Source organism: Alosa pseudoharengus, unplaced genomic scaffold (genome assembly GCF_046254945.1).
Source record: "Alosa pseudoharengus isolate Yale_2024_CS ecotype anadromous, Long Island Sound unplaced genomic scaffold, YU_APseudo_1.1 YU_APseudo_1.1_scf_21, whole genome shotgun sequence".
NCBI classification, from domain to species: Eukaryota; Metazoa; Chordata; class Actinopteri; order Clupeiformes; family Clupeidae; genus Alosa; species Alosa pseudoharengus.
In genome coordinates, this window is record NW_027468674.1 from 26,246,153 (window position 1) to 26,386,144 (window position 139,992).

Sequence of the window (139,992 nt, forward strand, 5' to 3'; positions counted from 1 at the left end):
CATTGTATTTTAGCATACAATTTGGAAATTGGTCAAGGTGAAAGTATTGATTCTAGAAAGAAAAAGTGAGCTTTTCGTTTGTTAACAGGCTGATGAAAACATCTGCTGGGCATTTCTATACACCTCCACCGGTGCCAGCAGTTCTCAGGTGGGAGCTATTTTTCACAGATGTTTCAGCATCTCAGGATAGTGGGGCAGCAGTCAGGGATGTCTCACAGCAGTTGGGTTTAGATGGTCAGGTGATTCCACCAAGTGGCTTCTTGGTTCCCCCAGTCACGTCTCCACAGCCACATCCCAAAACTTCCCCTTTCTGTGTCTTCGGAGATATGTTTTTAGGACTTTTGCGACCTTTTCTGAGAAACTCACAAAGCCACAGCATCTAACCTCTAATTGTTGCTCTCCAACCTCCACTACATTGTCCATGATATCAAAGTATCGTAAACGTATAGTGTTGTATCGTATACGGTTTGTAGGCCTACAATAATCAGTATGATATACTCTGTGTTTGCATTTGCACTGGAGATTTACAGTCATTCCAATAAAATTGGAATTCTATTTTATGTAGTGTCTGAAATACATACTCAGATTGTGTTAGCTGTCCATTCTGTGTGTCTGCTGAAGAAGATCCAGTGTTCGCGCACAGCCCTGGCTCTGTAACTCACACAAACAGCTGATTCCAGCCAAACAACAACAGGTGGCAATATCACTAACTTCTCCTTTAATTGTCACATTGGTCTGATCTGCATTACAGCCAAGAAGTCCAATAATGCTTTGAGACATCTCAGACTCACTTAAATTGTCTTGTGACTGAAACGTTCAATATATTCAAACTAAAATATTGCTGACTATACAACAGTTTTGAACCAAAAGCACATTGTAACAACTGGTTTACTTCGGATACAGGTCATTTTTTATTTTTGTAACCTGTGTCCATGAAATCAATTCTAAAGCAGTTTGCCAATGAGCGGCTCAGTGACCTCCATTTCTTCCTCTCCAGCATCAATCCTGCAAATTATGAAATCTTTTTTACACCTATATGAGGAAATGTAATAATAAAAAATGTAGGCCTAAGTGTTAGACAAATTAATACTAGCTAAAAACAAGCTCAATAATAGCCTAGTCCTGAAAGCATTGCACTAGCGCATTGTCCAAGGCGTGTCAGCCTTCTAACTCTTGAACAATTTATTTTTAATTTTGAGGAAGAAACTACGGCATCATAATCATAATCGCTGCGTTTGGCAATGACGAATTACTTGACAGGTGTTTTCTGGTTACATACAGTGGATTAGATATCACCAAGTTATCTGTGATGAAGCGCGACTTTTGATGGGTATTGTAGTCAAAGCGCCCACTGCGCGCACGCAAACTACAATCTGGCACTACATTTCCCAAAGAGCAAAGGTACGTCCTGCAGATCTGGCTGCATGTCACAGTCCATGACTATAGAGTTTCTAAACGAGCAAGCTGTTCTCCCTGTGTGGGCTGATCTGTCACTGTGAGTATTGTAATCGACAATTTTATTTCTAGTTCGGGCGTGTATCGTGAAAAACAAACTAGGCCTATACCTATTACCTAAACATAGGCTGGTTTTACTTTGGGAAATAAAGTTCTAGTTTAGGGCCTGTGAGTTAATGGAAACGATGGATATCTGTAATGAAAAAGGTGTTTTCTTTTTTTCAAGTAGGCCTACATGAAAGTGAAACCTAGATGTTTGTGTTACCTAATATGTGCGTGTAACATAATGGTAATAGACCTAATAAGCTTGGCTTCTAATAATCTATAAAAGTTAGTCCACGTGAAATAGCCAAAATGTCAAAATGTTGGCGTATTTAATGTTATTTTCTTTTGCTTTCGGTTTTGCTGTCCTAAAAGGTGAAATTACATTTTAATTTCTTTCTTTCTTTCTTTCTTTCTTTCTTTTTGTTTACTAGTCACGTTTTATTATAGGCTAGTCCTACTTGACGTTTCATGTTTAGTCCACAAGCATGAACGAAAGCCCAGAAGCTGAGACGTTTCCTGTAGAAATGGAATCATCAACAACAACCTACTCTCAGGTTGTCTTTATCGATGTTCCGCGATCTTATCCACCCAACACCAGTGTTACCTGTTGTTACACTTTGGCGGCCGGTCTGCAACCAAATCCCAGGGACTGGATTGGGATTTTCAAAGTGAGACCTGCTAACAAGTTGAGCAATGTTGTGATGTGATGTCTAACCAAGAAGTTTTCCCTTCAGTCTTGTATTACGGCTAACATAGGCTACCATATGTCATCATGGTCTATCAAAATGTTTAGAAATAGAAAAAGGGTATAGAACACTTTATACGTAAGTTGGGAACTTGTAGGCTATTGCTTTATAGGGCCTATTAGCCTACACAAGGGTGTTTGCAACTTTCTTTTACTATGATCTGAAGAAAATGACCTGTCCTCAGGGGGACTTGGTGTTGTCAGGTTACTGTTCATGGCATTCCTGAAAGACAAACTGTTTCAGGATTTATGCTTTTTTTTACCCTTGTAAAAACGCTGGCTAAATAAATTATCTATAGTGTAGCCTATATGCAAAATAAAACTGATGCAATAATCACATGGTGACAAAATACTAGTAAAATTATAAAAAAAATGACATGACACTATGTCTTAATTGTACCCGCTTGTATGGTGAAATAAATATTCTACACAATTCTCAATAACCTACTGTAGGACTAACACTGTGTAACAGGGAAACTGTGAGTGACTGCATGTTGTGTGTAGGTGGGTTGGAACACCACTCAAAACTATCACACCTTTTTGTGGGTGGAACCATGCTTGGATCGATTAGGACCAGACCCTGTGAGACGACAAGTAGTGTTTACGGGTAAATTTAAATTACAACAATGCTGCTTATTACTGAAATTATATTTTTGTGAGTGGTGTGTGTGAATGGCTGTGTAAGTCTGTCATATCTAAATATAAACTAATACAAAGGAAACTGGGGGCCATCAGAAGTCTATCTAGTCCAAAAGAGAAATTGTTGGGAAATTATATTAATCACATACTGAAGATTTCTGAGTGTGTCCCCAATGTGACTTTACTTGCCCTCTTGTTAACTGATTTTATTTCCCATTTAGACTACTACCTTCCTAAGGATGATGGGGACTACCAGTTCTGCTATGTGGACAGCAACGGTCAAGTGAGAGGAGCCAGCACTCCCTTCTGCTTTGAGAACCCCCAGGATCACGCCCTGTACACCAGCCTAGAGAATGATATTTTGGTCATCACAACACAGGTATGCATCAACATTGTATCAACCAATGTTGATTAGGATACAAACATTACATCAATACCGACACAACTATTCTTGACACTGAATTAGAATGGAATGCATGGCATGGTCATGGCTTATCTTATTTACAATCAGAGCTCTGTTGGACAATCCACCATTGCAACTGCTCTGTTTATTTGATATGCTTGACAAAAAAAGGTCCATGTACCTATTTAGTAGATTGTACCAGCTATATGATCCCAGAGGTCATGTCATTGTATTTCAAAACAAACCAGATTGCATTAAGTATAATATAGAACGATTAAGATTCATAAAATTGCTTTCAAATATCATTCAGGAGTCAATATGGATTCCAACTACTATGATGTCAAACAAAGTGTCAACAACAAACATTGAGAACTTGACTTTGGATTTGTTATTTGGGAAGGGGACTGCACTTACCCAGACCTAATGCTGGGAGATTTTTTTGAATGCTTTCCTGACCAGAGTCTAAATGTGTGCATAGTGTTGTGTGGTGCATTTTGGCCCCTTGTCACAATAGTGAGGAGTTTGTGACTGATTGCAGGAGCAGACAGAGCAGATGGAGAAAGAGAGGGAAGAGCTCCGCCGGGAGCTGGAGCAAATCAAGGAGGACAAACAGACCCTGAGGAATGAGCTTGATGAAAAACTGAAAGAGATCCACAGCCTCAATGTTAGTGTACTTATCGGTACTATCTTTATGAATACTATGGGAGCGAATGTGAGCTTCTATTCAAAACTGGTTTCTTGTATGTTGCCAGTGTTTTCATACTTGATGAAAAAGTATAATTCATGTAATTTATGTCAAATACATGTTGTGTCTCCATCAGCTCACCATCGAAGAGATGAAAAACTCAAAGAGCACAGATACGAAGCTGCCAGGTGGCGAAAGCACAAATGTGCCGATGGAACAGTCGTGCCAGGAATTAGATGCTGTGTCTGACTTCAAGCAGTCACAAGAGGTACTTTTCACATATAATATTATGCACTGTAGCATTCACATTTAATACTGTGTAGCTTCCTCCACAAAGATCATACTTCCCTAACATATGATAAATAAACATGTTTTTGTATTTCAGAGCCTTGTAGAATCCTCTGTTGATGATAAATATGGAAAAGCAGTGCAGAAATTGAATCGGCTGAAGCAGCAACGAAAGGAGCTTATGGCAACTGTAGAAGAACAACAAACACAGATCACACAGTGAGACATTCGTCCAACATCTCTGCCATTTTCAGCTCTTATTTCAATTTCAATTTCATTTTACTTTAACGAGCGCCAAAACATTACACGTCTCATGGCGCTTTACAGAGCATTAAACAATGTGCTCACATCTGGTGGATCTATACAATCTCTTAAGAATCACTATAATCATTATTTCTTTTCATTATTACTAGGAAATCCTCCTGCAACACTCAGTTGTAGTCAGATAGAGTGCAAGTCGTTATCATAACTGTTTTATGTACAACATTTGTTTAACAGTACACTTTTTTATTATTTGTTAAATCACATATGTTTATATTTTCACTATCTTGAAGGTTAAACTCAAAGGTTAAAGAGATGGAGCAGGACCTAAGCAGACTACAGGATAATGTTCAACTCCTTCAGGTTTGCAATAGTAAACACAGACAGAAAACTCATAAACAATGTGTATGTCTATGTGCTACATTCTAGATTACTGACATCCTGACAGTTTACACTATGCACAGTGGCCTGAGATGGTGTGAGTCATCTAGTGGTGTCCTTCCTCCAGGTGGACCTCCAGAGCAGTCAGAAGGAGAATGAGAAGTTGGTTGCTGAGACACAGCAGGTGGAAGCGCTGAGGAGAGAGTTGGAAGGACTGAGGAAAGAGAATGAGAGTCTGAACGCCAGCCTGTCCGCCCTAACACCCCAGGGAGAGGACGAAAGCGATGCGAAGGTAGACTTGACATAGAGCTGAACTTTTAAGTGAATCATTTGAAATTAATTCAGTGCATTAATTATAAACAATATAAGGAATACAATGTCATGTATTCATAAAAATCAATATACTAGAGAAAATCTAACTGGTTTATGAGTTCTTACCAAAGGAAAATATGTGAACCCAACAGAGCAGGTTCGTCCCCTGTTCAGCTCTTGGTTTTGTCTTTCTCTCGCAGGCCCAAATGGAGACTTTGCTCAAGCAGCTCCAGGAGACCAGGATCCAGCTGCGGCAGGAGCTTCAGAGTTCCAAAGAGTCGCGCAGACGTGCCGAGGCAGCCGAGCAGGAGCTCAGGGAGCTCAGGGGTCAGCTGGAGCAGCAGGCCTCTGCCGAATCTGTGAATGGATCCCAAAGCAAGGACAGCAGTCTGGAGGTGAGTCACCATTTAATATAATTTCCTGTTGTGCTAGTCCACTCCTGGAGTGGTGGCGGAGTGATAATTTTGTTTCAGAGTGGTAATGTAAACAAGTGATGGAATGCTGTCAGCTTTAATGTGGGTAGCCATTCTTGTTCAGTGAGTTTTTTTTTCCTTCTTATGTAATAACACTGGCACTGGTGTAAACGTTGCTATATAATACAGACTGTTCCTCTTACTTATAGATTAAACTCAAGGAGGCACTGAGGAATATTGATGACCAGGCAGCTATCATGGACCTGGCAAAAGAGGAGCAGGAAGAACTTCTTAAGAAAAATCAGGTGAGTGAAATAGTGTAATAATAGTGTAATAGAGTGAAATAGTGTAATAATAGTGTAATAATATTAATAGCACACTAAGCACTGGGGTACACATTCATTTGGAGAAATAATCCCTCAGTAAAATACAGTAAAAATACAAAGTAAATACAGAAATTAATCATGAGAATTAAGGGTAAACAAAAACTCACAACTGACAAGTGTCCTACAAATTATTTACATTTTTACACCACAGAAGAAAGGGTCCCTTAGTCAGAATGTCTAAGGTCTTGGCTGCTGATCACACTCTAGTTTCTAATCTAGTTTCATCTGTTTTGATCCCCCAGACAGCCAGTATGATATGTTTGCCCATTTCTGTTTCTCAGGAACTCCAAACTGAAGTGGATCTGTTGAAAGGAGAGCTGGCCCGAGTAAAGCCAGGTACTCCGGCTGCCCCAGACTTCCCTAGCTTCCCCTCTTTCACTGATCCCAGCACTGAGGCTCAACAGGACTCGTTCCTCTACGGGAATCCTTATGCCTTTACAGGTAGGTGCTCCTGTCTGTGACTACCACTAAACATGATCTCTTGGTAGTTGGCCATTTAAAATATGGCATTGTTAGACATTCATATGCATATCTAGTTATTTATATGTAAAGATAGTTATCCAGTTATTTTGTAGTTATATTGGTCAATAGTGTTAGCTAAATAGTCTATGAATGTTGGTCAAGTATTTGTGGTAAAATTGTATTTCTTCTCTCTGAAACAGGCGGTGCCAGTGAGGACACGGTGAGCACGCTCAGACTGCCTGATCTTCTGTTTGCTTTGGCAGCTTAAAGCGTTCTGCCTGATGCAACTGATGACATTGCCCCCTTTTTTTTTTTCTTTGCCCACAGGTGCTCAAGTGCCAGCACTGCCTGATAGCCTTCCCTGGCATCAGTAAGGAGGAGCTGATGGAGCACGAGGAGAGCCACAAAGTGTGTCCCATCTGCACACTCATCTGTGACGAGATGGAGCAGCAGGAGTTTGAGGATCACGTCTACAATCATGACTTGTAGAGTGCTCCAGTGTGTACCTTTGTTTCTGACATAGGATGGTGCTCTCCTGATAAGTAAAGTAATTTGTCAGGCAGAGAGTAATTTAGCAAAAATTCTGTTGTAGTTGTCTTAAAGTTATTAGTTAAAGTAAATTCATGATTTGATTTTATGGCATGTGGTACATATACTGTAACTGTATAATGATGTTAAAAGAACTGTAATTACATTTACGAGCACTTTAGCTCCACAACACAAAGACATAATATTAGTGTCTTTGTTATAACATTCTACTACTATATTATGTTTATAAGGAAATTTGGTTGTCTGACTATATCTGGGAAAAGTTTAAGAAACACATTCATGACCCTGTTGCAAAGATTATATTGACGATTAAAACAAAAATAAAGCTTAAGTTCATTAATTTATTTAAATGTATGTTTTTCATATTTACAAGGAAACAATTTTAACATAATTATTATACAGAGATATGTGAACTTACAATACCTTGCAATAATGTTCACACATTTTTTTAAAACGGTGGGCACTTTTTAATGTTCCAGCGGGACACTCCTTGCAAGAATACTAGCATTATTCTACCCAAGTAGAGCATCTTCTCTGCCTTCATTGAAACCTATGTCTGAGTGCTATGTAGTTAATAGAAAACAAATTCAATGCCAGACCTATAGAATGACTTGATTTGATTTGCTTTCTCTTACACCCATCCAGTTTTGTTCACCACAAAATGTTAGACAGATTAAAAACTCAGTTTTCCAGGTCTTTGTGTGGTTCTCTTAAGGCGTCATCTGATTGGCCTCCTCTGGTGTGACATCACGGGAGGCAATCTCAGAAAATAGAGCTGGTAACCAGTACTGAGGTTCCCCCTCTGCTTGGGAATCCAGCCATGCCAATCCCTCCTTTAACAGATGGTCCTGCAAAATGTATAAGAGCATGTAGGGTACTAATTAATGGTGGACAAGGTGTCAACAATTCACTCTCACCATGGTAAGTGTGTATACAATTAAATTAAATTAAAATATCAATATACTTGCATTCTGAAATATTTAAAATACTGAGAGAATATGTTTTCAATTTAGTCAGCTGTACTGTGAAGAGCGCAACTTGCGTAAGTCTATGGGACCTAATGTTAATCTTCACAACTTGAGAACTTATAGAGTACATGCCTTCAAATACAGAGCTAAACTCACCACAACATGACTTGCCCGCTCTCGTTCCCAGTTTAAACTGTCCTTTATCTCGCTGATGGTCACATAGCCCTTTTTCTGCAAGAAACCCGAATTCACACACACTGGTCAGCCTTAGTGACAAAACCACCACCATGTTAAAAGACCACTTTATATGTTGTTTGCTGTGTTTGCAGTGGTCAATGGGAAATGTGAATGTAAGGATTTAAAGAGAGACTACAGATCTGATTACCTCTGCTAGCTGCAGCACCACGGTATGGTCCATGTTGAGCTCCGCTGGTACTGACTGCACCAGATAAGAGCCTCCAACAGGGATCATCCCAAATCCATTCCCCATTGCTTTCAGTTTCTTAATGGCACGCACCAAATCATCTCTGAAGCAGGACGAAGGAGATATTTTTTTTTTATCATGTTTAGTCATATAACATCTGTCAGTGTGTGTATTTATCTAACATTGCTTTACATGATATACAGCATATGTTTCTTTATTTTTATGCCTTTAATGATAGTGACAGTGGAGAGTGACAGGAAGCGAATGGGAGTGAGAGCAGGGGTGGGATCCGGAAAGGACCCAGGACAGGAATCGAACCCGGGTCGCCGGTGTACGGTGCAGGTGCCCCAGCCAGTTGCGCCACGGCTGGGGCCAGCATATGTTTCACATGTTCCACACATACATGCTCTGTATAATACAAGGGCACACAGTGCTTTCTCTTACAATACTCACTGGCTTACATCCTGAGCAAATTTCCCCCGTCCTTTCAACACACGGTGGTGGAGCTCATCCAAAGTGATAAGTCCTGAAAAATATCAGTTTTTCATCGAGAGGAACTTCACTTCTATGGATTACGTTCCAGATTATTGAGGATATAGTTTAAAATCATGGTTTAAAAGAAAGCTACAGCATAATGATATTTTACCTCCATTTCTATGCTTCAAAGCCAGACACACCTCAATGATCTGCACACCAAGCTCATAATAGAAGTCTCCAACCCCGAGCATCTCAGACCAAAAGCCTTTACCCGCTGTGGAATACATTATAGCATTGCATTAAAGTGACTTACAGCTTGTAAACAGCTTAAGGGGTTTTATGTTGGAAAATAGATCAGAGAAACATACAAGCCAGTGGGTCGACCCCGATGGTGGCGCACATTTCCTGAAACTGTACACGGAACTGCGAACTCTTTCGGATCTCCTGTTTGTGTTTGCTAGCAAACTCTTCTAGGTGGGTTTTGAATGTCTCCAATTGTTTAGACATCTGGAAGTTATCCAATAGTTTAATTATGGAATTGTATACACTTTATGCCCAACAACTTTTTGACACAAGTAGTAACACCAGTCAGATTTGGGCTTACCTGTGCAATCTGATCTTCAGCGAGAACTGTACCTCTTTCTTTGTATTTAGCCTGAATAAATAAACGAACAATTATATTGATATAGTGTTTTCTGATAACATGAGACATCGCTTATAGTTTCAGAGATGCTTTGCTGACATAGGCTATAGCACCATGTTTATCTAGTTGATAATTTGGACTTAACTGAATTTAGACTTAAAATCATGTTCATGACACACACACACACACTGAATTGGTCAATTTGATGACATCGTATTAGCATCGTTACCTCTGCAAGTTTCTTTTTGGCAATAGCCCCCGCTCCAACACCTCTTCTCATTTTGAACAGGTGGTGCTTTCAAACTCTCCAGCCGAAAGACGTTTCACACAATGGTCCTGCTCAGTCTGTTGTCGGTTGTTGCTCTTCCATACAAGGCTTGGTGTTTTGATTAGCAATCCTGTTTTGAGTAGCAATCCTGTTGTCGAATTCCACAGAAGTATGCTAGTTTGCTAGCTTGGTCAGTTATTGAATCGCCTTGGAATTAAAGGTGCAAATGCAATTGTAGCGTGTTTTGGTATATCTCAACAGTACCTGTGGTCTTCTATCACTCACAATATAGCAACGATTTTGTAAAAAGTCTCATTGTTATTTTACCCAGAAAATCATTAGCATTTCAGAAGCAACTTTTGCAAACCAGGAAGTTGTTCACTGTTTTCTTCTTCTGCTCTAATAACATTCGGCACAGCAGCATACGATTGGATAGATTCTTTATCGCCATCTAAGGTATCGGAATAGAAATAGGATTGCAATTTTTGTTTTCCTCTCAAAAAGGTGCACTAGCCATATGCTATGGCTAAAGGTTGTCAATATTTTAGGTGATTAAATTACACCCCTCTCTCTCTCATGACCCTGAAACAATGTGTTGATTGGTTGGAACTGTATGGCTTTCTCATTTGCATAGCACTGCTGAGGCTAGTAAAGGGCACACATTGTACTTAATTGTGTACTGGATGTGACAATTGTGTATTGGATGTGTATTGGATTTGAATTGCAGATAGTATTTAACAGTCAATGACCATGACCCATGTTGAATTTATCAAAACATACAATTTATTAAACAAATTAGGAGTAAAATGATTGACTGTCACCAGAATGAAAGGTCAATATGGTCATTTATTGATAGCTGTGTGATTTGGTTCTTTTCAAACAGGGATCCATGATGTTTTCCATTCCTCTTTATGTATGAATTCTGTATGTTGTCTCCATCGAATTACTGAGCACTGAGGACAAAGGAAAGGTGCAGACATAATATAATGTTATGACACAATATCTTAATATCTTAACAGGAACGACTTAAGCTACAAAAACATGACAATAAGTACCAGACCAGATAAAAAAAAAAAAAAAAAAAAAAATACCTGGATCTGATTCCCTTGCTGTGGACCCATGAACTGAGCTCTTTTTTCAGGAGGTCGTTGATATGAGCCTCTTCATCCTCTTGATTTAGAGGGTGGCTGTGAGACATTAAGTTTTACAAAACATTATTTTCATTGCTATATATATCCAGACAAATCATGGATTTAATCCAAGTCTATGACAAATCAAAAACAATACTTTGAGTTTGTTCAAAGACTTTTAATCAACAAAATGACCAAATATTTTTCTTCCATCACTCACTCGCTCTTTTTCTCCCTTTGGTTGAGAAGGAAGTTCACAAAGTTCTTCTGCACCATGGAGTCCATGATCTTGCTAATGTCACTTGCAATGGTAGATTCAGCATAGCGGCGTTCTACATGTGCCCTGTCCTGAAGTTGGCTTAGAACGTGAAAACATTAACACAATGAAAACATGTTTCTGTATGCTGTTTGCCATTTTACTTACAACCAATAATACCAAAAACAAGTATAAGTAATAACCCAACAAAAATCATGCCAGCATCATTCATTATAAGGATCTTTGAAAAAGAATGATTGAATGTGAAAAAGTATTAGTTGCAGTGCTCATTCTTGCATTGTAATGCTTTAAACTATTTAATCAATTTCAACAATGGAATTTAAGCAATCCGCCTCTATAATAACCACAAATTATAATACAGTAACACTGGGGGGGAAAATCTGAATATTACCTGTTCTCTTCTGCCAATGCTTTTGCTTCTGGCTGCAGAGAGTTGCTCAGGCAAAGAACAACGACCACAAAAACGGCAGTTTTCATCTTTTGATGTCTGCAGACAATCACAACAGGACCATTCTATACTCCATACATATACATCAGTTTAAAAACATATCCAGTAACACACAGCCCTTTATATTTTCACCAGTCCCCACATACAACAGAAGTAATCTTTGGTTTTATGATGAATTCTGTCCTTACCCTGGGTGAAAAAGATCTCAATGAAGTCTGATTTGTATGAGCTGTTTAACCATGGGATGAAATGGCCGTATTTATACCACAGTATTAGTTTAGTAACTGGAAAAATCATGGAGAAAAACACTTACTTGGTCTGACATTAGGGAATTTAATTGCATGACTAATATTCAGGTGCAAACACTGATAAGACTTATGTGTATAAAATTGGAACTTTCCCATATGGGTTACCTTTTTTCAATGTTCAATTAAGGAAAGTAAAATACAACTTTGCCCTGTGGATTTGGCTAAATTACGATTGGCGGATGCAGATGAAAGCCTTTTATGGGTAATTAGCTTAATCAGGTATGGCCAGTTGTGCTGATTGCTTGACATTGATTGCACGACATTAAGTCACAAGTGAAATGTTTTTTTTTCAGTAGATCCAATCTGGTTGATGATTAGAAAATTATTATGAATCACCAAGGCATATTCAGAAGGCAGTTATCCAAAAATAGTCCTGGTTAAAGTAAACATGGTACAATGGTGCTTCACCTCCGTTGGATTTAACAATGGTGTTGTTATGTTTTCCATCTGTGTTTTTTGCATTTTATTAAAGTTTTATACATTTCAGTTTATGTGCAAAATTAGCTGGTTTTATAAACATCAACAAAAAGGGGGGGGGGGGGGAGTTGCAACTACAGTACTGTGGCTAACCATTCCCTTTGCCTGAAGCTGCAACACAAATGCAAAGTAAATTAAGTAAGCAAAGCAAAGTAAGTCTACCTTGAAATCTTATGGTTTAAAGAAGACAACCGCAAGCATGTAAACCATTAAGAGGAGTTATTTTATTATATAAAGTCAATCCACACACAATGCACACTGCTTGATAAATCATTCCACATCACCCTTAAAGGGGTGGTTCAGGATTTTGGACATAGGACCTCATTTACATCAGACATTTACATTGATAGTCTGGCATTATGATTTATTTGCCTCGGGTGTACTGTGGAGTGGGTAAGACTGTTTTTAGTGGCAAGCTAACACATACTGATGACTTGCGCTAGCCTAGCTGCGAACTCTGCAACTAGAAGGACTGGATGAAACGTGTTGAAAACGGTCTCCACTGATAAATATCACACTTGCTAACTTGGAAATGAGGTCCTATGTCCAAAATCCTGAACCACCCCTTTAAGCATGCTAGTCTGCACTATCAAATAGTCTCAAGATTTAAAAAAAATCAACAACAAAATAGAAACTCAAAGTGCTGCAAGGTAGGCCTAATGCCAGGCAAAACCCATTTCACTAAACTGAACTCTGTTCACTTAGAGCCACTTTTTAAGGTAGGCTTTTATCAGGCAGTTTTGGTATCATCCTCATATTCATTTCCAGGTAGGCCTATGTGGTTGTAAAAGACAGATTCAGCATATGCACTATGCAGTTCTGTGTTCCAGGAAGGAACACAAAGCAAAAATTAAAGAAAACCTTTCACAGCATGACATTGCTGACCATATCACCAAAAGACACCGGTTATCATGTGAGCAAGCTAGCAGTTCAAATGTGTGTGCAAGGTGTTGTAATCCGCTAGTTGAATACCAAACCCCTGTCCTGTTTTAATTGTTGGCATTACTTTATTTGGTTTCATGTGAATGTATGTTTTATTCACGTGTAGGGCTGGTTTTAGCCTATTTGGGTGGGCTGGTTGAAATTTTGGGTGGGCAACATAGCAAAGCAGTCAAATTGGATCAAAATTACTATAAACATAAAAAAAATCTGTACTACCTAGCTTGAGTTGCTGCCAAAAGCCAGGGATGAAAATAAGTAATAAGTATATCTAAATAGTATTTTGTCATTTGTATTTTATTTTGTTGAAGAAAATGGCTTCATATTTTTTTATGAAAATACTTTTTTTGTAGTTTAAAAATACTGCCAAATATTTTTTGGTACAACCAAAAACAATGTGCAAAACAATAAATGAGTAATTTGCCCAGACTTGTTGTGATCATAATATTGAGGTTCGGGAAGATGATCCAGTGCAAGATGAGTACTTGTAGGTTGCTCACACACACACACACACACACACACACACACACACTACACACCCTCTCATACCAACCTCAAGTTTCTTGGGAACTTTAATGATCAGTTATTTGAGAACTTTAGTCATCCAATCGAAACACATGGAACCGGTTATGTGGTTGCCCGGCAACATTACTTGGGCATGAATCGACAATGTCAGACACTTGTCTCCACTTTGTACCGCTTGACAAGTTCAGTTGTGACTTTTTGTGTGCATTTCTGATGCAGTATTTAGGCTATGAGATGCAACGTAGGCAGAGAAAAGCTGTTGCTCTCAAACACTGTCCAATAGATTAAATAGACCGATATGGAAGGTTTGCAAAGTGATATCATGCTTCATTTAAAGACTATGTTTAGAATTTTAAAAATACTAAAATACAGTACTTTATTTTGATACATGGTGTGGCTAATGTATTTTGTAGTTTATTTTTATACACTTAAAATTAGGGTATTTGACATTCTATTATAAAATACATTTTGATGTATTTTGCCCATCCTTGCCAACAGCTAGAGCAGTGAGGCAGCTACACTGCTACACTCTGGGGACATCTTTAAAATCATGCCCCCCAGAGTGTCGTACTGTAGCTGCCTGGCTGCTCTAGCTGTTGGCTGCAGCAACTCGAGCTATAGGTACTGATTGTTTTCTTCTTTTTTCTCGTACCTACAGTAGGCCTACTAAGTGACTTTGATAAACAGAGATCAGTGTGAAAATGGCCTTTAAGGAGTTTTCAGGAGGAGGCATCAGGAGGAGGGTTTACCTAACACACATACATATGTACCATTACGCTCAACACCAACCAATGTAGGCCTACATCCAAGCTGGGTTTGAGGCTGTACACTGTGCTGATGCACAACTAAAAAAAAATGTTTCTTGACTTTGTTTGGGACGGCAAGACACAATGCTTGGGTCTTGGGTAGACCACCCTGGCCCCTGCCTAGAGCCGGCCCTGTTCATGTGCCTGTAGGCCTCAACAAGCTAAAAGGCCTAAGCAATTTAAAAGGTATAGTTTCTGGGGAACATTTAATGGGCAAAATATTATCTTCTCTCTTCTTTTATTATCTGGCTTAATTTCTGACTTTGTTATTCTTAATCATTTTTGAAATAGTTCACTTTCCATCCTAATTAACAGACAAAACGTTTATGTTGAGAAAAGTTGGTGCGTCTTGCAATTACGTCATATCTGAATTTCAACTTGTTCAGATCCCGCCCTGTAAATGTTGCGCATGCGCATTAAATGGCGTTTTAAACATGTTTTTAAATGAGCGGAAACATGAAGTGGATTGAAGAAGAGCCAAAGACTGAGCAGGAAAATGGGGGATTTCGTTAAAAGTAACGTACTTCATATTTGATCAGTACTAACATATCTGTGAAGTTCAGGCCTGTTTAAAAGAGAAAAACGAGACACTGGAAATGAATACATGAGGGCTTACAGGCATGTAATGTTAAGGTAACGTTATTAGTATTTTAACGCCAGCTTGCTTGCTTGCAACTCTTGTTATTGTTTTCCCTCTCACCATAGCTAATCAGCTAGCTGACCTACCCTTGTTGCTAGAGACTTGCTAGCTACGTAGCTAGCACAGTAAGCTCCTTGCAGTGGATTTTCAAGCTACGACTCAGACAGAAAAAGGCCCTGTACCACAAGGATAACGAGGTAGAAGAAACATGTCTGGGGTCGTGGTAATGACTAGAGTTTAATCAGACTATTAATATTTTTGAGCCTCCTTTAATTTCACTGGATAGCCACACGCCCTTGGATTCCTGAATTTTAAAATGGACACAGTAACGTTAAAGCAGACGCCATTAATGGCAAGACCTATGATGGCTAGCTAGTTAGTGTAGCAGAGCCTGTAGCCAACGGCTTCTAACTGTCCGCCAACTAGCTAACTGCGAGTTAGCTACTAGTTATTCGTAAATCGTCAACCTGACGTGTGTGTTTGCAAAATGCTGGGTATTGAAATAAAAGCGAGCACAAAACAGTTGGTTCTATATGACACCCATACGTATGTTGCTGCTAAGCCTGGTTTATATTTATAGGCCATGTTATGTGAGCGACGTATATCCCTTCAAGAAGGTGATTGTGTGACAATGTTTTCAATTTTCTGAGAGCACATAGCTAGCGTTAGCTTACTTAGCTAACGTAGTTGATTGCGCCATTGCATAAGCAAACTATAATGTGTGACGTATTGCTGCTCAGATGACTGGATATAAGATATGGTACGAACTAACATGTAGTTCACACCATCATTTAATTTTACAAAAGAATAATAAACCATTTTGATGGCAAAATATTTGTTTCGTGAACGAGCAAGCTAGCTAACACTGTCGCCACCAACGTTGTCATGAACCAACCACCAACGTATTTCAGAAAAAAAACCTTAGTAGTTGTTCTTGTGTTGTTGCAGGGTGAAGACGTGCAATTTCTTGGTAAACACAGAGTCTACCCATGGACAGCATACAGGATAATTCCATTAATGCAGTGACAATTTTGGCGTTGTATTCGCCATGACTATGCGACATGCTTTGTTTACTAATGCACGTTTTAAATTGGACCCAGAGAAACTCGACCTTGACAAAGCTCAAATAAGGGCTGGTCAGTCTGTCGATATCAGGAGAGATTCGTGTGATTTTGGCTCCGACGTTCATAACGTTATCGGGGACATACTGAAAAGTGGTGGCCAGCTCTTCGGTAAATCTAGGAAACTGGACGTGAATCACCTCCCTAAATCCGGCCGGACCCCACTGGCGACGGGGAGAAACAAAGCAAAAGGACCCGTTCTATCCAGGGACGCGTCTGAAAGCGCAGAGACCCTGTCATCCCAGGTTAAACACATGGGGGGCGAGGGAACCCCTGTAAAAACTAAAACTCCTCTTGGACAGACTAATGCTGTGGATGTCAAGACTGAGCCCATTGCAATGAATTCACACAGCAACTCCAGAGACGCTGGGACTGATGGCAACGCCAGGGGCATTGATGGGACTGGCACCCCCAACATGGCATCACTGGAGACCAGTACAGATGGGAAGCGCAAGAACATTAGGAAGACCCCCAGTCACCCGCACGCGCAAGCCACATGCCTTCGACAAATCCTCCTACTTCAGCTGGACCTGATTGAGCAGCAGCAGCAAGAGCTTCAGACCAAGGACAAGGAAATTGATGAGCTCAAGTCTGACAGGGACACGGTACGCAACCTTTGGAATATGAGCAGCAGAGTTTTAGTAGTTGCGAGGCACTTTCTTGTGAATATGTCATTCAGTTTGAGTGGGGATGTTTGACCAGTATGAAGTAATTTGAAGTGGCCATGCCACCTGTGTCACATGCCATTGACTCCTGCTGAGACCTGTACCTTTATTATATTTCTTTGACAATATAATAACCAACATATTACCATAACCCCTTGTTTGAGAGTCTACAGTGTCCTAAAATGTCCTGTATAAAGCTAATTAGACAGCAGCTAAGTTGATAATTCCATAGATTTTACTCATTGTGTTGTTCCTCATGGATGTTTTATGGTATCTTATATGCATAGCTGTTCTTTAAGATGTGCGTCTTATCTTTGGAATGTGGATTACAGTTGCTTGCACGGATTGAGCGCATGGAGCGGCGTTTGCAGCTGATCAGCAATGCACCACGCGACAAACGTCTCTTCCAGCCGCTGGAGCGATGGGTACCCGAAACCGATGATTTCTGGGAAGGAGAAGACGGCACTCAAGGCACAGCCCAGAAGAACCTGGCCTACGGCAGAGACGGCAAAGTCCAAAAAAGGTGTGTCCTTGAGGGGGGGGGGGAAAGTGGCATGACTATGTACTGTAGCAACTAACTCTATGTGCACTTATTTGGTGAAATTGCCCTTATTTTCTTTCTTGTTTATGTTTGTTCATTTTACCCTTCTGATCTCGGCCGCACAGGAAATTTGGTCTCTCAGACCCCAAAACACCAACGCAAAAGCCTAGAGGGAAGGCTGCCAAGTTCAGCTCCCAGAAGACAGAGGCTGGCGGGCCACTGTCATGTCAGAGAGACCTGCACAAGAGCGACCCATCGGACGAGATGGGCTATGGGCAGTCTGCAGGCCAGGCTGCTGCCATGCACCCACTTAAAGAGGAGCCTCAGGAGACCATGTGCATGGAGGAGCTACCGTACATGACCACAACAGAGATGTACCTGTGTTGCTGGAAGCAGCCTCCACTCTCCCCACTGCGAGAAGCCTCGCCCAAAAAAGAGGAGGATGTGGACAGTGAGTAAAATTGGCGTTCCCATTGTTTCTTTGCTAGATGGTTACCGGACTATGTGGCCTAGAGGTGGTCACAATGTTCATTGTAACAAAGAAACACTTTTTAGAAAAATAGTCCCCCAGTTTCAAGTTAAATGGTATTATTATTTTTTGGTGTTGGTTAAATTAACAATTGATATGCCTGTTACCATTCTGTGTTTTTCTACTCAGTTCCATCTTGGAGGGAGAACAGCATGGAGCCACTGAATGAGAAAACGGACATCCCTGAGGTGAGAGAAACACATTTTCTGAAAAGCAAGAGGCTTAATGTACCCACTGTTGTCCCTGACTAGCTGGGGAAATGGAGGAAAAGCAAGATTATTTTTTTTATATCTTATGATGTTCTTTTTCTTTTGTAGAATTTGGATGATAATGTCTTCTTGAAAAGACACTCAAAGCTGGAACTGGACGAGAAAAGGAGAAAAAGGTGGGAATTTCATTGTTGCGTGTTTTGGATCTTCCAAACCAGTGGTTCTCAAGTTAGAGAACCCCTGTTCCAAACCATTCTCTAATATCTTGCATACCACTGTATACAGTAGTAAATCTGGTAAGGATAGTATGGATAGTATTTTTTTTTTGCAACATATTCATTTCAGTGCACTCTCATTTGCATTAATGAAACACCAACTTTCTAGAATGCCTCATGCTGTTTTAGTTTGAGTGGGTATATTCACAGAAATATTTTGGGTATATTCACAGAAATGATTTTTACCTGTAACATTCATTTTTTAACACTACTTTCCACTCATCTCTGTAATTTTGTTTACATAAGCTGACAAGGGCCCTTTAGTCTTATCTCTTTGTTTTACTCGTGCCACAGATGGGACATTCAGAGGATACGAGAGCAGAGAATGCTCCAGAGACTCCAGCAGCGTATGGAGAAGAAGGTGGCTATTCAGGAGACTGAGCCAGACCTGATGTCTTTCTATCCAGAAACGGAGGACGGTATGGCTCAGTGGTCACATCGACTCCCTGTCCCAAATGAACTGTTCAGCATAGTATGATTTATTGACCACTAATTTACTGTACTGTGTCTCTGCAGTGGAATCCATTGTAATCACACCGTTTCTGCCCGTCATGGCTTTTGGAAGACCATTACCAAACCTGTCTCCTGAGTAAGTGGCAGCACCTTCTTAAATACTTGAATAAGCTTTGAACTTTGTTTGCATTCTTCTTAATTGTTACACCAAAATGTAGGCTTTCCCACACTAATATCTTCTGAGCCAAACTGTTTTTATTTAACCTATTTGGTTTTGTACTCACCCACATACTCTGGTTTCTTTATTTTCACAGGAACTTTGAGCTGCCGTGGCTGGATGACCGAAGTCGCTGTCGCGTGGAGAATCAGAAAAAAAACACTCCACACAGGAACTGTCGTAAATGACGACACCCGTAACTAGATCGAACAAACAAACAAACTAGCAGAACTTTAGTGTTATTGGCTGGGCACCCAGGGCAGGACCACCTTCGCTGGCTTTGAAGGGCCGGGAGGGCCGGAGACAGGGCTCTGATAGAGTAGGCTTGTGTCTCTGTGGAGCAGCTCGCCTCAGCAGGGCTGGGCTGGATGGGCATCCCTGGGCTGGATCAATGGAAGAGGGTGACGCTAAGACAGCTGGGTGCCGGGGCTGGTCAATGTGAGATCAGTCATAGCCACGAAGCAGTAACAAAACCACAAGGAAAGCAATACTGACTGAATTGCTGTCGGATTTTTCGAAGTATATGTATATTGATTATGGAGTGCCACCTTCTTTAAGGAGCCTCCTGTGCCCCCTCTGTTTATGTTTACACATATTTTGTGTTTTTGTTCTTTTTTTTTGCCTTGACTGAAACCTGTATCAAATGTTTCCCTGTTTTTTGTGTGCTTTCACTGTAGTGACCTTGGTTGTGCAGACAAAGCTTAAAAGTGAAAAATAGTTCTCAGAAGAAAAGAGCAAAAACAAAACAAACAAAAAAAAATCACAACATGCGCTAAGGTGTGGTTGTGAGGCATTGCCGATGCACAGCTTGCATGTCCTGTTGGTTAGTTTCATCTCACTAATGACTTTCTGTTGCAGTGTGCAAAAGATCGTTCCATAACTTTATATGCTTGTGATCTTTTTTTTGTTAGTCTGCATGGGGGCATTGGAGGAAGAGTAAATACCCCATGACCAGACAGGAAGAAAAACTTGAAAAGCTCTCAAAAGCAGTGTGTTTTATTGTGAGTGTGCATGGTTACATTGTTTGCTTGAAATGGGCACTTGCTGGCAAAAGCTGAAATCGAAACTAATTTGTGAGAAATAAACCCCTAGAGGTGTGTGCCTCAGGGTCATAGAAAATATTCAGTAAAACATTGAGGCTTCTGTCTTAATAATTGATCAGTAATGTCAGTCATTGCCCTCCTAAAGTTATTCTTCAGAGATTTCTCCTCTTAATGATGTTTAGGGATCCCCAAGTATGTTTATCTTTGGACCATTTTCCCTTTCAAAGTGAAGATATGCCATTAATGAGCCATACAGCATCCTTTATCTAATTCACAGTCAAGAGTAATTAGTGTAGATTTACACTAGTGCGCAATTCTTTTCAATCCCTGTTTAATTAACATTTTTATTTGGTGTTGGGTTTTGGTCTTGAAGCCACACCTGTTTTCTAACTCGGTCGGAGTTTAGGTTGCATCTCTTGTAGCGCGAAAGCACAAAAAGCCACTTCAACACCAGACAACCTGTTCGAGTTTTAAATATGTAAAACTGGTCATCTGTACATAGCCTACAGAACTTTATAATGGTTGTACATAAGCAAGACATGGCTGTTATTTTTCTATTATTTAATGTTCCAAGTGATGTATAACCAATATTGTCATTTTATGATAGTCTGTTGATAAAATACAGAAACTGGTTTTGGAGCTAAAATACAAATCTTATCATTTTGTATTACATCATCTGGCCTCAGTCATTGAGTTCTTTCATCACTATTTATTTTACTGCATTACATGTAGTACACATCATCAAACACTATGGTAATGAGGCTAATATCTCATCTGTTTTTAACACGCTAACAAAAAAAAGACTTTTTAGATGTTATGATGGAGGTCTTAATATGTGGTTTGACTGACGTATCAACAAGCCTGGCTCTTTGGTGTTGCAGTCAGGTGCAGATTTAATACCCCATAGAGCTGGAGTTAAGGTTGGGTACTCGGGGTACCACTGCTATGTGCCTGGGAGAACCATACCAGGGACCTCCGGCTGAACTCTGTGGGAGTGAAGGACTGCAGGTATGTACATATAGGGCTGGGGAGGCATAGGGCAGATGCTGGTTTAAGCATGGGAATGTATCCCTATGTGCAAAAGAGATATGTAGAACACTCACTTATCTGACTTTCTCCAACTTTTGCACATCTCCATAGAACTTTTTATTTATTATTTTTGATTTCACCTCCATCTACCCATGTCCTTGATTGCCTAGCCTTTCTGCCCCCCATCCCCAACACACAAGAAAAACACACACACTTACATCATCACTGTCATCACCTCACATACATACAGCACACTGCTTGCTACAGTAAGCCTCTACATACTTGCTGCACACTGCCCCCCCCCCCCCCTCCCTACATACACAGCACATTGTCTTCAGGATCTTCTCCAACACACATCCTCTACATACTTACAGCACACTGCCCCCACCTACCCACACACACACAGTCACTGCTCCACTCCCCTCCCGCCCACACACACATCTTCACTGTCATCACTCACATACATCATACATACAGTACTCTGCTTGCAATAGTAAGTCCCTTCACCATACTTGCAGTACACTGCCCCCCCCCACCTCCCCTACATACACAGCACATTGTCTCATTAAGGGAGCTTCTCCAACATACATATTGCACACTGCCCTCTCCCCACATACACAGCACACTATCCCGTCTCCCCTGTCATCCTCCCAACACACACACCAAGACCCCTGGCAGTTGGGTTAGCCCCTTGAGCCGTGGATCAGCCCAAGGTTTCTTCCTTGGTAAGGGAGTTTTTCCTTGCCCCTGTTGCTCTTGGGTGCTCCTTGTTGGTGCCCCCCCCCCCCCCCCCCCAATCCCAATCCTCCCCCACCTTTCTTATGCAGCCCTTGTCACTTAATCTACTAAACCCCTCTTCTACTGCACTTTTTACCCCCCCCCCCCCAATTAATGCACAAATAGGCTGACACCAGACATAATTTCACTGCATTTCTTACTTCCAGTAACTATATGCATGTGACAAACTTCCTTGTATATGGTAGAACACTCACTTTGCATATGTGTTGTAACTGCTATGCCAAAGAGTACCACCCTTGGGTGTTGCAGTCAGGGTCCATTACCTTAGGTTTTGGCTGTGTGGGGTGACTGCTATCATCTCCACTGCAGAACAGTCATGTTGCTGGAAAAGGGAGGAGGACCGCAAGTATCATTGAAAAAGTAACAAGATTTCATTTGAAATTAGAAGCATTTATTAATGGATTACTGTGTCATTTACAGGTTATTTTCATACTGTAATTTCTATTTTTATTACCGTTTACAATGGCAAATGAATGAAATCTTTTAATACTTTTCCAATGACACCTGCAGTCCTTCATACTTCTAAGGCTATCAGTACACTAGCTGACCTGTAGCCTGGGAATACCCATACGAATCCAAATTTTGGATTTGCTCTGCAGGTTTTTCTGGCGAAGAGGCCATTGAAGCCCATTTCCGATGTCCCTAAAACACAGGCACGTAAATACAATTGCTAATCCGGCATGGACATGTATTTCTTTGGAACTGAGTAAACAATTGCACTAAAAACATTTACGAGGTTGCTACACTTCTGAAACGATTTGGTAACATTTTAATGCACCAATTTAAGTTTAATTTCTCTGCTAGTTACGCCCCTGCTGGAAGTTGGAAGTCAATGAACTTTTTCCAGACCCACTCTCAATTACAATTGAAAAGGTCTGCGTGCTAACCAGGCTAGAACTAAAAGGATTTTATATAGCTGTTGCTCTGCCGAGCTGATAAGTTTGTCATTGTGCTCGTATGTTTTATAGGAGGTGATACAGGATGGTACCCTGGAGCTGGCTTCTGTCCTGTCCCCACCTGTAATTCGGCTCTTGTATCCTGGCTCAATGAGAATTAAATGAGAATAACAACTTAGCAATATGGGTAAAGTGGTTGTCTTGGCAAAATGTTATACCCAATTTCTCCCTGCCATTCATGACCACAAGTATAAATCTGTCTTAATAAGGATATTGCATTCCTATAAACAGTTTTTGGGATATATTCAATTATCCTCACAGCAGATTTATTTTCTTCAATTGGTACAATTAAATGGAATATTGAGGATTCCTTTTTTCTCCTTCAGATAATATGCAAGTCCAAAGCTGAAGTAAAAATGATTTACATGTAAAATTGCTTTCAAAAGTCATCAGCTGTCCGCAAATACACCATTGAAACCTTTGTGCCATGAGGAAGCTCAATTGGTTTGGCAAATAATAGTCTTAGGGAAAGAAAATATGGGGAGGAAAACTGGAATACACATCCCAAAGGTTGTCTTTTTGATAAATGTGAAAAATGTTTATTTGAGCAAACAAGAACAAAATAAGAAATATTTTTTTCAAAAAATATAATACCCACCATTTTCTTGAGATAAACACTTCCACAAGTATCACAATGACTTGTTGCCATTTGTGGCGATCGGCTCTAATAAGGGCAACCACGGCTTCACTGCAATCAATTTCCACTTACATAATATTTAGATTTCAAAATGACCATATAAATGTCCACATCCCATATTTAGATATGCATAATCCTCTGACTTGATTTAAAAAACTGACTCGCACACAGGACTTAAAATTGTATTTCCTAAACAGGACCTGTTAAGTGATCCCAGAAATAGTTCTAAGATCATTTGAGACATCAGAGTGTATAAACCTTCATGGGTATAGAACAACAAATATACAGAGAAAAAAAAAAAGCAGCGAGAACAGTCCTGGGAGTGCACCAATGCTACAACAGGATGTCAGTCATGTAACAAAGTCTGTGGACTTGCCCAATCACATATGACCAAAGTGGACAAAATGTAGTGATGCACTGTTTATTACAAATGCAACTATAAATCTGTAAAATCTGGGGCTGCCTTTCCTATTTATATTTACCGACAGAGTAATTACTGTTCAATTCCCTCAAGGCTTGAGAAATAATTATAATAATCTATTTAATAACCACATTTTACCCTTTAACACCCCCCCCCCCCCCCCCAGCAAGATATTATGCTTGAAAACAATTTGAGAAAATTAATTTGTTTGGGCTATGACTAGTCATTGGTAACACACAAGAGTATATACTGCACATATAGCACAGAAATAATAATTTAAAAAACCCCAAATGAAACCATATGCTGTTTAACAGACACCTCAAAGACGCCCGTGTTTGTCCTTATGTCCTACCTCTTATGCAATCTATGATTCATTGAAGAAATCGGAGAGAAAACACTTGACACGTTTATATCTGTATTAAAGCCTCCACACATCTCGCCCTCAGTCTCTCCTGAGGTTGTTGAGTCTCTCCTCCAGGTCGGCATCTGCATCTGCCAGGGTTGCCTGTGGTTCAGCCTTCTTCCCACTGGCCACAGACAGGCTGCCACCCGTAGAAGGCAGACCTATTTGAACAGAGAGAAAAGACAAAAATATGCACGTTATGGTAATGATGATCAAATTGTGAATGTCCCTTTTTCAATTAATTTTATTATTATTTATTATAGACTGCTGTTTTGTGTGCCAAATTGCCCCTCAGGGACATTAAAGTATTACTGTAATCTATGTTAGCTAGATGCTAAACAAATAATGGTGTAAAAATAAGTTGATAAGTAATGAAAGATGATCTTACTTGAGAGTTCGTCTGAAAGATTAAGGCCCAGTTCATCCAAAACTTGAGAAACGATGGCATCACTATGGCGGCCAAGAGGGAAAAGTATTAGGCAAGTTCAACTTGACATCTCTAAAAGCAGTTTAAGAAGAATGTGTATATGCCTCACCTCTCATCTTCATCATCCTCATCACCCATTGCATCGTCGATGGCATCGTTCATCATTTCCTCCTTCATGTCCATGATTTCGCTTTGTCTTTCAAACTCCATCATAATCTTCTGAATCTGCGGCAGTTTCAGCTGGGATAGATAAAAAGTCAGTCAGACTAATTTAAGAATTTCAACATTAACAACCATTTCATGAAAGGACTGAATTTAGCAAATGTCCAATTCCATTTGCGGTCTTACTTAAATACTTACATAATTTGTTTGTGATAAAACGTTTGCATCTTCAATTTCTAATGCTGAACAATGAAAGTTTACATCACATTACATGACCACACTGAGATGCCATATGAGGAGTGGTGGGAATTCTTACCTGTCTGTTCATGGTAGCCATGGCCTTGGTCACTCCCTTCATGGCCTGTGCCATGCTGTTGTTGGATTTTAATGTCTGAATTTTAAGGCTGACGGCTTGGATATTCGCCCTCATCATGATGAATTTCTTGACATAGCGCCGTGTGCGAACAAGGTCCTTGGCCATGATTTTGACCGCATCCTGTGTATATCAGTCACATTCAGTCGCATGAGAATGGTAAAATATCACGACACAGTCATCCTTTTTAAGTATTTGTATAGTTTTTGTGAATGACAAAGTGGACAACTATTTGCTACTGTATTGTTGTGCAGTATTTGAGGTGTGATTGGATGTTAGTCTCATGTGATTGTAACATTCTTACCAACAATAGAAATGGTATTAAGAAAGATGGATGAATATACAAACGGCAGATTAAACAATGTCAGGTTTAGAAGCAATTAGGTGAAATGAGACTTAAAAAAACTTACAATTTCAGGCAAATGGTTAATATGATAATGATAATAAAAGCCAAGGAAAAAAACTTAAATGTGTTTTTTTTCCCTGCTGCACACCTGTGCAATCTGCATGCAGCACACAGTTTGGGAAACACTACAAAGCTGGTGAAATTTTCCACATAAGTAGGACCAGTGTTTCTTTTTTTTTAAAAGTATATTTTTTTGGGCTTTTATCCCTTTAATGCGACAGGATAGTAGAGAATGACAGGATGTGAGTGGGAGAGGGAGTCGGGGTGGGATCCGGAAAGGACCACAGGGCGGGAATCGAACCCGGGTCCCCAGTTGCACCACGGCCGGGGCCTAGCCCAGTGTTTCTTCACTTGTCTGGCATTGGTACCCTCAATTTCCCATTAAGTCGCGACCCATATTTTTCAGTGTTCAAGCCAACTGATATGGTGAGCTATGAGGTAAGACACGCAAAGTGCCTGTACTTGTGGAACATGCTGATGTTAGGCACATTTGCAAAGTCGTCAACTCCTGTGTCGCCATTCAAGTACTCAACAGGTTAGTCTTTGACAGTATGGCACTGTGTTTCCATGTGGCGTTTTAGTTTTGATATCTTCATGCTCTCATGTGCCAGCAATTCACTGCACAAGACACACTGGGGTTTCTGTCCATTTTCGTCCTTAACATAAGTGGATCCATACTTCAAATATTCAGGGTCGTTTTGCCATATTAACCACTAAAACTATGTCTAACATGACCTGCCACATTAACATTGTCTATGTCCATGACAACAGCTGGCGTACGATGAAATCATCAAAAAAAAGGTCTGATATTAGATCTGATAGGTTGGCATTTTAAATTTAAATAAAAGCATTTTTCACCACAAGCTCTGCGACTCATCCAGAATGGTTCCGCATCCCAACCCACCAGTTAAGAAACATTGATGTAGACAGCAATATATGATCTCTCACCATCTGTCCTTGTTTGGCCATCTTCTTGATGTCAGCAATAATTTTTTTCTCCTGCTGTTCCAGTCTCTGTCTCTCTCGGTCAAGGTCTCTCATTGCTCGATTCAGTGCCCTTTGATTCTGTCGCAACATCTCCTCTGGAGTTTTCCTTTTTCCAAATAGGAATTCCATCTGAAGACAAAACAATACATTGTTCATATGCCAAGTGATTGATTTATGTTTTTTTTTTACAAAACTTTTAAACCACTCGGATTACACCAGCCTAAGAGATTACAACTTCTGATATTATCTCAGTCGCTACAGTATGTAATGACTCATGGTAACACGCCCTGTTTCCACTGAGAACCCAAAAGCGTCTGTTAAATGAATGATGTAACAACAAAGGTGAAAAGTCGAGAAATGCAGATTAACCTATTTAAATACAACAACTACAATATCCGAAACAACCAAGTGAAAGTAAGTTGCAGTAAGTGGTCGGTGTAGCGATATCAAAAGGAAACATCACACCAAGGAGGCAGGTGGTGAACAACATGGACTTCGGGTATCACCACTACCAAATGCCAATCACACCAAAAAACAACAAATACGAAATACCACAAAAACAATGCGAGACAGCGACTAAATATAGATGCATTCTTCTGACCTGAAAGAACAGCACATTGGCCAAACGCCATTCCCGACTTAAAAAACCGAGATGGCTAACGTTAGTAAATTAACTTGGCTATCAATAGCTAGTGAAAGGTAGCAGTGACACCGAGCATTGTATTTGCTCACTCGAAACACATACATCTCAGAAAGACGTGTAATGTCACGGGCAGCACTGAATTACAGTTGTAAACTGAAGAGGAAATAATGACAATGAGATTGTTTAGTAACGTTACTAGGCTATCCTAGCTAACTAAAATACCAAGCTAGCAGGTTATTTATATCAGAAGAAGCGCATTTGGCCATCTTATCTAATGGACAGAATACATTTAACATATAGCCATACCTTGCAGTTGTCTGTGGGATACAAGCGGTCTTAAACAAATAACAAGACGTTTTCTTCGTTTGTTATTGTACCCACTTTTGCCTTGTCTAATTTCGCTTGTTACTTCCGTATCAAAATAACTGCACTTCCTGTAAATGCTGCTTTGGTGGGATGTGACGTAATACATATACGTAAATAACCTTTACTGTCTATGCAAAAAAAGGTAAAGTAACAGACAAATAAATACATTTTAAAAACTGTGGAAAGTAACTATGTCAAATCTTTTGTCACTTTGTGTTAGGTTTGGAAGAACACCAATACACTCAAATCAATTAGGCCTACCTGTCTGGTGGCAATTTCTGCTCAGATTTCTGCATGCCTCAGAGATAGGCCTATTTCAGTCTGAATGAAAGCGTGACACCTTCAGCTCGATCTCCCCTAAACAGAGATTCTAGTATTCACAGACACATGTAGACTGAATAGGAGATTTGAAGCTGAAGCTCTTTCATTTATGACAGGCAAATTTGACTCATCTGTCACTTGAGCAAAGAGAATAGAGCTTCTAGTCTGTCTTCAATCATAAAAAAAACATTTGGGGGCATCCCAAAAAGACATGAGATAAGGAAATAGATACTTCCACGGAGTTGTTTGTTTCTATTTTAGAGAGAATGTTTTACACAAACCCCTCCAATTACTGCTGCTACAATGTGTCCTCCAGCAGCAGAAGGAGCAAACCAGAGCAAACCTTCAAGCTGTCCCAGTTTAAGGTAGGCGTCTAGTTCAACTGCCAGATGGCGCTACTACCACATTTGTTGTTGAGATGTCTCCCATTCTCGCAAACTGCAGAGGAAGAAAACCTACTGGAGCACAATACAGCTCGTCTGTCCAGGGTTGTATACCCCAGAGATACGTTGCTAATTTAAGACTGTAGAAAATATATAAAATTATTTTGATGGTTACAGCCTTCGTCTGTACCATCTTACGTGTTCAAGTGAAGACTCCGGGTAGAAGTTGATTCGATTTGATTGGAGACGTCGGCAGATTATTCAACTTCCTCCAACACAGTGGATTACAGTGGGCCGCGGAACTTGCCCGGCCTATGCGGGGTTTGGTCGACGATTCATGTCTCTGTAAATCTAGTTCGAGGCTTATTGCTCGGCCTTGGATATTTTTATTTTAATGGGCATCGGATGAAAACAGATTGACATAGGGACGAAAGAACTGTAATTATTTAATGGATAGGTGTCAGTTGACTACATCGCATTTTATTAGTCCAACTGTTTTGATACGTAAATTAATTAGATCCAACCAGTTAGCTAGCTATGTTGTTAGCCACTTCTTTCTTAGCTGGTAAGATAATACAACCTGATACAACCATTGGCATCGGATCCTTCCTGCCTTCCTTAACGATGGAAAGAATGTCGGCAACCTTTCTAGCTTAACTGTTGTTTTCTGTTAGCTTGTGTCCATCGCAAATATCAAATTGACTTGTAACATTAACGTTAATAGCACACATAGCGTTGTTCAATTGTACGTTTTTAATCTTGGTCGGTTTTAGCTCATTGGCTTGACTATCTATTATTTTTTAAAGGAGGATCAGTCAAATAATTATGGGGCATGGTCTACATATAGCAAGCCTGCTAGCTAGCTAGCTAGGTGGCGTACTCTGCTAACAAGAAATGCTTGCTATCCTCATCTGTTCCGATGGCGCTTAGCCAGCATAGCAAAGGATATGATAACGATTATGGCTGTGTTATTGATATTTATTAATATTGGACTGCCCATCAACAACTCGGTATCATGTTGACAGTGATTTTTGTCCGCCGTGGAATTAGCACTGATATAACTATCTGACGTAGCTGACTGGCTAAGAAGGCTAACGTAAATGTTGAGTATATTGTCGTCATTGCAACCATTCTGCTAGCTAATGGTAGCAGCTAGTTAATGTTAGAAGGGACTAGGAATCAGACTGTTAGACGACTGGTTGTTTGATTTCATTTAATCCACAATTATCTGACCAGTTTAAACACTTTGTGAATTTTATGTAAGAAAGATTACCAAGGTGGCCCACTTCTCAAATAACGCTGTTAGCTGATGAAAACGTCAGGTTGAGGTTGGTCAACTAGCTCGATTGTTGCTAAAAGCTAACACATTTGGCATAATTTAAAGGAACGTTGAATCGCGTTATGAAATTTGCCAGTCGTGAATCAGACTGGACTTCAAGAAGACAAAATCAAAGATCGTTGAGTAGTCACTTTAACGACACCTAACTGTAATCCAGTTGGAGATATAAAGTTAGACAACGACGTTAGCATCCATTTTGTGTACAAAAGGATACTCGGCTAGCAGCATCGCAAGCTATTGGGATGTTTGCTAGCTTGCTGAGGCATCCTTAGAATGTTTTGATCATTACTTCTGATAAAGTCAGCCATGTCTTGACAACAAGACAGCGACGTGGATTTAACCTGTATGATTTGTTTTTTGCTGATCAACTAGTTTTTTTAAACATGGCTCAACAGAACTGCACTGATGCCGTACTGTCTCCGACAGACTGAAATATAGACAGGACTATTAACGCCATTTTACACAGGGACTCCACAGCGAGTCCAGAAGGTGTTTATTCATATTGAGGCAAGGGAGTGCCTTCGACCGGACCGGGATTTAAAGTGCCTTTAGTTGGACTTGGATTGGTGCAGTGCATTTTGACATGGACGGTCCGAGTCGAAACGGTGGGTGCAGGCAAAGCCGTCGCTCCCGTTCTCAACGCGACAGAGAACGACGCAGAAGGAGAGATCTTGCCGAGCGCAGGGCTTCGTCTCCGTCCTCGGCCTCAGACCAAGAGGTTTGCAGGGGCGACTCCTTACTTGGTGTGGCTGGTGGAGAATGTCGGCCCGGATTCCCAGGTGTCAGGCACCGGCCTCCTCGCAGAAGAAAGCGAGAGTCCGTGTCCTGCGAAGAAGATATAATCGATGGCTTCGCCATTGCCAGTTTCATAAGCTTGGAGGCTTTGGAGGTAATTGCCCCTTTTGTATGTTCAACAGTGAACTAAGTTAATTAAGCTTGTATAATGTGATAAAAATTGGTCAAATATGCAACTTCATCTTCTTGTTGTCCATGGGAAAAGCTGTCATTTTCACTGTAGCAGTGGGACAGCTGTGGTTGGGGAGTTGTGCTGATGCAAAGTGTCACCTTTTTGAAACCTAAGACTTGCCTTAATTCTTTCTGTGCATGTGCGTAAGAATGGCCATGTGAGAATCCTGTTGCATTGTTTTAACAGATGGATTCTTCTCTGAAGCCCCCAGAACGCGCTGGTGGGCTCATGGGGAGAGGAAGCAAGAGGAAGAGAGGCCCGGAGGAGAATGGTGGAGGACCCCTCTCAGAGCCAGAGGAGGGACCGCCAGCCAGTTTCACCACCAGCAGCTGGGATAAATACAGAAAGGGAGAGAGGAAAAGAAAGAGAAAGAGAGAGGAGAAGGTGGGGCACACATTCCGTGTTACCACACATAGGGTTTGGGATGTTTTTCATCCACCGCATAGATTGAAAGTGGTGTAGAGGTGTTTGGATAAAGTATTATGTCTCTTCAACCTCTAGCACTATAGCCTGTAATTCATATTGTTGAATATTGTTCTTTTGCAAGTTGTCAAGTGTCAAAACGTTGAACAGACATAGTGAGTTCTTACAAATGTGCCCAGTGACCAAATTCCCAACAAAGCTTTTTATGAAATTATAGGCATAGCAGTTTATGTAATCCTTTTTGAAGTGTATTTTTCCTACAAGGGAGTTTAACACTACATTGCTATCAGCTAAAAACTGTAATGGCTATTCACTATTATTCTGTCCACATGATTATAAAGTCATGTGTTTAACCAAAATGTGGTACATAGTTTAAAGAAGTGCTCTATCTTAATATGAAAGCTATGATGAGACAGATTATCTCTCATAGCTTCAGACATACTTTAATAATGTGTAGCAACTGATAATTGTGAAGCAGTTGACCTGTGGAAGTTCAGTCTAACTACTGTAATATATGGGCCTTCTGTGCATGGTGCTCATCCCACAAGTGCTAGAAAACGTATAATGTTCGGTCAACACCACACCACTTAAAGATGTATGCTATTAATCATATCAATATTACTTTTCAGGCCTCTGGTAACCATTTTGTGGAAACAGGATACATTGTAAGTTTGCCCTTTGATATTATGAGATTGCATAAACATTTGGCCTCTAGACTACATGCAGACTGTAGACATATTTAAAATGTATCTGAATAAGCAAATGTAGTAAATCCTAACACCAGTAAGATAAAGACTTATCTGTTGCCTTTTGTAAGACTGAAAGTCGCTGTGGCTGTATCACGTGCAAATCACAAAAGGCATTTAAAACTTTAATAAAATCATGAATGTCTTGCTTGAGGGTTTTCAGAAGCGTGACAGATTTTCGTGACTGCTTTCTCATTTCTGAGGAATATTCTAATAATCTTCCCCTTACTTTTCAGTGTGACACTGAGAGCGATTCAGGCGATAAGGTTTGTTATGGTTCTTAAATGGCTTTTAACAAGCCTGTGAATAATGAAAGTATGTGTATTATTATTTTGAATATTTCATGATTATTAAGAAATCTTGTTTATCATTCTCAGGCCTCTGACAATGACATGGACCCAATATTCCTTGTCAAGAAAGGTAGGCAATAAGTGTCGCTTTTTGTTGCAAGTGAATTATCCAAATGCTATGTAGATGATATCTATCACCTCTGCTAACTTCTTAGTCTTAGGTGCTTCTCCCAAAAGCGTCATTGTACAACTTCCATAGTTCCAATAAAGGACAGACTATATAGTTTTGAACACCTTCTTTTTTAGTTAATTGCTCAAGAGTGATTTTGAGAAGTGCAGTCCCCAAGTTAGTTTTATGTTTCCTAGTAATTCCCTGCCTAGTTGTAATGTGAGTTTCTTTCACTTGCAGTGGACCCAATGCCGTCGAGCATGGCATCGTCTGTTGCAAACGGCTGCCCGCTGGTGCCCACCCACAGCGGGGTGCCCCGTCTGGCCGTCACGCCCCGCGTGTCCGGCCTGGAGCGCAGCCAGGAGCGCAGTCTGGACCTGCCTTACCCCGAGCCCCTGTCTACCTCCACCTCGTCCTCGCTGTCCTGCCTTCCTCCGTCCCACTCCATGTCCACCATCACGGTCTCCTCCCTGGCCGAGCAGATCAACGGCCTGCACCACAGGCCACAGGAGCGTGGCGCCAGTTCCCCCCGGCCCAAACAAAAGTCCTTCCTCACCTTCCCCGGCCGCCCCACTTCCAATGCGTACAGCATGGGCGTCAACAACAGGTGTGTGATGGTGTCAATTGTTTTTGTGGGTGAGAGGGCATGTTGACATTTGTACTGTCATGATGGGTTTAAGAAGCATTATTCATGTGATTAATTGGTAAACAGCAGGTGTGTGATCGTGTCAATTGCTTTTGTGCGTGTGGGAGGGTGTATTGACATTTGTGCTGTCATGGCTTTAAGAAGTGTTATTAATGTGATTAATTGGTTAATTAACTTTCATCAGTGGAGGCATGTTCAAGTGTCAACTTGGTCTTCATTTATTTGAGTCTTTGGAGAGCATTTTGCAATTGTTTGGCCTTTATGAATATTGGAAGTAAATATCAACAAATATTTTTGGGAGAGAATGATTGGGAAGGCTAGCAAAATAAACAGACGTATTTTGTAACCTCTATCGGGTTGTTGAGTCCGACGTCACAGGCTCAAAAAACTTTTACCAGCGCAGCCTGCCGGTTTTTTACAACTTCTAAACCTTGTCACCATCACCTCCGTTTTAGTGAGGGTAAAACAAAATCGGACTTTTTATTTTGTATTACGGTCTATGGAGAAAAACGAGCCGCTCTGAAAGCCGTTGGACCCGGAAAGAGAATAATCAGCCCATTATTACCATGACTTAACAACCGAATGAATCTGAACGGTCACTGTATGTGTTACCCAGCAGGAACGGTACCTCAGTTAAGCCGCCATCTTCCTCGACGGCCTCGTCCTCATCCATGCGGCCCCCGACGCCCTCCATCAGTGTGCCCATGTCACACAGCCGAGGCCCCGGGGCCCCAGGACCACACCGTCCCCCGTCCCGCCCCAGCTCACGCACCTACTCTCCTGGGCTACCCCCTCCACCTCCTCTACTGCAGGTGTCCAGCCATTCAGTTGCAGGTAAGGTTCCATGGGTATTGCTACACAGATCCAGGATAAGGGTGTAGCAGCTGGCTCAATTGGTGTGGCTGCCAGATCCACTCTGTAAACAATTGCTTGTTTTGAAAGTGGAATGAGCAGTTTGAGGTTGCAACTACAAATTGCGCATGGCTGTAATAAACTGACTGGCCTTTATTTTATCCACGTTTATTCATGCGACCTTTTATAATTTGAATTTGCTACAGTTCCAGTTCATCTTCCGAATTGCGACCAGTCCATTCTGTTTATGCTATGATGTTATCCATAAAGCTTGCTTAAGGTTAAGCTAACTGTTCCCATTCACCAGAAATTAACATTACTGTATATCCTGTGATATCTGGTGAACTTCCCTGGAGGTACAAATGATGAGCTTGAAGTAAATAATCATAAAGGCATTTAATTCAATAAACTGATATAGGGATAGTTTGTATAATACATGACTGACTAACTTACTTTTACATGCCTTAGTGGGAAGCTACACCAGGCACGTAACTGAAGCATTCCGTTCGCGACGCGTAAAATCCATTTTAGAAGAATGGTCTGTTTTTTTCGAACGTACGCGCCGCTTCACGTCTGGTGTGGCTACTTCCATTGATTATAGAGGAAGCTGATTGTTGCAGCAGATGCAACGCGAACAGAGTGCTTCAGTTACGTGCCTGGTGTAGCTTCCCTGTTAGGATGAGTCAGGCACAGTTTTTCAGTTAGACTACCATCATATGAAACCACTTAGAATCAATACAATCCACCGCCAGCCGGAAATATAAAACTGTTTTTTGGAGTATTGAAGCGTCATGGCGACGCCCTTTATTTGGCTCAGGGATAGAGTGAAAACTTCATACTAGATTTCTGTCAGTCTTCCTGTTATGGTAGACCTCAGTCATTTACGCAGTTAAGCTCAAATTAAAATGTTACCATTTCAATGGTTTCTTGCTCTTTCTCAACCTTCCCTCCTACAGATCAAGACCGGCTACGTCAGGAGCTGAACTCCCAGTACCTGCCGTCTCAGGGCGTGGAGCGCGACGGACGCTCGTCTGCCCCCAGCAGCTCAAGCTCCACGGGCCCCTCGGTGTCCAACGCCACGTCCAGCACCACCACCAGACCTTCGCAGGCGCAGCCCTCCATTCCCCCAATGTCCTACCAGTTCCATCAGCACAACCACCAGCACCAGCACACGCACACCCACCAACACTTCCTGCACCCGACTGCCACTGCACCTCCCCTGGTGAGCCTGTGTTCCACTCGCGGGCCATTGAAGTTGTGTTGTTTGTTGTTGGTGTGTTCAAGATGTGCTGGGAGTAGTTTGAACTGTTTCAGGGTCATAATGTTTACTTTGTGCTAGTGATAAGGAAGCCATTTTGTGTTTGTTCTTGAGGTGGAGAAGATCTTGCAAAACCAAGTGTTGGACGCGTGTTTATTTAAAGCTTGAAGCTATTTATGGTGTTGATAAAAGGATGTTTGTCTGTGCAAACTATTAGACTACTGTATAGGGCCCTATTTAGTATTGGCATGCATGTTGAAAAAAAAATCCCCCTAATTTTAATAACACTTGCTGTATTTATGATTTGTAACTTCATGAAGAAATTGTACTTGGACATATCAGATTTATAAACAAGCACTTTAAAATCAAAATGTTCCAGCTGTTTGAAACCTTCGTCTTTCAGCACTGTCATAGTGTCAACACTGAATTGACATGAATGTTGACTTTGCTTCTGTCTAAACAATGGTGATTTTCTTTCTTTTTTTTTTTGCCTTTCCTTCAGTTTGAAAAGTATCCAGGGCCGAAGATGGAGAGCCTCTTCAGGCACCCTGCTGTACGTATCCACAGCCACAGACCGGTACAACAGGTATAAACCATGACTGCAGAGGCCACTGGACCCCTGCCGGGCCATCCTAGCCCTGCCTCAACCTTCATATTCCGCCTCAGAGGGCATTGCCACTAATACGTAGTGTGGGTGTGAGTGTGGGCGTGAGTGCGGGTGTGTTCTCAGTCACGGTTGTTTGTGTTTGCTGTGCTTGCAGTACTTCCAGCAGTACCCGCCGCAGGTGCCCGGAATCCAGCCGGTCCTCCCACCTACAGGCCCCTTCAGCTCACTGCAAGGCGCGTTCCAGCCGAAGGTTAGTGTCCCATTATCAGTCCAATCGGTTTTTGATGTGTCAAATGACTTCTTTCATTTGCGAGATTGCCAAGAGAGATGCTCCTCAGAGAATCTCAGAGTGGGTGGAGTGCGGAGACAGCCCTCCTGGTCACGTACACCTGGGGCAGACGCCTGCCAAAAGACTTGGATATTTGTCCTCATCTGACTGTTCCGTACAGAGATAAGGAGATAAGTTGGTCTGAACCCAACTGTGTATGCTTCACTCATGTCACACTTACGTACTGCAATCTCTCTCTCTCTTACACACTCTCTCTCTCTTACACACACACACACACACACACACACACACACACACACACACAGACCTATGCTCACACTCCCAAAGATGCTCCACATATTATGTGTCTAATAACTCTGCTATAGAGTCTTTGGAGAGCATTTTTCTTCCCCATTTGTTCCTCTGCCGTGTCTGTTAACCTGTCGCAAATGTGTACTGTGCTATGATTGACAGCTTGTTGCCCTTCAGGGGGCGGCTCCAGAGATGACCGCTCGTTTGGGGGTCATACCCCCCCATCTGCAACCCAAAGATCCACGGGTAAGCTGCACGTTGTCTGACTCGTGCCAATCTCCATGCCCAGTGTTATTTGTAGTGAAGTTGGTTTAGGGTCGCATACTAAAACATGACCTTCCTCCAAACTTGGCATCTGGAACGTGTTGTGTTGTGTTGTCATGGAAACATCTATCTGACACCTGTCTCTCTTTTTGTTTTACAGCTCACAGACCCATTTGCAGCATCACTCAAAGTCAGTAATGTAAGTAGCATTGATTTTTTTCTTATTTATATGATTGTCAATCAATCTGAATAAATGTATGTATAATTTTAACATGAATACTACCATGCTTTGCAGAACTAATTGAATAAACCTGTGTTATATACCTAGATATGCATTACATATTAAAAGGGACATTCCTAAATAAGCCAGCTACACACAGACTTGCAACTTGAAATGGTAGAATATGTACACATCTGAATATGCTTGCTCAGATTTTTTGTCAGAATTCTCAAATGGCCTTCAAAGACCTTTTCCCTCTGGCGTATTGCTGGAAAGTGAAACTTGCACTGTAAACACAAAGAAAGTATTTGTAAAACAGATTACAGATTTGTAATTTAGTCATTATATGTGCATTAGAAATAGAAAAGACAAGTTGAGAATCTAGCCAGAGTTGCCAGTGGGATGTCTTGGGACAAGTTGAAGTGGATAATATGTTCAGCTAACAATCTGGACCCGTCATCTGTGATTAATTAAAAGTTGTGACCTCTCTGTGAACAGAAGCCTGGGAAGTGGTGTGCCATGCATGTCCGTGTGGCTTGGATGATCCTCAGGCATCAAGAGAAAGTCAAGGTTAGTCCTTTACTGACCGGACGTGCTTGAAATTAAACTTCCAGTGGAGTCTTGTATTGATATTCTACTGGATCCTACACTTTTATTACAACCTGCATACAGATTCCAGATAGAACAGGGGTGGTCTACTATTTATTCTGAGACTGTGTGTTCAAAGTGTTTAAACCACCGTCCTCTCTCTCTCTCTCTCTCTCTCTCTTTTTCTTTTCTTTTCTTCTCTTCTCTTCTCTTCTCTCTCTCTTAGCTAATGCAGGCAGACCCCCACAAGTTGGACTTCCGTAATGACCTGCTGACTCGTCTGCCCGGCTCTGGTGGCATGAGCGGACTGGGAGGTTTGGGGGTCCTCGGAGGACCTCTACCCCCTACTCACGACCTGACCAGGCCAGGCGGCCTGTTCGCAGCCAATGGTGGGTATCATCCGAAGTCCCTGCCTTCCAATACTGCCAGCTTTTCGACAAAGCTAAAAAACGCTGAAGAGCCTGCTCTGTATCTCTGGACGCTATGCTTTGGAGATGATTTTAAATAAAGAGGAATTGAAACAGAAATGACATGGGAGGTTGGAAGAAAAAAAACCTCCTTCTCTGTAACTTTTTTTTTTTTTTAACTGAAGAGGTCATCAGATACCCTCCCATCAGCAATGCAGCAGTAGTTTGCCTTGTCCTGTGCACAGTCTCTGTATGTGCGAGGCGTGGGGAGTTGACGTGTGTGTGTTGACCCCTGTGTCCCTTCAGGTGGAGTCAATCCGACCTCCTCCCCGTTCATACCGCCATCAGCGGCCCATCCGTCTTTCCTCACCTCTGCTGCCCACCTGGGTAAGCGAGCACTCTCCACGGGCGCGGCTGTGTCCCTAGCGCTGTCCAGCCGTAGCTCACAGTGCCAGACAGTCACAGCTCTCATCGTGTCTCTTCTCAACAACAACTAAAACGAGTTTGAGGCACTACAGAACATACACTTAAACAAATACTGTTTCCCTTATTCGGGTTCACAACTGATGCTTTTGTTTACCCTGTAGTGTTTGTGACTGTTTGTCTTTGTTTGTCTTAGTCAAAAACATCAGGTTGGTAAACTGGTTTCCATACTTATTTTCTGACACCCCAATGCGTCTAGGCCTCACAGGCTGTGTAAAACTGACGCGAGTGTGTTTGTTTTAGATCCGTATGGACGTTCACCACCTTTCACCCCACTGGGAGCACTGGGCTCGGGTGCGTTTGGTGGATTGGGAAGCCCCACGCTGGGTGAGTCTCCCTGTGCAAACACACTACCCCACCACTGCCCTGGTATAGATATGGTCCCTTAGAAACTCTAAAGGCGAGACCTGTTTTCATATGGAAAAGGCATGGCAGAGAGTAGACTTAACTGAGATTAGTGCTCCAGTTGCTAATGATGCTTCATAAATATGGCCCTTGATCCAGGTATTTGTGGCACTAAAGCTATGACTATATCCAAAGAATTGAAAATATCTGAAGCATGTAGAATATTGAAGTTAATCTCCAGTCTGCCTTTTATTTGAATTATAGTGAATAACGTAATTACTGTCCTTTCTCCTTCCCACTCTCTCCTCTCTGCTTCTCTTATTTCACTCCGTTCTTCCCCCTCTCTCTTTCTCTTCTCTTCCTCTCCTTCTCTTCTGTCCCTCTGTTATTCCCCTCTCTCGTCTTATCTTCCGCTCTCTCCCTCTGTTCTTCCCCCTCTCTCCTCCTCTTCTCTTTCTCTCTCCCCCTCTCGTCTCTCCCTACATTCTTCCCCAGCAGCTAGCTCTGTGTTTGGCCATAAGGACTCGGCCACTGGTCCCACAGTAGGAGGGATGGGGAACCCGCACGACCCCTGGAACCGCCTGCACGTGGCCCCTCCGTCGTTCCCCTCCGGGCCTCCCTGGGCCAAGGCCGGAGAGAAAAGGGATGAGCGGGAGCGAGCCAAGGAGCCGGAGAGGAGGGAGGTGCCCCACATCAAAGATGAGCGGGACAGGTGAGTTGGGTGTGGATGCCCCGCCCTGTGCTGTCTTATTTTGTGAATGCCGTATTGGAGGGTTTCATTTGGAGCACAAAGGCCTTTACAGATGCACTGACCATGACTGGCATGGACAGATTATGAGCCACTAGGGTGGTCTAGGGGCATGTTCCCCTAAAATAAATTTGTGAAAAATAGCCCCTTAAATGATGACTTATGACGAGTTTTGTGGAAAGAGAAGGGTAGGGTAGAGAACATAGTTGCGACTTAAAGCAGGGCCATTCAGTAATCCACCCCTGAAGACCCCTTATGTACAACGAATGTCATTTTTTCTGTAGTTACTTTGTATTGTTACTGACCACCTATATAGTCATTTAGTTTAAGTGAAGTTAAGTGAAGTGACCTTGCCATGTGAAGACACATAAACAGGTGTTTATAGAAGTGGAGTGCGGAGAAGAGGCAGAATACATTTAAATGCCTACTTTAGATAACAATAATTATATCCAAGCCAGTATTCTGGAAGGGGAGTTATAAGGACTGCACAAAGCTTGGTCTGAGGATTGTTGACTGTAGATTTAACTTTTAAATTCATAATAATCATGTGTGTATTTGTGACACAACATGATGCTAACTTACTTAATCCTTATAGATTCAAATTACCTAAATGCAAATGCTTGTTGTCTCATGTTTGGCACCTGAATGAAAATAAACAGGAATAACAGGTTTCTAAGGGACTCAAAATTTAAGGGGGAAAACATATCATTCATATTCACAATGTATGTTGAATATTAGCCATTTAAACAAGTTCTCCCTTAATTAATTGTGCCATTGCCTCTGCTAACCATGTCTACTCGGCTCCTCCTTCTCAGGGACAACATGCTGTATGGCCGGCCGCCTATGAGGATGTCCCCTGGAGCCCCGGCCATCAAGCAGCAGCACCGCAGCAGCACGCCCATCTCCCACATCAACGGCCTGGGGTCCTCCCTGAGCGGTGGCGGGGGTCCGTCTGAGGGGCTCAGTAGGGACCGGGAAAGGGACCGCGAGAGGGAGCGGGACCGCGACATGGACAAGCGGACGCTACACTCTAGCATGCCGCCTTCCCGGCCGTCGGCGGCGACAGCGTCTTCCTCGGCGCCGGACAGGCCACGCTCGTCTTCTTCCTCTGTCCTGACCACGCCGCCGCCCCCCTCCACCTCGCTGGCGTCCTCGCCGCTGGACCATTTCCCTCGGCACGCGCCTCCCCAGCTGCCGCACTCGGTGGGGGGGCCCGAGCCGCACCACTCCTCCCAAAGGGACAGCGTGGGCCCGGCCTCCTCGTCCTCGTCCACCTCCTCCACGGTCACGTCCCACCACATCAAGAAGACCGAGCGCACCACCCCCGTCTCCAAGCCGCCGCCCAACCTGCCCGCCGGCCTGCTGCTGCCGCCCGTTAAGGTCAAGGAGGAGCGCAAGGAGGAGCCGCTGCCGCCGCACGGTTACGATCGGCCCAGCAGCCGCCACCAGCACCACCCGTCTACGCCCTCCTCGAGCCTGTCGCTCACCCCTACGCCCGGGGTGCCCCTGCCGCCGCTCGCCCCACACCACCACCCCTCGCTGCTGGATCGCTCGCGTGCGGCGGCCCTCGAGGCCTACCTGGGAGGTGCGGCGGGAGAGCGCTTCATGGCCCACCACCAGCACCTGCAGCATCAGGGCCACTCGCAGCCGCCCCACGCCTTCCCCTGGGACCAGTGGCGGGAGCTGGCCGCCCAGCAGCAGCAGCAACAGCAGCGGCGCGAGATGGCCCTGCGCGCCGACCCTCACCTGGCCCTCCGCACGGACCCTCACCTGTCCCGCCTGCTGCAGCACCAGCAGCAGGCCCAGCGGATCATGGAGGCCGAGCGGGCAGTAGCGGTCGCCGCAGCGGCCGCGGCCGCAGCCAACCCTCACCACAACCCGCGCGTGGCCACGCCGCCCACCTCGGCCGCCTCCTCGTCAGGGCGGCCGGACTTTGGCCTGATGTCGCACCACTTTGACCGCCCGCCGCAGATGGGGGGTCCTGGGGGCGGTCTGCTGGACGAGGAGCAGCGGTCGCAGATCTTGCGCGAGGACTTCGAGCGGGCGCGCTTCTCCAGCATGCATCCCCACGCGCACCTGTCCAACCCCCACCTGCCCAGTCCGTCTCACGCGTTCCACTTGGAGCAGCTGCACGCCGGCCTCCTCTCCCACCCGCACCTCCACGGTCCAGGAGCCTCCACGTCGCCGCACCACTTGGGGCTGTACTCGCGCCTGGGTCCCCTGCACCAGTCGCACATCCCCAACGGCATCCTGACCAAGACTCCTGCTGGCCTGGTGGGTGCGCCCCCTCCCCTCATTCCCTCGGTGACCAGCCGGGCCAACACGCCCCCGAGACCTTCCAGACTGGGCGCAGTGGCTGAACTGGCTCTCTTTAGCGCCCACAAAGATGCCGAATCTAGATAGTACAGGGAGGAAGCCTGGAGGAGATCAGGGGCGGGACTATTTTTCTGTGCTGAAACTATTATTCTTTTTTTTTTTTGTCTTTTGTTTTTAGCTTCTGTCCCTGCAAAGGGAAAAGTCTGTGCAGGAAAACATGCCTCACCTTCTTAGGAGGGTCAGGCTGTGGACAAGAGAGCCTTGGAGGCCGCTCATGCATTCACTGTGGTTTCTTCTATCAGTGCAATTTTAAAGGTACTCTGTTAATGTGCTCATGGTTCATAACTGTTTTAAAGAAGGCCTGTGGTTGATTCAGAGCATATCCATTATCTGTAATTTAATGGAAAGAGACCTATATATGTCCTTTTGGAGGTTTTAATTATAGTAGGAATGGACCTGTATACATTCAGACATAAGTGCACTCTTGTACACACAAAATGAGGCTCTACATCTTCCCCTAAGTGGTGAGTGGGTGGATGTGAAGTGAACAGAAAATAAAGTGTCTATTAAGTTGGCAGTGAGATTAGGGAAATATCTGCTGTTACTTGGGGTTTTCATAGCTCAACAAAACAACATTCTCTTGTATGTTTTTAAAAAAAAAGAAAGAAAGAAAGAAAGAAAAAAAATGCAAAGAACGGTTCCTTTACATTTTCCTCCACCTCAAGTCACATCTATAACATCAAAAATTTCCATTGTTTTAATCCTAAAGATTCAGTGGTAATATGAACTGTACATCTTTTGTGGGTAATATTTTTCCCTCAAAAAAAGCTGTCTCCCCATCTTTCTCCATCCCAGCTCTGTGAGAGTGAGCTGGACAAGGATATAGTAGTATAGTAATATTGCCTTTTTAATTGTTATTGTTAACATTAATTACCTTCTATAATAAATATATTCACTGTTTATGTTATATTGTCATTGTTTCAGGTATTATCAAATGCACTCCCATGTTAGTCATACGTTAGAGATGTCCCTGATCCAGCAAATGCAAAGCACCCAGAGCTCTCGCGTCCATTTGTTGACATGTAATGGCTACGAGCTGAAACAAAAAAAAAACAAAAAACAGTCAGTGGCTGGCTTCTGTGTCACTGAGGACTCTGCTTAATATTTATACTTGAGACGATAGGTCTTAACTGTATGTGTGTATGCGTGTGTGTGTGTATGTATGTGTGTTTATATGTTTCAATCATGACAGGGACTTAGAAAGCCCAAAGGCAACTGTGATGATTAAAATGCCGCGCGCAGTGGATGGATGCATGGGACATCATGTGGACAAGACAAAAGTTAAAAACAAAAGGAATGTGGGTCTTGTGCCTGCATAAAAACAGGACTGAAGGGACTCCCTGATATGGAGAACTGGACATTTGGGGTGAATTATTTGAATAAAACAATTTTATACCTTTTAAACCATGTTCCCCTTGAAAAGAAAACCACAAAGATTAATTATTAAATGAATTGTTGGTTATTTACTTGCATGGTGGTTCTTGTTTCTTTTTTTTAGATTTAGAAATATAGGCCTATATTTTATTATGTTACTTGTACAATTCAGCAGCATCCAGCAATCCTGCTCTGCACTCAACCTTCAAAGTCCAAAAATGCTTTGATCTACATTAGATACATCATGCATTTTATATAGGGAAATGCGTCCGCTTGTTACTTTTCTGACAACCTGATGGATCTCCACTATAAATACATTTGTTTTTAATAAATTTATTTATAAATTTATTTTTAAAAGAATTATCATACTGACAAACACACTATATGTAGCCAGTTATTCACATCAGTTGTGCATTTAAATATACCCATGCCTACTGGCCAACTTTCAGCTTTTTTTGTTTTAGAGGGGCCCACAAGTGACACCTGAAGTCAATCATTTTTCAAGATGGAAGCCAGAACATAGGCTGAAAGGAACTGAGCTCCACAAGGCACAATACTGAATAGAGATGACAGGAGTTTGAAGAAATCTTATTACACCTGTGGATGGGTATGGGGGACCTGAAAATAAAATGACCACATGCATGTATTTATCTATTTTATTTGTTGTGCGCTGGTTTATCATTGAAGCTTTATATCTTTTGGCATCCTTTTATTTATTGTTTATGTAACCAACTTAGAGCGAGTTTTCCCTGCAACAATAGTATAATAAATCCCAAACAAATGTTATTAATACTCCCATTTAGTTACTCAGAGCGCTCCATATTCTCTCGCGAGACTTTGCTCCACTGCACTTTGTCAGCAGTGGCTCGTTCCTCCATTTCGCTGCGTCTAAAGTCTCCTCCCCGCAACCGCTAGATTCGGCGACCCGAACCCACTCTCTGTCGGCCCGGATTTTAGCGTGATCCCACGAATCTGCCAGTACCTCGTTGGGTACCGGGAGACAGTTTGGAATTGCCACATCACGGATTGAGGTCGATTTGAAACGGATGGCGACTCCTTCAATAAGAATTTAGTAAAAGAAAACTGCCTCGAAATTTCAGGTAGGTGGGAATTTAAGATGGCGGAGGCGAGGAGGGGGGGCGAAGGAGGAAGTGGTGGGGGGGTCACAAGGGGGGTTGGTCATGGCGGGATAAGTAGGTTCTTTTAAGCGCTCACGCCATTTATTGGGGGGGGGGAAATAACTTGGCAACATTTTAAGTTATTTCATGTGCGTCTGACGATACACCAGTAATGTTACAGAAGTGCTTGCTAAGGAGACTGAAGAAAGATGTATATAAGTTCGCGAAATTGTACCACAACTGAAATGTATGTAAAGCCTAAGTTAGCTTGCTAAGTTACTAACCTTGTGAATGAAGTTGATTAAACAGCTTCTCTGGGGTTCAAACCCGAAGTTGCAACTGTAGTAACATAGCGTGAGAATTTCACAAACCGACATGGGTTCTTTGAAAGTTGAAATAACACAGACACAATTAACTTAAATAGCCTGTTAGCTACGCTTTTGGCTAGCTAATCAAATGTCTTGGACAATTTGGCTAACGGTAGGTAAGTTAGCTAACGTTAGCTGTTACTGAGGACAAGATTGAAGTGCTAACGTTACCCGATCCCCCTTAGAGAGCACCCTTTAACAATTGCAAACTCTTGCTTAAAATATCTGCAAAAATATGTGTGAGCATTATGTCCACTTATCTTCTGAAGTGTGTACCATCACAGTATGAAAGAACTAAAATGCATGATCTGGCAACTATTGTTATGTGTCATGTTTGACCCCGCGTAATGACGTCACGGGCATGGCACACTCCCGAGTGGAAACCAGGGAAGCGGGGTTTATTTGCCCATGCATTGGTATCATTATTCTGTTTCAAAAGAGATAATAATCGAATGATAAGAGACTTGCTGTGTTGCGCATTACATAACTTATGAGGGAGGGGGCGCGTGCGCGAGCAACCAAGATTCTGGCTGGCTGGCTAGTCGAGACTGAAACGGTCTCAACCAAACAGGCTTTTTGGTAGCTAGCCGCAGTAAGCTAACCAACGTTAAATCAACAGTTCAGCAGTGAAGTTAAACGAATATTTAGTAGCCATGGACATTCTTTACATGTTGCTGTCAAGTGCAGTTTTGGCATGTCAGAATATTACATCGCAGAGCAGACAAAGGTGCGGCGAAAATTAATATTACATTAATTGATGATATTACCGCAGTGTATTGTTTAACGCCAGAAACTGAAAGACGCTTGCTGAATGAACCAGGAACCGACGAAGGGCCTCAAGTCGCACGCTGTGAGCCACTGGCCAGTGTGCTATCTTACCTGTCATTCTGGGGCATAATTTAACTGTTCTATTGCTCAGGTTTGTCTCCGATTTACTGGTATACCTAGTGCAGTGCTCTTCTTTTGGCGAGAAGTATTTGCACGTTTTCACTTATCCGATAGGAAATTGTGAAGTTGTTCGTTTTACGAAATCTAATGACCATAATTTTGAAGCTACATGCAAAAGTGGGTACTCAAAAGTTGCTAGCACAATGGTTAACTTGAACTTCAGGCTTGCTAAATGGTCTTAAAGCCTTTGCTAACTGTGAAGTTTATTCTCTTGGTGCACAGCAGTGCCAGAACTGTTTTAGACTATTATCTTTATTCTTTGTGGTTGAGCACGTGCGTTTATAGAAGGAAGTAAATGCATAATGAGTATTGTAATCAACAGCACTTGAGGGCTGGTCTTGAAATATATAGCCTTTTTATATAGGGTTTGCCAGTTTGCACAGTGGTGGTGCTTGCTGGTGTGGTGGTTAGTCAATATGTCTAGACTACTTATCCCAACCAGTAATGATGAGCATGTCTTTGTTTACCCCAACAGATGTTAAGGTGTATTTGATCTCAGCATCCTGGAAGTGGAAAGTTCAGAAGAGACTGGTCCTACACCACAGACAGGTGAGCTGTTACATGTGAGCAGTGCACACATGTTTAAGTAATGTCTTGGCATTGGCAAATGTATCATAAATTTCAATGAATCATCGTTTCTCTTCTTAGTACACTAAATGCAACTCTTAAGCCTCTTCTCATCTCCTCCTTCACTCTGTATGTGTTGCACAGGTGCAGTGTGCAGCAGGGGAGGTCCAGAGGGAGGAAGCGTCGGGGAGGAGGTGGTGCAGCAGCGCACCCCTCCGGCTGTGGCTGAGCTGGGTGGCGTCCCCGCGGCTGCGCAGAATGTGGCCGGGCCATCACAGCATGCCCTGCAGCCGGTCGCCGCTGCTCCCCTCCCACCGTTGGTTAGCACTGCCCCGTCCCAACAGGACAGACACACAATCGCCGAGGTTCAACCGAGCGCCAACACTAAGCCCGAGCTCTCCGCCCAAGCATCTGCCCTCGACCGTTTCCCAACAGGACTGGCTGCAGCCTCTCTTCAGGCCACGACGAACCACACGGACTCAGTTGAGAGACAGACTCCCACACAGACCACCAGCTCTGCCACCGTGCAGGAGTGGAATTACGGGTGCGAAACGAACAGATCAAGCCAGGGAGGGACGGACAGAACTGGCGCTACAGTCAGTGCTGACGCGCAGGGACGCCCACTCGCAGAGACTACCAAATCGGAATACAAACAAAGCTTGCCATCCTGTCCCGTCCTGCCTGGGTCAAATCAAGCTAGTACCTGCGGCCAGGAGGAGCCTGATGAAATGGAGCCAGCTCAAGTGGCTAGACTCACCCAGGCAGACCAGGCCAGCCACGTATCTCAGCCTGATGGCCTTGAGACAACAAGGCCACAGGCTCTTTCAGCTGTCTCTGATGGCAGTGAAATCACACAGACTGAGCTCACGGAGCTCCTACACACGACCGAGGATGCAGGAGCAGTGCAGCTGGGTCCAGCAGGAGAACAGAGTGGGCAGTGCTCGGTCGGAGACCACCCAGCCACTCTCCGGACTCCAGGAGATTCCACACAGCACGTGCTGCCAGGCAACGGAAAAAGTGCCTGCTATGCTGCCAACGACGACGATGAAATGGACGGCTACCTGCCCAGAAGCCCCAGTGCCCTGTCCCAGGGGCAGGTTAACAGTGGTCAGGCCAAAGAGGAGGCCCTTAAAGGACTTGCTTACAGCGCCGCTGTACAGAAAACCATCACGCCGCTCACCAACCTCCCTCTCAAAGCCTCTGAAAGGCCGCAGGAGCCGGATGAACTTCAGACAATGACTGAGCCCACGATGGCACATGCTGCCTTGCCGGAGCTCAACCAACATGAGTTGAGCTCAGAGATTCTGGACGCGAGTGAAACCCCTCATCTGACCACAGGAGAGACTACCATAAGCATGGGTGTAAATGTAGAACAGGTTCTTCAGAATGTTGCCATACATGGAGGTGTGTGTCTGGATTCCTCTGGGAATGAGATTCTGAGTAGCCTCTCTGCAGGTGAGTCAAAGGTGTTGGGGGACGAGACTTGCACTGAAACTATCCTCACAGTGACCGATGGGATACAGGCTGTAGTTACAAGCTCCACGGATGTTGTTTTAAATGACGGTGAGGCTGTCAGTGGAGTGCTGTCCCCCAACCCCCAACAGACTAATAGCATTTCAATCACACACTCGGAGACTTTGGAAGGACTTGGCCCCCAGTTGCTGTCCACGTCTCAGATTGACCACGAACTCTTAACTCATCAAATGCCGAGCCCCGTCCCAGCGGCCGACACGTTCTCCGAGATGGAGGTGTGCACCAATGCGGAGGGCATCATCGAGACACAAACTACTGAAATTCACACTCACGTGCTGAGGGACTTAGGGCAGGTCTGTTTCCTCCAGACGGACCTGGTGTCAGACCTCTCCTCCCTGCCCGTGGAAATCCTGGAGCACGAGGTGGAGGAGGGGACGTGGTTGCACGTTACTGAGCCTCTGGGCGACGGGCAGGTCGTGGAGTGTACCGAAGCCCAGCTGATGGATGTCGGCGATGGGGCGCATTGTCTGGAGGCTCAAACGATCGAGGTCTCCGAGTGCACGGTCGTCACCTATCCCTCGGATGCCATCCTGAGCCATGGGCAGCTCCATCTGCCTGACAGCTTGGAGGTACCACAAGTCTGTGAATCTACTCTGGGCTCCTCAGTCGAGTTTTTGACGGAGGACTTGGGAACTGATGCCCCTAGCCCACACAATGGAGTGGCTGGGCTTAAAGTTGATCCTGAGCCTACTGCTGCTTCTTATGTCGAATCCACCACATCTGCGCTAACCCCTACAGCGGCTCTCGTCGATTCCGCTGTACAGGGGGTGGACGAGCTCCTGACGGACAACAAAACAGAAGTAGCCCGGCCCAGTGCTATCGACCCCAAGCTTCTCATCCTAAAGCGCGGGGATACGCCACTCCTGAAGCACCCGCCCGATATAATGGCGGTGGTGTCCAAGAAGCCAAGCCCGGTGTCGGTGGCTCAGGCTCTGGCCGGCAGCCCCAGCTGTGCATCCGTGTCTGCTGCCGGAGCCTCCGCAGAGTGCCTTTCCCCGAGCACGCCAGCTACTGCTGCTGCCGCCACCGGGCTGGATCCAAGCCTCATGGTTATTTCTCCGCCTGCTCCAATCCCCCGCAAACTCACTTTCCTGTCTGAGGAGGAGGAGGAGGAGGCCTTAACCAGTACCGACATGCCCTCCAAAACAGTGGATAGTGTACAACCCCCACACACGGCCCCCGATAGCCCTCCACGTAGGTCTGAGCGCCAGCCGCTGATGGGTGTTTGGAGTGAGGTGTGTGGTTCCATAGGGGCCAAGAGGGAGACAGCTGCCGGATCGAAAAGGCCCGTTGGGGAGCCGAACGAGATGGGCCAAGGCGATGGGCCCGACACCATCGCTGGAGAGAGCAGTGATGGCGAGGTTGACCTTTCCATGGAGAGCCATGCTGACAGCATAGTTACGCCAACCCAAAGAAAGGTGTGTTCTATATTTAACCTCGAACAGACTGCCAAGGTGGGCTGAATCTCAATGTCCCCCCTAAGGTCTAAGCCCTGAATCTTCACACACTTAACTGACATCCGTCGTAAGTGATCAGGTTTGCCAGGGTGTAAGAGTTCAAAACGCTAATAACAGGAATGAGACGGAACCTGTGACCGATCATTAAATTGACAACCCAAAAAAACGTTGCAAACACGTTTCCATTTCTGTTTTATGGCAGTTGTTTACTGATGTTATTTCAAGCTTCCAGCATCCCTTTGGGTAACCCTGTGTTTCACGTCACAACACAATGAATTGTAGGTAATTCCTTTGAGTAAAATGTTCATAGATGCCGACTTATGGAAAGGGCACATATAGGGTGCGAGCGAGCCCTCAAGCACTTCACAATTTCGCAGTGGGACAGCCCTAAGCCCTCACGAAGTTGCCGGGAACGCGCATCAAAGTGGGTGAGTGCGTAAGGGAAGACATTGAGATACAGCCAAGGTCATGTAAGCGTTGGTGATGTCACAAAGTGGTTGACACCTGAATGATTTACTAAAAAACAACATAGGCCCTCTGTTTGAGAGTCTTGCTAACAACTCTGCAGTTTGTATAATTCTATGTCTGTGCCTGGTTTGGGCAGATTATGATTTGGTTTAGGAGGATGAGAGGCTGGAGAATAGCTTCATATTCCATTATTTCTCTTGGTATTTCTATCTGATGATGGCCAGTAGCCTAGGTTGTTTGAGCAGCTTCCTCTATTCCACTGAAGACAAAAGAAGGGATGCTAATGGAGCAGATGTTTGTCTTTTAATTGATGTAGGCTATCTGTCGATGACGGTGAGCCAATCCAGACCCAATTACTATATTCTAAATATGGCTAGTGATGATGTTTAATTTTTTTTTCCAAGGGAACCAATTTGGAGTATAAAACGCAAGAGCAGGATTATTACACACCGTTTATAAATGGAGCATGTTTTGAGAACTGAATGCAGATCTCATACTGAAGGCAAATCTCATATTTCCCCACTCATCTCTTGAATTTCCCCTGGGGATCAATAAAGTATCTATCTATCTATCTAGAGGATTTTGTTTCTCAAGGAATTCATGATATAGCCAGAGGCATGAACTAGGTAACAGAACAGACTGTAAACACCCATAGGTGCTTACAGTTAATTCATGTATTTTCCTAATAAAAATGCAAGAATGGGGGAGAATTTTATCTGGCAGGTTTGCCTTTATAGTTTCTTGCACCGACAGCAGGTAGACATATCACATGAAGAAATCGTATAACTATTTGAGCGTGTGTCAGTTCTCTTCCTTGCAGTTGTAGCATGTTTCACAGGATGCCCTTTGCTCTACATGAGGGCATCCATGTGAACTCAAGTCAGTGGACTAGCAGACACAATCTTAAGTCTTGTGTGTTTTGCAGCATGGACAGTGCAGGACAGACAGGCAGTCCGTTTTGTCGAAGGTAAGATGTGTGAGAGTTTGTACTTTTCACTGCCTAATAGGGGTGTCACAATTCTACAAATCCTCGATTCGATTTAATTTTCGATTTTAAAGTCACCGTTTTTGCGTGTTGGCATACATGCTGGACGTGACATGGGGGATGTGGCTACATCTTCGATTCTACCTTTGAGTTCGAAGTTCGAGATTGAGATGTAATTTCGATCGATTTCAACTTAAAATCTGAAATCGTGACACCCCTACTGCGTAAGCAACCCCTTATAAGCCAAGTTTTTTTACCTTATGACCAGACAGACATCTTTCATATGTCCTTCACACATCTACTGTTTCACCTGTTTTCATTCTGTTCACAACTTGCACAAAGGTATGAGTTTAAGTGTAGCAGTGGTTTAGTGGCTTTATATACTATAGCCTTTTCACAATCGGCAGTGGCACACAATATGTCTGGTGAATATTTGGCCTCAGAGGTTAGTGTGTGTTTGTATTGTGACTCTGTTGCCTATATTAACTCCAGAAGTAATCATTGAAGGGTATAGCATAACATTTTGGTCTGCATTTGACAGCTACCATATATTCCGAGCCTCAATACTGGTGACTTTTGAATATTTATACCCCCAGGTGGGAAAGACTACGTTGACTTCTGGTGGAAAAAATAGTGGTTGGTTTGACGCTTCACACTTGCACAGGTGTTGGGTCCGTGGGTGGTGGTGAACCCTGCAGAGTTATCGTTTTTTTTTTGTGTGTGTGTGTGTGTGTGTGTGTGTGTGTGTGTGTCCTGTTAACTCCTTCGCTCCGTAACTCTTTTTTTTCCCCATCACGGCCATGTGGTGTCCAGGTGCGGCAATGGATCTCTGGGAGGGTGACAGCCGGCTCCACACCCTCCTCCTCCCCCTCCCCGTCCCCTGGCCCCTCCACATCGGGGGACTGGACTCCCATCCAGATGGACCGGGCCTCGCCTCTCCGAGGGTCCCATGGCAAGTTCCTGTCACCCCACTCCAAGGGGGATTCCAGCCAGTCCGACCAGACGCCTACACAGCGCCTGCACAAGCATGCAGACATGGCAGAGCTTGCCAAGCATGTAAGTATTGTTTTTTAGTGTGTTATATATGGTTGGGCACCGAAACACGGTTCTAATATGGCACCGGTGACGACACAAACAGTAGTAACTGCATCGAATAACAACGTGCATTTCGGTGCCTCATTTCGGTGCTTAAATAGCGTTTTTTTAATTATTTCTTTTTTATACAGGCCATCACTGCATGTCATGCGCCATCTCTAACGTCTTGCTCTGATAGCAACACATCCAGATACAGTTAGCTAACATATGATAAACACTGGATGTATAAACCAGAGGGGTGCACCACATAGGCGAGTGGACAGTGTTTGACAGCTTGCATGAGCCCAAGTAGCTTACTTTAAAGCGATATCGCGAGCTCCTGTCAAAATCTAGCAGTGGGCCTAACTACACACAAGCAAAAGGCTATGAAACAACATCAACAGTAGGCTAGCCTATACATTACACAATATCCTTTCTAATGCGCTAACTGACATTTATTTGAAATGTTATCAGCAAAGTTGTAAGGTGAAAACTTTATTTCATGGTGTTAAACAACATAATGGCATGATATTAATCTTTCATGTGCATGAGGCCCATATAGCATCACAATGAATATGAAGATCATGTTAAAAGTTAGCTGGCAAAAACATAAATATGTAGGTTACATACCTGACGTCACTGAGCTGTCAAAGAGGCTACGAAACCATCTCCGTAGGCTACGTTATCGCTAATTAAACTCAGCTGACTGGTGTTGGCGCATAGCCATAGTTGCTGTTAAAATGCCTACTAGGCTAGCGCTGGAAATCTAAACACTTCAACACCGACATGTAGCCTAACATGTTCAAAACTACTGCGTGTTATGGGTTAAGACATGACATTTCTTGAAGCAATTGGGGGAACACTGAATTAACTGGAAAATAGAGTCCCTGTTAGATTAGCTTGCTTGCAAATACTGTTGTCCATGACCTGGCAGTTTTATGGCAAGCCGTTTTAACATACATTATGGCAAACCGCCTACACTGGGTAAACTTGAAAGCAGAGCTCACCATTGTGTGTGCATGCATGGCAAGCTGTTTTAACGTTTAAATGTAGCCTATTATTCGTAGGAGCAATGAGATATTGATAGTAAATTGAATATAACAGTTCAATTTCATGTTTTTATTTTCTCAATAAAAAAAAAGCAATTCATGCTTTAGACCATTTTAATTTAAAACATTTTAAAAACAAAGTACCGGTTCAGGCACCGCTTCGGCACCGGCACCGTTTTAAAAGTATTGATTTAGCACCGGTATCGGATAAAACCCAAACGATACCCAACCCTAGTGTTCTAGTATGTCTCGCTTGTTTTTTGTTTTTTTTACTTTGCTCTCCACATTGCTATGTTAGCACTAAGCAGCAATCCTGGTTAGTCTTGATGTATAAAACATGCTGTCCTGAAGTTGAAATCTTATTATTTGGTTCCAAAAAACGCCAAAAAAAAGAGATTTTCTTCCCAGCTTCACCATTGCTTATTGAGCATCAACTTTGACTATTAACAAAAACATGTATAGGCATGACTAAGCCTGTGGCCTGGCTGCTTAGGTAACCCATGAAAGAATACCTGAACTTGAATAGAGGGCTATAGCACATTTCCATGAAGGTCATCCTTGTCTCTCCTGTAGGAAGCAGAAATTGAGCATCGTTCGCTGGCACTGAAGCGAGAAGGCTTCTGGTCCCTGAAGCGCCTAAACCGCCTGACGGAGCCCATCCGTCCCAAGGTGCACTGGGACTACCTGTGTGAGGAGATGCAGTGGCTCTCTGCCGACTTCGCCCAGGAGAGGAGATGGAAGAGAGGCGTCGCCCGAAAAGTAAGCCAGCAGAACTAGCTTCTAATTGTGTTCTAATGAATAGTGAAGAACCTGTGAAAGCCCAGGGGATTGCAGGGCCTGAGGTTATTCTGGTGGAGCAGCGTTGCTGGCAAAGGCGATCCGTCAGACACGGTGACATGACTGATGTGTTTGTAATTGATGGGCTGGCATGAAACATAGTCATTGGAAATTCAACCCACTGCAATGGTGTCAGTCTGTCTGAGAGAAAAATAAATCTGGAAATATATCTTGGAAAATCTTGGTTGGTTAAAGTATTACTGTTCCCCTGCGGCCTTCCTTTTGAAACCCTTGGAACTTAGAAGGCTTAGAATAACCAAAAAGCTGACAGATGTAGCTGTTTTCTGTTTTATCTGACGTTTCACGTCATTATGAATTCATTCACTTAAACCACTGTGGAATTGGTACATTTTAAAATCTGTAGTCTTGATGTGATGGCAAAGCTTTGTTTAGCCAGATATCTTTTAGCTTTTGCTCTTGGTGCTGCACAGTTTTGAATCTGTGTGACAGATGTTTTATGGAAGTTTTAACATTTCCATTTTCTCAGCCAACTGTGGCTGCACAATTGTGTGTGTATACATTATGCGGCTGCCCATACTGATGTGGTGTTGTGTGCATGCAGGTCGTGCGGATGGTCATGCGCTACCACGAGGAGCTGCGGCAGAAGGAGGAGCGGGCCAAGCGCGAGGAGCAGGCTAAACTCCGCAGGGTCGCAGCCTCCATCGCCAAGGAGGTGCGAGCCTTCTGGACCAACGTGGAAAAGGTAACATCACTCTAGAAAACTACTACCTGCATCAACTTTTTTTATTTGGACCACAGTGACTGCAATTTGTTTACTAGTATAAGGTGGTTTATTTGTGAAATCTCCCTTAATTGAGTGTCTCTGTTGAATCAGTCAATCTGTTACCTGGAACCTCCATCTCTAACCAGCAGTATTCTCACTTTCTTAACTCCTCATCTTTGGTCAGGTGGTCCAGTACAAGCAGCAGTCTAGACTGGAGGAGAAGAGGAAAAAGGCTCTAGACCTGCAGCTGGACTTCATTGTGGGTCAGACGGAGCGCTACTCAGACCTTCTCAGCCAATCGCTGGCGGCGGCGACGGCGGCGCCTGCCACCAATACAGAGACCCCCGCCTCTCCTCCAAAGCGCGCCGTTGATGAGGACGGTGGGTGCCTAGGGTGCTCTCTTAGCGTCTTTGAACTTGAGGAAGATAGCGTCTTGTGCACTTTGAGGAAGATTGTTAATTGAGGCACTAAATTGGGATGAGAGTAAGAAAGGGATAATCATGACACATGGCACTTAATATTTGATGAGCTCTAATAGGCCCCAACTCCATCTTTTGAAAAGTCTTTTTGACAAGAGTTAAGAGTCTCTTGCATGATGACATTAGCGCGAACATTACACGAGGCATTGACATTACTTATGACTGTCTTTTTAACTGGTGGTTAAAAGTCCCTTCTCTCTTCTTCCCCTTCGGCAGACCACGATTTTGAGCCTCCATGCGAGGAAGAGGATGACGAGGAGACCATCGAGGTGGAGGAGCAGCAGGAGGGGAACGACGCCGAGGCACAAAGGAGGGAGATTGAGCTGTTGAGGGAGGAGGGCGAACTGCCTCTGGACCAGCTGCTCAACACCATCTCCTACCCTCCGGTATGCCACGCTGAACCAGATTTAGTTACAGTTTCAGATTCCTGCTGTCCGTGAGCTGAGAGTGGTTTGAACATGTCTGTTAATAACGTACAGTTGCTGTTGAGAGGGGAACTGTGTCTATGTGAATCGTCTAGGCTATAGTAAGTGTCTTGGATGATGTGATTTTTGGCAGTTGGAAGGCAATATTGTGTAAGACACATTATGTCCAGGAATTGTTGATGTTATGCTGCCAGGTGGGACTAAGACAGTGAGGAATGCTTCAGTTCTTCCTATTTTGACATTGGCCAGATTTTCATTGATGGATTGTAGATAGATTATCTTAGCTTATGTTGTTAAGGCACCACTCTCATTCCTTGAAATCCTGGCATTCAGCTCAAACCCACTGTGCCATATAAAATAGACCTTGGTTTAGAACAGGGGCATTCCTGCAACGATATCCACACATTTGGATTTTTATTTTATTTTTTTATTTCAAGCTATTTTTGGGTCTGTTGAGTCAAAGTAAAATTTCTTTGTTTTTTTTATCCCAAGTCCTGTGGTTTCCAGACAATCTCCTATCTGAGAAAAATACTCTAGGACAACCTTCCCCAATGTCTTTTTTTTTTTTTTTTTTAGCAATATCAGTAAGCCTAAATGTCTGTGTGAATCAACATAATGAGACAATCCTATCTTACTTTTAGCTACTGCTTTGGGCTCTACAGTTGAGTGTTTGATTGAAATGATGCTGAAGTGTTCACTATGTTCCCCCACAGCCCTCTGCTTCTGACGAAGAATGCTCCAACAGCTCCTCATCTGCTGTTGTGGAGGAAGATGAGGAGTTCACTGCCAATGAGGAAGATGGTGAGAGATTCTGTAGAAACTTTTTACCAGTTTTATGAACTCATTATTTGAGTAAAGAAATTCTTTTAATGTACTTTCCCTATAGCCAACAGTTGCCACAGTGCATTTTCTCATGTTTTTCTTTCGTGGAAACTTGATTTGTGTAAACAAACTGTCATGTTTCCTTCAGCTGAGGATGAAGAGGAGACGATAGAAGCACAGGAGGAACATGAAGGTGACGCCAACCATGAGGAAGAGTTGGATGACTTAGCCAAAGAGGGTAACTTTTCAGCGGTCACATTTTTGTTTAGTTCAGTAGTCATAATTTGGTTTGTAGGCAAGAGTTGTAACAAGCAACTTCAAGCTGTGTGCTGCATTCAGAATCGACTGTGTTGGAAATGCGAATAATTATTCAAGACATCCTATGTATTGGTAATAGACATTGCCATCACCTGACCATACAGAGGTTTTATTTTTTGGGTCTATAAAAAGCTGAAAGGTCAATGTAAAAAAGCTGAATGGTGACCGTACTGCGAGTAACCGTTAGTGACCACTGATATGCCCACTCCCCCAGGTGAAATGAGTGTAGCGGAGCTTCTGGAGAAGTATAAGGGGGCGTACACCTCTGACTTTGAAGAACCCTCTGGATCTGCGTCACCTGCCACCTCTGAGGAGGAGGAGAGCACGGAGGAAGAGGAGGAGGAAGAGAGCGAGGGCGAAGACAGTGATGACGAGACCAACAGCTCTTCAGGTACTTGAGGGCACCTCAGATGGGTTACTTTTAGTTCATTTTTCACCCTGCAATTCAGAAAATGAGTCCTCAATTTGTTCGTTTAATCCCAGCTTGACAAGTTTGTTCTCATGTAATATTTTTTTTGTGTGTGTGTCTACCACCCCCCCTCCCCCAATACCTTCAGACTCCTCAGAGGCAGTAAACAGTGATGACGATGTCATAGAGGATGATGAGGAGGAGGTAGCTGAGGACGATGAAGAGGAGGAGGACGACGATCCCGAGGAGGGCATGGAGGCCCTGCTAAAGGAGGGTGAGCACAGCCCTCCGCTCCCCACCTCGCCTCGGCCCAAGAAAGAAATCAGCCACATCGCTGCCACAGCAGAGAGCCTCCAGCCAAAAGGATACACACTGGCCACCACTAAGGTAAACACTCTGAGATTATACCATCAGCACCACCATAATGGCAGTGGTAGCTCTTGCACTTGTGAACACGTGAACACAAGAGTGGTAGTAGTAGACATTGACTTTTGCAGAATTTCTTGAATTCACCTTATTCAGGCAGCGGCCATTTTAAACCAAAACGAGGCTACAGGGTACACAAACCATAGGATTGTTGTGTTCTATGCATTCGCCAGTAGGTGGTGAAAATGCCTTAATGACAGTGATAGTCAGTGTACCCTGTAGCCTCCCTTTGGTTTACACAATGGCTGCTGCATGAATAAGGCGCATAGTCTGTGATTTCTTCATGGCACTTGAAAGATGAGTAGTGTCACTGATCAGCACATTCTCTGCAGGTGAAGACTCCCATCCCCTTCTTGCTGCACGGCACTCTGCGTGAGTACCAGCACATCGGGCTGGACTGGCTGGTTACCATGTACGAGAAGAAGCTCAATGGCATCCTGGCTGACGAGATGGGCCTCGGCAAAACCATCCAGACTATCGCTCTGCTGGCTCACCTGGCCTGTGAGAAAGGTACAGATGCAGTTGAAATCCCTGTGCCCATGGAGAGGGAATCCAGTCAATTATGATATTTACATGATATTAATTCCACCCTTGAGCTGCATATGAAGGTGCTTTTTTTGCAGCTCAGTGCTATGATTATTTTCAGGGACCTAATCAGGAAAGAAAGATGTGATCTATGCATTTAAAAAAAATAAAAAATAACTGTTGCATCTTTTACAGGAAACTGGGGACCGCATTTAATCATTGTGCCCACCAGTGTAATGCTGAACTGGGAGATGGAGCTCAAACGCTGGTGTCCCGGGTTCAAGATCCTCACCTACTACGGTAGCCAGAAAGAGCGCAAACTCAAGAGACAGGTACATGCCATGACGGGAGCTATGGATGGCTCTTCTAGTGTCTAACAACAAATAGACCAGCAGACAGAAATGGACACACCAGGAAACCCATGAATGTTCATTCCTACAGCTATGTAGCTTGATGCCTTGATCATGAATCAATGCTGATTTGCCCTTTTGTCCTCACAGGGTTGGACCAAGCCAAATGCTTTCCATGTGTGTATCACTTCTTATAAGCTGGTGCTGCAGGACCACCAGGCATTCAGGCGCAAGTCCTGGCGGTACCTGATCTTGGACGAGGCCCAAAACATCAAAAACTTCAAGTCTCAGCGCTGGCAGAGTCTTCTCAACTTCAATAGGTAATGCCTGATTGATACTGATTAGAGTTTCCTATACTTTGACTGCATTTTCTTTAATTTGCCGTGCCAAGTGGATGGGACTTAAAAAAGTATACACAGCAAAATGCCTAATAAAAATTTTTTTTATTTTTAATATAAATATATATTTTTCTAAATATATTGCTTTAAGTTATATTTTTGGGCTTTTAGCCTGTATTAGATAGGACAGTGAAGAGAGCCCTAGTCTCCTCTGGGCTAAGCTGGCCATGCCCCTCAACGTTGCGCAAGGTTCTGCTGCAACTGTGGCATGCCTGTGTGTGACTGGAAATAAGTGGGAGGGACATGGGGGTGGGTTCAGGAAATGGGACTGGAACCTGGTTCACCGAGGGCACTTAGACCCCAATGTGGAATGGGTGCTGCTCACGTCACAGCTCCCCCTACCCCCCCCCCCAACCCCTTTCCTGTTTATAATTTTTTTTTATTTACTTATCTCCCCCTGCAGCCACAGACGCCTGCTCCTGACGGGAACACCCCTGCAGAACAGCCTGATGGAGCTGTGGTCGCTCATGCACTTCCTCATGCCGCACGTCTTCCAGTCTCACCGCGAGTTCAAGGAGTGGTTCTCCAACCCGCTGACCGGCATGATCGAGGGCAGCCAGGAGTACAACGAGGGCCTCGTCAAGAGGCTCCACAAGGTGAGCTAGCAGTGACATTGGACACAACACAACATGAGGGTGACCAAAGAGCCTTGATTACTAACTCTGCTTCAACCCTCTCTGGTGTGACTGTCCAACATTTTTCTAGAGTGCTCTCTACCAAATGGGTTAGAGATAGATATTTACAATTGCATCTAAAAAAATAGACACTCCTATAGTGATTTAACATCTATTGATTTTATCCACTGATTGCTGACGTCTTGTCTCTGCCCCTGTAGGTCCTCAGGCCCTTCCTTCTGCGCCGTGTCAAGGTGGACGTGGAGAAGCAGATGCCCAAGAAATACGAGCACGTGGTGCGCTGCCGTCTCTCCAAGAGACAGCGCTTCCTCTACGACGACTTCATGGCCCAGGCCTCGTGAGTGCACTTCAACCACATGTCAGGGGCTTCCAAGTTAACACTAAACCTGGCCCCCTCTGCAGGTTTTGTTAGGGTTATGTGCCCTGCTTTAATAATCTATTTGCACAGGTCTCCCTTATTCCTTACGATTCCTCTCTTCGTTTTTCTCTCTCTGGTGTTCAGGACAAGGGAGACTCTGGCGAGTGGTCACTTCATGTCTGTGATCAACATTCTGATGCAGCTGAGGAAGGTGTGCAACCACCCTAACCTGTTTGACCCGCGGCCCATCCACTCACCCTTCATCACCGAGCCCATCATCTTTACCACCTCCTCCGTCGTACAGCGGGCGCTTGAAACGTCACCCTTTGAGGTATGGGCCTGTCCGTCAGGGTGTCTTAAGCGTAAAAAAAAATGTGTCATTGTGATTTTGATCTTTTTAAAAAGTGTATTCATTGTTTTAGTCCCACTGTTTGAGTTCTTTGAGTCCTTAAACCCCTTTCTCATCATTCCGTCTAGCGGTGCGACCTGTCCATGTTTGACCTGGTGGGGCTGGAGGGTCGCGTGTCCCGTTACCAGGCCGACGTCTTCCTGCCTCGTAGGAAGGTCACTACTCCACTGGTGCAGGAGATCATGGACTCCCCTGAGCCCCCTCCGAGACCCAAACCTGTGCGAATGAAGGTCAACAGGTCAGTAGGGACCGCGACTTACCAAGCGTAGCACTACGCTGGACTAAACTAACATTTGGATTGTGCTTGTAAACAGGGATTAAGAAATACTTACATGACCGTTGCTCCTGTTATGCTTGTTTGGATTGTAGAACAGTGTTTTTGGTGCGTATGTAAGCCATTGGCAGCTTGGGTTACACGTTCAATCTATGTGGCTTTTCTTTCCAGAATGTTCCAGCCCATGCCCAAAACAGACGGCCGTGCATCTGTGCCGGTGAACAACCCCAGGCCTACGTGTCCAGTAGCTCCAGTCGTCCAGCCCCCACGGCCCGCCCTCATCACAGAGATGCATCCTGCCCCAGCCCCCATCCCAGTGCAGCCACCTGCACAAGGCAAGACGCTTACAGAATGATCATCATGCACCTGCACTGCATTGCTGTCCGCCTGAACAATCCACAAACTGATATTAAGTGTTATTACGTAGCGGCACAAAGTAGTGTGACTTTGCTCAGCGCTCGTAATCCAGCACTGTCTGCATTGCACTCTGATAGTTATCTTTTTCATAAATGACTTCTGTTCATACATGGGTGCACACAATCTTCGTTATAAAAATGCCCCTCTTCTGTGCCACAGTGTGTTCGGTGATGTCCACTGCAGCCACCTATGCCACTGCAGTGGCCAGCGCTGCGGTTCCTGTGACTGTGACCCACACGCCAGCAGCTGCCCTCAGACCCAGTGCCCCACACCCCATCTTGACTGTACGACCTCCGACCCCGCTGGCCCCACCAGTCGTCTCGGCGCCCAGCAGTGTTGTCACCCAGAGGGTGCTTCTCAGCCCTGACATGCAGGCGCGGCTTCCATGTGAGCACTCTCAGTGATTTTTTTCCTCAACTGCTGCACTTCACGTTTTTCTGTTTTGACGGGATGTGAACTATTTTGAAAATATTAGGCATAGATGACCGGTCATTTCCACACCGGTCATTTCCACTGCTTTAAATATGGCACTTGGTTTGAAGCAGCTTTGGCACTGTGAAAGTCTTAGTCGCATGTCTCATGTCTCTCTCTCCTTTCCCTCACATGCGCATGCACACGCAGCCGGGGAGGTAGTGAGCATTGCTCAGTTGGCCTCTCTGGCTGGGCGACCCGTACCCACTGGCCAGGGCAGTAAGCCAGTCACCTTCCAGCTGCAGGGCAACAAGCTCACCCTGTCAGGGACCCAGCTGCACCAGGTGCCAGTGCAACAGCCTCGGGCCCTCCAAGGTGAGCCCTCATAAGATTCCAATCGCAGCATTGCATGCCGTGGGGAAAAGCCTTGATGCCTTTTGCATGTTGCCATTCTGATACAGTGGTGATTTCTCAGAGATGATTCATATTGATTGTTAATAAGTCTTTTATAGGTACAAGATTACGCTCTAAGTATGTAGACACTTTATCAATACACCTGCCTTGCTGAAATTGACTCACCTTCAGTTGCATTATATTTAATGTAAGATTCTTACTTGAATAGGAAACTCCACAGAAGTGCACAAATATAGTTCATCCAAATCATTAATTTTGAATTTTTACGATGAAATTGAGATTGAGGGGTTTTAGTTGTCCTTGGGTCATCCTAAAATTGAGTGGCTGGGCTAAGTAGGTGACTGATCATTATGACACACTTTTTTTTTTTTAATTTAAAACCTGATTTTCATACAAACACGAATCATATAATGGCATAAATAAAAAAATAAAAAATCACCCCCCCCATCCTCAGTTGTCATGTACGAGTGCTGAGCATGCTTGTGTGGTCACGGCCGTGTGACTGTTGTGTGCTCTGCAGGCAACGTAATGCATCTGGTGTCCAGTGGGGGGCAGCACCACCTGATCAGTCAGCCAGCACAGGTGGCGCTCATCCATACAGTCAGTCAGGCAGGCAGCAGTGCTGCCAGCCCAAGCCCAGCCTCAGTCTCCTCTGGGCTGGCCATGCCCCTCAACGCTGCGCAAGGTACTGCTGCAACTGTGGCATGCCTGTGTGTGACTCATAAATATTTAAATAAGAGAACGGCGTGTAGAACAATGAGCAAAGCTAAGCTGTTTTGTCTGTGTTTTTCTTCCCTTCTGGTCATTATTTCTTTTTCTTTTTTTTGTTAATTTTTTTTTTTCTTTTCTGTAATGGTTATTTTTGTGCAGTTCCCTCCTCCATGGTGACTGGGTCTGGGATTGTTAAGATCGTTGTCAGACAGGCCGGAGGTAAAGAGACAGGGCCGGTCCCTGCCCTCGCCGTGCCTCCTTCCCCCCGTGTCGCCCCTCCGGTCACACTCTCCCTGCACCCGCACACAACCACTGCTCCGCTAGCAAGGGCGCCGCCTCCTCAGCGCCCTCCTGTGGCCCAGCCGACCCATTACGCTGCTCCGCCTCGCACCCCTACCTCAGCCCTAAGTGGAGCCCAGCCGCCTCGCCCAATACTGAGGGTCCTGCAGGGACCACCTCCTGCAGCACCACCAGCAGCAGCAGCAGCAGCAGCACCGGTACCGGTAGAACCAGGTGGGTAGTGATTGTTCACCAGTTAAGGGCCGTTCACACCAGGAACGATAACTATAAAGATAACTATTTCTATAACGATAAAAGCATCCACACTGACCAACGATAAGGAAAGTCTCTCCTCATGTTGATGAATGTTATGGCTAAAATTTGATCGAAGCTAATTGGCTGTCAGCTTATTATCATTCTCAAAATCGCTATGAAAGTGAACCCCAACGATATCGCTCTTCATGTTATCATAATAGTTTGTGTGGATGTCGTCATTCACATTAGCTAGGACGATACTTTGTTGCCGTTATCATTATAGTTATCATTCTTGGTGTGAACGGCCCTTTAAACAAGAAATGGGACATGTCTTTGCTCTGTCTTATAATACATATCTTAATTGTTTTTATGGGGTTAGTAAAATATGTACATATTGTCCTATCAATAATGTGCAGTGCCATTGCACATCACAGATTTTCCCTCATATTGTGCACACCAAATGTACATTAATCCAATTTGTGTAATCGTACTGCACAACATTTTGTTAGTGTCTTGCATGGAGGTTATGATTCTCATAGTTTACCTGCATACCTCTGTTCTGTGTTAGTGCGAGTAAATGCCACACCAGTACCAGCGACGCGTGAGGAAAACAGTGATGTAATCGCGGTTCACGCAGACCCACCAGTGTCCAAACCCAGCAGTCAGCCTGGAAGCTTCTCTTTCCAGCGGCCTCGCGCTCAGCCTCCACCACCCCCACGCTCACCTTTCCACATGGTATTTACAATATCTACAAATTCTTGACATGCTTTTTCCCCTTTGTTAGTTGGTCAACAGTTTAATATTGTACCTGAATTGATTGTCATCTGTCTTCACCTTCGGGAACAGTCATGGCTGGAGGACCGTCTGAAAGCTCAGCGTGACGCCCGCCTTGCCCAGATAATTCGTGTCAACGAGTTTCACAGCAACGCCAAGCCTGTGTATGGCCAGGAGGTGCTCGACTTCCTCACCTTCCTCACAGGCCCTGCCCCTAAACCTGCATCACCTGCGCTCGGACAGTGGAGCCGCTCTGGCCACACCTTCTGTCTGCTTGCCCGGTTGCAGCGGACTCAGGACCTGTGGGTCCAAAGTGAGACCCTGAGGACCGCTGTTCAGAACACGGAGGAGAGGCTCGCAGGACTGTCGGAAGTCATTGATAGGTATACAAGATTTATGTCATGAAATACGTGTGTGTGTGTGGTGGGTGGGCAGGCGGGTGGTGTACATGTATACCAATTGTATTATTTTATTAAGAATACGCATTTTGATTTTGATGTCACCGGCACATCTCAGAAAAGGTTGGACAGGGGAAACGCAAGAAGGAATATGTTAAAGCTAATTGGGTTAACTGGCACCATGATTGGGTATAAAAAGATCATCCTAGAGAGGCATCTCTCCCAGATGTAAAGATGTGGAGATATTCATCACTCTAAAAAAAAACTGTCTGGGCAAATAATGCAACAATATAAGAAACCAAAGCTCAAAGGTCATGTTGAGGTCTAAACTAAACTTCTCCTCGTTTTCCCCCTCGTTTCCTGATTTTCAGGTTCACTTTTGCGATCCCACCTGTGGAGGCTCAGCCTATAACCATGCACAGCTGCCACCCTCCTCCCTCGCTCGTGCACCAGCAGGCGCTGTTCCGCTCTATGCTGACCACCCAGGTGACCCCTCTGCTTCGTCCTCTCCATCGCATCCAGTGCAACATGAGGACTCACTTCCCAGACCTCAGACTCATTCAGTACGACTGTGGTGAGTCGGCGTCATTGCAGTGGCTTGTTCACGTTTTCCTTTTGTATTACATTAGATTTATGTTTCACAGGTTTCCTTATTTCCTTATTAGCATTTCATCCCTGAAAGAACTTGGATGCTATCTGAAGTAGCAGAAGACTTAAATATAATATAATATTTATATATATTAAAAAATATATGTATAAGGATATATAATTATTGTGCCTCCAACTGTGCAGGAAAGCTGCAGACTCTTCACCTCTTGCTAAGGAAGCTAAAGACCGGAGGCCACAGGGTTCTCATCTTCACCCAGATGACCCGCATGCTGGACGTGCTGGAGCAGTTCCTCAATTATCATGGGCACATTTACCTGAGGCTGGACGGCAGCACACGCGTAGAACAGCGACAGGTAAGATAAATACCTGACACACTTGCCCTGCCTGTGGCTAAAAAATGCTTGTTTTACCTTCCAGTTGAACTTACCGAGCCCAAAATTCAAACCCATGGCACATTTTTGCCTGGTAATGACATGCATTGAAGGCAGCCGCGGCCTACTGGTTAGCGCTTCGGACTTGTAACTGGAGGGTTGCCGGTTCGAACCCCGGCCAGTAGGCACGGCCCCTTGAGCAAGGCACCTAACCCCTCACTGCTCCTCGGGCGCCGCTGTTGTTGCAGGCAGCTCACTGCGCCGGGATTAGTGTGTGCTTCACCTCACTGTGTGTTCACTGTGTGCTGAGTGTGTTTCACTAATTCATGGATTGGGATAAATGCAGAGACCAAATTTCCCTTACGGGATCAAAAGAGTATACTTATACTTATATATAACAAATCGTGTTGCGATTTATGGGCTCAGCTGCATGTACACAGCCTGGATAACACATTTTTTAACTAAATTTAGTTAAATTTAACTAATTAAACTAAACATTTGCAATCTCTCTTTTTCTCAGTCTCTGATGGAGCGCTTCAATGCAGACCGGCGCATCTTCTGCTTCATTTTGTCAACCCGCAGTGGTGGCGTGGGTGTCAACCTGACGGGGGCGGACACTGTCGTGTTTTACGACAGTGACTGGAATCCCACTATGGATGCTCAAGCCCAGGATCGCTGCCACCGAATTGGGCAAACCAGAGATGTGCATATCTACAGGTACACAACCACATCAGGAACTGTAACACTCCTCTTTAACATTGTGGGTTTATCTTAGAGTGTTTGTCCTAAATGTCATACTTCTGAATTCTGATGTTTTTGATATAGAGTGAATATAAATATTGATGTAGATATTTCTTATGTTTTGTGTGAAAAGTGTTCCTAATCTATTTTACATTTTCTGCAGGCTTATCAGTGAACGTACAGTTGAAGAGAACATCTTGAAGAAAGCGAATCAGAAAAGGATGTTGGGTGATATGGCCATAGAGGGAGGAAATTTCACCACTGCATTCTTCAAACAGGTTAGTCTTGAAGCATGACTTTTATGTAAAAGTAACAAAAGTTTATTTAAAATAATTGTGTGAGAGAAGGTCGTAACTGCCTTTTAAAGTATTTTTTAAAATTATTATTATTACTGACAATGGTAGTTTAGTGCCATGAAAAATAACATTTCCTGTCCTTACAGCAAACCATCAAGGAGTTGTTTGATGTGACAGAGGGGGAAAAGAAGGAGGCAGAAGTAGTTCCACCTCCAACAGAGGAGGACGACATTAATAAACAGCAAACCACTATTCTGGAGCAGGTAAGACTTGAAAACCTGACGGGTCAGTTAAAAACAAAACTGCAAAAGCAATGGATCACTAATTTTCATGTATTTTCTCAGGCTTTGTGTAGAGCTGAAGACGAGGAGGACATAGTGGCTGCCTCTCAGGCCAAAGCAGAACAGGTGGCTGAATTGGCAGAGTTCAATGAGAGCATCCCGTTAGATGATGGAGCGGAGGGAGTAAGTCGTGACCAGGAAGAAGAGGAACTCTCCAAAGCCGAGCAAGAAATTGCTGCTCTGGTAGAACAGGTAATGTCCCAGTAGAGCAGTGGTAATTATGTAACTATGTGTAATGTTAGAATGTATTTTTGTAAATGTTGATAATTAGCCACTCATACTTGGTTTTTCCATCGTCTTTTAGCTCACTCCTATTGAGCGGTATGCCATGAATTTCTTGGAGGCCTCTCTGGAGGACATTTGCAAGGAGGAGCTTAAGCAGGCAGAGGTGAATATCTGTTTAATCAACCAGCAGAATAACCACATCATTGACACTTTTATGTATTTCATTCCTTTTATTAATGTACCTCGTGGTGTTTGCAGGAGCAAGTAGAGGCTGCCAGAAAGGGGCTTGATCAAGCCAAAGAAGAGGGCCTGAAATTGCATCAGTCGTCTGACAATGATGAAGACGACTACTCACCAATGCCACATACCCCTGATGATATGTTCCTGGCCACACCTGCCCGTCGCACACGGAAGCACAAGGAGAAGGGCGCTCCCTCTACTAGAGCCAGTGGGAGGCTGAGAGGGACTCCTGCAAAAACTGACGATGACTCTGCCCTATCCCCAGCGAGCACATCAGCTGAGCTTGAGAGAGCAAATGCCTCTATGTCTGCTCCCACCCCACCCAGACAAGTGCCTGACCGACGTGGAGGCCAGCGAGGTAGACCGCCTACCAAAGAAGCTGTGGCACCCACCACTCCTGCCCGAACAGAGACCCGGCACACAGACTCTACAAGCCCAGCTTCCCCGTTGAAAGACGTGCCCGGTAAATCCAGAGCCACGCCTTCTCCCCTCCGCCAGAGTTTGTCCCCACCGAGCTCAGTGCCTTCCACTGCCGGCTCCCCTGCAGCAGGGAGATCCCATGCTGAACACGCTGCTCCTGCTGGCCAAGAGCGTGTTGAGGAGGTGAGAGGAGATGTGCTATCAGGTGCGTCTGGGTTACAGGTAGACCATGCACCAGTGCCCAGTGCAAGGGAGAGGGGAGTGTCTGTGTCCTCAGGATCCATTTGTTCTCCCGAGCATCAGTCCGACTTGGAGGGAAGAGACCTGGATCAGCAGAGCCAACACTCCCTCACCCTCTCACCCAGCATGGCGTCCCGCTCGCCTCGTAAGCGCCAGTCAGCTGATGGTGAGGTCCTCAAAGGCCTTCCAGAAGATTCTCCATCTGCCAAGGTCCTACGTAAACTTCCCGGTCGCCTAGTTACAGTTGTTGAGGAGAAAGAGAAACAACCAAGGCGGAGGAGGAGGCGAGGAAGTGGTGGAGCGGGTCACACTGAAGGGTCCTCAGAGGAAGCGGAACATACAGAGTCAGAGCGAGACACTGGCCCGTCCTCGCCAGATAAATCAAGCCACGCTTCTCGAGATAAAGACACTCCCAAGTCACCTGCAGTCTCTAGTCCCCTTCCTCAGCCACAAGAGAAGGAACAAGTATCACCTGCGTCACTCGGAAGTCCTGGGAAAGGGTATCATCCCTACTCTCCTACCCATCCTTCTCCAGATATGCCCGTTCTCAGGAACTTGCCTGTCCGACGGCGTCTGGAAACAGAATCCCGAATGGCTGCTCAGTTAGGGGAGCAACATGGAGGAGGAAGAGGGAGATGGCCCTCCGACCGAAGGCAGAGCCTATCACCAAATCCGCCAAAGAGACAGGACGTGAGTCCTGCTAAGGACAGCACTCTGGCCCCAGCGACTGCAAACACTGATAACCCAGTACCAGTGAAGCGCAAGCCAGGACGGCCTCCCAAGCGTCCAGTTGAACACACCGTTCCTCCACCAGCAAAACCTGTGATTGTGGAGAAAGATGCTCCTGTCTCGCCAAAACGGAAGAGGGGTCGCCCCCGCAAGGACTCCACAATCAAGCTAGATGCTATTCGTGCTGCTCAATCTTCTAACCCTCCAACTCCCTCAAATCCTCCACCTTCTACAAAATCCACACTTTCCTCAAATCCTCCACCTCCTTCAAAATCCACATCTCCTTCAAATCCTCCACCTCTTTCAAAACCCACACTTTCCTCAAATCCTCCACCTGCTTCAGAATCCACACCTCCCTCAAACCTTCCACCTCCTTCAAAATCCACACTTTCCTCAAATCCTCCACCTCCTTCAAAATCCACATCTCCCTCAAATCCTCCACCTCCTTCAAAATCCACACTTTCCTCAAATCCTCCACCTCCTTCAAAACCCACACCTCCCTCAAATCCACCACCTCATTCAAAATCCTCACTTCCCTCAAATCTTCCTTCTTCAAATCCTCCACTTCCCTTAAGCCCTCCGCCTCCTTCAAACCCTACACTTCTGTCAAACGCTCCACCTCCTTGTAGTCCTAAAAGCATGCAATCTGGTCTTAACTCACCAAGATCCTCCTTATCCAGTCTCCAAGAGGCCCCTTCAGAGAGTGCTCCTGTTCACACACCACTACCCTCATTACCTGCCAAAGCTGCTGACAAAACTTCGCTACCTAAACCAGTCACTGAGACCAACATCACCCTTGTCACATCACCCACACCTACAAGTAACTCACTGACCAATGAAACGCCAACAGCTATGCTTGCACAGTCCAAATCTAGTGAATCTCAGACCAACACACCACCAGCACCAGTACTTCCTCAATCTACAGAGAGCAAGACTCTTCAAGAAACTTCATTCCCCTCTGCACAACCAACAGCCACCTCTGACTCTACATCTGCTATACCTGCTCTGCCAGTGGAACCCAAGCCAAGTGACACTCAGATCCATTTATCACCTACATCTCCTTCACAATCCAAAGTGAGGGAGACTCCGATACCCTCGACTCATGAGGTTTCACAACCCTCCCAGGGCAATACTCAGAAAACTGTAACCGCACTATCCCAAGTCCCTCAATCCACATCAAATGACTCAGAGACAAAACCAATCCCTGAGTCTAAGGACTCACAAATTGACACGACCATTGAGCCCAGATCTTCTGTTCAGGTCACACCATCACCTGCTGAACAACAGACTGATCCCATGTGTGCTCCAACTCACACACCTGCCGAACCTGAACCTCCTCCAGCATCAGAGCCTTCTCAGGAGCCTGCTCCTGCTCTGCCAATCCCTCAAGGTGCCCTGGAGGTGCAGGAGAAAGAAACAGCTGAACTACTTTCACATGAAAAGACATCAGACAGGAAGGAAGCAGCAAAGACTGACACAAATGAGGATGGTGAGAAAGAAATAGAAGAGCCATCTCTTGGGCCCCAGTCAAAGCGAAGGCGAGTGGATAGTTTACCAGAAGACCAAGAGTCTGTGTCTGTAGATCCTGAGGTTAAGACAGACACATTTGTCTCGAGCGAGGGAACTAGTAACCAAAGTAGAGAAGAGGGTAAAACAGACGGCAAAGATGGGGGGAAATCCTCCAAGAAAAGAGCCATTAGCCGACAGAGCAGTCAGGACTCTGTTCGTTCCTCTTCACCTTCTTCTGTATCATCAGCTGGTACTCGTTCATCAAAGAAGATGGCAGACAACAGGTCTACAAAGAGGAAAAGAGGTGAAGCTAAAACCGGAGGCTCAGAGGATGGTAATGATGAAAAGAAACCCAAGATCCAAAGGCGACGATCAAACTCTCCTTCCTCCTCTTCGGACTCTGATGACTCCTCACGTAAAGAAAAGCGCCTCACACGTGCTGAACGAAAAAAGCAAGAGAAGGAAAACCAGAGTGAGAGTGATGGGAGGAGTAGTGACAGCAGACGTGGCCGAAGGTCCAAAAAGGAGCAGGTAGCTGCAAATGCCACAGCGGGTGATTCTGGTAGTGAAACCTCCACAAAAGTCACCTGCAAATCCTCAGGCCCTTCGTCAACAAAGAAGTCTAGCACCACCACGCCTGTGCCCTCAACACCACCTCCCCAACCTGAGGTTTTGGGCAAGCGTTGCTCAGCCCTCAATGCTGCTGCCAAGCTTTTGGCCATGAGAGGCCGGGCAGGTGATATACCCCGTCCCTGTAACAAAGTGAAAGTTGGTGACAAGCAAGAGTCCCCGTCATCATCTGAGAAAAGCTCTAAGTCAAAAGGAAAGGGCACACAGGGGTCCCCCCAGACCAACTCATCTGGTAGTAGAGGAGGAAGTGGTAGACAGACGCCCACAAACACTCCGCTCACCACTCCAGAGTCGAGTAGGTCTATTTCACGGTCCACCAGGCAGCGGCCTGGTAGCCTGTTGCCCCCACTTGACGCCAAGAACAAGAGGGCAAAGAGAGACAAGAAAAAGAATGAGGAGAGGAAGGAAGATGGAGAGGACGAGAACAGGGAGTCCCGCTCCTCAAGGGGGCACAGCGCGTGCAGCAGCATAAGCAGCGACCGGGGGGCCGGAAGCAGCAGGAGCCGCAGCAGCAGCAACAGCAGCCAGTGCACCCCAAGCCTCAGCTCCCAGAGCACAGGGCCCCACCGCCCACAATCTAGAGCCACCTCTTCCGGCAGCGACACTGAGAGAGGGAAACAGAGCCATAGCAAGTCAGGTGAGAGGCGGGGAAGGAAGAGTCACAGGGAGACCCGCTCGCAGAAACATGACCGGTCTGAGCTGAGCGGGGGGTCCGCGGAGGGGACCCCAGACAGGGTGCTGCGCAGCGTGGCTGCTCTGGCAGCCGCTCATGCCCGTTCCCCAGCCTGCAACACCCGCTCCTCCGCCACCCAACACCGACATACCAAGACGTGATTGGGTGGGTGGAGGAGATATCAATACAGCAGTTAAGGGGAATAAGGGACGACGACCAGAGCGAAGCCACAGAGGGTGAAAGACTGAAATGGTTTAACGGGTATTAAGATTAAAGAGGGGGGTGAAGAGTCGCCATTCTGTAATCAGATAAAGGGCAGTGGAATGTCTACTGTACAGTGTAACGAAGACTGAGCTCCCTCACTCTCAGGCCCTCTCCTCTTCTCCCGCTAGGCTTCAGTGTGGAGATGGCTCAGAGACACAGGACTAAGGTGGAAAGGGGACTTCCTTTTTACAGAAAATGTGACATTGCAGCTAAGATGGCATGTCTGTACAGAAGAAAACTCAAAATCCCAGAGACATTTGGACATCTGCGGATTTGGACAATAGCTGAGAGTTATTGTTAGTTCACACTATGTACTGTAATCATATAAAGACTGGAATACTAAGAGAGGTCTGTGTAAAAGAGAAGTTGTAGATTGTACCCTTTATACAGTTTACTTGTGCTTTAAGGGTAACTGAAAATGTTGTCTATTCTGTATCCAGAAGATTTTTCAGTGGAGGGAGAAAAGCTTTTATGACAGTTGGGTTCTAAAAAATGTTATGGCAGTTGTTTCAGTCTGTCAGTTCATCAGTTTAAGGATATTCTGTGGATTTCTCCAGGGTATGAAAGAGAGCAGGTCTGTAAATGTTTGCTGCACTATGCTGGAGTTTGTCTTTGCTTGGACCTCCCCGTCTTGTGTAATTATTTTTTTCTATCCATTTATTTTAAATCCAGCCTGCACATTTTTTTTCATGTTGCACATCTGAGAAAATGTCCCAGGCGTTTTTTTTTTTTTTTTTTTTTTTTTATTCATCAATTTCAAATCAATTACTTCCGACCTGGTACCTCACACAGTGCAGTTTTTGTCAGCGCTAAATGTGTCCTATCTCTTGAGCTTGTGATGAATCTTGAAGATAGTACTTAATTTGCTCGCTGTTGATGCCGAAAAATGTGAGACAAACCTCAATATGTTTTCTCTTCACTTATTATCCAAAGTAACAGTCATAATGGTCATTGTCATTAAATTTTATTCTCAATTAATCTTGAATCAGTGTGATCTAAAAAGAGAGTGCCTGTTTTTGAGGGTGGGTGGGGATCCTTGATTGCCTTGTAAAAGAAATTACAATTAGGGTTGTGAATATAGATTACTGTGTTCTACAAAAAAAACAGTAAGTTAGGTTACCAGAGAAGAACCCCTGCTGCCAAATTGAAACCAACCAATTTGATGCACTGTTTCTGCAGTCACCTTCATTGCTTTTTTTTTTGTTTTGTTTTTTGATTTTCCTTTCTTGAAAAGATGCTTCGAAACAACATGTTTCAGGACATGTTGAACCTTTAGAAAGGATGATAAAGGCTTTTTAAATCACAGAAGGTCAATTTAAGGCTCAAGATGTTTGTATTTTGGGAAATGGGTTGAATATGGTGTTGGTCTTATTTTTATTTGTCTCTTTCATTTGTTACATTCCTTTTTGTTCCCTTGTAATTCCACATTGTTTTACTTGAAAGATAAAAGAAAATACATTGAATAAAAAGACCAAAAGTAATTTATTTCAAGTGTTCTTGTCTTTTGAAATTTACAGTAGAAGCTGTAAAACCTAAACCACAACCTAATGATCTTGGGGTTCTTAATTTGAGAAGTCCAATGCAAGCTTATCAAACTACATGGTGGTTTTTACGCGTATTTATATATATATATATATATTCATGGGTGCTTATTTCATATTCTCAATTTAGTTCAGTTTTATTTTGTTTAAATGGAAGGCATCCGATAAGTTAGCATTATTAGCTAAATGCATGTGATGCAATGAAAACTATTAAAAACATAGATACTTAATTGATCCCCAAGGGGAAATTCAAGACTTATGTTAATGTTACATGTTAAGACTGTAAATTGTGTGGAACTGAATTGTGTAGTTAGACCATTAAAACGGCATCATTTTCAGTGTTCTGTTTTTTTGGAGGGGCGACCCTAAAAGGACATATTGATGATGCAATAATTTAACCATTTAGCTAAACCCCTCCCCCTTAAAGGAGTACTCCAGCCGATTCCAACATGCCTTCATACCCTTGATGTAGGCCTATCTTCCATGGATGCCAGAAATTGTTTTTGAATAGGTTGGAAAACTACAAGCATTGTGAGAAAGCAGCTTTCTGGAGTAGATTAAGCACAATATACATTGTATTTTTTTCTCTTACAATAACATAGGCGTTTTAACTTCAGCTCATCTCTCTGGCTAAACAGTTGTGCTAATTAGTATCCACTAGCTATAGCCTAGATGGAAATATGTGGTGGGACAGTTGAGGCATGGCTTCAGCACAGTCAGCCCTTACAGTTTGAGAGCAGAATATTCCCCTCAAATGTTCATGATTTTGAAGCCTAATTTAATATATTTGTCAGTTTTTATTCATTCAGACTGGTTAATGACACCCTGTTCTATGATGTGACAAACTTAAAATAAACACATATTTTTGGTTTACAGGGATCTATTTGATATCAACAGTTAGTAGCCTACTAATAAGGATTAGCTGTTTTAATGAATAGTTACAGCAAATATGTGGTGGGCCTATAGGCTAGAAGCGTTCCGTTTTTGTGACTGAGTGAAGCTGCAAGAGATGGTTCATGTTGCCTACCCCTCATCATTTTCATGATGAAAGCACACATCTATTTCTTTGTTTACATGGACTTTAACTCCATATAAAGTCCATATAAACAAAAAAATAAATGTGTGTTTTCATGATAAGCACACAAGACGTGCTTTTCTAACTTAACGCAGATAAATGCAGACTATTTAACCTAGCCTACCTAAATCTGGCCACTGCATGTTAACACGTGTGTTACTAAGCGTGGTGTTGCTATAGCAACAGTCAAGGGCTGTCCTACTGTAGCAGATTAGCAGCATAGAAATGGATCACTGAAATAATAACTTGAACACGTAGCATAGGACACTTTATTACAATCCCCTCTGTTGTCACGACTGAAAGCGTTTATCTATATGGACATGTTCTCCAGATAATTTTGAAGAACCTACAACACCAAGTAACGTGGGTGAGTGAAAGAGTTGATACTTCGAGCCAGCTAATGTCGTATTAGCATAGCCAGTGGTTGCCAAGTTAGAGCTTGTTAGGATACTTTGTAACCACTTGTGCGACTTTGTTGTGACGCTAACGCGAATCAGCCAGTTGTTACAAATTAACAACTTTCCACGTGCCATTAAGTTGAGACATCTGATTTGATAGCATTAATATAGAGAAAATATCAATATTGAGAGTAGTTACACCTGTAAATGAACGATAGCCTACTTTATGATTTCGCAATTCGGTGATTAGACCAGCACTCGATTAGGCCTACGACAAGAGAATTGTTTAACAAAAAGACTGTCCTAAAATTTTCAAAGGTTATGGCAAAATAATTCCATCACGCTTACTTACTACTGTAGCCAATCTCCTGTGACTGGTAAAATCAGTCATAATGTCCCTTCGGCAGAGTTGTCGTGAGTTCTTTCTGTAACGGATAACATTAGCCTAATGTGTATTACACTTCTGTAATAATGTAGGATATGTATTGTGCTCTATATTGTCTTATGACTAAAATATGCTTCTTTTTGTGATTGATAGCATTGTGCTCTAGGCTAGTCGTCTATGATCCATCATAGCCTACTTCTTTTTGCACAGATTTTTTTGGCAGCTCATGGTGCAAGCTGAAGCACTTCTCTAATTACCTCCGACAAATATCAGGGATTATCCCTCTCAAGTCCTCCCCTACACTTCTCCTGATAATCATTTTCTCCCTGTGTTGGCTAAGTATCAGGTGTTTGTCTTCTGCGTGTCTAATTGGTCACACAATCCTCACAGGGGCTCAGTGTGTCAGAGTGTAAGTGTATACAAGCTGGGGCCACCCCAGTGCTGAGGGGACAAATTTGCTCCATTTTGTCAGGGATTACATACCAGTGGGGGGCATGTGGGCACAAATGCTTGCCTCAGTCGGGGAGGACCAGTTCCGAAGGTCCAGCTGAAACTTGGGGACCAGGTCAACCCCACCTAGGCTCTGAAGAGTGGGGAGTCCATCTGCATCATTCTCTTCCCGTGATCCATCCTAAAGGTAAATGTTGTTTCAAATGATTGAAGTTAACACAATATGGAAGTCTTTACCCTTGAATGTGTGTCCTTCTGATGCATATTATTTGATGAATTTGTAGGAGTGATATGGTTAATGTTAATAGTAGTTTGCACTTGTGTTGACATGAGCCATATGTATACAGACTTGAATGGTGACATGTCACGCTAGTTCCTGTGCAGGATCATCTGGGAAGGCACATTACGGTGTAGCCTAATGAATGTCAATTATCTGTCAGCTACCATCCATACTCTCTTTAGATAATTATCCCTTAGAAAGGACTCATGCATTCTTTGTGTGTTCACGTGCGATTGTGTCAGTTTGTTGCATACTACTACACCCAGAGCCTGTAAACCAATAAGCGCTATTTATATAAGGCTGGTAATTTGAACATATAGATCCTTAAAGAAATCCAATGAGGGCTTTGTTGTAACACTAGCCACCCCCTTGTGAGGTCAGTGGGCCGTTGCAGCCTAGCTCCCTGCCAAGAGTTCAAGGCCAGGATTATCCAGCTCGCTGGCTCAGAATACCGTTACCCAGCACCCAGGCCTCCTGCAGACATCAGGGATGTTCCCCTCCGTGCCCTCCCCTACCTGTGCCTCCCTCGCTTGGGCGCATTGAAAATTATCTGCCGTGGTAATGACCTGAGCCGCACCTGGTTGATCTCGGCTGCTTTGACAGTGGTCAGACAGGGCGGGCAGTGTCCAGAATGACAGCTTGATCCTTCAAGGGTATAAGGTTCACTGTCTGAAGTTTCCTTCTGTCTAAGATAATGTCAGTCTTGGAGCATTGTGTGAGGGCAAAATAGACCTCTCTAATTACTTAGAATCTGTTCAAGTGAACATGCAGGTCTGCATTATGATTTGTTTTGTTTTTTTGTGTGTCTCCTCAAGTGCAAATGTAGGCCAAGCCTGTTGTTTGCATACCTCTGTGCATGCTTACTCTTGTATGACTGTGTGTAATGGGTTGGTGACAACTAGATTACTCACCTGAGGAGAGAAATGGAAATAGAAACATGATGCTGCAGCCCCCTCTCTGGCACACTACATGGCGTACTCTGATAGGGTTGATAGAGTTTCATTGTGTGACCGTGACTTCACATGATAGCCGAAAGCGACGGGTTGTTCGCCTGTCATAGCAAAATCTCATTTTCACAAGTCCCGTGAGTAGTTACCGTGACGAATGCAGTGCCTGTGCTGTGCACTCTCTATGTACCCCCCACATGTTTTATTAAATATTTTTACTGCGCTGACACCCGAGCCTGATGGCCTTGTTGAAATTACATGCTGACATTATTCCTAATAAACATTATTCAGGATGGGCACTCAAGGAATTCTAAAGAGGGGAAGATTGTTGAAAGTTCATTTGCAGATTAATTGTTATTTCACAGTCTAGGTGCCCATATTCCATTTGACCACTTTTACTGTAGCTGTACATCCAGATTCGTATTTTTGTTTGTCAGATAGGTGCATTGACCAGGTAGTCAAGAGGCCCTTAATCTGTTTGTTTATGTGTTTCAGACACACAGTTCATGAGATAACAATTTAAACCATCTCTAATCCATGTAACAGCAACCAATCCCATTTCCTTGAATAGGGTGTGGATTAATCACTGTGCTATTTTGATCTGGCAGTTCTAACCATGAGGTGCACTGCTTCAAAGGTCTCTCATGACTTATTTATCTTAACTTATTCAACTTTGTATGGTTTTTCATCCGTATAATGGTACAGATACAAACATACAAACTGTATAGTTACCACTGTGCTTGTTTGGTTTGCATGGGTAGTTATTCACAATATGCTCTGCTGGTTGTTCCGTAGAATGGGCTTGCCCGTACCAGACGGGTCAGAGAAGGACGCCCAGGTGGAGCCCTGTAAGGGGGTGGTTGATGCTGGAGAGGAGGGGGAGGGATGGGGCAGTGACAGCCAGCCAGAGGCCCCCAGACCTCCATCCATAGATGGCAAGAGGAAAAAGAAGAGGAAAAAAAGGTAGGCTACACTACTTTAAATATTTAAAGTAGAGAACTGTAGACTATACTTAATATACTGTTTTTTTTAATTGCCTCACCTAAATATTGTAGCCTGGCTATCACCAGAGTGATTCTCAAAGGAAAATTGGTTGGAGAAATAAATGCTTGTTCCCTTCTGATTTCCAAGGGGCATAACCAGCAGTGAAATTAAACTTAAATTAGTACATTAAACTCTTACCATATCTTTTACAAACAAACATGCATTCCTAAGGTATTTCCGGTGGCACAGAAAACAACATTGAGCACTCTAGGAACAGATATATAAAGAACCATTAGCAACACTAGGTTCATTATCATGGTATCATATCCGCCACTGAATAACCACAAACACTGAGGTCCTGACAGCTGTGGCATCAGTGACCTGTCTAGTGAGAATGATGATTGTTGAGTGCCTCTGTGCTGATTGAAGATGGGCAGGGAGAGGAGGAGGCACTAGGGCCTCCCAGCAAGGCACATGTCTGTCCCACTGTCTGCATCTTCTCTTCCAGATGACTATGGATAAATCTCACCAACTGCAAGTACGAGAGTGGTAAGTTAACTAGAATTTAGTGATGCTTGTATTTCATCAAACAATTTGTACCGAGATGTCTTTTTTTAGAATGTTTTGGCAGATTGTTAGTTTGTTGTCACTATTTTCTGTATTCCATACGTGTATAAGTGTTTTGCCATCATAGAAAAAGCTTTTCTGTTAGCCAAACTGACCTTAGCGCTATAGTTGCATCAGTCAGCATTAGGATTCAAGGATTGGAGGATTTTTATTTGTCACATACATAGAGATACTGATGTAAAACATGTAGTGAAATGGCATTAACTGTGTAATGCTGCATCACATGCTTTGTTGTAGAGGATGGAGGAAAAAGAAGTGATGTGAAACATCATTGGTGTCCATATAAGTACATATACGTGTTTGGTCACAATGATCTCTGGTGTTAATTTAACAATTCCCTCTTTATTGATTAGTCCGTCGGGCTGCCCATAAGTACGGGCTAAGGGAGGCTGCAGAAGGAGAGGACTGGACCTTGTTCTGGACAGACTGCTCTGTCTCTCTGGACCGGGTCATGGAAATGAAACGATACCAGGTACTAGCATCTTCCTGGAGTATTGGTCTGGTGTCACCATTGCTCATGGCTGTGTGTACAGATGTCTCTGCCAGATCGGCGTTGTTTGATAAGTCTTTTCTTGTCTCATATCACCCCTCGCAGAAGATCAACCATTTCCCGGGCATGAGCGAGATCTGCAGGAAGGACTTGCTGGCTCGCAACATGAACCGCATGCTGAAGCTTTTCCCTAAAGACTACAACATCTTCCCCCGCACCTGGTGCCTCCCAGCTGAGTGAGTAAGCAGCTCAGCTCAGCAAAGAATAGGAGTAAGGGATAATGTATAGAACGCCGGTCATTATTGGGAAATAGGTCCCGACAGGGCGAACTGGACCCTGACGCGCACCATTATGAAGAGCCGTGTAATAAACTATGATAATAATGAAGATGATGATGATGTATGTAATAACTTACATAATCTAAATGGGTAGTAACTTGGGTAGTTACAGCCATATATCTTTAGAAAGTCTGGTCACTTTGTAAGTACTTAAAAAGACAGCGAGACATCTAAATTTGACCAGGCTATGTGATACAAAGACATTAAACATTGAATGGACAGAAGAAATAAAGAAAGAGCCAAGCTCAAGGACACCACTGGGCTGTGGTTTGATGATCTAAACCAGTGAAATCTAACCCTTACCCACCCTTTCTCTCTCTCTCACACACACGCACACACGCACACACGCACACATGCACACGTACATGTATGCACGCACATACTCCTTGCAGTTACAGCGACTTTCAAGCCTACACGCGAGCCAAAAAGTACAAGACGTACATCTGCAAGCCGGATTCTGGCTGCCAAGGCCGAGGTATCTTCCTCACCAAGTCAAGCAAGGACATCAAGCCAGGGGAGCACATGATCTGCCAGGTGTACATCTCCCGGGTGAGATTACACTTTTCCTGCAGACACCTTGGTGCTGCAGTTTTGTTGGCTCATGCAGGCACAAGCACATTTGACCCACGCATCTCATGTATTTGCTATGTACCTTAGATTAATGTGTATAGCTGCATGATGATGTTAAGCCATTTTCAGTCATTTTGAATGAATCAATGTTTTCAATTAAAAAAACTATTGTTTTTCAGAATTATACAAAAAAAACTTTCACATAAATGATTTGTTTCTTCTGTATTCAATCTTGGGATGGAAAGAAATTCTCAAATAATTGTTGTTCATGCACAATACTTCATGTTGATTCTAAAATTGATGAGGCCTATTCTCTGCACGCAGCCTTTCATAATCGACGGCTTCAAGTTTGACCTTAGGATCTACGTTCTAGTGACGTCATGCGACCCCTTCCGTATCTTCCTGTATAAAGAGGGCCTGGCTCGCTTCTGCACCACGCATTACAATGACCCCGTCGGCAGCAATTTGGTGAGAGCACCGCCATTTTCACACCTTAACAAATTAAATATCACAAATTTTAATCCCGGTTTATATCCATTTGAAATGTAATACGTTAGCTCATGTCTAGATTAAACAGAAACTGACATAGTGCTGTTTATCTCTGTGTACTGTATGTTTTTGTTTACACTTTTTTGTTTCATTGACAGGGTGATGTTTGCATGCATCTGACCAACTATGCCATCAACAAACACAGTGAAAACTTTGTACGTGATGATGACACAGGTAGCAAGAGGTAATACCAGTACCAGTATGTCTACACCTGTGGGTGACTCAAAATGTTTTTCAGTCGATGTAATCCAGTATAGGATTAACATAGAGTAAGTATTTTCCATTGTTCTGCATTTGCACCTAGGAAACTGTCCACCTTCAACAAGCACCTGGAATCCATGTGCTACAACACAGAGAAGATGTGGCTGGACATCGAGGACGTGATCATAAAGACTCTGATCTCTGCCCACCCCATCCTCAAGCACAACTACCACACCTGCTTCCCAAACCACGCCGCAGGCAGCGCCTGCTTTGAGATCCTGGGCTTCGACGTGCTGCTGGACCACAGGCTGAAACCATGGCTGCTAGAAGTAATGCCACTTCTTTACCTTTCTTGAGCATGCTCATGTGTGTGTTGTGTGTGAGTTTGTCTGTATGTGAGTTTTTGTCTTTCTTTTAATTATAAAAATGTAATCATACAGTATGTGTTGATGGATACTACTAACTTCTTGAGCTTGTGCATATGTCCAAAATTTAGGATGTAGAAATCTTTTTTTTTTTAATGGATGTTCACTTCATGGTCTTCTGTGTGTGTGTGTGTGTGTGTGTGTGTGTGTGTGTGTGTGTGTGTGTGTGTGTGTGTGTGTGTGTGTGTGTGTGTGTATGTCTGTCTGTTCACACAGGTCAACCACTCCCCCAGCTTCACCACTGACTCTCGGCTCGACCGGGAGGTGAAGGACGGGCTCCTGTACGACACCCTGGTGCTCATTAACCTGTGCGCCTGCGACCGCCGCAAGATCACAGAGGAGGAGAAACGCCGCGTCAAGGAGAGACTGCAGCAGAATCGCTCCAGAGAGGCCAGGTGATCATCAGCGTCCAAACACACACACATTACACAAACAAGTACAAAAATATATACATGCAGTATATTCACATGCTAGTACATCCAGAACACACACACTCATAATAGAGCTAACCAGGAAAGCTCTCTCAAAATCATTTGGATTCCACCAATATTTATGCTGAAGTCATCTAAAAACAGTGATGTTGTTTTTTTTTTTTTTTTTTCTTTTCCATCTATAATCACCCTTAAACATATTCAGACATAACTAAATACTGTAACTTTACATAAATACAATACATTAAATACAGTAATCGTACCCAATTCTTACCTTGTCTCTCTCTCTGTGTGTGTGTGTGTGTGTGTGTGTGTGTGTGTGTCAGGAGTGAGGAGCTGCGTCAGTCGCATGCGGCCAGCGTGGAGCAGATGGAGAGGTACGAGGCCAAACACATGGGGGGCTTCCGGCGCATCTTCCCCCGCGAGGGCGACGAGAAGTACGAGAAATACTTCAAGCACAGCAGCTCGCTCTTCCAGGAGACAGCTGCCTCCAAGGCCAGGGAGGAGTGCGCCAGGTTCGCCAGCACGCATACACACACACACACACACACACACACACACACACACACACACAGTCAAACATACTGTATATTTAGCCATATAGGCTACTAGTAGGACTCAGGCAGGCAGCTGTTAACCACATTTATTACACGGCTCTTCATAATGCTGCAAAATGCTCCATTCACTTGCCTTTCCAACGTTCGGTGGTCTGCTATTCCTCGATAACAGACCGCTGTCAAGGAAAATGGGTTTTGTGTTTGATATTCACGTCTTTCATATCACTCCGCTAGTAGTCCGGTCACTTCTTGCATTGGAACTTCATTCAAATGTGAAAGCAGACAGTTGATCAGCTGTGTTCTAAAGATTGTTTGATTCAAATTCAGCCACGATGAAACGTTAACAAATAAATATAAAGAGTCATATCTTGTGGAGTTTATTTTTCGTTTTGAAGTAGCCATGTGACAAGCGGGATAATGTATAGAACGCCGGTCGTTATCGAAAAAATAAGTCCCTTCAGGACGAATCAAGACCCCTCCGCTGGCACGTCGGGGTTCTGTTTGCCCTGTCGGGACTTATTTTCCGATAATGACCGGCGTTCTATACATTATCCTTTATATCAAAAAAGGTATGCGGATTTAGTGATGCTGAACATTCTACCCATTAGTTTGCAAGTATTCAGAAATACAGAGTGGGTTTGTTCTGGCTGCATACTCGTGTGTGTCATTGCATTGTGTCAACCAGTGTTTCTATGTGTGTGTGTGTGTGTGTGTGTGTGTGCGCGCAGGCAGCAGCTGCAGGAGCTGCGTCTGAAGCGGGAGCAGAAAGAGCATGATCAGAAGACGGGCCGCAGGAAGGAGCTCCAGGGAGAGTCGGCTGGGGAGAAAGCCAAGCCCCACAAACTCCACGCTCGCCTCTCCCACTCCAACCCCAACTCACAGCAGCTCAACGTGAGTCCTCTCTCTCTCTCTCTCTCTCTCTCTCTGTGCGTAGGTGTGTGTGGGTCTGGAGGGCTGTCTGTGTGTGCATGTGTGATTGTTTCTGTCTGTGAACTTGTGCAGTCTTTCTAAAATTTGTATTTGTTCTTTAAGTGAATTTATTGTGTTAAAGGCAAATTTGATGTCATTGAAAGGTTTTATTTTTCGTCGCATCATGTCTGCAGTACCTCTTGTGTCCGCCAGGTGGCAGCAAATCTGTGCCGCTACTAAAGTGCTTCCTCTCTCTTCTCCAGCTTCTGACGATCCCCCCTCTCCCTCCCCCTGGGGGCAGGTCATCCTCTCAGCTGGACCTATCAGATGAGGAGGAGGTGGAACGCTTCAGTGGCCTGCGCCAACGGGAGAGCCTGCTCAGGGACCTGGGCGTGGTCGACCAAGTGTACCAGCTCCTCCAGGGATCCAGGCCTCCGCCCCCGCCCTGTCTGGTGGAGCATCCCCAAAAGCCCCACTACCACGACCACAAGTCCAGCAAGGTGAGAGTGCCGGGTCAGCTCCATAGAAGATCAAGGGTCAAGGTCCATTATCTTATTTCTTTTATTTTCTTTACAAAAATCCAGAGCTGTTAACTTAATGTCTCTCCCCTTTAACGTCTTCCCCTATAAATGGGGATACTCCGTGAACCACCCACATCCTTTAGGCACCATAGAAATACTCAACTTATTGATTTTGTCTCGGATGATTTATTTTTTTAATACATCAACAATATACCAGTGATATTACAGTTGTAATAAGTACTTCTGAAATAAATATTACAAATTATTTGTGTTTTTGATCCAACGACCACATGCTTTTCCGCATTTGAGAAAGCTGTAGACAGCAAATATTTTTATAGTTGGATATAAAACTTTACTATACTGAATATAAGTTAATTATGCTAACTAATGTTGTAAATATGCAAACAATATTAAATGTCTAATAAATGTAGTATATTTGTTGTCCACTGTACACTGTTTTAGACGTTGTGGATGTTCTCCTGTCTCCCCAGCTGGCGGAGTTCCTGCGGCGTCAGAAGCAGCCGTGTGCGCTGATGGAGCGGCCGGTGGTGCCGGGGGCCAAGCCCTGCCTGCAATACATCCCCTCACAGCTCATCCAGCAGCAGCAGCCGCTGCCGGCGCACTGGCCCTGGACCCCGCTGGACCGCGGCGGGTTGCACGTGGGGTCTCTGCACAGCGACCCCCCCTTCCTGCAGCACTGCGGCCCAGAGGAGGACGCAGGGCTGGGGGAGCTCTGCTTCGCGGGAGACCCCAAGAGGTCCAACAACACACAGCGCATGCCGTGGACTAGTGAGTAGCTCAAACACATGTCACGATATGCCAGAAATCCACTGGACTCTTTATGTAGACAAAGATTTTTGTCAGTGGGACTTAATAGTAACGTTAGTAAGCATCTCCTAACTATAAAATGGAACCATTTTCTGTAAAGGATTAAGCCATGGAAATGTGACCGCAATTTGTTTATGTGAGCAGTAATTTTAAATAACAGGCTACAGGCATTAACTCAAATGTAGAATTTCTTGTGGGCTCTTTTCTAATTTGGGTGGACTGAAGAAAATCCTCCTAATGGCTTTGGTAAGTTTGACTGCCAGTGAAGTAATTGAGAAACAACTAACTAGGAAGCAGAATATTTTATAAAGGGCGCATTGACATATGGAGTATAAAAAATCCTAAAAAATTGCAAATTGCTCAAAGCACATGTATTTTGTGTATGCAATATGAGATAATGGATTTGAAATGATAAACATTATATCGTAACACCCCCAATTATCACCACTTTTGTTCAGAAATTCTAAAACAACAATGTTTTTTAACACTTCAAAATAACATTTGCTAAATGAACCTTACATTTTTCAGTAGCCATAGGTGTGTAGATTTGAACAAAATCTGGTTTGGTTCTTAACGGGAGCATTTACTGCATGAAATATCCGATTTTGTTTACCACGCTCGGAGTTATAGTGCTGGCCTGATGGGTCGCCTATTTACGCCGTTTCAACGGCACATGAACGGTTAGACCGAGAAGTCTTGACATTAAATTAAAATTCCGACGGAGCTCCAAGCGGTTGTGTGCCTTACAACACTGTTTACAGCTCTTTGAGTCACGGTAAAATGTCATTTTTGGTACATAGCTAATTTAGATACACCTATGGTGTGGGTGCTTGCGTTTCTTTAGGAATCCGCCGTCTTGGTTTGTATAGAAATGGATATTAAGTGACACATACACGCAAGACGGCGGAAATACAGGACCGATGGTAATAGGGGGAGTTCTGATAACTGTTTTTCACATCACACATTTCAGTTTTCACATCATCATTTCTACTGGCAATGCCAGTTGAAAAGCATATGGTGTTTTACCTCTTTATTTGTTTTTTCTTCCCTGTCGTCTCTTTCATCTTTGCTGGCATTCCCCCCTTTTTCTTACCTTATGTCTCCCTCCCTCATTGTCCTTCAATTGGATTGTCCCTGCTATGTCACTACGCCTTTAGTTCTCTCCTTCCCTCCTTCATTCTCAAACTAGAATATGTTCCCCATTCTGTCACCATCACAGAACAAATGATGCTTTATTTGAATGAATGAATAAACTCATTGCCAAAGCTACAATCCAGAAAGAATGTAGAGTGTGTATATTATTTATGTAAAACAGACATTTAGTAAGATGTAGTATTAACGAAGAAAACAAATGTGTTTTTGTCTTTTTTTCTGATTCTCACTCTTCCTTGGTGAACTCCTCAGTCACAGCTCGGCAGGGCAGTATGAGCTCCTCGTTCACCGAGGTACGGGCCCGGACGGCCGCCGCCTCCCAACTGGCCATGGGTCGGATGCCCTGCGCCGCGCTGACCCGCTCTGACTCCCGAGCCCTGCAGGACCTCTTCATCATCTCCACGCCCGCCCCCCTGGTCCCCCGGCCCGACCTTTCGCACAGCCTCCGCCGCTGCCGCCGCAAAGTCCCCCAACATCAGCAGGAGCGCTAACACCACGCACACCCCACACACACACACACACACACACACACACACACACACACACACACACACACACATATACATAACACCAGGAGGAGTGTGGGACGAAGCAAAGGGACATATTCTGCCAAGAGAGAGCTGAAAGTCACCCTGAAGAAAGAGTCTCTGCTCTCTCATCGTGTTCTGGTAATACTCAGCAGATATTGTTCTCTCTCTTTTTTTTAACGTAATGTAACACAAAATTAATTTTTACTCTTTCAATAAGCTGTGGTGAGATTTTTTTTTTACTAAAAAATGAACTGATGCACATAAATGCATTTGCACACGTGAGAAAATGGGCCTTATTACTTCTTCAGTTCACTGAGGAGTTTTTTTTTTATGTGAATTTCACTTGAGTCTACCGAGGGGCAGCCTGAATGTGAATTGCCCTCAGACCAGCCTTTTGTGTGTGCTTTCTATCTTACTCGCTGTGCACAAACATCCTTCAAAGCATATTACCTCACTTGGAGCCACTGGCAATAAACCACTCAAATAAATCTCATGAATGTAGGCATCAAACACTGTTGTTTTGTTGCTTCACTTTTGCTTCAAGAGGTTGGTCATGGAGAAAGGGTTTAAGAGGTGGTGGGAACTAGACACAACAAAGTCGTATTCCTTTCAGCTAAACTGTTTCTGTATTTTGGTGTGTGTGTGTGTGTGTATTAATTTAAGGGTGAGATGATGGTACAGTATCTAATTACCAAATTATATGAGGCTGAGTCTGCATTCTGCCCTCATTTGCTTTCATTTAATCTTCCACTTTAATTTACTCTCTCCAAAAGGAGCTGATCATCTAGAGCAAATAAAATCACATATTATTAGCCTATATAAGATGGAAAGATTCCTATATATTTTATTTTAATTCAAACAAACTGCATTTTTAGTTTTCGTTTTAAAATTCATTATTATGCATATGTTTAAGAAAAAAGTCAGTGCCACCAGCTCTTACCACCTGCATAGCCTATGTATGCTAGGTTCATGGAAAATTTACTCACATTTTGGATATTAATTTCGTTCATGTTTGGTCCCATTGTTTTCTGTTACGCCTGAATAGAGGCTATTTAAAATAGCGCGTCTTCAGTTTATATGACCAAAGCGTAATGTTCATGTTTTAAGTTAGATGAAACATTTCGTTTTTTTTTTATATTATATCTTGCACGCAGCCGTTCCTGGAAATCGTTTTAATGTAGGGAAATGTAAGAGCAAGAGAACCTGTTCATATACTGTGTTTTTATATAATTTTATGGAGAAATATAGAGCTAATTGTTTGAAGAAAGTATGCAAAAGGGAGCGATTAGGGTATTTTACATTATTTGAGAGGAATGGAAACACATAAAACGTTAGCACATAAAACGTTATTAGGTGACAAAAACGTTATTAGGTGACAAAAACGTTAGCACATAAAACGTTATTAGGTGACAAAAATCTTTACTCTGCTCCAAAAAAACTTCTTGAATCTTGAAGGAGAGTTGTTTCAGATTTAGTCTGCTTCTTACCTTCGACCTGAGGCCAGTTTCAATATCTTCCCTTAATATCGCGTTTAATGGATTATAAAATATAGCATAAATAGGCCAAACAATTTTGGAATTTCTTGGAAACCAGTAATAATAATAATATAATTGTCTTGATGCTCATCCAGAACTGTTGAGCTATACAAGCTACATTGAAACAAGTCACTTAATAATTATTATTATTATTATAATTATTATTATTATTATTATTATACGAATAATATTACTAGGCCTTATTGTTACACAACAACATACTTTAAAGTATGAACATTTTACCCCATAGTTTTCGTACGGATTTGTCTTTCAAAAGAAGTCCAGTTGTTGAAGACAAAAATGAAAGAAATATCTGTAAGGGTATGCCTATTTGGTTTGCATAGCCTACTATGTTGGTCCTGACTGGCAATTCCTTTAAATGCTTTGATTTGCAAGCTATTCGCATACATAATTTACATAAATAACGTGCAATTGCCAAATCAGCCCAACACAGAAAAGCCCAACCGGCTGCATCAGAAACTCCAGGTAAAAACATGTTGTGGATTTGAAAATGTGAAAAGATTGTCATCTTTGGCAAAATGTAAAAACAAAAACATTAAATGAAGGGACATTTGAGGATGTTATTGCCTGGGAGAGGTTAGTCACCTCCTGCAATTAAAAGTAGCCTACAACAAAACATGAAAATACCCATCACTTCGATAGGCTATAGTTTGTGGTGTTATGGTTACTGTATAATATTATAAATAATGTTCAGTTATATTATTAGAAATAATTATTTGTCGACTCACAACAAATAACAATTCTATAGTAGGCCTATTTTATATGGATGGACACAGAATGTGGTATCACGTTGACATCTTTTCTCTTGGCTGCTATTGCAGAAGTTTACCACACGGTGACATTGTAGGACTAAATTATGGCTACACACCGGACTGCCAGGGACTCCATATGCAATTTTCACATTAGCCATAGACAACTGCGAAAATGAAGACGGGCCAATTGTATTAGCCTAATTCTCTGATTCGTATATCTAAACGGCTCTTCTAAATTGTCTGATGAAACACTGTGACATTACAATTAATGGGAACCGAATAGAGACTTAAGCAATGGAGCTGTGATCTGTGAGGGATCAACCATAGAAATGATGGTATCAAAAATATTTTTGATTAGCCTAGTAGTCTATTTGTTTATAGGATATATTATAACAAATGATTGTGTACTATTACATATAATAGCCTAACAAATAAAGACATCACAGTTTGTGTCCAGTTATTAAAAGAACATGCAAACAAATAAAGTAAAACAGAGTTTTAAGAAATGGAAAGTGACAGAAATGTAAGACTTTTCTTTACGAAGTAGAAAAACAAACTGGACACAGTTTACACATTTAAACCGATAAACAACCATGCAGCTCCAAGTCTGCCTTCAGGACTCACGATACACTTGCCTTCACCAGCGCGTAGACTCTCACTCCACCTCTCTCTTTTCACCCCTCCTTTTTCTCATTCTCACTCTCCTGCTCCCTCTTTTCATTTCTTCATTTCCATTCTGTCTTCCTTTTCCTATCACAAGCACGCGCTTTGTCTAGGTGAAGATGCTGAAGCTGGGCTAGGGGATTCAGATTTGGACACCCATTACTGAGACACAACATATCTAAATATGAATATATTATTCTACTTCACGCCAATGGAGTGAACTGCAGGTTACAATTGGTTATTGTGTTCTGTTGGACCCATAGGCTCCAGCCATGCGGGATAACCCATGGAAAAAGACATGGTAACACTGTCTTGACTGGCATGAATATTTACGACGTTTCAAGAATTATCTCAGATTGAGGGAGTTCTCTCATTTACATACCGGGATTGTTTCATGACTTACGGTTGAGTCCCTGTCACACAAAGAAACTTCTGAATTTATGATCTAAATCCAGCTACAGACTACAAGGCTAAACATGAGTTCTTATTTTGTAAATCCTCTTTTTTCTAAATACAAAAGCGGCGATTCCTTGCGGCCGAACTACTACGAGTGCGCTGGATTTACCCAGGACCTTGGAGGTAGACCCACTGTAGTTTATGGAGCCGGAACAGGAGCCACTTTCCAGCATCCAAGTCAGTTGCCGGAGTTTTACCATCACGGAACATCATCGCTCTCCCACGCGCCTTACCAACAGAACCCGTGCGCCGTGCCATACCACGCGGATCCTACGGGAAACCTTTATGGGCAGGATGCGCTACAGAGTTTCTTCGGAAACCCAAACCAGGATCTGAATCCATTCGGTGACTGCAGTTTGAAAGCCAGCGGGATCGGTGAGGATTCTGACAGCGCAGACCAGTGTTCATCGCAACTCTTCCCGTGGATGCGACCACAAGGTGAGTTGGTGTAAGATCTAACAAGCAGTGAGAAACATCACTGGGGGTATAAAACCGGACTAATTACCCGCAATTAAGCAGTATAATCATTTCCTCAGTCTACTGTTTGGAGGACAATGACGCATTTTATTGCAACCAAACGTGAATTGCAGCCAAGTTACAACACTCTTGAGGTGACTTCAAACTTTCACATCCTTTATTGATTTTTCCTTGGAATATCTTCCATCTTTCCTACGAAATAGCCTGCACTGAAAAGACCTGTGTTGGCCTCGTGCAACTTTGATGATTATAATGAACTGTTTGTTTGGATTAAGCTAATGTTTGGTTAGTCTATGCGTTAATGTGCATTGCCATTTAATAAGCTGTTTTTGTCGTTGAGGACAACCTTAAAATGCAATAGTGTCTGTCTCTGGAAACATTCATTTGTCTTCAAAGCATATAGCGTACAGATGCTCTTAAACGTGAATATGGGCTGGGTTTTATACTGTAGGCTATAGGTTCCTGTAGGCTACGTTGCTTTGGATTCCTATGTTGTTGTTTGTCCATAAGCCTCATTTTAAACAGGTTTTTCATCTTTGTTTTTTCAATTTCCATCCAGTCAGCTTTACTAATGACACATTTTTGCGCCTGCACAAGGTGGCTGTGTCTTTCTCAGATACTGTGTGTGTGTGTGTGTGTGTGTGAGAGAGAGTGAGAGAGTGAGTGAGTGAGTGAGTGAGTATGTGTGCGAGTGTGCGCGCGTGTGTGTCTAGGAGCCCCCAACTTTAAAAATGTTATTAAATATAGGCCTATTGCCAGCACAGGGGACAATTTTGCAGAACATGGGCTACCTGACAGATCACTGGTCGTTTTTCTGTCCCAATAGGCCGTTGTATTATCACAGTAACTATGAGTTAGGAAGACGCAGTTGACAGCGAATTAATAATTCTCTTTCTCACTATTTATATTCCTTGTTTTTCAGCCGCCGGCCGCAGGAGAGGCAGACAGACGTACAGTCGTTACCAGACGCTCGAGCTGGAGAAAGAGTTCCTGTTTAACCCCTATTTGACCCGAAAACGACGCATCGAGGTGTCGCACGCGCTGGCTCTCACCGAACGACAGGTGAAAATCTGGTTTCAGAACAGACGCATGAAGTGGAAGAAGGAGAACAATAAAGACAAATTCCCTAGCAGCAAAGCTGAACAGGAAGAAATTGAGAGACAGAGGAGAGAAAACGCCCAGGAGTCAGAGAAAAAGACATCAGAGGACGAGGACTTTAAGAAACTTTAATCGACATGTGTGGGACAGAGAAAACGTTCCAACGTTGGCCTTGGCAGTTGCATCTCTGAAATCAACAGCCAAGCAGAAATTAGTTTATCTACATTTCATCAAATGCTTTGTACTATTCTCTAGTGTTGATAGAATTAGTTGTAAAATGAGGGTTTCGTACATACTGTGAGCTCAAATAACAACTAAGTTGTTATTGGAGATTAAACAATGTCAGAGCTGTGACGTTTTCTAGAAACATCTGTAAAATGGCTTCAGTAGATGTGTTTCCTTCTGTAAGTCATGTGATGCACTTTTTGCGTTTACCTTTTTATAATGAAAAAAAAAAACTTTAGATGTGTACAAACTACCTATATTCATTCCTGTCTACTTCCTCGTATTTTTGTCTGTTAGTGTTGTGTTTTCTTCGGAAAGCATGCTAAAGCGCAAAAGTAGAAGGTACATACTGTGAAACGAATACAAACGTATTTATAACCGCACTACTGAATTTATAAGGGGCAATTCATGACGTGTTCTGTTTCTCAACTGCTGTTTTTATTGTCCTGAACTGGAAGCGTCTGTAACTTGAAGTGACAGAGGATGGGTGATTGATTGGGGTTCAATAAAGTTTTTTTTTTTCGTAAAAAGGCAAATCCAAGTGTCACAGCATTTTGTCACAATTGCGTCTGCAGCACTCCCATGAAAGGGACTCAATGTTGTTATACAGTCTACCACACTATGCATGTCTTGCTACATTGTAGGCTAGTTATAAGGCGTCCATTTTTGTGATCTCAAAACATTTCAGGAAAAGCAGGATTACGCACAGCATTTCCTGGACATCTGGTAAGTCTTTGATGGTCATCTTAGTAGATAGTGTAAAACTATAGTCTGTTCGACAGAGCTGGGTAAAATAGTTGTTGCCTAGAGTCATCTTAAATTCTACTACACTAGTGAAACCTGTGTTCATTACCGCTCTTGGATCAAATTCACACCAGTAGACAATGAAAAAAACCCTACATTTTCACTCAACATTGGTCCATATGATGCGATGTGATTTTGTGAGGTATTCTTCAATAGACTATGTATTTTTCGAAATTATAATGTTGAAACGGTCCATGGTTGTTAACAGGGTAGGCCTAGGCCTGCTGATGTGAAATGTTTAATTGAAGTGGGTATTAGAGTGAGGAAACGACTTGTCTTGGATTATCTTCAGGGAAAGACAAAAATAATATGCTTAATATTCTCTTATATAGAACCCATACATATAAAAAAATCCTTTAATGCCAACATCAAAAGAAAATTAACCAATATAGGCGTACGGTACATCAGAATACCAATATCTGCTTGATCAGATAGATTATAACACTACAGTATTTGCTTTTCGGATTGGGTAGGCTATTCCAACGTAATTTCTTTTGAATGCTACGGAAATAAAGTTAGGGCAAATGCATAAACAATGGTCGTTAGGATTTTATGTCTGGTCCCAAAGTCTGATCTCGGAGACGCTTGGGCCCGCACCTTCTTTCATGCGTTGCCTTCAGGCCGACCAACTGACACAAATTTACCATCGTTTTACCAAATATAAAACAAGTGTTCCTCGCACTATACAAATACAAGCATACACATCTGAAATGGGCTGAAATACTTTATTAATAATTTAGCACACTGTACAGAAAACTATTTTCAAAAAGGCACAGGCGCCCAAAATTTTACGATAGTCCAGATATTCTCACAATAAAACCGTCAGAAAGAATGGAAAATATGCCAAATGGTATGCAAAATAACATGCAAAAAATATAAATCCATTACCATAACGAGGGGTGGTTTATATGACCTGAGATAAAAACAAATCCAGGGTAATTCAAGAGATATTTTCTAGATAGACATCGTGCTCAAGGGAAGATGTTCTCTGAACAGACCGTATAGGCCTACCAATAGTAGCTGCTCATCTGTTGTTATCAGATAATTTTTCGAAATATTCCTGGATTATAATAAACTCACAGGCTATCCTTTCATAAAAAACATGACATAGTGGCTGTTTGGTCAAGCTTAGCCTGGGGTCAAATAGCCTAGGCTAGGCTTAATATTTGGCTAGGCCTATAGGTTGAATATCAAGCCTATACTGGTGATATGAATAAAGGATCATATTTTGACAGTATAGGCCTATAGGCTATTGGTCTAATGCGAAATAGTCTAATATGAAGACTTGTTTTCGTTACGGATTTCCAAATAATATACTAAGGTTAGCCTGTTTAGTAGGCCTGCTTTCAAGAGGAACTTCGGGAGTTATACAATTCAAAACAATATTATATAGACCCTGCTGCCCCCCACGATTTTAGTCCAGACTTTTTGATGGGAGGTCTGGAATTGAACACGTAGATTGATTATCAACCCTTTATTAAGACATTTTAAATAGAAAAGAACTGCACTTTTCTAAATATGCGCATCATTGCGAAATGTACATCAGATATAGCCTAAAACATTGTTGCACCATTCCGTAGCTCTTGATCTGTGCACATAACATCATCCGCCATTTGTTTTTCACTTTTGTATCTGTTTCTGTGATGCCATCTCCAAGCAATGCCTTGATTTTAATATCTCATAATTTTCTTGAAAAACAAACATGTAAACATTGTACATTACCTGTGCGTAAATTGTGCAAATATTGCCAGAATCGTTGCCTTATGCGCAAGAAAATATCTTTGAGGAAGAAAACATGGACATACAAAGTTGTCGGATCTTATTCCGACAACGTCTCACCAGACGCTCTGTCGGAAATAGGTTGTATTGGCCAAGTTGTTTTATGGTTTTACAGCATCAATAAAAGTCGGATATAGCTGCTAAAAATAACAAGAAAAGGAAACGGGATCTTTTGTGCCAATGCAGAGTTCTAAAGGCCTCTTTTGTGCCAATGCAGAGTTCTAAAGGCCTCTTCGCATTTCCTATGAAAATCTTTTCTTGCCGCCCAATTCCAAAGGATTGAACAGATATCATGTGTTTTATTTCGATAGGCCATATCACCTTAATCTAGTCTGTTTTTCCGTTGCAACTATTTTGGAGCATATAATCTGTTGTATCTTGTACCCGAGGGAAAGAACGAAAGGTCATTTCTGATACCAACTAATATTTAAAATGCGACCAAGGCCTATCCAAAGCTTGAGGCTCCCTAGACATCCCTCTAGCATAATGCGGTATTCCCAAAGATAATATAAAAGGCTTGTCCTTCCAAAATAAATAATTAAATGGTACTGGGATTTTAAAATTGAATTAACTCAATCGTATGTTCTTGTGTTGCAAAATCACAATATCTAAACAAAGGTTGCCTTCATTCGGGCTTTCATCTGGTACCTAGATCCTAGAAAATGCTTTAACAGTTTATATTTCAGTATTTCCTACTTGTTTTACGCAAGTAAAGATGGCGTCGTCAGAAATGCTGCTAATGCCCTCATGAAGAAATGCTATAAATTCCTGGTTGTTTATGAAAATTTACAACTTTGTGATAGAACTTTATGAGTGGATCCGCTCTTGGATTGGCTGATGCAGGTCATGTGGACAGCCTGCCGTGAACATGAACTTTTTATGATATCCCAAGTGGTTGGTTATATTGCAGCATTCTTTGACCACGCCACAGTGTCTAACACCTCTGTTTTCTTAGTCCTCGTTTCTTTCGTTCAAATTATGCATTGTGCATGTAAGGTAGTTTGTATGTGCTGAAGCTGTTCAGATGGATGAAGCGCCCAATCTCTCCCGCCATGCTAATGAAGCTCTGTGATTGGGATTTCCGTCTCCGTGCAGCGTTGTAAGTGTCAGAACGTCACCGAAGGCTTTGTTCATTTTTCATATAAGTCGACTTTTTTTCCGATAGGTTCATAATGTATACTAGCCTCGAATCTTGGCTACAGTTAGTTACGATGAATGACGATAAGCCAGTTGCTTCGTTTGGAGGACCCTCTGGACAGATGAAAAATGACCAACAAAGGTAGGCTCCATGGTAACTCGGCAATGGCATATCATTGATATCGTTGAAAATCTATATCTATATAGATTTTTCTCACCAAAAATACGTGTAAGCCATGAGTATGTATGCCATTTGTTAAGGGGCCTTTCACTTTTGAGTCAGATAACCCAGATTTGCACGAAAGGTGGGCCAAATGTTTGTTGTTTATAATTAAGATGGAAACTTTGCCTTGTTCATCTTTGAAAAGCTATAGCCGTGCGTAAAACTGTCTGGTTGAATACTAAACACCTAAAGTGCTACTCTGACTGATTTTTGTCCTAGATTCAACTAGCATACATTTATCGATTTGTTAGTGTTGCTTGAGTGTGCAGGGATATCACTCACAAGATGGCAGCGCCATCAGAAAAGATGGGGAGTGGTGTTGACCATGTAACCTGGTTGTGTAGCTTCATCCTGTTGGCGGAGCTAAATGGCGTTCATGGCACTCTTGATAACAGGGACTTGTGTTTATTGTATATCTTATGTAAATGTACTTGGATAACTTAAAGGCTAATCGACTTGTTTTTTGCTCTTTCAAAACTCATAGTTTATTCTAGACAATTTTGCTGTATAGCTTCATATATAGGGAATGTAGCTCATGTCTGGCATTGCATAAAACTGTCTGGGGCCTGCATTTAATAATGTATATCTTTTGAGTTGGTGGTGTGCGTAAACATTCGTCAAAAGAAGGATATAGGCTGTTTTGCATGAACACCCTTGCCTGCAAAATATGAATGAGAAATGACTAGCCTATGCTTTCGTTTCGTTATTGCTCTCTGTTGAATAAATCCCTGTGCCATGCAAACTTAAAACAATCTCCATTTGGTAAAATACATCTCCGGAATCGATGGCTAATAGGCATTCATGATGACAAATTAAGCAACACAATGATTGTGGACTACTTAAATGTCTATATAGGACAATGAGGTCTATATTGGATTAAGATGAACTGGAAATCCTAGTGCAATCATATTCATTCTTGATTCGAATATGCTCATATTGCTAACACTACTTTGTTTTGTTATTTTATGTGTATATAGAAATACTGTCCCTTGCTCCAAATGACTGTTTTCTTCTCGAGCTTATCATTTCTTACTCTGCGAGACCACCTAGCGACTACACTGGGTATTACCGTGTGTGTGTGTGTGTGTGTGTGTGTGTGTGTGTGTGTGTGACAGAGAACGCGAGTGCGAGTGTGTGTGTGTGTGTGTGTGTGTGTGTGTGTGTGAGGGAGACAGACAGAGAGAGAGAGTGGGTCTATGCTTTGAAACTGCGGTTGATCGTTAGTACCAGCTGGGAGACTTGAGAGGGTAGGGGGTGCCAAAAACTTGTGATACTGCGGTGAATGCAGGGGTTGTAAACTGGGGAATGCAGTGGCCGGATTGTTGGTGTGTCTGCAGTGGGCTTGATATACAGCCTATATCCTGGGAACCTGGGTCTTTGGGACCTCTCTGATTTTCTTTTTGTTTCTGCCTTTTCATCTCAATCAATTGACCGTACTACGCGTCTGCTCTAGCTGCATTGCAGATGGGGGTAGCTGGTGCCCTTCCTCAATACCAATAAGCAGCCCTTTAATGTGTCCTTTCTTTAAACTGCTGTGTATATTTAATGTTAAGTAAATATATTTCGTGTTTGTGCCATGACGATTAACGTAAAACACAGTCAGATCAGAAATGTTTCCAGAGTGAAATGGTGTTTGGAATGGTGCAGAGTCTGGACATCATCCAGGTCCAAAATGTGGATAGTATGACTCCGTTCAAAAAGGTCAGCTTTATAGGTCAGGGTTTGTAAGATCCAGATTTCAGTCTCTTGTCTTGGTATTTATGTTGACTATGCCGAAATTCGTCTGTGAGAAACAAGATGCACCGGAAAGACAGTAGAAAGGACGCAAACAATTTCAACTATTCATCATATTCGGTAAAAATGCATTTGATTAATTCTCCACAAAGGACCAGGATAAATAAGACAGACGGGGATCTACGTCAAAAAATCATGACTCACTCAAGACAATATTTATGTTATTTTAATATTATGAACCATTTCAATTAAGTTATTACGTAATAGGCCTTCTAAAAATAGCTAAATCTTTCTGGTCGTGGAAAAAATCTTATATCCCAGGATAAATAGCCGTGCACATACATACCTGTGTAACTATTTTGCAGCACAAATCCGAAATTACTGTTACTGTTCCTTTATCTTAAAAAACAAACAAACAAACAAAAAACAGAAGGCTCAGGTTAAGACTATGCGACAATTAGACGAAGGACAGAGTGAAATACTTATGAATTGCATCTAAAACATAGGTAACTGTTGCTGACTATATTGCATATTACAAAACCGTCAATGTTGTTGTATTTAATTTTTCTTGAATACTCACAGTCTTGTCATCATAGGCGACATGAGAGAATATTGTGGGGAACGCTGTATAAATTAACGAAGTTTGAAGAAAACTGAACTGCTCCAGGTTGATGATAAAATCGACTGCCAAGCCGCAGATTCTTTATGTTTGATCCACTGGCGCGGCCTTTTATTAGTAGATCAGACCTGATAATCCAGGAAAACTCCAGCTGTTGGTACTGAAAGCGAGAGACTTCAGTCAGATAACTGCAGTAAAGCTCACATTTTCTGACAACCTACACACTAAAAAGGCCATAACTAGATGTGGATGGAGTGTAAGGAGTATGCTACTTAAGGTTAGCGCCAGTATTAATTACTGATAGGCTAATATTAGACTGTTGGCTACTTTCTTGTTAACGTTTACTAGACCACCTTGAATTGCTGATGAAACGAGACTGAATATGATTGAGATGTGGATTTAAGTCGTATTAGGAGTTGGCTACTTTGGAGTAGGCTACTAAAGGCTGACGGCAGTATGTCTATTAATGATGCTAAAATAGATTACTTTCTTGATGATGAAACAAGACTGCTTAAAACGTGTGTCTGTTTTAACAGCGGGATTGTAGCCTTCTGCAAAGTATATTCAATTAAGTAAAACTAACAAGGGTTTTCCCTTGGAATTGGGTGTTTTATTTATGTATTGTGGTCTGCGTCTGTAAAGTGGAGTTCATTGGTGTACGTGATGAGAGCTGAACATCACTTTTATCCTTTGGGAACCAAGCGAAGACCAAACATTTGACACAACGTCTGGTATTTTCATACCCTGCAATCATGAGACTATAGCGTATAAAGGTCAAACCTGTGCGCGCGCATGAACGCGCCTGATTGGATGCTCCGGTGTGTAGGCTAGGTTGGGCATTTATGCAACTGGGGGGGGGGGGGGGAACCGTGTGCTTCCAAGAAAAGATAATATTTTGACATTTTAATGAGACGTTGACATTTTCTTGATCTCTTAATTTTTCAATATTCATAGCCGCATCAGTGAAATGCAACGAATATCTCTCAAAATATAGACTAGACTTACTTTATATCATTATTAACATTGTAAAAAAAGTAAAATATAATCTGTGCACTTCTTGCCATTTTTTTCTAGCCTGCCCTTATACATAAAAATATTTCTGGCCTCAACGAAACGGATAAGTGCGCTCTTAAAAAAACTGTAAAATCAGGTGAATGATAAGCTGTGTACTCATTTAAAATGTGAAACGGAGGGAAAAGTCTTGTGCGCTCTGATATGCTCTGGGGATTTCAAGCCATGGAAAAAGAGACTCCCCCTGGGTGCTGTTGTGTTACCACAAACGCTCGCCATTGGTTAGCTACTGATCAGATGGTACAGTTGCTCTCGGTCCCACATTGGCACCTCGCCACCCCCCTTCGGCTAAAACCAAATCTCCGATAAAGTAATGGCAAAACCACTTGGACTATAAAACACAACAAATCATAACACTCGGACAATAGGCCTGGCTGTCCAATGAGTTCCTATTTTGTAAACTCAACTTTCCCTGTGTCTCTCCCCGGAGGACAGGAGTCCTTTTTGGGTCAGATACCGCTATATTCCTCCGGATATACCGACCCTTTAAGACACTATCCCAGCGGCACATACGGAGCTTCCAATGTTCAAGACAAGGTTTACCCATCCTCCTATTACCAGCAAGGTACGGGAGTTTACGGTCGGACTGCAACCGGCGCAACCGACTACACAAGTAGTTTTTACCGAGACGCTGAGCGCTCGTGTCCGCTCGGGGGACTGGATGAGCACCCGCTTGTGTTAACGCAGGACCAGTGCAAGACCGACTGTTCGGAACAAAACACAGACAGATACCCAGGCGGCGATGACAAGTTGTGCACTCCAGTTTACCCCTGGATGCAACGAATGAACTCTTGTAACGGTAAGCGAAAACCATGTCCGTCTTTGAACAGCAGATTGTGTTTTTGAGCATGTTATGGTCGTAAACCGAACTAGTGGTTTAGCAAAATAACATCTCCAATGTTCAGGTATAATTACTTGGGATCTTCAGCTTATAATTATCCACCATGGAAACTATTCTGGTCAATGGTGTGAGCATCCTGAACAGACCATTGGGGTATTTCATATCATGCCACTTTTTAAAATGTATTCTTAATATGTTAACATTTTTCGAATTTGTTCAATTGTTGAGTATAGTCTATGTATGCAGCTTTGAACTGACATGTTAATGCATGATCATCAATACAGTCCATAAGGGTTGACCATATGTTTACATAAGGCGTATTATCTTTCCCCCGTTTTTGACAGGGCCCTCGGGTCACACTGGCCGCAGGGGTCGTCAGACGTACACGCGCTTTCAGACACTGGAGCTGGAGAAGGAGTTTCATTTCAATCGGTATCTAACCCGTCGACGCAGAATCGAGATCTCTCACGCTCTATGCCTAACGGAACGGCAGATAAAAATATGGTTCCAGAATCGTAGGATGAAGTGGAAAAAGGAAAATAAAGTAATAAACTCCACGAAGCCCATCGAAGAGGAGGATGGCGACACGAAGAAGGAGTAAAGATGAACTGATATTGGTCATTCTAAAAGAATGAATAATTCCATGATTTAATTTAAAATGTGCGTGATGTGTCATAAGTAAAAATCTTATTACCAGTTAAAGAAAAGCTAGGCCTGTCTATCCAAGAAATACGACAAAGGCTATCACGACAACAATTTCAATGATAGAACATTTGGCTTTATCGTAGAACTTGTCTTCTGGAATCCAGAGGTTCCCCTCTGCCTTGTTGAAACTACCTAAACTGCCAAGAGCTTATATTTTATTATTCTGTTTTTTTGTGTTTGTAGTATTGTCAATAGCATAGATATCTAAGGACAAAGTCACTAAATCAGCGTGCACATTTTGAACTTTGTCCATCTTTACCTAATAAATAATCTCGCGCGCTCTTCGTGAGATGACATTTTGCACCTGTATTTTAAATGTTTTGTACAATAATTATTTATTATTTTGTCATGTGTCCGTGTAGCTACATGTAACTTCGAAATAGCGTGGTCTTTGTCAGCAGTCATTTTGCCAATAAAAAGATGTATTCATACCAAATAGTAACTTATTTTCCTTGTGTGTGATTGAAAACTGAAGAGAAACATGATCCAGATATATAAGACGCTGTCATGACAATCCAGATATAAACATGGACTTTTGGTATGGCATTGATGTCGTCAATTCCTTTAGGGCATCAAAGGGGTGCTTTTTGGCTGTGGATTTTCACCTTCAGATGCTGATATGAGGCCACTGTATTGTAATAGATGCTGTTACTATTTGGTACCAAGCCGTTTCTGGACATTCTAAAGAAACGCATTCAAAGTAATGCTCATATAGCCTATCAGTGATCAAAAAGTAGGTAGCCTACTATCTTTTCTTTTGCCTTTCTGTCTTATGGACAGGCTAACAACTCGTTTACAGTAAGACATCAGATTGTTGTCAATATTGATAGTAATTGTGATTTAATATTGACTAGTCTGTTTGTTTTTCCAATATTAATGTTTGCAGCTATAAACTGTTGGGGACAGGGAGTGGCTCTCATAGCCATATACGGTTGGTTTAGACCTAGGCTACTAAGATCAGTCACTTTTATATTTACGACTATATAATGTACTTAAAATCAGATCAGTGGTATAATCGTTTTAATAATAGCCTATTTTAATTTAATGGCGCACCGGAGCTGAGTAATAAAAACAACGCATAAAATCTGCAGGTATTTTCGAAGGGAAATGAACACTTCTTCCAGTAGGTGACGCTCTCCGCTAACATGGATCACGGCGCTCAGTGGGGAGGCTCCATTGAGTTGAACCTAACGATCATCATTTCGTCATCATTTGTAACCATAGAGCATGAATTACCTCTTGAAGTCATCAGAGAGAATTTACGACTGGTCAACAAAGGCACGTGATTCCTAAACGCACTCCCATATTTGGGCGCATACATGGCAAAAACGAAGTACAGTACATTGCTATAATTCATTATTACATCATAAATCGTACAGCACGGGGATTATAACGACCAAGATCTACAAATCAAGAGCTTAAAAATAACCAAATGAGTTCTTATTTTCTAAACTCGTTCGCAGGGCGCTATCCAAATGGCTCCGACTATCAGTTGCTAAATTATGGGACTAACGGCGCTATGAACGCTTCGTACAGGGACACCGCAACCATGCATTCAGGCTCCTTCGGTTATAACTACAATGGAATGGACCTAAGTGTAAATCGCTCAAACGGCAATGGGCACTTCGGGGCTGCTGGAGATAATTCCCGTAGTTTCCAGAACGCGGGCCCGGATACCCGGTACAGACCACCGAGCTGCTCGCTCGCTTCTCCAGATCCCCTGCCTTGTGCCAACAACGAGACCCTGGATCTGAAGGGATCCTCTACCCCATCCGACCAGAGCACAGTCACAGGCAACAACCTAAAAAACAGCAGCAGTCTTACCAACAACAGTAGCACACAGTTTGCTGAAATAGAAGAGACCAGCGTGTCCTCCGAACCCGAGGAAAGCGCACACGCTGCCAACTCCACTCCACGGACGCAGAAACAAGAATCTATCGCCTCATCAACTACAACACCCAGCGATGGGCAAACGCCTCAAATATTCCCTTGGATGAGGAAACTGCACATTAGCCATGGTATATATCTCTCTAAACAATGATGCTTTGCTATTGATTTGTGTGTTAGTGTTTCTTAGTCGGTTATTGTTGCAAACGGTCAGATTTATCGAAGGCGTCATAAATCACTGGAGGCAGTCTACTTGTGAACTCGATGTAAGAACATGAAATTAGGTTAAGAAACCGTGAAATGTATGATAGCTTTTGTTTGTATATTTTATTGTTATTGCATGGGATGAAGGGAAAAAATAACTGTATAACTGAAGTAAGTAGCCTATGTGACAGGCGTGAAAACAAAGAAGAATCTGTAATTTGGGGGGTTGGAGCAACGTAGAGACTAGAAGTAAGATCATGATGTTAAATTCCTAAGAATCCTAGTTATATTCAAACCTAATGCATGTTTTCAGTCGCCTAGGTACTGTGTTGCCTCATATGGTGGGACAGTGCGTGTAGAAGGCGCATTCTTGGATCCGCTTTGTCCGCACAATACGGTCTAATAGCCATAACGTTATATTTCTTGCCGGTTTGTGCAGATGAATAACGCTCTCCCCACGTTGCTTATTGTCCTTGCCATGTAGATATGACTGGACCGGATGGGAAACGGGCCCGAACCGCGTACACGCGCTACCAGACCCTTGAGCTGGAGAAAGAGTTCCATTTCAATCGGTATCTAACCCGGAGGAGGAGGATAGAGATAGCCCACGCGCTGTGCCTCTCGGAGAGGCAAATTAAGATTTGGTTCCAGAATCGCCGGATGAAATGGAAGAAGGACAACAAACTGAAAAGCATGAGTCTGGCTACTGCCGGTAGCGCTTTCCAGAATTGACAGTCGTATCGTGGAGTTAAAATCCCCTGTGATACTGCAGACTGCCCTGCACTCATCGGCATGTTGTGATCATTAGACGACATACAAATTTCATGTGGTCCTGATGATGCACACATAGTGTTGTCGTTAAGTATTCTCATCATAGCTCTTATGATTTAAAAATGAAGCCACAATAGCATAAATATTGTCATATATAGTGCAAATGTCATGTGCCAGATTTATACTTTCGTGCAGTAAGCATGTCCTATGTGAGACCTTAATTGTGTGTAACGTATTCACAGTTTATCAGTTGTACAGTGTACAGTCTTACATCTCATACTACTTGGCCGCTAAAGAAATGAATGAAAATAATAAGATAACTTCTATGAGCCGCCGCAAAAGCTTACGTAGAAACTGCAGTACAGTCTCGATGTTTCTGTGATGTTCAATGCTTATATGAGCATATCATTCATTTCCTCAGTCAGAAAACACAGTATAGGTACAAGATATCTTCCCATCAAATACATTTGTGTAGTAAATATTTTGCAATGCAGTAATGACCTTGGCCAAATGTTTCCATTAAGGAATTAAATGTGTTTCAAAGTTTTATTGTGACCAATATGTTATTTGTAGGCCTATAGTGCGCAAAGTGAATGGTGAATGTTTTGTGATGACAAAAGTCATGTTTAAAAGTCTTTTTGGCGATAGGGTCTTTGTATTTGTATCTTAAGATTAGTTAAGCTAACTTAGTTTCGAAAAAAAAATAAAGTTTCTTTCAGTCACAAAATGTTTGAACTTTGATTCTTCTGCTCTTCAAAGCGCTCTAGACTGACCACTAAAATTCACCCTATACTGTCTGGCTACACTCAGCTCAAGAGTTGTAGAAACTGACTTTTTGGTGACCTTTGTTGTTGTAGCCTAATTGTAAATTTTCCATGGACCTGTTTGCGCCAATTTAATGTCAAAAGACACATTAAAGTGTGATCTAGGATATCCTGTCTATCCGTTTTGTGTTTGAATGTGTAGGCTACATTGTTAATTTGACTGAATGTATGGATTTGTAATTCGTCTCATTATTGTCAAATTAGGCTATATTGTAGGCTAGGCTATCCTACATATTGTAAAGTGTGGCAGAATGTTCCCAACTAATACATTAGTGAAAATTCTTAACAACCATATCTGATAAAACAAACGTTAAACCTGTGGACTTACCTCAAAATGATCATTGTAAAAGATGAGTACTTCTGTCTGTTTTTTTTTTCTGACTATAATATTTCCTAGGCATATTTACCCTGGCTAAACAACAAGGGTCGTAATGGTCTGTGGCTACAAATTAGCCATCATAAATGTGTATGACATGCTTGTAACATTTACATCCCCGATGGATCAGGAATTCCTCCTGAAGTCCTCCATATACCCCTCAGTAGCTCTCCAAAGTCACGTGGGGTCCATAAAGTTAGTTTTATGGTTTTGGGGAGTTGACAATGTGCGACATAATTCACATTCTTGAATGTAAGCGACGGTTTAACTGCTTCGACGGGATTCTAAAAGGATGTAGACTGTGAACGTTTCAGTGTCCTTTTGGTCCCTTGTCTTGAGCAGTCGAGGAAGTAGGCTAAAGCTTGGATATGCAGGCAGGTCTGTGCGACAGTTTAAGGTGCACACACAACAATATGGGACTGACAACTCGAAGTAAGTTTGCGTACTTTTGTGTGGCTTGATTTATCAGTTTGTTCATCTGCTAGGCTATGTATGATTTACCGAGGTGGCACAAGAAGATGCCAGGTAGCCTACATGTGTCCAGTGTTCCTTACCCGTATTCGCAAGTACATGTAAGACTGCGACAGAAATGTGTGTACAAAAATACAGACGTTGTTAAGTACAGGCCTTCATAGATTTAAATAACTGGCAACAGATTGCAATTAAATGACACCTGCTATATTGCCTCGATGTCTGTGTTTGGTAATGGAATAGTCATGCACTTGTGATGGCCTGTGTTTTCTCTTCCCCTAATTGTTGTGCTTTTCGATCCGAAATGAACGGCAAACCTGGATGTGGCCATTTCAGAATCAGTCGCACGCCTTTAGTGGAGGCGAGTGTAATAACTCCTTTCAGCTACTTTGCAACTTGATATTAATTTTCTGTGGAGTGTAAGAAATTGGGTGGGGCATCATTCAGGGTGTGCCTGGTGCATTTGTTGTCATTAAGCACTAACGGCGGATACAACTCTCCCACTCTGTGGATACTTAGCCATAGGCTACCAACTTTCAATCTGACCTTTTGACTTGAAGGTGTGTAGCAGTCCATGTAGGTAGAAATGTTAGACGTCTAAACCAAATGTGAGTTATAATTGTACGTATTTATGATATACATTATTGAAAATCTCAGTCTTTCAATGATGTCACCAGCAGCACCAAATACTAAGCCAGGGTGGTCTCGTTCAATTGCTTACACTGAGCTTGCGTCATGGCTTGTTTAGTAAACAGATGCAAATGTGAGATCATTGATGGATAGAAGAAGTCCACTATACAGGTGATATATTGAACTACATATTGCGAATACTGTAACCCAGGTTCTAATTACCTACACGTGTTTTACTATAAAGGAAATAACTGTTCCAACTGTAGTTTGTGTTTTGGAGCACCTAAATCAAGACGTAACGCAAACAAAACTCAAAATACGCACATATACCCAAGTACGAGGTGGAAACACTTCCACAATGCATAACTATTAAAGTGCCATTTTACCAGTAGGCTATAATGTGTTTTGCATATTGATAGGGGTAATCTGTGCACGAAGCTCATCAATTATTCATAGGAGCGGGATCAACGCGAGGTCAGGAGACGGGTCCAGCGCACATGCCTGCTCAGCATAGCCGTGGCACCTCGCAACACTGCACGCTTAACCGAGACCAGGGCGACCAAGTCAGGAAGACAGTTGGGTTCAGCTTCTCTCTGATGTCTCACGCTAGATTGCGAATGGTTAGTACCTTAACTCGTAGCAACTGCTTTTCAGTGAATATTATTTATTGTTCCAGAGGTTATTCTATGGCTCAACAAGGAGGCCCTAAGCAGGAAGAGGATTAAAATATAGGCTTATACATACATTTACTATCGGTGGTCTTAAATGCAGAAATATTATCCTGTATTGAAATTCCTGAGTATAAAAGTTATTCTTATGAATTATTTTATATTCTTTATTTACTTCTGAAGCTTATGTAATCTGTGCATAATAAATATGACAAGTTAAACATTTGATTTACAATTTTAGTTATTTTATTATAGCCTACATGTTAAATTGACAAAGTATTTTGGCTATGAGTTAAACCAACATTTGTGGTCTTGGCATTTTTTCTACCTTCACATTTAAATTCTCACTGTTTTTTATGCTATGTATTCAGAAATATACATAGTCAGAAAGACATTTTCCCCCTCAAGTTCACAAAAGCACAATTAATTCTAAAGTAACGATGGATGGTTCAGACTGCTGCACGAATGCGCATGGCATTAGCGCAAATGTTTTGGGCAATAAACGTGCATTTCAGTACATTTCTTTGTCCTTGTACTCGAACTCATAGGTAACCGGAGTAACTAAAGCATTGCCGTCCAGTTTGACAGCTCTTCCAGTCAGGTCTAAAAGAATGATGCAACACTATGCGTCGCCAGCAGAGCCCGCCTCAGACCAACTTCATTGTTGCAGTCTTTGCATTCTGTCATTTTAGCAGTTTTAACTTACTCATTTGCATTACATATTTGAGTAAATTAACCATTTATATCACACTAATATCATGGTTTTGCTGTGGCACTTAATCACATTATTTTTATAATAGGCCTACATGTAATGGGGTGCATATATAGCCTATATCTCGATTGCGCTTAGGTGTTTACATCTCCGAAGAGGTAACACAAATGTTACATTTAAGCAGGAAGTATAATGTACGAGTTGTCACATTTTGCTGATACACAAGTGAAAAGATTTTTTGTTCAAGTCAATATTTCACTCATAGTTCTTTTATTCACTATTGTGACGGGCGCTCGCTCTCCTCTAGTGGGGTTCATTTGGAGGTCACGGAATTTAGATGTCATTGTGAAATTGTCGGCTGCTTGGCAAATGATGTCAAACAATAGGCCTACCATATCTGAAAAAGGTGAAATGGCAGAGAATTGAGAATCAATTAAGTTAATTTCTGGTTTGGAATGTATGTGTATAAAATGTATTATTTTATAAACTAAACAATATAAACTGCAATATATTCCAGTGGAGTGGGCCTAGGCTATGTTGCGGCTTGATGTTAAGATGTTTTTTGTTGTTGTGATTCCTTGGTTATTTTGCTTGCTCGGTCACCAACCGTCGAAATCACAGGCACTATATATCAGAAGATGTTGAAAAGACATGCGAGGGGTGAATCAGAGGTCACACATAGACCTAACTCCTGAGTGTCAATTCTATCTTCTCATCCGGCCGGTCAGTGGCTTCAACAGGAGGCCCACAATAATGCTCGAACATACCACACTTCTCAATTTGATGTGAATGACTAATGAAAATGATCAGAGGTGCCCGATACTATGCACCTCTTACCATGTGTGGGTTTTCAATATAAGCGGGTGTAAATAAAAGTTCAGAGTTTATTCGATTGTAGACACGCCAAGGAGTGAAGGCATGTCAAGCAAGCAATACATTAGAGATAAGAAATAAAGCAATGCGCTTCCTGCGCATTGATGCTTATAATGAACTGCATGGAGACGGGAATGAAATCTCGCCATAAGGGCTCAGTGCCTGTGTGGTGTCAGAAATCTGTCATGTCAAAATTAGAAAAGCAAGATTTGTTCAAAGGATGTTTTGAAAACAATGTTCCTGGAGATATCCATCATCTATGTATACCCTGTAGATCCGAATTTGTGTAAGCCATTACCCAATCGCAAATTCGTGTCTTGGGGAGTATGTAGTTGATACAAACGCGGCGTGGATGGAGCAACGAAACCTTTTATGATGTGATATTTAGATGACTTGAGATGCAGCCCAAAACAGGACGTACTGTCTGCGAAAAATATGAATAAACGTCAAACTTATTTTATCTACTTTGCACGGACCTGACATTAGTTGACAGCAGATAGGCCTATATGTTAGTGGTTACTGAAAGTTGAGTAGGCCTCCCTTGCGCGATTTTGAAGCATTGATGTTGACGCATTTCAAGCATTCATGTATAAATAGTGTCATGCAAGTGTCATCGTGCATGCAAGCAACCTGTTTACTAATAATATTTCTAACGTATCCACTCATTCGGAGTAGCCGAGACAGAGAGAGCGCGCACGATGCTAATTGGGCAGGGATAGAACGTGGCATGGGGTGAATGAGGGCAGGAGCAAATATTGGTAGTTAAAGTTATACTGCAATTAAAAACAGATTTATCCGGTTAAAAAGTGTCATAGCTTAGTAGGGTGCAGTTCTTTTTGGTTTGAATACTAACATGATCACATGGAACTATGGTGCTATAGCCACACATAGGCCTATACCCACAAAGGAGAAATTACAAGACAGCAGAACAAATATGGAAGAAATGTCGCACGCACTTAGTTTTATGTATTGATTATAATTCATTCTAAAACGAATGCAAAAAGACACCATGCTTGGCTCACTGGATAATTTACTCAGGAGCCTTTAACTTTGTCACGCCCAGAGAACTGCACAACATGCGTGTCTGGGGTGGGATGGATCATAGCCTAGTGATGCAATAAGGAGTTTAACAACAGGATAGACCTACCTCAGCTGGTTGAATCTTTGAATTTAGGGTCTATTTGAAACCAGTCTTTTATGGTTTCAGATTGCGAAAACAAACGAGCACTGAGCACTGCATCTGCAAAGAGATGGCGATTGTGCATGGCACTGGTTGAATTCAGTATGTGCACACAGCAAGCAATAATTCATATCCTGTCCCATGACAGAGACACCTGCCATGGTGTATTTTCGCTGAATAAGTTTACATAGACCATTTGTCCACAAGTTGTTTGTCGTGCTATGCTATATCTGAACTATTAGATTATGACATGTCTTTTTGTCACTACAACCAGTTAACTTTAGGCTAGACTTTGACATTTTCAGTAGGCTATTCAAGCTGGAAGTAAAAGCCTTGTGGTCAGTGTGAACAGCCTAGCCTACTGTCTTTCTCTGCATTTTCTACCTCCCTTCCAAGTCCTGTCTTTTGCGGAGAGAGTAACAAGCTATTTTGTGAAAATTGTGGTTTCACTCTCATCATGTGTGTGTGTGTGTGTGTGTGTCCTGTTTTATTTACAAAGATGAGGGGGAAGAATGCTCAATGTTTCAACAGTTTAACAAAAAATACAATACCAGAAAGGCCATGAAAACGTTGTTGCAGCCAGCCATAGGCGATGCACCTCGGCTCTGCGAGGCCATATTTAAACACTTGGGGAAGTAGTTTGAGGCTGAATGTGTTATGGCAATAGTAGTTCATTACACAAACACGTCTTTCTCCCCGAGCCGATTTAAGTTGTCGAATAGCCCTTGTAAATCACGCAGCTTTAGTGGCCAATGACTAATTAGTAAAGGAGAAGCGTGATCTCTGACTAATGCTTCGTAATTATGATAGGATCACATTTGCCCTTTAGCCTGTACTTTTCTCTCTATTTCTCTATATTTAATTATTTTCCATAATTTCGTGTTTAAAGGCAGATCATTTATGGCCAGATTCACTAAGCACATTTTTGACGCTATAGTCCATCTCAAAAGTTTTAAGAGTTCAGATTAAACTTCTATTGTTTGACTGTGTAGACCTATGGAGATAATGGAAAGACCACATCACGCGGTCTATGTTTGAGGCAAGTTTCTAACAACAAGTAGGACACTGTGCAGAAAATCATTAATCACTCTGATTCATTAAAATTCTTCTGTTCTATTGTCATGCAGCAACAGATGTGGACGGATACTCTCTGAGGAACCAAGCAAGATCGGCTACTTCGTTTTTGCCTCCATAATTTTCAACCCATATTCCTGGATAACATGAATCACCCCAAGGAAGCCGAATTGTCAGCACAAAGGTAATTCTTAAGTTATTATTTCATGAAGGCACTCGACTTTAAATTGAAGTGATAAAGGAGTTTTAGAAGTTGACCTGGCAAGATGAGCCTGCTCGGGTGCATAGGGCTACGCACAGCCCACCCAGGCTACATTTCGCTTCCAAATGGGTATTCGTGTTTGTGGTAGGCTATGGCTATCAAGACTATTTTAGCTACAAAAGTCAAAAGTGTCCGAGAGCTCGTGGCCAATGTAGACATTTGTAAAACAACCACTTTAATATGGGTGGTGTTTAAATTATATCTAAAATCTACGAGTAATTGTCACTAGAGTCTTATTGAATAAGCATGTATTGTAGGCTATGGACGATCTTAAAGACACAATGGATTATTAAGAGGTTTGCTGGAATTTCCTGTTTTTTTTTTCTCATTGTATTACCTAGGCCTATAGATGCAATTTTCTCCCCGAAGAATTCTAAAACATTTGCTAGGCTGTCAGTGTTGAACTCAGTATCCCATCTATTTGTTTATATCACATGTCTTTGTATCAGCTATCTGTTAAACGAAAATGGGGTGTACAAATAAGATATATCACATTTTAGTTTTTCTTTCCATCTGAATGAACATCAAGCCAAAATACTTTATATACATTAACTGTAGTTTAATGTCTACAGACCACTGCCATAGGGGCCTATTGGAGAGTATATGTGGCATTTCGCCTCTCTCCCCCCTCCTGGAAAATCGAGAGCCCTTACATCCCCGCGTGATCACGTGTTTCATTAAATAATTGATGCAGAGGTTGCAGAATGGATATGGGCTATTCGTTAGGAAATTCACCGAGACTCGGTTTTGCTGTCTCTGACGAGCTATTATGATCGTATCTTTCGGAGCCAAAAAAATCGAGGTAGAGTGCAGCAAAACGAACGAAAGGGACACCAGCAAGGTTGTATTAAACCTGCGGGAGAATCGGCGCGGCCACCAGACATACCACTGTAAGTAGCTTAGCCTATACCCTTCGCTGTGTAAATGAATTATCACTATCACAGTTAATGTAATAATTCATCCATTTTGCACTATTGCCCGTAGGTCATGCTTGTATAAAACATTGAAAAAGGGAGTTCATCTACTACTTAACGGGGCACTAGGCTACTGTTTTCAGAAGTGGCGGAATATTGCGTTTAGTAGCTTGTCTTCGTGATTTATAGTGATATGTGAACTGGTGTCTGCAGCTATGTAAAGCTGCTGCCATTAGGTGTTTGTGAGGGAGGCATATTGTTTATGGCCGGAGGCGTGAGAAGTCACTTTTCAAGAAAATGATTTACAAGTGACGACAGCGTTCAGCACTACTTTTATGCTACTTTTGAAGTGTAGTTGTCTTAGAAAACTAGCAAATTATTGTTAAATTTGTAAATTGTAAATCAACTGTTTTTGTCTTGTTGACGGACATTCTGTTTTCATAGGCTCTGATTTATATTGCACATCAAGGTTGAAAACATGGCTTATCCTTTAGGATTGCCATAATCAATGACTGCGATTATAGTCTATCTCCAAACAGATTCAGTGACTTGATCAGAGTATGACACTTTCTGTATTTGGGTTCAGAAACTAACTGGACACACAATGAGATTCACGGGCATGCATTTATGCAAGAGCTGTCGTTATAAAAAAATATTTTTTTTAAATTTGTAAAAAATGTATATATAACCTATAAGAGCACATGAATTTGGCCGAATAGTCAACTGAAGAAAAACTGACATAGATTAACGAATTTTCCTGAGGGTAGGCTATTTGTGCAAAACAGATTGTCCACAAAAATAGTCCTAGACACATAGGCTACTTTCTGATATTGTGATGTAAACCTGATGATTATTGTTATTGCTGATAACCAGACCTCTAATATAACGAAAGCCATGTCAACCAACACTGACCGCTTAAACCTATACCTCCATTCTTATTAAAAATTAACTTTTCTGTGAAAGGAGGAGGTAGAGCGTCTTAACACGCGTGTTGATATACATGAGGGATCAAAGCCCCGCAAACCAATTAAGCAATTGATTCAAAACAAGCAGGGAACAGCGGCATCCTTTCATCTTCGTTTCTAATGATTGAAGCATAGGCCTATATCATGCACGGATACCCAAACGCATATGGACAAACACCTTACATCTGTGATGTTATATATCAGCCCTGTATGTCCATTTCGAAAACAGGTTGTGTAGCCCTGTCGTGCATGGATAGCTCTTCTAAGTGACATCTGATCGAGGTGTGCAGATCTTAAAAACAAGGTCCGGATTTCCCCTCATGTCTGCACTAAAATTATACCACAATTGGTTAAGTTGTGACTTATCATTATGCTCTATAAAGGGTTTTTCCCTCTCCATTCAAACGTTCAGGGCCTGCTCCTCTAGAGTCACGTGATATTTTTCTCCATTTCGAAAGGTGAATTTTGAACACGTGACCGATTAAAACATGGGCAACGATATGAAAATTGCGCACAATGGGTTCTTGGTGTGGAGGCCAGGCCTCCCTAGATTTGAGGTATGTTTAAAATATGCATGGCTCTTCTGTATCTCTGGACTTGGCTCATAACGTCAATTGTAGTTGCATTGCAGCATCCTGATAGTGCTTGATTTTCGTCTGATTCACCGCGCAATTAGTATCGATTGCTTACGGTGAGATTTTCAGTAGGCTACCGTCAGCCCTTTCACCAGTTACACTCCTCAGCTCTTGAAAATTGAGCTGACTTGTCTTTAGTCAAAGTGGTTTAGAAATGCTTCTCTTGCTTGCCAACGTCAAACCATGCTCGCTGTCCATTGGTTGTTAGACTTCCGTTCCTTGTGGCAGAACATTGTGCTTTCTCATCTATTCATGGTTGAACAAATCTGCTTGTGCACACATTTGTCAATAAACACTTGGACATTTAGGATTTAATGATATGGCCTTTCAGGTCGGAGACATTTTCTGCACGGACTTAATTGTTGTCACATTATAGGACGCCTAAATCATGGAGACAACACATTTTAGTTATGAACTGCCAACCCAAAAGAGATTCACGCCTGTAAAATAAAATATCACAAGACGAGATTAACTTTAAAATTGCGTCCCAGTTTTGTTTACCACATGCTATTAAAAATCATGGTCTGTCAGATTAATGAGTTTTGTTCTTCTGTCAATCCTGACTTTAGGTTCTTCATACCAAGAACATTATTGGGTCTTGAGGTCTTCATAGCTGATCTCACTGTTCACCCTTTTGGTAAGTCAAATCGTGACTGTCCACATGATACAATATATTGAGGGACAAATTAGTACGTGTTAGAAAACTGAAAGAAAAAAAACTATTTGGCTCCTGCACCAAGCCTTCATTGACAGTGATGGATTGATGTTGAAATGAAGCACTGTTCTAGGCGCCTTCTATTGGACAACGTTGTTCTCAATAACCAGTCCCCTTTTCTTCTGGTAGACTGCAACTATGAATAAGATTAAGATTAAAAAATAATCTCGCCTGTGGAAGTTAGTTGGTACACTAGAAAATAGGCCAACCTTTAGAAAGGGGAATAGCCTATCAGCGAAAGCTGCGCTTGTTGACCACGAAGATCTGATTCAGGCTGCTAAGATGCTAACGTAGTGTCTGTGGCCACTGGCACTAGAGGGATAGCCTACATGAATTCAGCTGCAAACGGTTTACTTTCTTTTGCGAAATGCAAGAAAGCTTTTATTGGTGGGTCGTTGATATAAGATTTAAAAATAAGATAACAATAACCAGTATTTTTTTCCAACGAATGTATGCAAGTTGTCGCTCGTCGATTGCTGGAAGCTTATGTGTAAAATTGCATACGGCATATGGGCATTCTCCAGTTAAAGCTCTAAGGTAAGTTGGACTAAAATAGGCTCTGTTTGTGAACGGTAGAATAGGCCTGTTGTGATTTATCACCATATGACCAAGTTCATCGTGAATTCTCCAAGCTTGGACTGTCGACCACACGTAAACTCATTATGCATATCGCATAGGCTATGTAAGTCATTTTCTCCCCGCTGATGTGACTGCTGGACGCACACAATAACCTTTCTTTGCACAAGTACTGTGATATATTGTTCCTGGTGAAAATATAGACTTCTATACTTCTTTTTTTTGCCTTATATTATCTACAATGATTCAGAAAACATGCATTGTTTAACGGTGCTTCTTACAAACTGTGTATTAAGTCTTTGAGAGGGCATTCGACTTAAATAATTTGTTCTTAATCAATAACTCGAATGCCTTTTTTCAAAACAGAATTGTCTATCGAGAGGGGTATGGATTATGATGTTCGTGGTATTGGGACATTTTTAAAGGCTAAATGTAGTGACATATTCTTTTATATCATTCATTTCTAGCAGTGAACATTGTGTGTGGCGTAGGTCTTTATTCCTTATTCCAAATCAAATAATGGTAATGTTATAGTATATAGTAATGGTATAACATTCGTTGAGGAATATCTTTTCAAAGACTCGTCGAATTATTCATTTGTTCTGCGTTCCCGACAGTGTTATGTCTTTGTCTGTCATGCAGACCTCAGTGTAAAGTTTTCTTTTGAAGCTTTGATACTAGTAGAGCCTAAGAAACCCTTTGGCTTTGTAGGCCTACATTGCCTTTAGTGTTTCCTAAAATGATTCAAAGGTGTTTACATTATTTTACACAAGATAAATGTAACAGTTTCCAAACTACTCATAGGCTAATAATCAAAACAAACAGGTTATCAGTAATTTTCTGTATAAAACATTTCGAAATAACCTAATATTCTTGAATATTTTCATGATTTTGTTCCTTTCCAAGAATTATTTTAAAAGGTTTGTTCATATTCATAGAGGAAATATTGAACTTTGTGTGTATGGATTACCTTCAATGCTATGTGTTTTTGTGTGATTTAGACAAACTGTTTTAAGCCAGGTAATAGCAAAAAGAAGCAACCATTATTTACACATATGTACTTTAAAAACCATGTGTTATATCTAATTTGCAAAATCATTAGAATGTATAGGCCTACTACATAGGCTATGGGAAGAAAATAACTAGGTCTGTTTGGCGTTAGATGCTTAGAAGAGCACGTGGGTCCTGGTATGTGTCGTTGCATCTGGGAGCCCTCCATTCATGTCAGGAGGCTTTTCAGTGGCGAAGATGGATTTATGTCTGCTTTCTCATTCTGTGGTTCTCCTAACCTTTCAGGTCATCCTCCGAGAGGCCTTTGGAGCGGCACTGTCACGTGACTTCTGGTGCCGATGTGTCCTCAGAGGGTTTAGGCGTCCAGGCTCCTTAGCTGATAAAAACACCTCTGGAGATGCAGGAAACAGCACTCGCGGTCGACTCCTCGGGTTTTGACGCTTACCCACTTCAGGGATTTGGCTTCGATGACGCGCCTCCTGGTTTCCAAGCCTCAGCGCAGTCGGAGAGAGCCGCTTGCTCACTGCAGTGTTTTGGTAACTGCACCCCATGCCAACACAGGGAATCTGGTGCGCAGAATACGGGTTGTTTAAGCGCATGTCCACCAAATGGCCTTCCTCAAAGCTCTGCCATTTCAACCCTCAGTTCCGACACCTCATTGCTACAACCGGGGGTCCAAGAGGAAAGAAATACGACCTCGTCCTTCATTCACAACAGCAAGTCCAGCAAACAAGTATTTCCTTGGATGAAGGACTCCAGGCAGAATTCTAAAGTAAAGCGCAGCCCCCCAAGCGCGCATACAGTTAACGGTGCGTGTAGGCATGTCACTTATGATTTATTGCAGCTAATGATCGGCACATTAGAGGAGCAGTAGTATGAGTTTATATACATACTCATTATAACGCAATGATATCAGATATCAGTTCTATTTGTTTTTTTATTTTTTATTAATAGGACTGAAATATGTTTCGGTTTTGGGTAGGCAGCCAGCCTACCATTACAGGTGTTTCCTACTGTGGTGAATTCAGGCTCCCTCAGTTTTCAACTCGAGATTAAACGTTATTTCATAAATACACATTCAATTTAGGCCTGTTATTGGTATTAATACGTGCTCTGGTATTTTATTTCTTGTTTAGAGGAAAGTGGCAACGGCGGGAAAAGCCCTGCGACTCCATCTGCTTCAAAAAGGGCTCGCACCGCCTACACAAGCGCCCAACTCGTGGAGCTGGAAAAGGAGTTCCACTTCAATCGTTACCTGTGCCGCCCACGGCGAGTCGAGATGGCTAACCTACTCAACGTTAGCGAGAGGCAGATTAAGATCTGGTTCCAGAACAGAAGGATGAAGTATAAAAAAGATGAAAAGTTTAAGGGGATATCAGCGTCATCATCCCCAGAATCGTCTCCCAGTGGAAGTCCCACTCTATGTTTGCGAACAGGCTTTATTAATTCTCTGTCCTCAGCTGGTCAGAGTGATGATATGTTTCTGGCATCGTTGAACATGTCTCAGTGCGGTGGGTATGGTATGCACTCTACATTCTCGAATACCCCAAAGTCTTGCCCCTCCTCACAAAAATACTTCAATTCGACTGCTTATGACCATCACGACGCATCTAATCGCAGTTATCTAGCACCCAGCGTTCATGGAAGCCCAGGGTTTGTGGGAGAGAGCTATGAAAGTCCAGCATCTGTCTACAGACTCAATCACTTGTCACAGATTGAGTGTCATGACCTCGATAGCTCCGTGCAAGTGCCAGCCAGCCCACAATATGAACTGTGCGAATCAGATGTGCCCTACATACAGCAAACACAGTACTCGCCTACCCATTCTCAGGACAGACTTATTCAAGCTGATAGGTTAACACATTTGTAGTCATATTTTGCACATTACGTAGGCTATAACATGTTTTCACAATAACAATGGACAGTTGACACTATCAGCGGTCCCTACAGGGGTAACAAAAAGAAGCATGCGCAGGTTGACCAATACTGATCATTCTGAACGGACAATAAGCTACATTTATATTATTGATTGAATTTTAATATTGTTGTCACGTGGTGAGTTTGCAGTAATTAAATGTATTTAAATGTTTATTTATTTATGTTAATTGCACTTTAATTTAAATTGTATATGACAGTTAGAAAGTTGAGTTTCGATGTTGGCTTGTCTACACAAATATTCTGGAAAAGTTTTTTTGGTGTAGAATTAGAGAATTATCGTTGTCTGCAAGTAATGGGGGAATGTGTGTTTTCAAATAGATTCTTGAATAAAGTCGTCTGTTTTGTCAAATCGACGTGTCGTTGTTATGGATATTGGATAGGGATATTATTTCTTAGTGAAATGATTATTCATGTCATTAAACATTTCTCAAATATCCAGAAGAAATAAGGCACCATAAAAGTTTCGAATTTAGCCATGTTCTCTATCGCAGTTAGTTTATTTTCTAGGATGAAAAGCGATAATGGTTCATGAAGAGGCCCTTTTGTTCAGGCCAGGCGGAGTTTCTCAAGAACCAGATGTCACTTGGCTTTTAAAGGTTAGATGGATCACTGCCATTATTTCAGTCTTCAAACCTATAGAGTTTGTTTTCGAACTAACAAGTAATTTTACATTACATTTAGCCTCATTGGATTTTGCTGTAAAATAAGATATTTAATGTGTAGGTCTGTATAAAATGATGTAGGCTAGCGTCATTATTTAGGCCAGCTCTAAACTGAGTAGCCTATGATCATGTAGGCCTAATTGCCAGCTACCTCTTATTAAATTAATACAATGTGGGATGTATAGATGAATAGAAGTTCGATGAATGGGCTATAGCCTATATCTGGACGTGAAACATGCATTTAAAACCTGTTCTCAGCTATTGCTCAATTAGAGCCTACATGTTGTGAATGTGATGTCATTCAAGATCTGTTTCGTAAGTGTTTTTCATTTCCCTTTCATTGTATTTAGATTATCAGTAGGCCCTGTATCTGTTTTGAAGGTGGAGCAAACGGTAGTCTACAGATACGTAACGGCAATCCTGTCAATGATTATCTGAAAGGGAAAAAACGAATAGCATTGTTTACGAGTAACATAAGCTTATTGAAGTGCTTCAAATGCTAAATCAATAAATTATATAGCCTAACCAACCACGTTGTATCAACATTGGTTAAGTAATCGTGTAGAAATTGTGAGCTTTTATGCATTCTTGGTCAACATTTTGCATAAAACATTTCCACAGTAGGCCTAGATAATTTCCCAATTATACAGCCGATCATGATAAATCTTGCAGCTGAACTTTACAGCTAAACAAGAATTTCCATGGCTCATTCAAAAATGTCCACACCTTGTAAACTAGATAATTGTTCTCTTTACACTTATCTGTTGTCATTCATCCCCCTCCTCAAACTTTTGCAGTTTACCTGTAGGCCTAAACTCTAAATGTGAATGAATAGGTATTTCAGTTTTAGTGCTGTATCTCTGTTACCCTAATGATTATTATCATTAACCTCACCAACGTTATAATTATTTGACACATACTTGTATATCAGATTGATGGACGTTTGTGACAGAAGTGTTTTCTCATGCAAATAGAATGGGTTTGATAGACGACTGCAACGCCCAGACAAACTTCTGTAGCTCTCTTCCTATTGGTGCTCGGTGGGTCACATGACATGTCACTAAGGTGATATGAGCTTGGTAGGAACTTTTTCAGCTTTGACATACGGCCCAGAGGTTGTAGGGCACGCGGAACAGCCATTAACGAGGACAGATCCATTGCCATCAATTCTGCCTGAACAACCCAAGAATGAACTCCTACCTTGATTACACGATTTACAACCGCGGGACAAACGCCTTCGGTTCCAGGGTTGGATGCCACCCAATGGACCAGGGATGCATACCCTCTTTATCTCCAGGCTCTTGTGCAACCAGTGATAGTTACAGTACCGAGGGACGGCTCGCCATAGGTGCGAATCCTGCCTCGGCGTTACATCAGCACCAAGGCACGACCTTCTCACATCACCAGCACACACCGCACCACGTGAACCTGGGTCTTCAAGTGGTTTCGAGTGGGAACCCTACTTACAGCGCACAGGTTTGCCCGAACGTAGACTATGGACACCATCAATACGTTTTGGGTCAGGAGCAGGAACTGATGTTCTCCACATCTGAATTCTCCGTTCCAAACATGGGAGGAAACGTTGGCTCTTACGCCCAGGGCGCCCCTGGGCCAGTGCCTAGTAGTCAATATCAGACAACTCGGTGTGGAGAGCAGGACCCATCGCAAGGATATAACAACATTTACTCCAAATATTCGCCTACCCAAAACAATGACAGTAACCTGAATTGTAACTCAGAACAAACTCAGTTCGGGAAAACTTTCGATTGGATGAAAGTTAAGAGAAACCCACCAAAAACAGGTAGAGTTTAACTTATTTTATAATTCAAAACAACTGCTTTGGTTTCTTGTTATATTGCTAGAAAGCCCACTTTACATTGCCACACTGTTTACTTCAACCATGATAGGCTGTCCATTTTGAGTTGGTCTTGTGTTGATCTTTATGTGTTTTACAGTTAAAGTCACTGACTACGGAAACCACGGACAACAGAACATCATCCGGACCAATTTTACTACAAAGCAACTGACCGAGCTGGAGAAGGAATTTCACTTCAACAAGTACCTGACGAGGGCCCGCAGAGTGGAGGTGGCTGCCTCTTTGGATCTCAACGAAACACAGGTCAAAATCTGGTTCCAGAATAGAAGAATGAAGCAGAAAAAGCGTGAGAAAGAAAGCAGGCCCTCTGTCGCCCTTGTGAAAAGGGGCTCTGCCAGCGACACGGGAAACAACACGGATAACTCAACCACTTCGTCCCCAAGTGGGTCACCAAGCTCGGACACATCACTTCTAAGCTGATTTATGCAAGTAACGTTAGAGCATATGGACATTTATATTAACTTCATAGAAGTAAAGCCTTCCGACTTGACTTTTACCTTCGGCCCTATTGGAGAGGAAGCGGGTTTTAAGTGCACATTTGTCAGATGCACTTTGGTGTCTGAAGTTGTGGAAATGAGGCTCCCATTGATGCTAAATACAGATTGCACATTATGTTTACCATGTAACATTGTTGTTTACTTGGTTGTGGACTCTACATTGTTACACTATTGCAATGCTCAGTGAGAAAGTTTGCACTAGGCTACATGCTGTATTTGTGTGTGTGTGTGTGTGTGTGTGTGTGTGTGTGTGTGTGTGTGTGTGTGCATGTACGCATGCATGTACAGATGTGTGTTTGAAAATGAGATGGAGAGTCTGTGTAATCATACACATGTTCAAGTGACCAAACTCAAAATGAATTTTATATAAAAAAGACTTGTAAATAAATTGTATTATTTTTAAGACCATGCATAATTGTCCTACATTCTTTCACTCTATACCTACAAAGGCATTTGATTGACTCAATTTTCATTCATACTAGAGAGGGGGTGGGTCATTCCCATTGTTATGGGACAGTTGTGCATAGAATTGTACCTTAATTTGAATCTCCTGGGCCACTCTGGATAGAGTGACATGTGGAATGTTGCACGGCACACTGGGTGGCTTCCTCTGACCCTTTCACCTTTGAGAGCCTCCAGGCTTTCTAAACATGTAAACACACTCATGACAGCAGAGTCTCACACCACCTGACTAGATTTACTGCCTCTGCCTCTTCTCTAGAGAGCCCAAACCTATGGATGATGAGGACTCATGCTATGAAGGTTCGTCAAAGTAATAATGCATTTGTTGGCATTACTTTGATACACTTTGAAAAGTATGTTTTAAAAAAGTGTGGTGTTTTTTTAATTTTATTGATATCCTCATTGCACCCATTACAGGCCTCTTAAAACACTTTTCCAATTAACATTTTTGATTGACTAATCAGTGTAGTACTTTTATAGATCATTTATGTGAAACTTAAGACTCGTAAAAAAGAACCTCAGGGTTTAAAAGCATCTGCAATGACTGGAGCCGACGAAACTGAAATGAATAAACAAACAAATAAAAAGGAGAGAGAGGAAAGTTCACCGGAAACATCTAAATAGATCATTAGTTTTCCTCTGTTGGTGTCTTGTTGTGGCTTTAAAAAGTTTGCAGGGGCTTGACAACCCAGTTTCACCCCTCCCTCTCTCTCTGCCCCTGCTCCTCTGATGGACTGCTTCAATATTTACCCAGGGTGTTGGGTTTGCTCACTTCTTGCCCCAACAGCCCCTGCACCGTCAGCGCCCTTTCTGCCGGCCAGGTTCACCCAGAGTTCAGTCCAAAATCAACTCTAAAAAGCATTAGATCGCTCTGCCTGAGGGGGATTCAATGAGACAGAGGTCAGATCCAGCTCCTGTACTTCTGTTTTGAAAATACATTAGATCCCAATTTGAATTATACTATATAATTTGAAACAAATAAAAATCTTTTTTTTTATAAGGAAGTTAATAGCCCATTTCCTCCCTGACCATGGTGAGTCTTTAATACAAATATTTGTTATCTAGAGATCCTATAAAATCATTTCTGGCATCAGTATTGTTAACTCATGAATGTTTATGAGAGTAATGATGAAGGATTTTTCTATTCAAACCGTTCGTATCGACAAAGAATATTTAGAGTAACTATGAGGGGTGAGGTTGTAGAAGGCAATATCACACCACTTTGGGTTGATGGAGCAATATGACAGCGCAGAAAGCATGCACCACAGTCATGGACTCTGCTCATATACAATTTCAAACCCTCTTTGCAGCCATATGGCATTAAACTCTGCTATAGGTGCCAGGCAGCACTGCCATAGATGCAGACTCTGAGGGTTTATTCCCCGGGTGCGATGCCTGTCCTTTTGGAGGGGACGAGCTGGACGGAGCCCCCACGGAGCGCCTGGTGAGGAGGTGTCGGGGCCCGGGGACAGAGGCCCGCTCCATGGAGAGAGAGAGAGAGAGAGAGGGAGAGACAGATGTGCTGGCCGGCAGAGGAGCACAAGGCATTTCACCGCCCTGTCAGCATGTCGCGAAACCTCACACTGGAGAATGCAAAGCAAGCAGTGGACAGGCGAGGGAGGGAGGGAGAAGGAGAGGACACAAACCAGGTGGGTCTGATGAAAAAAGACACACTGACCAAGAGAAACAGACTTCAGACTAGAGGCAAAAATAAAGATGTTTAGGACCCACATATACCACAAATTAACAAGTTTGCATGCATATATAAATAATCCAATGTAATGTGGTAAAACTGAATTTTATTCACTGTGAATCAGTAGTATTATTTTTGAGGCAGTTTCTGCTCATGAACTACTTTTCACAACACAATTGCACGCAATCAAATTTATTTTCTGGTTGACACTGAAACAGCAGCAGATAACGTGGAAAAAAGACAGTTCCTCGACCGCTCATTTCACAATATTTAGGTTTGGTTAAAAATGTGTCAGCCAAATGTAATGTAATTGATCTCAAATCCTCTCCCACATCCCATTTGAAGTCATCCCCTCAGGGGTGTCAATCTGAATGCCTCTGGCCTCAGATCTATTTCATGGCTGTCCTTCCTGATCAGGTGAGTGGTGATGTGACCCTCTACATGTCTTTGTTTATTCCCACACCATTTCTGGTAGTACAGGTAGTAGAACATTCCAGAAAACAAGAGGAGGAAGATACCTCAAACCAGATCAGTAGGATTTAACATTAAAAGGGTTGCTGTGATGTGTGTGTAAAAAGAAACATGTTTAAAGCCTCCACAAACAGGGCCCTTTTCCTTTGTTGTAATCCACCATCTTGAATCCACCCTCTAGCCCTGAGATCCCGTAGCCCAGCTGAAGGAAGTGCCCTGCTCCCCATGCTGGGCAGAGTTGTTGCAAGGTCTTTTACAAATCAAATGCCTGGCTTGACTTCCTGGGTCTTGTTCAAGTCCCTCTGAAGCATGTCACTCCGCAGGGGGGACAGGGACTTAAAGGGACCAAAGGGGCATTGTATGCACTATTCATAGACTGAGAGGTGGGGGTATGGTGACCTGCCATTCACCTCCTGTTACCCACACACCCACCCACACACACACACAGAGCAGTGGATTGCAGATGTAAGATTCAGGTCACACTCATGGAGCCCACATCACGATGATAGTATCTGAGGCCATCTCCTTTGCAGTGCATTGGTCCCCTCTGGCTTGCATCCAAACAATGTACGCCAGCCCATCCCCCCTGGCCTCCCCCACACACACACACACCCTGTTTCTCCTTCCCAAGTCTGCGCTCAAGCACATCCTTGCTGCCGCCTGTGCTCGCCATCAGTCTGCTCCCCTATTAGTCTGGTAAGTGAGAGGGACAAGTGATTGGGCTGGAGTTTACATCTTAATGCGATCCCTGGGATTGCATCCAAGACCCCTCGTGCGCGCGGGCCCTGGCAGTTGCCAGCAAACCCTCAGACAGATATTGGCCCTGGCGTTCATGAAAAAAAATGAGGATCTCCATTCCAGTGTCAGGATGAAGAGGAGAGAGAGAGAAGAGGAGAAGGGGGGGGGAGAGAGAGAGAGGGGGGGGGGGGGATCTCGCTAACGGAGGAAGATCGAGGAGGCGGCTACTCCCAGGTCACCGCAGTGAGGTGTTGGAGTCGGCGTCAGATTGACACCACCGCTCGTTGGCTCGGCTCTTTTTGTGTGCATAATTTATACGTGCCGGTGTTACATGCACCGCCTGGTTCACAGGGGAGCCAGTGATGGACACCACTCGATCAGCTCCCTCGCCACGTGCCCCGGTGCAGCCAATTGTGCGTCTCCAAGGGTGACAAATGAAAGGTGACAGTTCATTTTGCCGGTGACACTGTGCCGGTCTCGCTGGCTAGCTCCCAAGTCTGTCTCTCCACACACACACACACACACACACACACACACACACACACACAGAGCGAAGGCTGAGTGTCAGTGGAGACAGCTTCAGCTTCAGTTCCAGTCTCCCCTCCCCCCCCTCTGCTCTGCTGCTCGGAGATCTGTTCTCCCCTCTACCCCCCCCCCCCCTTCTTTCTCCTCGTGTTTTATATTCCAATCAGCAGGACAAGCCCAGGCGATGGTGTGCGGAATCGCTGGCAGTTACACAGTCCTGGTGACATCCCACACTCCCTCTGATCATTAGGGCTGCCGTATGCTCCATTCCCCCAAACCCTCTCTCTGCTTCTCTCTCTCTCTCTCTCTCTCTCTCTCTCTCTGCCTTTGTCTCTCCCCAGTTCCAGCATCCAATCTGTCTCTTCTTCTGTCTCTTTTTTTTGCTAATCATCTTCTGTGTCCAAGGTTCCTTTTTTAATTTGTGCTCTCTCTTCTGCATTTGCCCCCCTGTCTCTCTCTCTCTCTCTTCCTCTTTCACCTCACCATTGCTGATGTGTTTTCTCTGTCACGCTCACATACAGCGTTTACAAACAGGTTCAGATGCGCCATTGGATGAACAAGAAGAATGGTGTATTGATGGAGAGCTGTCTGTTCCATACAGGAGGAACAGGGGAAAGTCTGTGGGAGAGGGTGAAAAAAAATTGAACCCATCACCATGGCAACATGTTTCTCATAAGGGACTGATACTACTGCATGTAGCCTACATCATTTTTTCCAATGAAATATATTTTAGTATTATTGACATGTCCTGGACATTAGAGTAAATACTTCAATGACGAAGATTCAAACACAACCAGAACCAGTTAATACAATACAATATAATTATTATTTTATCTTAAAATAATGGCTTCAAACACTGATGATACATAGACTTATAACGGGCAGAAGTGCATGTCAATACCAATGCACACCTGGAATACCTGGCATAGCTTTGTTGTTGTAGACTGAACGTGGCCCTTTTTATCACACCTCGATATATTAGGTTCCCATTTGTACTAAATTGGTACCCGGTTAATTCAATTGACTAAAAGTGGGATTTCTACATGGTGTAAGAGATAACAAAAGCTCTCCCCTTTGAGCGATTTTTAAGTAATTGCTTCCCCTCTATTTTGGGCTCTCAGTGGATGTATCAGAGAAGAACCTGTTTGTCAGCTCCAAGTTATTTCAGATCTATCCTTCAGGACACCCCCAACCTGTTTGTGGTTTGGGCGAGGACACACATTTATGTCTGAGGAAATCCCTAGAACAAACAATCATGCTTTTTTTCTCCTTAGGAAACTCAAACATTCACCACAAAGGCCCCTAAAGCACAGGCTCACATATCTTGTTGGTGTTGCTAGCGAATTGTTTCTGAAGTGCCTAAGCAGGAGGAAAATTAGAAACAAATAGAGGTTCAAAAGGTCAGTGCTGACAAGCGAGTGTGGCTCAGAATGAACCAGGGGCTTTTCCTGTGTGTGTATGTGTATGTGTGTGTGTGTGTGTGTGTGTGTGTGTGTGTGTGTGTGTGTGTGTGTGTGTGTGTGTGTACTATTGTGATTCCATAGGCGTCAAAAATCAATGAAAATGAAAATCAATCAAAAGTTTATCAGCTAGATCTTCCCCTTTTACATGGCAGTACCACTGTGGAATGAATGGAGAGACCTTAAGGGTGATTTTGTGTGTGTGTGTGTGTGTATGGGTGGTTGCTTACTCCCTATCAGATCAGAGAGACCCAGCCCTCCTGTCCGTGAAACGTAAATGAAAGGAATGGTCAGATACAGAGAAGGAGGGGAGGAGAGGAAAGAGAAGAGGAGAGGACAGGAGAGGAGGGGGAGGTGGCAGGTCAAAAAAAAGGGAGAAGAGCCTGCTCTTCAAGATAAGAGAGAAGCGGAGAAGAAAAGAGGGAGAGCGAGCGAATGGCAAAGGGTTGCTCTCGGGGAGATGAGAGAGCCAGATGAAGGCGCTGGTGGTGGGAGATCATAGCAGGTTCCTCTCATCAGCCCAGGCCAGTGTTTGATACCGGGCCTTTGTCACCCATTCAACGCTGTATTGTTGGGCGGTGTAATCCCGGGTAGATTACAAAGGCAGGCTCCTTTCATATGCCCATGCCCAGCAGGCAGGAGGCTGGGTCCTGAGAGGGAGGGAGAGAAGGAGGGAGAGAGAGAGAGGGAGAGGGAGGGGGAGAGAGAGGCAAGGGGCTTCATTCCTCCCTCTTTCTTACCTTCTCCAGGGCTCTGGCTGCAGGGACAGTGAGACTGGGGTCAAGGGGGCATGTCCCCCAGTGGAATTTCAACTCCGCTTCGGGTCTTCTACTGTTGTCTTTTTTGTTTCTTGTTGAAAGGATATTTTCAATTTAACCTTGAGAAAATTAATGTTGTCTAATGCAACTGTATTAATTGTCATTCATTACATGAGTTGGAGTCTAAGTGGATAGCATGTGTAAAACCAGTATCTGTATGATATTTGTTTGTGTCTGCACTCATTAACAGCATACTAGTATTCCAATAACCCCAGGTTGGTTTGTATTCATAACTGCAATGTATGGCCACACACACACACACACACACACACATAGCATCACCTCAGATCTGACATGTGAAGACACAGTTGGCAATGACAAGTAGGACAATCAAAAATAGGTCTCCCTTCTTATGTAAAGAGCCACCCCCATTGTGTAAACCACCCATTTCCTGCATGGCTAGGGCAGCACAAACAGTTGGTCAGGGTCAACAGTTCAGCCTTTAACGCTCACATCAAGTTTCCAGAGTTGATGAAAAACTTGGAATGAAATTCTGTCGCCAGTCTCCACTGTGATAACATTTTCAAATAGGGCCTACTGTGCTTTTTCCGTTTCTGGTAGATAGAGCATAATGCCCCCTAGAGGTGTGTGCCGTAACTTATAATACAACCCTCATGTCATTACAGCTTCGTTGATATTCGAGAGCTTGCCATCTTTACCAACGTCCTTTGGTAAGTCTTTCACTAAGTAGGCCTATCTGGAATTTTATTTTTAGTAGGCCTAGTTTGTTACTCACCGTAAGCTGACTCTCAGAAATAGGATACATAACCTATTATGTGTAAGTCGTATCTCATCAAATATAGGAGTTAGGACCTACATGAAAGAAAGAAACGTCATAATTTTACATGTTTCCAAAAACGCAGTTTGCAGGGCAACGTAGCTTACGGAAACAAACTAGCAGGTAAGATGCGTCATGGGCGACTGACTGATATCAATCAGACGCCACCACCCATTGAGCAAGATGGCAGTGCAATGGAGTATTGCTCCCATGACAGCATGGCTGTCACATTAGCTACTAGAATAACGTGGAGGGTAGGCCTGCACCTGATCCCTTTAAAGTTTGTCGACAAATATGAAATCAACTCTGTGGAAAAACAACTGAAAACCTGTGCACGCCAGAAGTGTTGCAATATGATGTTTTGTGGTAAATAGGCCCTTAATGTGATGTGTATAGGAAACATTTACAATCACTGGCAGGCACTCGGAGACTTGTTCCTTTATTTGAACCATGAACTTCGGAGAACGAGTAGCCTACTACGTTCACGTTGTGTGCTATTTATCTATTCTTCACCCATTGATAGCAAATATCACCAACCAGTCACATTGTAATTGTGAAATGCAGTGTCAGTTCTTGAAAAAACGAATGGGGTGGTCGGGTTAGGGTGGGGGCACAGACTCAGAAGGATGGCACATAAACGTAAAAGTAAAACAGTATAAATATTAGAGCCCGAGTTTCAGCACTAAAATGTGCATTATTAATAACCAAACTGTTTAGTTGTAAAAAGGAATACAACATAGTCAACTATACTCATAAAGTAGCAAAGCACTCTTTGTTGACAGCTGAAGCACATTGGTAGATGCAATATCACAAGGAAGTACTGTAAGTAGGCTTTGTGGGGGTGTCCCTGCCACCCCAAGCCCCTATCAGGCCCTTGTTGAAATGAAAATCAAGGGGAAATTCTTGGCAAAGGTCACAGAAATGTTTGCAGTGAGTATTGTGTGCATACACACACTTGAGTGGTTAGTTGGAAACATTTTACTGGCTTTATACTGATAAAAAGGGACAATTAGTGTGTTTTATTATAGTGGAGATCTCAGGTGCACTATTATTTGCTTGCATTTGCCTATCATGCAACACTGTTTCCTTCTTGGTTAGTACAGAGGTCGCAGTTAGATCTTGTTATGTCACCTTGTATACAACCCTAGATAATGCCAAATATTACCACACAAATATTCTTGGTTTTCTTTTTTTTATGTCTATTGTTCAATCTCAACATTGTCATCACAAACATATATGCTTATAAATGGTCTTCATATGACCTGATGTATTTAAAGCAAAAGTAAGTGACACATAACAAAGCAACATTCAGTTGTCAGACATGTTCCACTATACAATGCATAGGCATGTTATTTTAAAAATCTGCAGATTGTGAAACAATTCTAATCATTTAAGTTGGCCATAGCTTTGTAATATGTTAAAATGTATAATATATAATTCTGTAATTTATGTTATCATTTCTAACATATGTTATAATGTTTTAGGACAAATGGTTTAGGATGAGCCTCTACCATGGTAGCATCTCTTCTTGTTTAGTGCATAAAACCACTGTTACAGCATACTTCCTCTGTTCTTTGTTCTCGCTCACTCTATGGCTGTGTATCAGTGTCTCTCTGTGTGTGCGTGTGTGTGTGTGTGTGTGTGTGTGTGTGTGTGTGTGTGTGTGTGTGTGACTCATTTACGGGTAACAGTGTGCAGTGAATGAGCTGTGAAAAGCTGTAGTGAAGTTCAGTGAAAAATTCAGTGACGGAGATCTCGCATGTGTCTCAGGTCATCCTTTCTGGACGTCAAAACTTTTTCAAAGACGGACAGACTTTCAAAGACGGACGTTTTTCGAAGCTGCCACTTCATCTGAAGAGGAAGAGGAATGGGGACCCTCTCAGATGATATCAGAAGACTTTTGGAAGGTAGTAGGACTACCAGTAATATGCTCTCACTGACAAGATATCCAAAGTTTTACAGTTGCATCTTAATATCTGACACTTTTTTTATGTCATTGCTTAATTGACTATAACAAGAGACACTGAAGATTTATTGACTTTGTTCAGAAAATATATTTATAGCTTTGGCAAGGCATATAACTCTGTTTTAGATCTAGGGCTATGTCTTGTTATGAATCATATATTGTCCTCAAAAGATGAATATTGAATGTTGTAGTTCCGCAGTAGTATTTCTGATATCCATGTTGAATGTTTGATTTGTGTGATTAAACTCACTTTTGATGATCCTTGAGTTGAAATGAATCCTCTGTCTCTGATTGCTAACCTGGTTATGTTTATTTCATTGATAAGCTGCCTAGTATACCAATATTCTTATATATCTCTCATATAGCAATATGAAAGGAAAGAGTTTTTACCACCAGTGGGAATGCCAACCAACTGTTATCTGATTTTCCCAAGTACAATAGAAGTATTGGTTGGACTGGAACACCATCTGTAGAATTTGCATCAAAAGAGTCACCTAACTTGATCCACTGACAGGCATTTGCATGGACCATAACACTGATGCTCACTGCTATTGAATAATAATCCTGTATCAGATATATTAGGTAGTCATATTTACCCATAAAAACAGTGGTAGTTTCCTACCTGTTTTTATCACAGGATGGATCAGTTTATTCATTTATCTATTTATGTATATGTTGTATAGATTATCCATATTCTGTGAGATGCAATAATTCATCAATTTGTGTGGATAGGATGGTTAACAGTTGCTGACTTTTGTTTCCTTTTTTCTCAGATTGCGAGCTGTTTGTCTCCAGCATTCTCCAGGATGAAAACCTCAGCAGACATGCCAGCGAGACTCGACAGATACTCCTGAAGAACTTCCGTGTGGTCCACACCAGGTAGGCCGCTGTGTATGCACTGTGTCATGCACATCCTCCTATGTGCTATGTCTTACATGGACATGTAACATGGTGCCACCATCTTTATTTTGCAGTCATTTTGTACTCATGTCATCATTTCAAATGCAGACAGTGATGTTAAAGACGATTTAAGAGTCATATTCATTTGAATTAAAATTACATGAAAATAGAAAGGAAATTGTCACCAGGCAACAGTGACTCAGGAGAGACATTTGATATGTAATTAAAGATATGTTTAATGTCTGTTAGAATAGACATGAGTTATTCTGATGAGGTACAGACATAATAATATAGCAGTGAGAAGGCAAAAAGGAAAATTCAGTCACTTCTCTGCCAACTGTACAGACGTAAGGAGGTGAAATGCACAGGAAGTGTTTGAGAGCTGACAAAAAGACACAGGAAGTTGAATGTTTTGCTAGAGTCTGGTGGGATTGCACACAGCACATTTGACACCAATACCAGTTAGGTGTCTGAGGTTGTGGTTTTGTTGAAAGAGACACGGAAACAAAAACTGTGTGTTTGAAGGCTGCTATTTTATAGTAGATGCCGTTTTGCAAGAGAATTTCAACAGGTAGACATTGATTGCAAAAACATTTTTTTTTATATCGAAAATATATTATTTTCAACCAAGCATTTTTAATGCCCCAAATATAAACTACTCATTCATTTAAATTTGTTTGGTTTATTTCACAATCAAATGTTAGAATAATATTACGCTTAACTAAATGGAATGCATTTTCCAAAGATGTGTTATTCTGACATCTTCTGACATATTCTGCTGTGCATGTACTTTCACCCCATCACTTGTATGCTAATCTCTCAGAGGTTTATGGCCAAGATATAAACACTGGCCTGTTAGCGCCAATAAGATGTCAGTAGACGGCCTGCCTCTTTCATGACTTGCTTGGGTTAGTGATTCAGCCCCTGAGCCATTGTGTTGCGTTCACTGGATTATGGATGTAAATGTCTTACAAATTTAATCTGGGTTAATTTGTGTTTTTGCAGAAATCCACAGGAGTTTCCTTTCAGATGTAAGTAAAGCATTTGATTTGAGCTTGTGATATTTTTATATAATATTTTACTGTCAAGTTGTGTGTGTGTGTGTGTGTGTGTGTGTGTGTGTGTGTACACGTACACGTATGTCCTCTATGTGTGAATGGAGAGCTATGTGTCTTTCTCTTAGTGCTCTTTCTCTCTCTCTCTGTCTCTCTCTCTCTCTCTCTTCTCTCTCTCTCTCAGCTCCTCTGGCAGTCTCACAGTGACTGCATCTCTCATTTCTCATGATGCTGGTCAAGTTTGTTTGTCAGGTCGAGTGTTATTCATCTCCCCTTATCAGTCTCCCCAGATAACACATGACTAATGGAGAAGACATGACTCTATCTTTAACTGACATCAAGACCGTGTCACTGATTTAGAAAACTGCTGTGCTCCGTGGGCCATAGGCTATGCTATATTTATGTGACAACTGCCAATGAATTCTCCGCTGAAACAAATGGGTCTACATTTCCTGCAGAGCACGGGTGGAACGGATCAGTCTCTGCTGGAAGTTTAACCCAGGTCGAATGGCATTGCGCTTCCTCTATGCGTGCTATGTAATCCACTCCTGTTGTGTCTTCTGTGTGTGTGTTCTACATGCACGTGTGTGTATATGTGTGTGTGAGAGAGGGTGTTTGCATTTTTTGTGAGCATTTATGTATTTATACTTTATTTACACACACACACACACACACACACACACACACACACACACACACACGTGTGTGTTATGTACGTACATGCATGTGTGTGTGTGTGTGTGTGTGTGTGTGTGTGTATTTATTTGTGAGCATTTGTGTGTGCATATGCTTGTATATGTGTCTGTCTGTGCATGCATGTGTGTCTGTGTGTGTGTGCGTGCTATGCTGACTCCTTTGTTATGTCCCACAGCGGAGTCCAGACATGAGGATAGCTCCGATGACAATCACAGCAACAGCCTGGGGCGCTCCGCTCCCTCCGACGACCTCTCCGTGGCCTCCGACTACCAGGAGGAGGGATCCTTGGAGTGTGAGTAAAAAGCATTGTGTGGGAGTCTCTCTCGGTGTGTGTGTGTGTGTGTGTGTGTGTGTGTGTGTGTGTGTGTGTGTGTGTGGTTCATGAGTGTGTTGGGTCGTGTCTTTACGTGTGTGAGGGTTTTTGGATGTGTGTTGTATGTTTTTATGCTATGTCTCTTGGAGATAGTTCCACATTTGGCCTCTTATTGCTTTTGGGAGAACGTGCTTAATTTGAAAAGGGAGATGAAAGTTCTTTTGCAGGCGTGCTGGAGGAACATCACGCTGGAGGTGTCTAGTTACAGATCGCCCCCTGGTGGTTTCCCACGGAGCTGCCAGCAGACATTGGGGCTGGGGCTGGGGATAGGGGGGAAAGAGCCATGGGTATGGGAAGAGCTGGGATAGAAAAGGGAGGAAGAGCTCCCTCTAGTGGCCAGTGCAAACAAATCTGGGTGGATTCAATAGGCTACTTGGTCTCCTTTATGGCTGAAGGTGCAGGGCTCATTGTGTGTGTGGGCAGTCACCTGGTCACCTCTCTGTCTTTTCTGTTTATATCAGGTTGTGTGTTAATAAATGGCAATGCTCATATTGGGTTCGGTATGAGTTTATGGATTTACAGTGGATGACTGTAGAGTGACTGAATGTATGGAAGATATACTGGGCTATGGGTAATGTATGGGAAAAGAAAAAAAGAGAAAGGAAAGAAAGGAAGAGACAAAGAGAGAGAGAGAGAGAGAGAGAGAGAGAGAGAGAGAGAGAGAGGTGTTTTTTTTCAGGCGGTGTAAAAGGCAGGATGAATGTGTGTGTTTCTGCTGGGGTGGTCACGTTTCCATCTCCGCGGTGGGCCAGGGTGCGGTGGCGGCGGCGGCATCGGCAGGCTGGTTTCTATCACTCAGCTTCGGGGAGCGGGTACGCCGTGGAGCCGTAGCTCCAGGCCAGGGGGTCCGTGACTGATGATCCCTCTGCTCCTCTGCCCTCCCAGCTGGGATGGAAATACAAGCCGGTACCTGAGGGCCCGCGTCTGGCTCTTCCCTGGGCCTATCTGTCATCTGCTGCAGCAGAGCCCCTTAGAGCAGTGCGAAGGAGAGGGCATTTTAAAACAGCACAAACATGCCACCTCAATGCATCATGGGTGTTGCTATATGTGCTATGTGTGTCCTCCCCACCCCCCCCTTACGCCACTCTCTCAGTCTGGGTTTTCCCCCCATTCTCTCTGTCTCACCCACTCTCCCTCTCTCTTTCTCTCTCTCTCTCTCTCTCTCTCTCTGTCTTACTCTCTTACTGCGCAATGATGAGGGGCTAACTGGAGTTCAGAGTTCATCTGGTGTTCACCCCTTGGGAAATGACATGCTCGTAACCCTCCTCACACAGCTCTCAATTTCAAAAGCCTCTAATTGTATGACTGTGCAGGTTTTGTAGATTTGGATATTGTTTTATTACATCCATGATTTTATTCATACATGCAGTATTTGCATGTACATATTAGTCCGATAGATCCACATAGTCTATAAATCCTAAGGCAAAACAAACAAAACAATGTCTGACAAAGCCATTGTTTCTGAGGTAGTTGTGCTAGACGTTACGCTAATTAGCTTGGTTGCTGCAGTAATCAACCAAAGACCGTGCTGTTCCACTCAAGGCATAGTCTGCCATGACCCCTTCAAGCCCTTCACCCTCCACCCTTGTGTATATAATATATATATATATATATATATATATATATATGTTAGACTTACATTTGTAGCACAAGGGCAAGAGTAGGTCAATGATGTCCCTCTGATTTCTTTTAATGTGCCTCCCCTCAGTGAAAGTTCCGCTTTAGTTGAGGCGGCTAGAGTCATTCGGGGGTTGTGGGGGGTTTAGCATCTGTTGAATGAAAATGTGTCATTCTTTCAATAAAGATAATGATTGTCGGGGGCAAGTGCAGTTCAGGGTTCACTTTAGGTTCACCCAGTAGCAGCCTCCAATCAAATGGCTCGTCTCTTTCCTATTACATAGGGGGAAAAAAGGACTTTGGTGCAATGCGCGCATCAGGAACAAATATGGCCGCCGAAATAAAGCACGTATTACCTTTACATAAATTCTGAATGCTTCGCTGCCCAATTTCCATGCAGCTTCTGTTCCCACGCCTCTCACTAGATCACGCTGGGAACAGAAGCACTAAACAGCGGCGTTTAGTTGTTTTGATTTTTTTTTCGCTCGGCACGATCATATCATGCGGTGGATATTTTTCCTGCCCCCCTCGAGATTGAGGTCAGCAGTAAAAGCTGAGGTAAGGCTGTGACTACACAGTGACACTCCTTCACCTGCTGTCCTTGGGACGAGAGAAGCAGCAGGGCAAACACAGTTCAAGGGTTCAGCCGGAGCACCTTCCACCCAAAACACGTCGGCCATTGCATGGCAAAGCGTGGGTGGAAGCAGACTTCCTCTGTTTCTCTTTCTTTCTCTTTCGTCACTACTCCTTTCTGTCTCACTGTCTTTTTTACTCCCTCTGTCTTTAACATTCCCTCCCTTTCTTTTCTTTCCTTCCCCTTCCATCCCTCTTTCCTTGTGCTGTAAGATGACTGTTGGCTGAGACACACACACACACACACACACACACACTTAGAGACTCACACACACACACACACTTAGAGACTCACACACACACACATACAGACGCACACACACACACATGCACACACAAGCAGGAGGAGTCAGCTTGTGTGTTATTTCATTTGACTCGTGCTTGCAGCCTGCCTTTCTCTCTCTCTTTCTCTTTTTCTCTCTCTCTCTCTCTCTCTCTCTCTCCATCCCCAGAGCAGCGCTTGACACCAGATTTGTAATGCCTGACAGGGACAGATGGGCGCTCCATTGTCAGGGCCCCTGTCTGTATGCTAATGTGAACTGCGTTTCACCCGCAGACCGCGCGTTTGACCCGGCCGTGCCTCCCCGAGCTTCCAGCCTCCTCGTGGACGCCTCGTCTGGGTGGCAGGCAGCCTCCACTCCTGGAGCCTCCACCCTCCACGGCAGCCAGCCGCCATTACTTCACACACAACCCCACCCACCCTTCCCTGTGCCAGATAGCAAAAGGGAAGGGGAAAGGGAAGAGGAAGACTGAGAGTCTCGGGTGGTGGTGGAGGTGATGGAGGTGTTGGTGGTGGTGGGGTTAGATACGGGAAGTAAGTTATCAGGGGCAAATCTGTGTTGTGCGTGTCCGCCGGAGGGCTTTTTGATGTGTCAGGTGAACGCCCTTAATGGATGCTTGCGAGACACATAGCACCAGCACTCCTTGCCTTTGATGACTTGTGAGTCTCTGACTGTGTGTGTGTGTGTGTGTGTGTGTGTGTGTGTGTGTGTGAGGGGGTATGGGTGTATGGCAGCCCATCAAAAACCCCTCTCGTCCCTATTGATCAGCTTGATGGTCGGTATGGATCACCCAAGCACTTCTTCATGTACGGAGGGAAAAAGCCAGGAGTCCAGGGTTTCGCCTGTGCGTGCATGTGCGTGTGCGTGTGCGTGTGCATGTGCGTGTGTGCGCTCGCTATCACAAGTCGCACATGGTCCGCAGCCATTGTGAGGGCTGACTGAGATGTATGTCCTGAAACAAAAGCTGCGGTCCCCAGGCTCCATAACCCTGGCCCCCGCCACCGAACAGCCTCTCTGCCTGGCTGAGGCTGCAGCAGGGAGCGTCCGGGATGGAGGTTGAGTGCGGTCGTGCCTCATTTGCAAATTAGATAATCGAAATGTAAATTTGATTTACAAGGGGGCTCACCGGGCCTTAAATTAATTGGCGGATTGGTGGGGCGAAATTGATCGCGCGTAATTCATCTCCGGAGAGTTCAAAAAGAGGTTTCATCGATAAATTAATGTATCGCAGGGCTGCCAATTAAGTGTCACTCAAGCACTAAAAGAGAAAAGCTCGATATGAGCGCATTCTTCTTCTTCTTCCTCCTCTTTGTGGAGGATGTGGAGAACTTGTCCATTGTAGTTGTGGAGAAGAATGTGTTTTCTGTCCGGAAAAACATATAACTCAGTGGAGGGTCCATTAAAGGACGTGATGCTGGAGTGCACCTTATGCCAACTTTGACTACACTAAAGTTAAGTTTATTTTTGTCATTTCACCCAGAATTTGTATATAGCAAGTTGATAAAAATGGCTTCACTCCACCAGATTCAGATGGGTTTGTTGTGGTACAGGAGCTATAGATGCATGCGCTTGAAGGAGGCGTGTGTAGTGACGAGCTTGCACCTTGTGTGACCCCGGTAGTGGGAGTGGGGTCTGAGCCCTGTGTGTGTGTGTGTTTTTTGTATGTGTGTGTGAGGAGTGTGTGTAAGCTGTCCTCTCCAAGAGAGAGAAGGGTGGCGGGCGGGGGGGGTGGTCAGCTGGTATAAACACAGTTAGCCACTTATCTCCCGCTTGTGAGGGCCAGGCATGCTCCTCTCGGCCAGAGTGCCCGGACTTCCTCCCCTCCGCTGAACTTTTGACCCCGGGGGTGCTGGCTTGGTCAGCCGCTGACCTGTCTGAACTCTGACCTGTCTACAGCCCGCGCACCATGACTACATTACTGAGAGCCCCAGCCATGGCAACAGGGCCGTACTGACCAGTGCCGTCGCTTTTCGCAATCCGTCATTACAATACGGACAGTGCTCAAGGGGCGTTGGTATCTGTGCCTGCACTCATTGATTTTGGGGCGTCCATCTATCTGTCCACTTTCATGGCCACTGATGCGTCCATTTGCCTCGCCATGCTGGAAGACAGATCCATTTTTGTGCTGCACATTTGTGTGGGGCCCTAATGAGAGAGAAGGTGTTCGTCATCAGCAGGATGCACAAAGCATGCTAAATGACTGCTGCTGTGATGACGCCACCACTGCCCCTCTCTCCCTCTCTCCCTCTCTGTCCCTCTCTCTCTCTCTCTCTCTCTCTCTCTGTCTGTGTCCCTCTCTTTTGCTTCTATTTCGCTCCCCTACTCCTCCTCTCCCCTCCCTTCAACTCGCTCAGCATTAATGAATTGAAGAGGACGCGTTATTAGACTCCAACATGCTCTGCACATCGCTGCCTCTGCCGCCCGGGTTCAAAAGTTCACGCTGCTCCCAGAAGGCCACTGTGCTGCGGCAGATGCTGATATTTCTCTGCACCCCCCCCCCCCCAACCCCCCTCCACCTTCTCCCTCCACTTGCTTGTCCCCTCTCCCTCTCTGTATCTTACTCTCATTCCTTCATTCACTCTCTCTCTCTCTCTCTCTCTCTCTCTCTCTCTCTTTCTCTTTTTCTCTCTTTTGCAATTCCCCATTAATCTCTAACAATCTGCCTCTTGCTAACATCACTCGCTGGGATATGAGGATGCCACAGTCTCTGTCATTTTGAGCTTTAAGCACAAGTGAATCTACTGTTCCTTTCTCTGCGGCTGTCTCGCCTGAGCCATCTTCTACTGCGCCGCTTTACGCAGTGAAATATGTAGATGCTCCTTCAACCATCTCTCTCTTTAATCTTGTGAAGTATTGCCATACGTCTCCGTCTAATATTGATTGGGTTGTTATCTGTGCCTTTGTGGAGGTATTATGTGGATATGCTGCCTATTTATTGTTTACCTTTCGTTGTGATGTCTGAGGGGAAAAAACAATTCTTAGAGTTCAGCCCGCAGAGAGAGAGAGGCGTCGAAAAAACATCAGCGCGATGCACACGAGAGAGGGCGTTGAATAGGAAATTCCGACCTTGTACGTCTAATCGTCCCCGCGGCTTGTCAGTGTCGTAGACAAATAGCGAAACTATTAGACGCCGCGAGTTCACGGGGAGGTTAGCCTTCCCAGGTACCTGGAGCTTTCGCACCCCTCCTCTCCTCTGCGTCTTGCAAATGAGAATTTGATTTTTCCCTCCACTGGATTCCATTTCTGGAGATTGATGGAGTTTCGATGCAAGGCCCAGGTGGCCCTGCTGCTTTCATAGGGAAATAAATGGTCTCTCTAGTTGTGTGTGTATGTGTGTGTGTCTGTGTGTATGTGTGTATCTCTGTGTATGTGCGTGCATGCGTTCGTGTGTGTGTATGTGTGTGCATCCGTGTGTGTGAACATATGTGTGTGTGTTTGTGTGTGTGTGTGTGTGTGTGTGTGTGTGGGGGGGGGGGGTTGTGTGAATTAGTGCATGTGCATGCATGTTTGAGTATGATTCTGTGAATGTGTGTTTGTGTAAGTGTGTGAGGTGTGTATGTGTGTTTGTGTGTGTGTATGTGTATGTGTATGTGTGTGTGTGTGTGTGTGTGTGTGTGTGTGTGTGTGTGTGTGTGTGTGTGTGTGTTTAGCGACAGACTGCTCTTAACTCCCCCGAGTTTTCTTTGCCGAGTTTCTGAGTTACTCTTTTGCTGAATAAAGAGTCTGGGCCGACACCCAACTTTGTCTGACTAGCTGATTTGAATTCATCTCTTCGCACTCGGCAGGCAGGCGGACGTTGGGCGGTGATGGGTTGACTTCTGTTTTGGAATGTTCTTGCCCAGTGTATTCATCTGAATCAGGTGATGCATGGAGGTCTGATAATTGATGTACTATTTGTTTGAGTACCTATTGCCTTTTGGGGAGAAAATTGAGGATCTATTTAGTCGTGGTATCCCTCGGCGGCTGCCCAGGTGAACTGTGCCCTGGCTTGTGCCCACACATCATTCCTTGTGTGCCCACGTGCCAGCTGCACAGCTTTCTCATCTCGCCAGCCTCCCTGGTGAGTCAAAATGAATCACCATCCATTTTGCTTTGTCCATCTTAATCACACGAGGTTAAAAAAACCAGCTACACGCCCGGGGAGCCACAAACAGGACGATTTAGAGGTGTATCGACATCCATGCTTGGTGCTTGCGAATTACACTGAGTGGCTCAATAGCTTTGTAGTGGGCTTGATTGAAATGAAGTACAGGGTAAGGAGTGTCCTGTGAGCTGTACTGGAGAGGTCTTCATCAGCGGCCAGCTCCTGGACTCGGAGTTTGACGAGTGGCGAGCCGGCCCGAGGTGTTCCGCTTTGCTTGTTTTAGGTTGACCTGGCCGCGCACGGTCCCCCTGCCCCGCTTGTTCAAACACGGCTCCCATAGACGGCCAGTGAACCAAATGATTAGCATTATGGCTGTCAGGGAGCAGCACAATGAGCCAGGCCAAGGTGAAGGACTGGTAATGGCACCATGGAGCAGGGATCGAGTTCAACGCCATTTTTCAGTGGCCGCTATAGCTGCTGGCCACAGACCAGAACCTGAGGGAGAGAGAGAGAGAGAGAGAAAGAGGGAGAGGGAGAGAGAGAGACTGTCTCAGCTCGCAACCCATGTGCTGCTCACACACAAATCTGTGTTATGTGTCTTGAGATGCGGTCACCTTACCTGGGAAAAAATTACCACTGTGCGTGTCCACAGAAAGTCATGCAGAGACTATTTTACTTTAAACCTGTAGGGATAACATGGCAATTTAGTTCAGTTAAAAAAAAGTCCTCACTTGTTGACCATTTTGAAAATGCTACAGTTCATTATTGTGAGAGTCTAACAGACTTTAATTTTAATTATATGAAATTTAAAATTTGCACAATACTTCTGTATATCTGATATATCTAAAAACAAATTAAGAATTGAATTTGATTTGGCTCAGTGTATTATATAGCATATGTACAAAGCCTCAAAGCTCAAAATCAATATTAATATTAATATTTGCAAACAATCATAAACTTGCTTGTAGCATTCATTTTGAAATCGAGGCTTTGTGAGGATGAGTTAAGATAATTATTTAACTACTTTTTTCAGCGTCAGCATCCCGCATTCTTTACTTTTACAATGTCTTCAGTTTGGGAAATTAGCAATCAAATAATGAGCAAAATTAGTTCATGCTGACTCAAGTAGCTTATCATATCAATATTTACATTTTTATGTAGTTAAAGTATATTCCACAGAAGGAAGGTTAAACAGATGATATCGATAGCATGTTGCTTCCTATTGACATCGATTTACTGACAGAAAGACGCCGCTTACTGCGGCCTAAAAGGGATGAATTATTGCATTGCTAAACAAACTTTCGTGTGACTGCGAGGTTAAAAGCTTTCTTTCACTGAACATAATTTAATTCCTAATTTGTTTCCTGCAGTATTCTTGTGTGCGCGGCAGAGTTGTTATGGCATGAAGTATGTTCTGCTGAAACGCAGTCAGAGAGCATTTGTTTATGTAATAATTATTTGATTAAGTTATTATGTCATTTTAATTATATGTTCGAAATGTCAAGTTTATTTATACATTTGCATTTTACTCAGATGCGTTTTGTCTAATGCACCCTTGGCCTAGATGTAAACGAATAATTTGTAGCCTACCTTAAAGCATACAAGTAGGCTAATAATAATAATAATAATAATTATAATAATAATAATAATAATAATAATAATAATAATAATAATAATAATTAGTATTTCTCGTTGTTGTTGTTGTAGGAAAGATTCAGACAAAAACATTCAAGAGTTTGAGCCTTTGTTGGTTGCATCGATAGAGACATTTTGGATTCGTTAGATTTTTGGTTGGTTTGGTTTGATTCATTTGACTTTTTCAGATATATTAGCTTGTTTATAATCAATATGGCCCCTTCATTTGAAAAATTACATACAATGCCACCTGGTGGTTAGTGTAGAGAGCTAAAGGTGCTGAAACTCCAAATGACATTCGAAAAGTTACCAACAAATCGGAGGAAGGTAAATCACCGCTGTTTTCTTCCTAATAACGTGTGCTCCTATACGAACTTCTGCGTGTTTTGCTTACTTCTTAATGATGCATTTTGGTCGTTAAGCATGTTTTTCTTGTTTATTAATTAGGCCTAGT

The 139,992-nt window shown here is 43.1% G+C and overlaps 13 protein-coding genes across 22 annotated transcripts in view; 10 read left to right on the forward strand and 3 right to left on the reverse strand.

The window, feature by feature from the left end:
- Positions 1 to 1,410: 1,410 nt before the first annotated feature.
- On the forward strand, positions 1,411 to 7,368 carry calcoco2 (calcium binding and coiled-coil domain 2). The gene is made up of 14 exons (XM_076298357.1): positions 1,411 to 1,495; positions 1,932 to 2,168; positions 2,750 to 2,852; positions 3,106 to 3,263; positions 3,826 to 3,951; positions 4,109 to 4,240; positions 4,358 to 4,479; positions 4,815 to 4,884; positions 5,030 to 5,194; positions 5,415 to 5,609; positions 5,837 to 5,932; positions 6,295 to 6,454; positions 6,676 to 6,695; positions 6,803 to 7,368. The coding sequence occupies exons 2-14, from the start codon at positions 1,986 to 1,988 to the stop codon at positions 6,962 to 6,964; spliced, it is 1,692 nt and encodes a 563-aa protein (XP_076154472.1). The 5' UTR covers positions 1,411 to 1,495; positions 1,932 to 1,985; the 3' UTR covers positions 6,965 to 7,368.
- Positions 7,346 to 10,190, reverse strand: snf8 (SNF8 subunit of ESCRT-II). Its single transcript, XM_076298359.1, has 8 exons — positions 9,766 to 10,190; positions 9,498 to 9,548; positions 9,262 to 9,400; positions 9,063 to 9,167; positions 8,870 to 8,942; positions 8,378 to 8,519; positions 8,149 to 8,223; positions 7,346 to 7,872 (listed from the first exon to the last, which is right to left on the reverse strand). The coding sequence occupies exons 1-8, from the start codon at positions 9,814 to 9,816 to the stop codon at positions 7,735 to 7,737; spliced, it is 774 nt and encodes a 257-aa protein (XP_076154474.1). The 5' UTR covers positions 9,817 to 10,190; the 3' UTR covers positions 7,346 to 7,734.
- Positions 10,191 to 10,625: 435 nt separating this feature from the next.
- gip (gastric inhibitory polypeptide) lies at positions 10,626 to 16,369 on the reverse strand. Of its 2 annotated transcripts, XM_076298363.1 has the most exons (6): positions 16,275 to 16,341; positions 11,848 to 11,943; positions 11,603 to 11,698; positions 11,155 to 11,292; positions 10,896 to 10,991; positions 10,626 to 10,757 (listed from the first exon to the last, which is right to left on the reverse strand). In XM_076298363.1, exons 3-6 carry the CDS (start codon positions 11,686 to 11,688, stop codon positions 10,748 to 10,750), a joined length of 330 nt encoding a protein of 109 aa, XP_076154478.1. In that variant the 5' UTR covers positions 11,689 to 11,698; positions 11,848 to 11,943; positions 16,275 to 16,341; the 3' UTR covers positions 10,626 to 10,747. The 2 variants fall into 2 exon arrangements, with proteins under 2 accessions (XP_076154478.1, XP_076154477.1); XM_076298362.1 differs by lacking the exon at positions 11,848 to 11,943 and having other exon boundaries at positions 16,275 to 16,369.
- Positions 16,370 to 16,399: 30 nt separating this feature from the next.
- msl1b (MSL complex subunit 1b) lies at positions 16,400 to 21,077 on the forward strand. The gene is made up of 8 exons (XM_076298360.1): positions 16,400 to 17,080; positions 17,473 to 17,663; positions 17,807 to 18,132; positions 18,340 to 18,398; positions 18,528 to 18,595; positions 18,989 to 19,113; positions 19,211 to 19,283; positions 19,462 to 21,077. Exons 1-8 carry the CDS (start codon positions 16,403 to 16,405, stop codon positions 19,550 to 19,552), a joined length of 1,611 nt encoding a protein of 536 aa, XP_076154475.1. The 5' UTR covers positions 16,400 to 16,402; the 3' UTR covers positions 19,553 to 21,077.
- A 2,624-nt stretch (positions 21,078 to 23,701) lies between these two features.
- Positions 23,702 to 28,091, reverse strand: chmp2a (charged multivesicular body protein 2A). Its single transcript, XM_076298361.1, has 6 exons — positions 27,956 to 28,091; positions 26,968 to 27,135; positions 25,557 to 25,736; positions 25,188 to 25,318; positions 25,040 to 25,101; positions 23,702 to 24,812 (listed from the first exon to the last, which is right to left on the reverse strand). Exons 2-6 carry the CDS (start codon positions 27,133 to 27,135, stop codon positions 24,691 to 24,693), a joined length of 663 nt encoding a protein of 220 aa, XP_076154476.1. The 5' UTR covers positions 27,956 to 28,091; the 3' UTR covers positions 23,702 to 24,690.
- Positions 28,092 to 28,790: 699 nt separating this feature from the next.
- fbrs (fibrosin) lies at positions 28,791 to 42,927 on the forward strand. Of its 6 annotated transcripts, none has more exons than XM_076298364.1 (18): positions 28,791 to 30,947; positions 31,212 to 31,409; positions 32,078 to 32,113; positions 32,431 to 32,460; positions 32,572 to 32,614; positions 32,894 to 33,260; positions 33,916 to 34,133; positions 35,108 to 35,373; positions 35,912 to 35,995; positions 36,171 to 36,266; positions 36,774 to 36,842; positions 37,021 to 37,059; positions 37,579 to 37,650; positions 37,895 to 38,057; positions 38,382 to 38,462; positions 38,802 to 38,885; positions 39,402 to 39,615; positions 40,467 to 42,927. In XM_076298364.1, the coding sequence occupies exons 1-18, from the start codon at positions 30,642 to 30,644 to the stop codon at positions 42,052 to 42,054; spliced, it is 3,954 nt and encodes a 1,317-aa protein (XP_076154479.1). In that variant the 5' UTR covers positions 28,791 to 30,641; the 3' UTR covers positions 42,055 to 42,927. The 6 variants fall into 6 exon arrangements, with proteins under 6 accessions (XP_076154479.1, XP_076154482.1, XP_076154480.1 ...); XM_076298367.1 differs by having other exon boundaries at positions 35,912 to 35,962; XM_076298365.1 differs by having other exon boundaries at positions 33,919 to 34,133.
- A 1,359-nt stretch (positions 42,928 to 44,286) lies between these two features.
- On the forward strand, positions 44,287 to 72,789 carry srcap (Snf2-related CREBBP activator protein). 4 transcript variants are annotated; one of them, XM_076298370.1, is made up of 34 exons: positions 44,287 to 44,501; positions 46,311 to 46,384; positions 46,547 to 49,353; positions 51,659 to 51,901; positions 53,542 to 53,727; positions 54,368 to 54,508; positions 54,714 to 54,909; positions 55,225 to 55,394; positions 56,147 to 56,234; positions 56,404 to 56,493; positions 56,788 to 56,958; positions 57,125 to 57,369; positions 57,741 to 57,918; positions 58,129 to 58,265; positions 58,434 to 58,603; positions 59,085 to 59,277; positions 59,517 to 59,653; positions 59,819 to 60,005; positions 60,152 to 60,321; positions 60,529 to 60,692; positions 60,934 to 61,161; positions 61,396 to 61,560; positions 62,120 to 62,284; positions 62,470 to 62,823; positions 63,413 to 63,579; positions 63,691 to 64,001; positions 64,388 to 64,590; positions 64,809 to 64,978; positions 65,517 to 65,713; positions 65,901 to 66,015; positions 66,180 to 66,296; positions 66,378 to 66,566; positions 66,679 to 66,762; positions 66,858 to 72,789. In XM_076298370.1, exons 3-34 carry the CDS (start codon positions 47,131 to 47,133, stop codon positions 71,199 to 71,201), a joined length of 11,898 nt encoding a protein of 3,965 aa, XP_076154485.1. In that variant the 5' UTR covers positions 44,287 to 44,501; positions 46,311 to 46,384; positions 46,547 to 47,130; the 3' UTR covers positions 71,202 to 72,789. The 4 variants fall into 4 exon arrangements, with proteins under 4 accessions (XP_076154485.1, XP_076154488.1, XP_076154487.1 ...); XM_076298372.1 differs by lacking the exon at positions 44,287 to 44,501 and adding an exon at positions 44,762 to 45,614; XM_076298371.1 differs by lacking the exon at positions 44,287 to 44,501 and adding an exon at positions 45,635 to 45,806.
- A 5,638-nt stretch (positions 72,790 to 78,427) lies between these two features.
- On the forward strand, positions 78,428 to 85,477 carry ttll6 (tubulin tyrosine ligase-like family, member 6). Its single transcript, XM_076298795.1, has 12 exons — positions 78,428 to 78,463; positions 78,587 to 78,717; positions 79,212 to 79,368; positions 79,714 to 79,857; positions 80,037 to 80,122; positions 80,243 to 80,468; positions 80,781 to 80,959; positions 81,322 to 81,510; positions 82,281 to 82,443; positions 82,725 to 82,961; positions 83,474 to 83,771; positions 85,215 to 85,477. The coding sequence occupies exons 1-12, from the start codon at positions 78,443 to 78,445 to the stop codon at positions 85,451 to 85,453; spliced, it is 2,070 nt and encodes a 689-aa protein (XP_076154910.1). The 5' UTR covers positions 78,428 to 78,442; the 3' UTR covers positions 85,454 to 85,477.
- Positions 85,478 to 88,939: 3,462 nt separating this feature from the next.
- Positions 88,940 to 90,626, forward strand: hoxb8b (homeobox B8b). The gene is made up of 2 exons (XM_076298797.1): positions 88,940 to 89,357; positions 90,319 to 90,626. The coding sequence occupies exons 1-2, from the start codon at positions 88,940 to 88,942 to the stop codon at positions 90,624 to 90,626; spliced, it is 726 nt and encodes a 241-aa protein (XP_076154912.1).
- Positions 90,627 to 98,467: 7,841 nt separating this feature from the next.
- hoxb6b (homeobox B6b) lies at positions 98,468 to 99,528 on the forward strand. The gene is made up of 2 exons (XM_076298980.1): positions 98,468 to 98,885; positions 99,272 to 99,528. Exons 1-2 carry the CDS (start codon positions 98,468 to 98,470, stop codon positions 99,526 to 99,528), a joined length of 675 nt encoding a protein of 224 aa, XP_076155095.1.
- Positions 99,529 to 101,064: 1,536 nt separating this feature from the next.
- On the forward strand, positions 101,065 to 102,455 carry hoxb5b (homeobox B5b). Its single transcript, XM_076298981.1, has 2 exons — positions 101,065 to 101,650; positions 102,208 to 102,455. Exons 1-2 carry the CDS (start codon positions 101,065 to 101,067, stop codon positions 102,453 to 102,455), a joined length of 834 nt encoding a protein of 277 aa, XP_076155096.1.
- A 15,618-nt stretch (positions 102,456 to 118,073) lies between these two features.
- On the forward strand, positions 118,074 to 119,276 carry hoxb1b (homeobox B1b). Its single transcript, XM_076298798.1, has 2 exons — positions 118,074 to 118,781; positions 118,936 to 119,276. Exons 1-2 carry the CDS (start codon positions 118,169 to 118,171, stop codon positions 119,274 to 119,276), a joined length of 954 nt encoding a protein of 317 aa, XP_076154913.1. The 5' UTR covers positions 118,074 to 118,168.
- Positions 119,277 to 127,935: 8,659 nt separating this feature from the next.
- Positions 127,936 to 139,992, forward strand: part of skap1 (src kinase associated phosphoprotein 1) — a 40,584-nt gene continuing 28,527 nt past the window's right edge. The window contains exons 1-4 of the mRNA XM_076298374.1: positions 127,936 to 128,205; positions 129,038 to 129,143; positions 130,170 to 130,195; positions 131,091 to 131,207. Coding sequence (XP_076154489.1) covers positions 128,166 to 128,205; positions 129,038 to 129,143; positions 130,170 to 130,195; positions 131,091 to 131,207 — 289 coding nt within the window. The 5' untranslated portion in view covers positions 127,936 to 128,165. The remainder of the gene's footprint in view (positions 128,206 to 129,037; positions 129,144 to 130,169; positions 130,196 to 131,090; positions 131,208 to 139,992) is intronic.

Coding starts and splice junctions, on each gene's coding strand:
- calcoco2 (XM_076298357.1), top strand. CDS start 1,986: ATGAACGAAAGCCCAGAAGCTGAGACGTTTCCTGTAGAAATGGAATCA. Junction 2,853..3,105: donor ACGACAAGTAGTGTTTACGG/GTAAATTTAAAT, acceptor TTTCCCATTTAG/ACTACTACCTTCCTAAGGAT. Junction 5,933..6,294: donor AACTTCTTAAGAAAAATCAG/GTGAGTGAAATA, acceptor TCTGTTTCTCAG/GAACTCCAAACTGAAGTGGA.
- hoxb5b (XM_076298981.1), top strand. CDS start 101,065: ATGAGTTCTTATTTTCTAAACTCGTTCGCAGGGCGCTATCCAAATGGC. Junction 101,651..102,207: donor GAAACTGCACATTAGCCATG/GTATATATCTCT, acceptor CTTGCCATGTAG/ATATGACTGGACCGGATGGG.
- hoxb6b (XM_076298980.1), top strand. CDS start 98,468: ATGAGTTCCTATTTTGTAAACTCAACTTTCCCTGTGTCTCTCCCCGGA. Junction 98,886..99,271: donor ACGAATGAACTCTTGTAACG/GTAAGCGAAAAC, acceptor CGTTTTTGACAG/GGCCCTCGGGTCACACTGGC.
- fbrs (XM_076298364.1), top strand. CDS start 30,642: ATGGACGGTCCGAGTCGAAACGGTGGGTGCAGGCAAAGCCGTCGCTCC. Junction 32,615..32,893: donor AATATTCCTTGTCAAGAAAG/GTAGGCAATAAG, acceptor TTTCACTTGCAG/TGGACCCAATGCCGTCGAGC. Junction 35,996..36,170: donor GCCACAGACCGGTACAACAG/GTATAAACCATG, acceptor CTGTGCTTGCAG/TACTTCCAGCAGTACCCGCC.
- hoxb1b (XM_076298798.1), top strand. CDS start 118,169: ATGAACTCCTACCTTGATTACACGATTTACAACCGCGGGACAAACGCC. Junction 118,782..118,935: donor GAGAAACCCACCAAAAACAG/GTAGAGTTTAAC, acceptor TGTGTTTTACAG/TTAAAGTCACTGACTACGGA.
- msl1b (XM_076298360.1), top strand. CDS start 16,403: ATGACTATGCGACATGCTTTGTTTACTAATGCACGTTTTAAATTGGAC. Junction 18,596..18,988: donor GACGAGAAAAGGAGAAAAAG/GTGGGAATTTCA, acceptor CTCGTGCCACAG/ATGGGACATTCAGAGGATAC. Junction 19,114..19,210: donor CTATCCAGAAACGGAGGACG/GTATGGCTCAGT, acceptor GTGTCTCTGCAG/TGGAATCCATTGTAATCACA.
- snf8 (XM_076298359.1), bottom strand. CDS start 9,816: ATGAGAAGAGGTGTTGGAGCGGGGGCTATTGCCAAAAAGAAACTTGCA. Junction 9,401..9,497: donor CTGAAGATCAGATTGCACAG/GTAAGCCCAAAT, acceptor GATAACTTCCAG/ATGTCTAAACAATTGGAGAC. Junction 9,168..9,261: donor CGGGGTCGACCCACTGGCTT/GTATGTTTCTCT, acceptor TGTATTCCACAG/CGGGTAAAGGCTTTTGGTCT.
- gip (XM_076298362.1), bottom strand. CDS start 16,369: ATGGAATTATCCTGTATGCTGTCCATGGGTAGACTCTGTGTTTACCAA. Junction 11,293..11,602: donor GCATTGGCAGAAGAGAACAG/GTAATATTCAGA, acceptor TCACGTTCTAAG/CCAACTTCAGGACAGGGCAC. Junction 10,992..11,154: donor CAAAGGGAGAAAAAGAGCGA/GTGAGTGATGGA, acceptor AATGTCTCACAG/CCACCCTCTAAATCAAGAGG.
- srcap (XM_076298370.1), top strand. CDS start 47,131: ATGGAGCCAGCTCAAGTGGCTAGACTCACCCAGGCAGACCAGGCCAGC. Junction 57,919..58,128: donor TCACCTGGCCTGTGAGAAAG/GTACAGATGCAG, acceptor CATCTTTTACAG/GAAACTGGGGACCGCATTTA. Junction 62,824..63,412: donor ACCGGTACCGGTAGAACCAG/GTGGGTAGTGAT, acceptor GTTCTGTGTTAG/TGCGAGTAAATGCCACACCA.
- chmp2a (XM_076298361.1), bottom strand. CDS start 27,135: ATGGAATTCCTATTTGGAAAAAGGAAAACTCCAGAGGAGATGTTGCGA. Junction 25,102..25,187: donor GAGGATGATGAAGATGAGAG/GTGAGGCATATA, acceptor TGGCCGCCATAG/TGATGCCATCGTTTCTCAAG. Junction 24,813..25,039: donor TCTTTCAGACGAACTCTCAA/GTAAGATCATCT, acceptor CTGTTCAAATAG/GTCTGCCTTCTACGGGTGGC.
- ttll6 (XM_076298795.1), top strand. CDS start 78,443: ATGGAAATGAAACGATACCAG. Junction 80,469..80,780: donor TGAAACCATGGCTGCTAGAA/GTAATGCCACTT, acceptor CTGTTCACACAG/GTCAACCACTCCCCCAGCTT. Junction 81,511..82,280: donor GCCAGGGAGGAGTGCGCCAG/GTTCGCCAGCAC, acceptor GTGTGCGCGCAG/GCAGCAGCTGCAGGAGCTGC.
- hoxb8b (XM_076298797.1), top strand. CDS start 88,940: ATGAGTTCTTATTTTGTAAATCCTCTTTTTTCTAAATACAAAAGCGGC. Junction 89,358..90,318: donor CCCGTGGATGCGACCACAAG/GTGAGTTGGTGT, acceptor CTTGTTTTTCAG/CCGCCGGCCGCAGGAGAGGC.